The 144179-nt window shown below is 38.0% G+C and overlaps 1 pseudogene; it reads right to left on the reverse strand.

The window, feature by feature from the left end:
• Positions 1–73195: 73195 nt before the first annotated feature.
• On the reverse strand, positions 73196–73277 carry LOC114206244 (U4 spliceosomal RNA; annotated as a pseudogene).
• Between the last annotated feature and the right edge of the window lie 70902 nt (positions 73278–144179).

The raw sequence follows: 144179 nt of genomic DNA on the forward strand, positions 1-144179 counted from the left end.
GCTGGGTGAAATTAACCAAGATCATATGATGAATAAGCAACTAGGCAGGATTCAAATGCAACTTTCTTCTCACCTCAAACTGCATAAAAGCCTACTCAAATAAAGGGGAGAATATTCTAACATCATTGTGTGTTATCATTATGATTGTTGCTAATTTTATTTTATTTCTAGCTCAGTTAACAAAAGTGATTTCACAGGTGTTATAGGTCCTAGCAATAATTTCCTCTTGTATGTGCCAGGAACTGTGCTAGTACTTTGCATATAATGTAATCACTCTTCAAAATAAATTACACAGTGGGTATGATCCTCATTTTATAGAAGTAGAAACTGAGGCTGAAATCGCTAAGTACTTTGGCCATGCCATCGGATCATAAATGATGGGCTCTCACTCCTATTCGGGTCTGATGCCCATTTCTTCTGGAGCTGCTTCTCACATCTCTGTTAGCTGTGTCAGCTTATTTTGAGCAACACAATAAACAAAGGGGCAGATGATAAAGTCTCCATACCACAGAGAAGGACATCGTAGCTCAAGGAAATATCCTAAAAGTGGGGGAAAAAAAAAAAACAACCTAGAACTAGAAGCCAGGGCACATTCTTAATGACACAGAGTGAGCATTAACACAGTCTTTGTAGAAATCTAGCATATATGACAAGCTCATGAACTTCCCTTCCCAAAGCTATATATGCCTACTCTCTCAGTGTAAAAGACTGAATCTGTTTTCTACCATGCCACAAACGTGTTTCCATCAGGAATGTGGATCTTTCCATATACCATAGATGGTTTCTCAGTCCAGTGACTGTTTTTCTATTTTGTCGTGTCTGAACCCAAATGGCTACCTCAATATGTATTATTATAGTATAAGAGGCTTGTCTTTGATTTAAAAACCTATGTATCTGTTCCATATCATATGACTGCCGGGACATACAAATTAAAACAACAATGATATACCACTATGCACCTCTTAAACTGGCCAAAATCTCAAACACTGATAACACCAAACACTCGTAAAAGTATGGAGCAACAGGAATTCTCACTCATTACTGGTAGAGATGTAAAATTACAGCCACTTTTGGGAGGGCAGCTTGGTAGTTGCTTACAAAATAAACATGCTCTCACCATACATGCAGCAATTATGCTCCTTAGTACTGACCCAAAGGAGTTGAAAATTTATATCTACACAAAAGCTTGCACGCAAATATTTATAGAGGCTTTATTTATATTTACCAACACTTGGAAGCAGTGAAGATGTTCTTCTGTAGGTGAATGGATAAATCAACTGTGGTACGTCCAGACAATGGATATGGTTCAATGCTAAAAGTAAATGAGCTATCAAACCATGAAAAGAGATGGAGGAACGTTAAATACACATTACTAAGACTCCAACCCTAGGACATTCTGGAAAAGACAAAACTACGGAGACAGTTAAGAAGGTCAGTGGTTGCCAGGGGTAGTGGAGAGGAAAGGAAGAGTATTGAGGATTTTTAGGACAGTGAAACTACCCTGTGTGAGGCTAACATGGTGGATAGTTGGCATTATACATTTGTCCAAACCCACAGAATGTACAATATGAAGAGTGAAACCTAATGTCCAGGCTGGGCTTTGGGTGATAACAATGTGTCAGTGTAGATTTAACAATGGTAACAAATGCACCATTTTGGTGGGGGATTTTGGTAATGGAGAAGGCTATGCATGTGTGAGGCAGGGGGAATATGGAAATTCTCTGCACTTTCTGCTCAGTTTTGCTGTGAATTTAAATTTCTCTAGAAAATAGTCTATTTTTTAAAAAATCTGTATATCTAAGGGTAGAGTAAAATGTCACATAAAAGCAAGCAGTTCAATAAATACTAATGGTTGTTGACAAGAATTATGGAAATTTTATACAATTTCATCAATGTAGCAATAACGTATCGAACATCTGCAGTGTACATAACATAGTACTTAGAGGTGGGGGAAGAGAGTGGTTACAAAGAAATCAGTGCCTGCAGAGAACTATCAATGACCTCATTTTACATTAAAGACTTCCAGAACATACGATTTCAAAGAAGCAGTTTACTACTAACAATTCCTTTGAAATGGAAGAACTAAGAAGAATAAAATGAATCTATCGTTGCTTTCTATTATTATTTCTTAACATGTATAGTCATTGTCAATCAAGTTCAATCTGGATTCCAAGTCTCCTGGATTACAGTACTTTCTGTAAGGAAATTTTGACCAAAGAGGTGGTGGACACCTTAGAAAAGACATGTGGTGTGTGTGTGTGTGTGTGTGTGTGTGTGTGTGTGTGTGTGTGTTAGAATTATAGCAAAGGGGCCACATATTACCTACGATTGTGCTTGTAGCCTTGTAAATCAAAAGCTGCACCTGGGGTACTGCAGTGTCTACCCAGCACAAAATAGAGATTCCACAACAACAGTAATCATTGTAGCAATGTATCTAGCTCACACTTAAAAACTGGAGTTCATTGGGATGTTAGCAAATGGTCAATGAAAAAAAAAAAAAACCGTTCCGTGTTTAATTAAGTTTGGGAAATGCTGAGTTAGACACGATCAAACGGGTTCCTTTTGTGAGGACTTCTCAGAAACCTTATTAAGTCACATTGTGAAATTCCAAGAAGATAGTTCAAAAGGCAGCGTTTCATAAAATTACGTGAACATGTAACTTTTTGTTCCGCAAGCCTTCTATTAAGTGTTCCCCAGAACATAATCTTAAAAATGCTGATTTGGAAAAATGGGCAGTTGAAGCCACTGATGATTTTCTTGGACCAGAGTTATTCTGAGTAAACAGTACGATATTCAGCACGCCAATATGCATGCTCTATTAGTGTTTTTGGACCACGTTTAGGAGAGCACTCTGTGTTTCCAAAGTTTCTTGCTTTTGTTGAAATCTGATTAACAGAAATCATATTGAAATATCCAATAGGGACCCTTTATATGTATTTTGTATAGCCATCACGTTTTCCCAAATTGCTATCACATATTTTTTTTATTCCAAAATTGAATTAGGAACAGATTCTGTCTTTCATACTACCCCATAAATCACCTCCAGCACCTGGTTCAGTATTTTAGACACAGAAGGTGCTCAAATCAAAGCAATTTGATGATAATGACTTATGGTCCTTAAAAACTTGTCATGTGAACTACCCACTGAAAAGGATGCCTGGGTCTGCCTGTTCTGATACACTCACCTGAATCTAGGTTTGTTTGAATAGGACTTATTTCCCAGAAATATTATCAAATCAAAGAGCAGATAGAATGCCCTTTTGGAAACATAAGATATAAGACTTATACTTTATGTGGAAGACAGAGCTTTTTTTAAAGTCATCATTCATATTTTATAATGTGAACCATTTCCTTGCAGTTTGGAAAATGAGTTATATTGGAAGTGTGGCTTCTAGGTGGTAATAAATATGAATGTTTTATATGGCCCCTTCTATTGTTTCAGAACCTAGCAATATACTTAAATTTTTTTTTCGCTAATATGATTTACAAACTTTTCTTATGATTAGCCCTATCTGTCACAGTTTGGAAAATACACATTCATTAGATATAAGGCAAGATGGAATTAAAGTAAGTACAGGATTTTAAGTGTGGCGATATATTTTATTATCTTTTTAACAGATTGTGCATTAAGTGTTCACGATGCCAGGAACTTTGATGGGCATGGCAAAATAGAAGCGTGGCTGGGGCATGTTCCATGTCTTGCAAAGGCCATCAGGATAATATTTCTCTCATGTGTGGCCATAAAGTAGCAAGCCTGATTTTCATGTGCCACATGAAAATCGTTATCATCACTTTCCAGTTGTAGCATAACGGGTAAACATTTTTCTCTGAAAATAGTTGTTTTTTGCATGCAAAATGAAGATAGAATTGGTGAAAAAATACGGTTGGACTTCTCCAGCTCAGTGACTTCAGATTCCCTATTAACTGCTCCAGTTTAAATTGGGTTAAATTGGCAGGTTTGATAATAAAAGTCCCTTAGGGAAATAGGGAAATGCCTTATGCAGAAAAATATCTTAGAGGAGAGGACATAAACAACAGCAATGTTACACCATAAATCAAGTCTCTTCCTCATCCACTGACCCATTTTCAACCTGTTTTCCAAGAAAACCATCACTAATGAACTCTTTTAAAGTGTTATGTGAGGCTTGGCGGGGGGCATTTTCTTTTTCTACAGTTTAAGTGCTCGGCTCCATTTTTTCAGGGTAGTTTTGGCTTCCATTTGTGCTGTAAATTGGACTTGCGATTCTGAAGGAATGCGTATTGCAATGAAATGCATGCTGGCCCAAATTACAGTGGATATTGGATCTATATAAAGACAAATTCACAAACAATATATAACATGAGAGATAAACAGTAGTGAATGAAGGGGAAAATAACTAATGGTTGCAAAATCCAGCCTCTATTTTAGACCCTGTGGATGAATGTAACCTTGGAAGTGTGTCTGGACTCTTTCTTCATCTTGTTTTTCTCATCTTTAAAATAGGGCTTGGATTAGAACAGATCATCTCTTCCATTACGGAAATTTAATGAATCTCTTTCTCAGTATAAGCCAGAAACCGCTGTCAACTTCATAGATCACAAATATGTTCAAATTCAGATGTTTATTTCCATTTGGTTACATGTATTAACTATGTCGTATTAGTCTCAAATCACAAAGCCAAATGCTCCTGAACACTCCCTATCTGATGTAAGCCCAAAATAGTCCCCGTAATAGCTCTCCCTAACGTGACCGATGCCTTTCAGACCATTAAATCCGAGAGGCATGTTTTAATATTCATTGCACATGGCTAATCTTATTGACCATTCCTTTCTTCCTGAAATGCTTTTTTGCCTTGGTTCCAGTAACACAACCTACCCTCCTGGTTTTATTCCATATATATATATATATATATATGGTATTAGCATTCTTCCCTTACCCTACATTCCCTTTATAAGTAAACCAATCTATGTCCATTGCTTTCTTTACCACCTAATATCCGTGATTCACAAATTTCATCTCCAGTTTCTGAGTTCTCACTTTCTGATTCATGTATGCAACTATTCCCTGTCCTTCTCTATTTGGATATCTCCTATGTACCTAAAACTTACCATGTCTCAAACAAACTCTTAGAGTTGGCCTTCTCCAACCCTGATCCTCTTCCAGAGTTAATGTGCAGAGAATGACATAGTCATCATCCAGCTGTGCAGAAGAGAGACCTTTCTTTGAAATGTCTCCTCCCTTCTTTCACATGATCCAAGCTGCTAACAAGTCTGCTTATCTGAAATGCATCTCCCGTTGCCATGTCCAGTACCCTAGTCTAAGACATCCCTTTCCATTAGCTGACAACCTCGCCTTCTAATTGTTCTAGTTTCTCCTATTCAAATTATCAATTTCCATGCTGTAGTTGGGGTGCTCTATAAAATGGGGTTATGTTTCTCCCTGTTTAAAACCATTGTCACTTTTCCTTGAGTAATGAAGACTCTTAAATGATCAATGAGGCCTTTTGTGATCTGGCCCCTGCCTAGCGCTGGGACCCCGTTTCACGCTCCTAACTCCCTTTTTCTGAGATGCAGACTCATTAGTCTTACTCTAGCACCTTAAACAAACTGTACTTTTTCCCATAGAGGAATTTGCACATATGATTTCTTCTGTACTTCTCCCTTCTCCCACTCATGTTCTCTGCGGAACATTCTCTGATCCTCTCAGTCAACTTCCCTTCCATATGGCCTCCTGGCACATTTCTCTGGGAGAATTTATCTCAGTCATATAGTCATGTTATTTTCAGCATTATTGTATGCATGCATCAACACATTTATTGAGCACCTACTATGTGCTAGGTACACTGTAAGATGGTCGTAAACACTGGTGAACAAAACAGACAAACCCTCTGCCCTTACAATTCTATGTCCTTATAATCTAAGGGGAAAGACAGAAATTAGACAAATATACCACAACAATATAAATTTTGAATTTTATTAACTGTTTTAAAGCAAACAGAGTTCAGTGAAAAGGAAGAAGGGATTTGTGGGGAGGCCTGCTTTAAAGAGTCAGGAAAGACCTTTCTGAGAAAGTAGCATTAATGCTGAGATTAAAAAAATATATATGAGGGACTGGGGTGAGGGGGTATGTGTTAAAAGGAAAACACATTATGGCAGAGGTAAGAGTATTGAAAAGGTCTCAAGGCAGGAAAGAATTTGGTATACATAAAGACCATAAAGGAGGCCGTTTTATGTCTGTCTCTCCCTCTAGTCCATGAGTTCTGAGGAGAGAGCATGTCTCTTTTGCTCTTACTGCAATTCTGGTGCCAAACTCATTGATTGGCATCTAGTTACTGAAAGAAAATAGATACCCAGATATAACTCATTTTACAAAATGACCTGGCCCTAACACAAAATGCATAATTCAGTTTTCAAATAAAAGTGCCATTTAATAATTACTTAATAGTTTATTAAGAAAAACATTACTTACCAAAATACTTTGTTAAATTGTGTTACCCACACTTGTACTAAAGAATATATCTGCTTAATTGTCTTTATGATACCTATGTCTGTTTCTATCCAAATCATTTCTCTTATGCTATTTGGATGACAAACTTCTGAGGAAGGTTTTAAATAAAACAAAAAAGAGAAGACACAATTTGGGTTAGCATTGCCTACCAACAAAAGCTGTAAATCATGGTAATACAATGATAATACAATAATCTCTTTGGTATCACAATACTTCCCAGTAGTAAATTATAAATCTTCCTTCTAACACAATCAGTTTAAAATAAATTTATGTTTACTATTACATAGAGATCCTTAAAACAGGCAAATTTCCAAAATCAAATGAGTACAAATGAGTAAAATATATGTTAGATAGCATCTAAAATATTTATATGATTTGATTTACTGTTCTAGATGGAAATTCAATTAAACTGATAGTTTTTCAAGGTATTTTTGTCCGGGCTAAATCATTCTGAAAACAACTCATCTTCCTCCTGTAGAAATATATATAAGTATGTAAAATACTGATTTAATTTGTTTAAAACTGATATAACTTCCTAAAGTATCACAAATTAAAACATTTGATCAAGTATATTATTGGGACTGAATTATACTAAACTGCATATATGTTATAGTAATATAAATAATACATAAGACTTAGTCTCTATGTTGAAAATAAAATGGGAATTTGTCTAGATAATTTAAACATTCACTTCTGCATTATTTATGTAGTTAGTTCAAAGTAAGGCTCAGGCAGGATGAGACTTGATATACAAATCATTGTCTGGATCTCCCAGCTGGTTTGACTCAGAAGACAGAGTTTTACCTAGCAAATTGCTCAGGTATATCATGATCATGTCTAATCAGTTTCCTTTCCAAAATTGTACATCATTGTTGTAAATACCTATGTCTATAAAAAGTGCCAGGTGTAGCTCTCAGCTGCACCTACTTACAGCTTACTGCCACACTGTATCATAGATTTAGACATTCTATTTTATACCTGTGAAATTAAACCCATTTCCTCCTAAAACCTTATTTCTGGGGTAATATCCTCCAGAAATAGATCTCAACTCTATGATCTGTAAATTAACTTCTTTGCCACACACACTCTCACACGCACACAGACACCCACACACACACTTTCTCTCTCTCAAGAATATAAGCTATAAATAATAAATAATTCTAATATAGTAATTCCTATGCGGTTTTTATAAAAATTGTTCCAAAGAATATCTAATATTTACCTCATCTTTCTAAAAAATACGATACTGTTAATCACTTTTAATTGTTCAGAAACATTTTTTAACTGAAGTTTAATTGGTTCTGTAAATATGCTAGAACAAACCAATCAAACTACAGGTCAGTAGAGGAAAAGCTTCACTAGGGATGTCCTTGCCAAAGCATCGTGATAGACCTATATTGGTCATAGCCCTTAACTACCAGAAGTGGGAGAGACACTTGGTTTCCTCAAGACAGTTTTTTCTAAAATAAAATACATTGTTGGCCCCATGTATCCAAAGGCGAGTAGTGACTTTTTTTTTTTGAAAGCATTAAAGGTAATTCAGATGGCACATAAATTATTAATAGCTACAATTCATGCTGATGAATTCGACCAAAACTCATTCATTGACAACTCATCAGGATGTTTTGATGAGAGTATTTTCTTATAGAGAGCAATTACAAAGATTTTCAAATGACAAGAATAAAAAATGTAGAGACAAGTATTACCGCCACCAACAACCCCATAAAATCGGTGTCTATCATTTGTGTGTTTGTAATCTGTCAGATTGTTTCTCTGTCTCGCCTCTATCTTTGAGATCTTTACTATGACGTGTTCTGCTTTGTAGTTCAAATAACCAGCCAGGGAGTCATAAAAATAGAATAACTCTAGATTGTAAAGGTATCAGAAGTTATTCTAGCTTTTTTCTCACTACAAAGTATTCTCGTGAGGAACCAAGGTGTTCTGTAAACGGTAAAGTGCTAGATGGATATGCGATAGTGCTATTACTCAGGTCAATCCAAATTGTTCATTTGTACAGCTGCATCCTTAATCCCATCACTCTAAAATTTTCATTGACTTTGTTTTCCGAAAAGGTGCCTTCACCTTAATTATTCAAATGATTATGCCAATTGTCCACAAAGAGAAATACTAAGTCATGTGCAGAGGGTGTATGGAAATTGGGGCATCCTAAAAGCTAAAATGTGAGCTGGAAGACATACTGGATATTATCTTTCTGTCCCTTTTATTTATTTTTCATGGCAAATTGTATATGTGTATAAGTATACATTCCTTTAGTTTATGGGAGAAGGAGAGTAGACTGTCCAAGATAAGCACATTCTGGTTAAATGGAAAGAGTTCACATGCAAATTTTCCAACCCAGATGAAACAGAGATAAGAGAGAAAAGGGACAAGGCATTTGAAAAATATTTTGCAAGTCAAATCCCATAGTTGGCCGGGATTGAGAAGTGGTCTAATTGAAAAGGAGTGAAGAGAGTATTGCATTTTGGCTTTCAAAAAATATTAGAAACAACATTTCTAACATTTAACTGGACCTTGATATTTCCTTCTCTCTGAAAGAAACCACTTGAGTGGTCATACGCAGGCGTAAAGAACACCAGAGACTTTTTCTCCTTTGTTCTTAAGGCACTTATCACTAAAATTGCTCAATTCCAGAAAGCCTTAGGGTTCCAGTTGGCCATTACTGTATGAGTACTGTTTTTACTATCCACAACTAGCAGGTATTTTTCCTTTATCACCCAGATGCAATATCCTTTCGTTATAAGTAACCTTACAGTACAGTCAGCCAATGCTTACTCTGCCCAGAATTTGTCTTCACCCTACCAAAAATACTACTTCCACTTTAGGATGATAATGATTAAAGGAATTACTAACTCATGACTATATATCAAGTAAATACTTGCCATTTCTGTGAGGAAGAAACACACGTGCAGAAGTTGGTTTTAGGCAGATATACCCACCCCCACCCCCAGTACAGATGAAATACAACATAAAGCAGGTTATTTTTCTAAATATTTTAAATAAGTTATTTAAAATATGGCCATATTGAGGTGAAACACTGCACTTATATTAATCAGCGTTTCCAAAATTATCTGCACATGTGGGATGGGGCTTGAAGGAATACTCCAACGTGTTGTATTCTAACTCGGTTAATCTCATCCCAAGTGAAAGGTTGATGACATCTATGCAGCACGTCATTCATAAAGGATCAACCATCCATTTTAGCTGAATTTAAGGAAAATATGTTGTTAACAATATTGCACTGGTCTTGAAACCTACTAGACATGGATTATCAGACACTTAAGTATGACTGGTATGGAAGGCCCTAACACAGAACACAATATACTTCAAATCCGCTGCAACAATTAACAGAAAGAGAATTCAGTAAGTCGTCCAACAAGAAGTCCTTGTGAGTATCCCACCACGGCCACAGAGGCTGTTTATATCACTGAACGAGAGACCTCATTACACCAGCTAGAGCCTTTACTTTCAATTTCCCTTTTTGTGGGGGTCTTCTGTTCAGTGACAGCCAGTTTTTTTCAAGACATTTTCCCTTTGTTTTCCCCTTCAAGTTTGCATCTGTAGGCAGCTTCCCAGTCAACTCGGTGAAAAATATGAAAAAGCAGTTGTTTCATCAAATTGACTGGTTGATTGTTAAAATGGTTGATCCCATGACCTCTTTCCATGTAGACACTGACGTTTTGTGTGAACCTTGGACATGACCTCTGTTATTTAAAATAAAAGCAACTGGACTTGCTTTTGGGTCAGATTCAAAATAATATTGCCAAGATGGGGAGAGAAAAATATATATATACATACATATATGCCTCATATGTAAAGGTCGACTTGTACCACATCTAATATGACCAGGCTTTTAAATGACCTTGCTAGACTAGAAGAGTAGTCAGAAATAAAGAGTATGAAGTTAAATAAGAAAAAAAAAATATCTATATAGGGCAATTCACTTGGAGTATGTGGCAGAGGAAGAATGAGCCCAAATTCCAACTAAACATGATTAAATGTTGAAGCTAAGGTGGATAAAGAGCAAGACTCACTGAACTTCATCTTGGGGTAGCGTGTATCCAGCAGCATGCCTCTCCTGAGGATTCCCAGGTGCAAGGGCAGTGGAGAATCCTGACTGATCAAGGGTCATGTCCAGAGATTCTTAAAATAGAATGTGTGAGGAAAGGTTAGATAATCAAGTTTGCTTATTAGAGAATAGAATAGGCCCCTGAAAGTTTTAAGGCTTTCTATTTTATCATGTCTTCACCATCGTTATTTTACTTGAACCTCATGCCTACTCTTTAGGTAGAGAGGACATGCTAATTTATTCCCTTTTTATAAATGGATCAAGTGTGGTACTGAGAGGTCAGGTGACTTTCCCAAAGCAACATGGGCGTGCAGAGGGGCACAGAGTTAAGATGAGATCCTTACCTTCTTTTACGTCCAGGCTTTGTCTCCGCCATATGTGTGGCCCCTAACAAACACTTACCCTGAGCTTCAGCTTCTCAGTTCAAATTTTTAAAACTTTATCAAGCAAGTTATCTACAGGTGGGATTCCCTAGGACAGATACAGTGATGAGAAGATATACAACCCAGAGAAAGCCCAAGGTCTGGAGCAGATGTAGGTATGAAACAAAGTACAACACGGCATCAGGAACATAACAATAAAAATAAAAGTGTTGGAAGTAGCAAAAAGAAGGTTAGATATTAATAGGTCAGACATATTTTAGAAGTGATATCTCAACAAGGCGCTTGGTTAGATCTCTTGAGAGAGGAAAGTTCTGGAAGTTTTCCTAGAAGAGGTGATTTCTCCGCTTTGGTTTGGAATGACAAATAGAAACATTTCTGGTACAGAGACCAGACTGATGAAAGAAGGATAAACATTTGAGATAAAGAGGCAGCAGCCCAGAGCCAGGAGCTGCAAAATGTGGTACGTTTGGAGCAATACAGGGAATTGGACAATGCTGACATTTAAAGTCGGACGTAGGGAGCGACAGGAAATGAAGTTAGGGGATTAATAATCACAATAATCATAATAATCCCTAATATGTATTGAGCACCCATTATGTGCCAGGTATAGAACTGTGATTAATTAATCTTCACATAAAATCTATGAAATAATTTATCCCCATTTTACATGAGAAAACTGGACATCAGTTGTGACTCAACCAGAGTCTCAGTCATTGGTGGAGCAAAGATGCAAATCAAGCAGAATTCTGACTCCAAAACTTATACTTCTATCCACTGTCCTCCTCAGACTCCTAGATTGTAATAGTCCTTAAATCTCTTGCCAAACACCAGGGCGTCTCAGACTTTAGTGTGCATCAGAATCGCCTGGACGACTTATTAAAATGCAGAACGCTGGGTCCACTCCCAAACTGTTTTATTCCTTAGTATGCCAGGGGGTGGGGCCAAGACCTTGAGTTTCTACAAGTTCCCAGGTGATGCTGCTGCTGCTTGATGGTCAGACCACCCTTTGAGACGGCCCACTTTAGAAAATAGGGAGCAGGCGAAGTGACTGAATCAGATATGAGCTGTGGTCAGAGGGTGTATCCAGTCAGGCGTCCGAGGCAATGGTCTGGCAGAGCTGAAGCAAGTATGATCCCAAGCTGTGGTAGTGGGCATGGAAGAAGATTCTATCTAATGACAGACCCTGCTCTGGCTGTGATACAGGATATAATATGGCAGTTAAGTGCCTGCCTTACGAATGAGGGAGGTGCTCCACCACCTTAGTAGTGAGCACACAACTTGAGCACGCAACTTGACCGATTCTTCCCTTTCGTAAACTGAATTTAAGATCAATGTCGTCTTCATAAGTTTTGCGTGTATGTGTGTGTGTAAAATCAAATAGGTTAAACCTATAAAGAAATTAGCATCATGCCTAGCATGCAGAAACATTTAGCAAATATTAATTATTATTATTATTATTATTATTATAGGAGGGAAAAGGAGTCTGGGATAAGTCTAGGCAGTTTCCAGCTTAAAAATCAAAGTGGTTGCTTAGCGTTCCTGGTATACTCCATGCAGGTTTATAATTCTGGGTCTTTCTTTATGCTACTCCCACCTTCCATGCATCCCAGGATGCCCCTTCCCGCCCCCACCCTTCAACCCCTGCCCCCCCCCACCACCCCGTGGCCATTCCTTTCACTATTCTTCAAGGGTGCATGTGGGCAGAGAAGTGGTGATGACGGAGCTGAAACCAGATCAGGAGCCAGAGTTCAATCCTTTCACCAAACATTGTGCAGATAGAGAAGTTAGGTTTCAAAGCCCATTAATTTTATTTATTTATTTATTTTTAAGATTTTATTTATTTGACAGAGAGAGACACAGCGAGAGAGGGAACACAAGCAGGGGCAGTGGGAGAGGGAGAAGCAGGCTTCCCGCTGAGCAGGGAGCCCCGATGCGGGGCTCGATCCCAGGACCCTGGGATCGTGACCCGAGCCGAAGGCAGACGCTCAACGACTGAGCCACCCAGGCGCCCCAAAGCCCATTATTTTTAGAGAGATCCAGAAGCCTCTTCCTACCCTCCCATCCCTCATCCCCTTCTCGATGTATAAAAATAAATCCTGTGACATTTAATCTAATGTTTTCACATTCTTACTCATTTGCATGGTCTCTTGAGAATCTGTGTGAAAATGTAAGGAATGTGTTTTTGAAGGAAATGAATGTGACGATGTCAGTGACATCTTAGGCAATCCCTAAATGCATTAAACCACACACTACGCGTCCAGCGCTGTGCATCAGGGGTAATTTAACTCTGCTGGGGGAGTCAGTGTTCCGCAGGAACGAAGGGGTGTCAGTGATGTTTTAAGAGGAAGAAAATGGAAAAGTCGTGTACATAATACTCATTCCTCTTTGGGAAATTAAGGACATAAACTAATGCCAACTTTTAAAAAATAGTCATCTAAAAGGATGCCAGGAGACAGTTAAATGTTTGAAATGGGATTCAAATCATTTCTAGTTTTCAACGTTTGGTAGAATTCATTACTTGTCTTCCGTTGAAGACTTTTTTATTTGTTGAAATAGAATTATTTTGGTCTTCTGGGTCTAACATTACATAATTATATCCCATGAACAGTATATTTCTGGAGGCAAAAATTTAAGTGGAACTTCAGATTTCAGATATTCACTACTAAAAAATCATGCCCACAAGAGCACAATGCATTATCTCAATCTATTTGATGACATACCTTTGCGTGATAATTGGCGCTGTTATAAAGTACAAAATGTTGATTATTATTTCATTAACCTCACTGCATTTGTAATGTTTGGTTAAATCCGCATCCAATTACTCTAGGCAAGTAAATGATTTTTTGAAAATCTTCTCAGACATATTTTAGAAGTGCTATCTCAACAAGGCGCTTAGAAGTTTCCACATTCATTCCCAGAACGCCGTGTGAGAAGATCTCCAAAAGTAGAGGACTAATCCAAACTGAACAATATGTAAAGAGCAAACCAGAATAATGTCAAAGGATGAATTCCCACCCCGCCTCCCCACCCCGACCCCACAAAGGGTTTCGGACTTTGCAAACGTGATCAAGTGCCCTCTGGTGCTGGGAAGGCAGCCCATAATTAACACTAAGTCGAATTGTTTCCTAAAATACAGAGAGGTTTTCTCCGAGATTGCCAATGTCAGAATCACCCTGTGAAATCGCGGCACATGTTCTCATTCACGAGTGGGTGTTACTAGGAAGCAGCTTTAATTGGAACTTTTAAAATACTGTCCTCAGGGTATTCGTATTATTTGTTCTGTACGGTTCTGACATTTTCGCGGTGGAAGGTGTTTCTGTATGGGAAACAAAATGCAGGCTGACAAATGAAAATCAACCAAGTTGAATCAGTCTGCATATGACTCTGAGTCACCATGCCCTTTGCTGAGCTGCGGCAAACTAGTTTTACTCATCTTTGTAGGCGAAGCATAATAAACAATGACTAACACCCGTGGCTTGGAAGTCAGCAGCTGCACATCGTAGAATGATTCAAATACCAGCGCGCGAGACCCACCCCCCTGACAGCCTAAATAACAGGGAGCAAGATTTCCCCGTTACGTGTTTTACGCTCGTTCTAAAGTTCTCAGTAGGACATTTTCCTTGAGATAATTCCTGGTTGCTGAAGGATACTATGGAAGTCGGTTTTAGTTTGTTTTTGTTTTTGTTTTAAGCAGCGCCGCTTAACTTTTGTTGAGTCAGAAATACCTTCCTTTGGGGCGCCTGGGTGGCTCAGTCGTTAAGCGTCTGCGTTCGGCTCAGGTCATGATCCCAGGGTCCTGGCATCGAGCGCCACATCAGGCTCCCTGCCCCACGGGAAGCCTGCTTCTTCCTCCCCGACTCCCCCTGCTTGTGTTCCCTCTCTCGCTGTGTCTATCTCTGTCAAATAAATAAAATCTTAAAAAAAAAAAAATACTTTTCTTCTCCCCCAGTGAGAAAAACTAAAATTGCTTTTCCTAGGATAGAACTTGGTATTTCAGGCTGTCTGGTTTTAACATAATTTAAAGGACCAAAGTTTCCCCATAGCCTTCTTTACTTCTTCAATAAACATTTATTGAGCACAATTATGTGGGAAGCTGTGTACTAGACGTTATGGAAGTTCACAGATAAGTAAGGCATGGCTTCTGGTCTTAAAAGATTTACAACTTAGCAGGGATGCAATGTGCGTATGGACATGTAGAGAAAGAAAGACATGATTTTATAAAATCAATGCATCTACATTTTTGAAGTAGTTGTGTTCATTTAATTCATTTGTTATCTTTTATGGAAACCATTTAGTAAGTCCTTTTTTAAATAACTGCTGTAATTTTTTTTAATTAAAAAAAATCAGATGGTTTTCCTATACTCAAGATACTGTTCTGAAAATGCTTCCCCATATAGAACAAACTAGATTTCTTTTTTCTTCCTCTTTTGAACTTCATTTTTTTTTCTTTTTACATTGTTCCATTCACTAAATGAATAATTGTTTTCTATAAAAACATGATCTCTGCTTCACTAATTGCTTATAAGCTGCTACTCTGGGTCTTCTTATTAAAAAAGAGAAAGAAGCATGGCGTTTACATATAGAATGAGTTTTAGGAATATGCCCTGCCGTGCCAAATTAGTGATTTTACAGACCTTCAAAATAAAATTTTATTAAACCATTTAATGGTCATATAATGGAAGAAGAATACCAATTTAAATAAGACTGACCATTACATGTGTTAGTAGAAAGATATTAGGCTAGCTGTTACTGAAAATGACTATTATTTAGTGGTTATTTTGTTCCTTTTTTTGCATTGTCATGAAACCATTTAATCCCACACTCCAATGACTAATCTGTGGGGTATAGAGTGATTTCCATTTCATCAAAATTAGCTTTGCCATGAAGATCACACAAACTTTTTTAGACCCCTAAAGTAGTTGTTCTCCTTTGTTCTCCCCTTCACAGCTGTATATTCCTACGAAAAGCTGGCTTTTCTATTATTTTCCAAAATATGTTCAATAGGAAAGTGCAGAGTCCCCCTGAAGGCTTGCTTTTAGGTATTTGTGTATGCTGCAAGAAAGTCACCTGTCTCCGGACATTGGTCATGACTTATGATGGCTTGTTTATGGAAGCCGTTGCAGACTCTGCCATTCTAGGTGAGGGTCGGGATGCACATCTTGCTCAGAGCAGTGTTCAGAGACCCAACTCTGAATTATTTTGTGTCAGAAATTCCCAGGAAGCCATCACCTCCATGGGGTGGAGTTGGGACTTTCTTCTGCTCTAATTCCTGAGTTAGTGCTAATGTCTGATCAGCGAAGGCTGTTCCGGGCTATCCTCCATCATCCGGCTGCTCTGGGACCCACCAAGTGCGGGCCCTCTGTATTTCATTTGAATTAACACGTTGTAGTATTTTGAATAATAAAGTCTTTCAATCTGCAACAGAAACATTGAACATCTTCTATAAAGAATCAGTCATACTTGCAAACATAGACTGAATGTTTATTAGGTCCTGTTGTAAATTGAGCTGTTGTGTGTGACTAGCATAGACTAACTCAGACACAGAAAATCCGGCAGCGTCATTGTCTTCTGGTCATTCTCTGTTCTTCAGTAGCTGTGAATGAACTCCAGAAATGTTTGACATATACGTTTGCTAGTATATAGGGCCCTTTGCAATCATCAGCATAATCCCCTTCATACAATGCTTGCAAAATTGTCACAGTCCTACACCAGGGTTAAAGGTACTCATTAACCCACGGTGGAACATGATTGAAAATTTGTTCACTGGGGAAGTTTCTTTGCCTAAGTCTAATCCTTTCTTAAAATTTCCATCTCATTCTACTTATTTCATAAAAGAAATTTGATTTTTGGGCACCTGGGTGGCTCAGTTGGTTAAGCGACTGCCTTCGGCTCAGGTCATGATCCTGGAGTCCCAGGATCGAGTCCCGCATCGGGCTCCCTGCTCGGCGGGGAGTCTGCTTCTCCCTCTGACCCTCCTCCCTCTCGTGCTCTCTATCTCTCAAATAAATAAAATCTTTAAAAAAAAGAAATTTGATTTTTTTTCCCATAGATAATAGCTAGGGGAAAAATGAAAAATCAGTACTTTGGGTGCAAGTCATGTCTTCACACTCAACAAAGTTAAGTTTTTCTCGAGACAGAAACCAATTCATGTGCTACAGTTTGTTGTTAAAAAAATTGTTTTTGATCTTGTTCAGAGTCGGGCCCTCAGGGTTTTGCAACTAGGTGTCATTGCGTCTCACATCCCCTACTGTGAAAATCAACTTGCATTTGAATGTGCATCTTGACCCATAAATGTCACTGTGGTCCACTGAGCATCTGACTTCAACATTTCCTGTTGTAAAATAGACAATGGGAAACAATTTTTTTTTCTTGGTAAGGAGGTCCTGTGGCAGAGTATGTGTATATGTCCGTGAGAAAGTGTAGTACAGAAGGGGAAAACCTGCACCACTCAGGGTTTAAGTGCATGTCTTCGACTATTGAGCAAGATGATACAAGACAACAAAGTTTCTGGAAAATACCACATTATCGTTTCTGTTTCCAATTCACTTCTCCCTTTCACAGGATTGCATTCACCCTGGTTACCTTTAGTCTCTAGCTTGACACTTGGCCTCAAAGTGAGGATATATCAAATTCTCTCTTCCCCATTCACTTCGATGCCTTCTCTTTCCTCTCCTGGGCACATGTAAGCTTTATTTATCTTTCAGTCTGCGTGGATAGCCCAATGCCAAGAACTGGAAGGCTGTGTTGAGGAAAGAAGGAATGAATAAGTGCGCACATGAACAGTACAGGACATTATTCTGTGTATGGGTGACGAGGACCTATTTTTAAAATTCCACTTCCCAATATTTTTTTTGTGTGTGAAGAATCTCAGGATTATATGCCACTACTTTAGATAGAGCAAAAGCCATCCGAAAATTAGAGCACACAGCTGGTTTTTTTTTTTTTTAATCTGTTTGCTGGAAGTGCTTGCTTTTATCTAACTAAATTTGATATTTGATTGATTGATTGGCTGATTGATTGAAATCTGGCAGACTTATGTGACCCAACTAGAATTTTTATTCAACTTTGAGAAGCCATATATGGAAAGATTATTTCCCTTTTGGGTCTTCAGATCTAAAGGTTCAGGAAAGGAAAGAGAATTAGCATTTATTGAGCCAAGACACCATGTCTAGGTACTTTTCCTATGTCCGGGATTCTCTTGACAGTATTTATGATTCTAGCAAGGTAAGGCGAGGGGAAGCAGGGGTAATACTGATCAAAGTCTAATTACTCAGTGGTGGATAATCTAGCTCCTGGTAAAACTGAGGCATGGTTGTCCTCTCTTGTATCTAAAAATGGACTACCTGAGGACATTCCTCTTTCAACCTTTTACTAGAGAAAAGGCAAGTTCAGAGAAGGCGCATAAAATTCACCTGATAATCTATAAGCAGCTTTCATGGTTGAAGGTTTGATGGACTAAAAGAAAAAAAAAAAAAAGAAGCTGGCTAAAATGGGCTTTTCTCGGTGGTATACATTCCATGACAACACTAAGGCAAGTTGACTGCTTGCATAACCAACATAAGCATTAGGGACATACATGTGAAAAGCTGAGGTAAAATTTTTAGTAAAAGAAGGGAGAAAAACTGTATGTGGAAGGTGGGTGGTGGGGTGTCAATTGCCTTCAGGGAGATCGCCATGTACATATTGGACATGTCGGTCTAAAACAAAATGTGATTCCCAGGCATCCAATATGGCAACCGAGTCTAGTTGATGGGGTTCATTAAAGCAGTTTAAAACATCTGCTTTCCCCGTTCAAAAGACGAAAATTCAGAGACTGATGTGTTACTCACTCACAGAGAGGGCAGGCCTGTTAGCATTTAAGAACCAGCAGGAAAGCGTGTGCATGCACACACACACACACACACACACACAAGATTATTTAGTACTCTCTCACACAAGGAAAGTAGACATCAAGATGTTCTGTGGTCTTAAATCACTCAAACCAGCCCCATCTACTTTGTGAAAAAGCTCTGTGATTGTGCAGTATCAGTGCCAATAACCATTGTCACCACGTCTTGTCAAAGCAAAGCCCATTTATTTCTGGAAGGAAAGCCTGGAATATATAACTGAGGTAGACAAGGATTTTTTTTAATGGAAATATAAGCCTTTAAATAAATAATTGTCTTTTCTGAGCACATTAAAAAAAAACATATGTATAAAAAATCACACTGAAAAAATTTATACTCCACGAAATTGTGACACTCACTCATCTAAAAAGCTTTGCTCATTCAAACCAGAGAGATTAATCACAGAAAGGAGATAAAAAATTCCCTGAAAGAGAAGGGAAATAATTTAGCAGTAAATCATAGAGCACGGCTAACATGAATCACAGAAAAAGGTACCAGCTCTTATGATTTAGGTGACATATAAAAAATAGCCCTTCGTGGATTGACAGTTATAGGTATAAATGATAAAATTATTCGGCAGTGGTATGTTCTCTTCTTGCCATTTGTCATTTTGCATCTGATTACTCCTAAGAATTTAATTAAAGGGGCAAGAGGACCATATAGACCTTTTGCGATTCTAACAATCAGATACCTCTTTAAGCCTTTTTAAAGAAAAATATATGACTACTCTGTCCTTCTGCTTTGTCTTTACTAACTGCTCCATGAATCTTCATGCATGTTATTTTTTCTTTTGTAGATTATTTTAGGCTTGCAAGAAAAATTTATTAGGAAAACACTGAAAATGAGCAGCAAAAGCATCCACCGTTATTAGCAGAGAAATTATTTTAATTTAAATATATACCGAGAGACAATGGATAAGAACAGCTGCTTATCTGATGGCTCCAGGTTTTATTTTTGAAGTAAAAATCAATCATAATTATACTTTTCCTGTCTCCTCAACTCAAAGTAATGAATGTGAGCTCTGTGTGTGTGTGTACCTGTCCATATTCATGGGTACATGTGCATGCCACACACACGCGCGCAAGACCATGCATTTCACATCAGCATTATAGACATTTTTCTCCAACAGAACTATAAATCAAAAGCTAGTGTTTAATGTAGAAGGTGAATGACATCTTTTAAAGGTGTGTGTCAAATGCAGTTTTAGCAAAGAGGGCGCCTTTCCATGAATTGTGCTTTCGCATGCCGCAAATGGAAAATGTGTGTGTGTGTTTTCTCTTATGCTATTGTAATGGCATGTCAAGTGGATTTATACCAATAAATCCTGCAATAAAATACTAACTGCCAAAATTCTTAGAAGGAAAATAAGTTTCCAGAACTATTGTTACCGTTATACAATGTGACCAACCAGTGCATCCTTAAACATACACCTGTGTGTGCATTGTCTTTGTAGTTAAGGATTGTTAATACCGCAAGCCCAATTGACAGTCACTTTAAAGTTTTGCTTCAAACAACTTCAGCGTTTTAACTGACTAAATTAAGGCTTTTCTGTGTTTCCCCCATCTCCCAGAGCAGAAATTAAATCAGTTTTAATTTATTTTATTTGCTAACACTGTGGATATAATTATTGCTGCTGAGTCTTTTTAATCGTTTTCAACTAGGTGCTTGTCTTTAAGTTGCAATAGACTTCTAATTCCACATTGTTGATATTCCCTTGTTAATTCTGACAAAGCATCATAAATCCAGGTATTTAGGTTTATTGAATTTTGAAATGAGGTGATTAGTTGGTGCATGGACGAATGAATTGATGCAAAACAAAATGAATTTTATGATTTACTATGGTTTACAAGTTCCCTTGGAACCATTATGGGCAAGTTGTAAAATGCATTAAGAGGTAAGATATCACATTTATAATCAACTTGGCAAATTTTGCTCAAGTAAAGATATTCAAACATTCTGCAAAAGAGTCACTGTTGAATAAGTGTTTGGCATACACAATTAATTTCTGCTGTGTTGTTTTATGCTCTGTCATTTATAAGTCTATAAGATGTCAGACGCTTTGCAATCATTGTGGAACACCACACTGTGTCATGTTTTAAGGTTTTAGATTGTAGTCTAATGTTCAAGGTAATTTACCAGATCAAAATTCTACTAAGGTGCATGTAACTGAGCATTTCAGCTTAAAACAAAAGATTCATCACAGACCCTTCACTGACGAAGGCCATCAGTATATGGATTTTACATTATTGTTCTGATGGCCTATATTCCATGTGTTTAGTTTGGTATTACAATCATTGTGAAAGCATGCATCCTTGTGTCTGTTACCGCAGTTAACTGACATGGAAAATATTAATAGCGTACTGTTACAGTAATACCAAAGGTATTAGGCAGGTTAGGATCCACAGCTGGAATGAGTTGGCAAGCATGTACAGCAGGATGTGAGGGACATGAATGGGTCTTTGCTGCTGCTGAAATGGTAATATTGGTAATTCACCGCTCCTCTTTTTTTTTTTTTTTTACTTACTAATATTATTAGGCCCCCAAGGTAATATCTAGCCTCCTGTCAGCTGGCTGAGATCAGCTGTCCCCAGAGAGCTGCTTTTGCAATAGAAATTGGGGAGGGTTGGACATGGCAACTACTCGAGGAATTCAGTTCTAGAAGAGGCACTGCAAAGGAGAGCTCTGGGTAATTAGGAAGTCCTTCTCAGGGCCAAGTGAGAGGTAGGCAGAGCGAGTAGTCGAAGAGTACGCTTATGCCGGGCCCCACCCCAGACCTGCTGTGTTGCCAACAGGTCAGATGCACCAGACCCTCTGATCCAAACAAACTACACGTTCTTACAATTGGTGTCAAGTAGCATCCGTTCTTTATAACTCTGTTAACCGAATGTGTTGTGTAAAATACACGGTAGTTAAGAGTGAACTTGTTGTTTGGAATATCCTTTGGCAAATGCATATGGTTGTGTCTGTTGGATTAAAAACCAAAATATTCATTTTTCTGTGACTTGTCTTAGAGATTTCACAAGACTTCAGAGGTGACCTGTCAGGTTTATTTGTTTCTAATCAGATCCATCATCCATAATTTTTATTTCTTTTGCATGTTAATTACCACTGACAGTTCATTCCTCAGACACCCAGCAGAGATGGCCCAGGGTGCCTGATATCCTGATATAGTCTCATCATACGTGACTGAAACGTGTAGCCAACCAGGAAGAGTACAGTTAAGTGGTCTCCTGACTTTGACTTTGGAAAAAAAAAAAAAAAGCAGAGAGCTGAATTACTTTTGTTCTCAGGGAAAGAAAAGGAATCTTCATGGTTTTTTTCATTTTTTCAGCTCCAGGAGCTGGGAGTTTGGGAGCGTTAAGTACAGTTCTGTAGTGGGAGTCTGGGCAGAATTACTTGGCACTCTCTCTGAGAGCTCGCTATGGTGCCTAGTTCAGCATCAACATGGCTCGCCTGGAAATCCTATCTTTAGGCAGAAGGACTTCGATTTGCTTCCCCCCACATGGAATAAAATGAGAATTTTTCACATGTAATAGGCACCAGTGGAAATCTGATTGGCTGCTTAGGTCTTCTTGAGCAAACCTACACTGGACAGTGCTATTTTATTAATTTTTATTCTATTTTCAGAACGTGATGACATGCTAGAGTGATCCAAGTATAGTAATTAAGAGCAGTGTCTATATTCAGAGTGCCTGGGCATCTTGGATAAATTACTTAATCCTTCTAAGCTTTCACGTCTTTATCTAAAAAGGGGAAAATAATAATACCTATCTGAAAAGATTATTTAGAGTATTACATGTGATTATTCTATTGTGCCAAACCGCTAGAACAGCACCTAAAACATGAGAAGATTTCAGTAGAGATCAGCTGCTGTTATTAGGGGAAGACCAAGAAAAAATAAGTTTGACCTCTGCTCGCGCACGTGCACACACACACACACACAGCCTGGATCAGAATAAACAGAGATTTGGTTTCGGGTCAGCTACAGACTCAAGCTCTCACTATAAAATAGCAAATACATTTATCAATTAAAGTTTTAAAAGCTTTATTCAAGTTTAGTGCATAACTATGTATAGCAACACAGACATTTACTGGGTATCAATTTGTGTGCTAGATCTAAGGAGACAGAGGTGAAATAAGATGCAATCTTACTTTCAAGGAGCTAATAGGCTAGTTGGGGACATCCACAGGTAAATCAATAATCAAGATACAGTGTTAAAGTAAAGGTATGCTTAGGGGGTAGTAGAGATGCTCATGTGACCCAGCCAAAGGGGGAAGACGACCTTGGGAATGGAATAGACACAGCTTTGCTTTGCCAACAACCAATTTGCTCAATCCAGCCTTCTCTCTTACTCAGTTCTTGTATCTATTTAGAGAAAAGAAAATGTTTATCACTGGCTGTTTTGTGATTTAAGTTTGCCAGCCTAGAAGAAAGAAAATTATCCTCACCTTTAGTATTATTCCAACTGCCTGTCACCTTGACCTCAAAACCAAACTACTGCAAAGTCAGTATTATGGTCTCTATATTCTTGAACCCAAACCATCATTAAGATGTTAGTGGATATTTGACGTTGATTTCTATTGTAAGCACTTTGCTCACTTCAGAAAACATGGAAAATATAAAATATGATAAACTGATCATGTCTTATCATTCTATTCATTGTAATTAACTAGTTATTTTCAACATCCTAAGAAATAACATTTGCCTAATAAACAATTTTTCTAGTAAATTATTTGTTCAGTTGATGATGTAATAATTGAATAATCTGATTCCAAAAATGTCTGGGAAAAAATATATAGCTAAAGAAGGCCTCTCCGCTCCTCAGATTCTAACATCATCTTATAACCCAGAATTTATCTGAAGACAGTTTAGCAAATAGATTCAACTCTCGGGCAATAGACCCAAGGGAGGGGAGCAGTGATGTGAACAATTCAAAACCAGGGTAATCCCCAAATCAATTAAATGTAGCATTCAAATGTGTTTTTATTTTTTTACTGTATATTAAACAAAGTATTTGTAATATTTTGGGATTTCACAGAAGAGCAAGCAAAATAATGAAATCCTGAGATTTTAGTTGATTACTCAACTTTGCTTTCTTTCCTCCCACAGACACATTCCCTCCCACTCCCTACTTTATTTTCAGAGTGGATGATTTCCCTTCCCATGCTGATGCTGAAGATGGAGCTTCCTTATGCATTTGCTCTTTCATATCTACTCTAGGACAGGGAGATAATTGTTTTCATATGAAAGAGTTCTAGCTTCTGAGCCAGAATGGCAAAAATCCTTTTATGTTAACAAAGTACTTCAGTAAGCAGAGTAGGTAATTTTGTAGATTAAAAAAAAAAAAAGTTTTGTTTTGTTTTGTTTTGTTCTTGAGAGCTACTTATCTACTCTGTAATGGAGACTTGGCCACAGCCAGTTGGAGCTTAATCAAGAGAATGGACAGTTTATGCCAGGGAGAGGTCAGTAATACCGATTGTACTCTTTTTACAAGCCAAGCACTGTCTAGAAGGAAGGGGTTCTTTGTTTTTGGTTTTGTTTTTTGTTTTTTGTTTTTTGTTTTTAATGTAGGGGGTTAAAACAGAACTGAGATGCAAGTCTGAATATATTTTTACTATTCTGGAAATTTTATTTAGAATAACAACTGAATGGAAAGCCATGTGTAAATGAACTCCCTGAAGGTGGACATGTGTTTGCATTTTCTGAGACTATTATTTTGGCATCTCATGACAATGCAACGTGGTGAATTATGACTGGCAGAATTACATTACAGGTATCAATGTACATTAAGGACTAATAGAAGGAGACATTTTAGCTGACAGCATCATGGTTTTATAGCATGTACGGTAGCAATCTGGTACTGATAAAGCATGTCCCTACTAGAGTCGGAGCACACAGCAGAAGGCCAGGCTGTTTTCTGTCGCTGCCTCTCTGACCCCTCCCTTTCTCCTTCATCAATACTTCCTTTACTACCTGACATTTATTCACCAAGGTATTGAACAAAAGGGAAGGTGTCTCCCAAAGGCCGTAGTAATAAACTGCACACATGAAGAATGCCCTCTAATCTCGCCAATAAACATATTAACCTGAAACACTGCATCCTAATAACACCACGGATTTATGTGCATGTCTTTATATACCACAGCAGCTCATACAGAGCACTTTCATCTCTTTTCATGTGTTCCTAAGGAAAATATGGCTAAGTAGACTCTTGAAGTAGAAGGCCAAAGTTGATGCATTTTTTTAAATTTGTTATTGTTATGTTAATCACCATATATTACATCATTAGTTTTTTTAAAAGATTCTTTTTTTTTAAGATTTTATTTATTTATTCAAGAGAGAGAGAATGAGAGAGAGCACGAGAGGGGGGAGGGTCAGAGGGAGAAGCAGACTCCCTGCTGAGCAGGGAGCCCGATGCGGGACTCGATCCCGGGACTCCAGGATCATGACCTGAGCCGAAGGCAGTCGCTTAACCAGCTGAGCCACCCAGGCGCCCTACTTCCTTAGTTTTTGATGTAGTGTTCCATGATTCATTGTTTGTGCATAACACCCAGTGCTGCCTAGCACAGAGCCTGGCTCGTAGCGCTGGACCACACTCAGTAAATGGTAAACCAAACTGAGTTATTATGACTTTCATTTTACGGTGGAAGGGACTAAGGCTCGAGAACTTAGATGCCCAGGGTGACAGCTAGCGAGGTGCGGGGACGGAGGCTGAACTTGGAACATTTGACTCCAGTGCTCGGGGCTCTTTGTAAATCAGCACTCTGACTCTATCAAGGCTAGGGGTGGGGGCACGAGTCAGAGGGGCATCCTCAGGATGCCAGGGAACAAGGGAACAGTGACTGTTTCAGAAGCCAGACTTCCTCTTTTTTTTTTTTTTCTCTCACAAATCTTTGGGGGTCAACCACCTTCTCTCTTTGTGGCTTACATCCCTACCTCTCCTCTTCCACTGATGAGGATCCCTCCATTATTAATAATTATCTGTCCCCTGTTACTGAACTTTTTCAAAATCAGAATCGTGACTTCAGGCATCTTCAAACAGAATGAGATGCGGCTAGGCCTGGTCCCTTGCTCTGCACGGACCAACCGTTACAAGGGAAGTCTATGGGTGAGGACACAGCTGGCTGACTGAAGCCAGGTTTGGGACCCTCTCCTTCACAGCTATGAGATGCATGAAGTCTACCACTATACAGTCATCTTATCCTTGTCCTGGTTTTATAACGTTATACCACAGTGCAAATCTCACTGCATTTGTGTTATCAAATATAGTTAATGAGATGTACAGAGTAATCAGATTTCCCAGCAGATTATATTCCCTTTAATGCTAATTTCTAAGAGTAAAGAAAAAGAAACTAACAACTACTGAATGCTTACTCTGCAAAGCATTGTGTGTCCGAATCTTAGAAAAAAAGGTAATAAAGGCCTTAAGTTAGAAATTAATACATCTTCCTTTATGAATAAGGACATTAGGGTCAAAGATGTAAATAAGGTGCCCAAGGCCAAAAAATAGCAAAGGGCTGTTGAAATCTAATTCCAGAGATCCTTGATGCTCTCTATGGTCTAATCTTAGGTCTTAAAGATATTTCTAGTTACATATTTTGATGCCAAGGAACTTACCCATACATAAATTTCCCATAAGTCGTGTACTGAGAGGCTGTATTTTAGAAAAACCTACTCTGACCCACGCTGAATATGGAGCTGTATTCCAGAATAGTAGCCATCTTATTCAGCAACCCCGTGGCCTTCATAAAATGATATTTTGGTTTCAGGATTCTGTACTGAAAGGCAGTGTGGAATAAAGAGAAAATATGACCCAGTAGTGGAAACTAGAAGATCAACATTCTGATCTCAAATCCGCCAAAAACTGGCGGTAAGATCTTGGCAAATCATCTAACTTCTTTGGACCTCAGTTTCCATTCCAATATAATCAAGATGATCCTGAAGGTGCTCTCCAGTCCTAGAAGTTGTCTATATATTTTAAAGATCTGGAAAGGAAAGTGATTTCCAATTATTTGTGCAATACACAATTAATTGTACCTTCCTTTAAAACCCTCAGGGCCTTGAATCTGTCGTTTTATGTTCCCTCTAATATAATTTACTGATACTAACATGGTTAAAGAATTGAAATGAAAATTACTTTTATTTAACTCGTTGAGATACAGGGCTTTGGTAAAACTCTTTTACTGCAGATTAAGTGATGGGAAAATAAATTTGCCTTTAGGTAGAAGAACAAAGTGAACACTGTTGAGACAGAACTTCAAGTATCAACTTATGGTCACGTGAGGGGCTGAGTGTGCTAGTGTGTCCACCCCAGTCTCCATCAAGATTCAGGCCTGTGGGGCGCCTGGGTGGCTCAGTCGGCTAAGCGCCTGCCTTCGGCTCAGGTCATGATCCCAGAGTCCTGGGATAGAGTCCCGCATCGGGCTCCCTGCTCAGTGCGGAGCCTGCTTCTCCCTCTCCCTCTCCTCCTGCTTGTGTGCCCTCTCTCTCTGACAAACGAAATCTTAAAAAAAAAAAAAAAAAAAAAAAAAAGATTCAGTTCTGTGGGCACGAATGATAAGAAAATACTGAAGTTATATTATTAACACATCGTTTTACAACATATGGAAAATAATCAGCTGAGGACTTTTCGCAGTTGAGGTAGATGCAAGATAGGATTTCCCTCTACGGGCGCCCGGGTGGCTCAGTCGGTTGGGCGACTGCCTTCGGCTCAGGTCATGGTCCTGGAGTCCCGGGATCGAGTCCCGCATCGGGCTCCCTGCTCGGTGGGGAGTCTGCTTCTCCCTCGGACCCTCTTCCCTCTCGTGCTCTCTCTCATTCTCTCTCTCTCAAATAAATAAATAAACTCTTAAAAAAAAACAAGAAAGGATTTCCTTTAAATTGAGAAGGGAATGTAGACCAAGTCCTGGAAGTATCTTTACTTACGCAGTTTCATTTTTAAGACGGAATGAGAGCTACACCTACTATTGTCACACATAGACAAACTTTTGTTTCCTTCTTATAATAAAGCAACTCTTCATAGAAGTTATTTGAAGTCGAATCATTGCAGAAAGAAAATTGGATATGCCCTGTGAGACAATTAGCACCTAGGAGTTTAAATGAATGGTTGCTTAACTAATATGTACTTAAATTCAGGGGAGGATTAACAATCAAGTCTTCTGAAGAGGATTTTGTTTCCTTTGAACACAAATGATCATTGACAAAGAGCGTAGGATCTTAATGAGGTATGTCTATTTTGTTTTGTTTTAATCTTCCTATAGACTTCTACACGCACACAAATACTCCTGAAAAATTTAAAAGTGACCCTCCAGGGCAACTGTTGAGTCATTCACATTGAGAATCAGTGAGGATTTCCAATAAGGTAGGCATTGACAGCGTAGAACAATGTTGCTACATTGTGCGGATTGCATGTGGGAAAAGAAAATGCTCATGAAAATTGCCTCCTTAAAGTGAATGTCAGCATTTCTAGGCTTGGTTTTTATTTTATTTCAGAGCCATTTTTTTTTCTGCAAGAAAGCATTCCCAGTAGAAGTTAGTGACAAAAAGATGTGTAATCTTTTGCTTTTCAGAAATACATGTATTTCTTAATTCTAATCAAGTTAAAAAGAATCAGTTGCTTCTAAATCAAGCTATAAATATTACTGATGCAAAGAAAGAATCAGTCTGCCAAAATTGGTGGGATATGAAAGGAAGAGAAAAAAAATATTTTGTATGTGATCTCATTACGCCTTGACTTTGACATTTTTTTCTTAGTTAATACAGTACAATCCGTTTGTGTCTCATTTCATTGCTACTTGCTTGCTTTTGTGTGTTTGCCAACTGAAACTGAGTACTTGGGAGAAGCCTAGAAATCTTGATGAAGTATTTAATCTCATCCAAGATTATCACCTCCCCCCGCACCTCTATTCTTTGTGACCTATTTATACAACGGCACTACCAAAAAGATAAACTGTTTTGGTCGCGAGAAATATATTTTTGCAAGGAAAGTTCACTTGCTGGTGGAAGTCAGTATCGTTTTGTCAGTTTGTCGCTCTGCAGAGCCACACAAAAGTGAAAAGGGATGCTATCAGTGTTTCCCCTGGTGGAATGGGGTGGAGTAACATTTTTAATGTGAATCAGAACAAGGAGCGAATCACCCGATCAGTGTGGACAAACTTTAATTTTGAACCGTTTCTTCCTTTATTTTGTCGAACAGGGAACAATGCCATTTCAAATTTCCAAGTTTTATGCTTCACACATTTCAATAGAAAACGTATCATCTTTTGTCTTTAATCCCACCTTTGCTGCTGAGGTGAAGGCAGTGTCATTCTATTTAATTGGCTACCTGCAGTTCATTAAGGGAGGCAGCATCGTTAAGTCCTACAGGAGCATTTGTAGGAGCTAATCTGCCAGGCGCTTAGCATTCCCCTTGACCTTGTTAAAGGTAAAGGGGGCCAGACTTGGGTTCAGCAGAGGCAGTGTCTCGCCAAGGAGACTGGCATGACAAAGTAATCGGTGGGTGTCACTTTTCATTAATCACACCACTTTCCTTTTCATGAACTACCAGCAGATAATTGTTACTAAATGCGATTTGCAACACTCCATGCAGTGGTTGAAGAACCAGAAATAGGCAAACAGATAAAAACATTGTTTAGCTTGCAGGCAGCAAGTGTTTGCTATTCAGAGGTACATCATGCATAAACATTGATTTAGCCATGAGCTGACACTTATAAAGCTTTTGCTGTTTCCAGAAAGCCCTGTGGTCAGGCTAAGTAATAGCCAAGGGCAAGCGCTTTTACCTGTATGGCAAGGTTACATTCTATTTAAATGGACTGATCTGAAATAAATCAGTTTCCCTAATGTTAGACCCGCTGCAAGATCGCCATAGGTGAGAATCAAGTGCACTAAATAAAATGTTTGCCTTTATAGTGAAAGAGTCCTAGAGGGCGGTTTGTTGATTTTGACTAAATATTTCATTAAGTCCGAGCTGTTGCACCTATTTGGAAGCTAAGGATTTATTTAAATCAATGCAGATTTTCAGCTTTCTTTCATAAATGGGTTACATTTATACACAATGAACAGAACTTTTCTTATCAGGGCTTCCGGATGTTTAACTCCTCCAAAGTGACTGAAAGTACTATCAGTCACTTGTAAATGGGCTGGTGGGTTTGGCACCGGCCAGCTCCCGGTTCTCCCGCCGCTCTGCCCCTTGCAGGAAGCAGCATAGCTCTGGGCGGGTCGCCCAGGTTGCTGGTCCCGAGTCCAGAACATCTGTGTGCAGCGTACCCTGAATTTATGCTGTAAATGTTGCCAGACACATGATGAAGCAAGTACATAGTGCAGCACATCTCTCCCTACTGTCTGGTGTTATTCTCAAGCCCGCCTGGAAGCTATGCCTGCAAATGGAAGAGAGAGGCGTGGCAGGAGGGGGGAACCCACACTCTGGCCAACGTTTTCACAGGCTCCTCCTCCCTGTCATTTGTCTTTTGTTTTCCTCTCCGTTAGTCACTGAGATTCCACATCAGGTCTAATATGCACGACCGCTTTATTTGATGTTAAAATACAGAAATAAATTTGAAGAACTCAACCCTAACCCTCGGCACTCATTACAAAGAGGACTGCGAAGAGAAGGCGAATTAACATCGGATGGTGTTGTTGCTGTCAGAAGGAAAAGTAAAGGAAGAGCTGCTACCGAGCCCAACCTCCCAACATTTTCTCAATGGATAATAGGCTTGTCAAACAAAACCGTGATACTCAGTAGGAAGGAAAAAATAATCATATTTTGGTAGACTAGAAAAAGTGATTTGATCAGATATGTACAGATTATTTATTTTAAAAAGTTAGTTTCTTATATAAAATCTATTTTGCGAATAGTTTGATTCTAAGAAAGTGTTTTCACGAATCTATTTAAAAAATCGAACCAATAATGCAGAGCAAAACTTATAAAAACACATTATACTCCCTGCTAAAATGAATAAGAGTCCCCATTGCATAAGCAGGTGTGGTATTCTATTTTTATGAATCTCCATTTCATCGTGGGCTCACATTTTTTTCTTATGATAACTTCTATGATCATTCATCTTTATCTTGGTTTTTAGCCATCGGTTACTTTAGAGCATTTAGCATCTGATGAAACTAATGCTCTATGATTGTAAATGTGAACCATTCCTAACCAATATGAAAAAAAAAAAAAGAGCTAGCACTTACTAAGAGCTGAGTATAGTCCAGTTATTGCCCCCTAGTAACTTCATCCTTGCAACACTATATGAAGTAAGACGTATTATTATCACAAGGAAAGGAAGGTGCGGAGGGCTTCAGTATCTTGACTCGGATCCCACCGTGAGCACTGGAACTGCATTCAAATCAGAGTCTGCACACTTAGTCACTGAATGACACCGCCCCCAAGCACTTTCACACATTCGAAGTTGACACACCATATACCAGCCAGGTCTCCCTTGATTTGAGATGTGGGAGTTGTGCACATCATAGACTAGACATGTCTACTGTTAGAGAACCTTCTGTTCTCTGCTAAGTGCTCGGGGATTTGAATAATTTACCCTCAGGCTTGCTTTCTTACAGTATAAAACACTATTTCTAATATCCATAAAGTCAGGTTGCTTAGTTTTAATATAAATGGATGCATGCAGATCTGAGAGGGGAAATAGATAAGACCTAGGAACGGGATGATAGATTTTGTCCTTAACAAGGTGTGATGTTGATGCATGAGAACATTTTTCTCCCCCTCTCCCCACCGTGACTTTCTTACCCTCGGTTTCAGGAACCCTCTTCAGGGCCACCCCGTTTCCTGCTCTCTTACAGCAGAGCAGAGTGCAGAGGTCTTGCAGGGTTGTTTCATTCTTCTAACAGCTGAGTTGGCGAACTTCATGTTTCCTGTGCGGAGCAGGTAGAAGTAATGTCTGTCTGCTTAGTGAGCTAATTTTCCTTTTCCTCCCGGCATCCAGGACTTCTCTTCCTTCCTCTTTAATGGGTAGACATTCTTTGGGGAGGTTTTTTTTTTTTTTTTTTTCCTTCCTTGCATAAGTATAAAGAAAAGCAATATAATATTTCCTTCAATTTTATTAAATTGCATTTCACCGTTGAAAAATGACCCAGCGGTTCAGTGATTGCTTGGGTGTGAAATATGACAGAGTACTCACATGTGGACGGATTCTGGTCTCAGGCATACTTGTCCGGAGCTGAAATCACACAGAAAGACGAAAAGACAGCACTCTCCTTGGTCTCCTTCCCTGGCAATACCAGCTTCTGCAAGCAGGTGGATGGATGTAGTCGTGCAGCACTATAGAGAACTTAATGCAACAATGAAAAGAACAGCAAAATAATTCAGATCCTCGCTGCTTACTGCTTGAGGATGTAAAGTTGTTACATCAGCCACCCCTTTAGCAACTCCTTTTGTGTGCTTCCCGTTCACTGCCCCATTTATCACCCTCCCAGCCTTTCCCCGCAGTCGCCTCAGGTCCAAGAGGCAAGCCTTCCTTAGCCACAGGCTCCAGTCTGCCTTTCCTCTTCCTCCAGGTCCTGCCATGCAGAGTCAAAGAACTACATCTGGCCTAGGAGAGTGGGTTAAGCATCTGCCTTCAGCTCAGGTCATGATCCAAGGGTCCTGGGATCGAGTCCCGCATCGGGCTCCCTGCTCAGCAGGGAGTCTGCTTCTCCCTCTGACCCTCCCCCCTCTCATGTGCTCTCTCTCTCTCTCTCTCTCACTCTCTCTCACAAATAAATAAATAAAGTCTTTAAAAAAATAAATAAATAAATTTCAACTCACTGCTGTTTGAACCATCATTTTCATTGACAAGAAATGGCTGATTGCTTTTTCATTCCTTTCACTTTGGTTGATAAGCAAAAACAATGCCGTTCAACATTAAGATAAAGCTTTAAGACTGGGGTCTGTCTGTTTTTTCAAGCTTGTTTATGCATGCCTACCAATAGTCCTGTTAAACCATCTCACCCATGAGAGAACAAGTTAGAAAAATTAAATAGCATAGCCCTGTTTGCCGAGGAGAGTCACCATGGCCTCCAAACCTCACACTATCCAACAGACCAACTGGTCTTGTTGAATATAAATTTAGGACATTATATTAGTTTCTTAGGGCTGCTGTAATAAACTTTCACAGACCGAGTGGCTAAAACAACAGGAATTTATTTTCTCACCATCCTGGAGGCTGGAAGTTGAAGATCAAGCTCTTGGAAGGGTAGGTTCTTTCTGAGGCTGTGAGGGAAAGGGCTTTCCCAGGACTCTCTCCTTGGCTCGTAGGTGGCCATCTTTTCTTTGCAACTTCACATCGCCTTCCCTCTGTCCCTGTCTGTGTCCAGATTTCCTCTTCTTATCATGGCACTGCTGATACTGTGTTACAGCTCACCCTCATGAGCTCATTGTAACTTACTTACCTCTCTAATGAGCCTCTCTCCAAATAGGGTCTCATTCTGGGTGTAGGGATTTCAGTTATGAATGGAGAGGGGGCACAATCTGTCCATAGCAGCCATCTTTCCAGGGTGCCATGTAGTCTGGTTGTGACTAAAGTGGTATAGCATAGTCCCTCTTCACAGGAAATTCAAGTCAGGCACGGCAATGTTATCAAGATAAATATGTGACATAGGCAATCGTGAGATTCGACTTTTATCCCATTGATGGGTGGTATCCCTCAGATAAAAATATTCTTCCATATTGAAATAGGATGAATATTAAAGTGTTTTTAAGAATATCATCCATAGTAAATGTGATAAACTAGAAATGATTCTGTGTCCGTGAACCTCCCTGCACTCCGAGGAAAAGGTAACAATCTACTTTTGAGTTTCTAAGGTCTGGCAACATCATAAATAAGACCTGCATTATACGAAGTAATAGAGGGAGAAATGGAGAAGCCCAGGGTTCAGACTTGATTTTCCCCATCGCGAGGCCATTGTAGGCGTTCTAATATTTATGAGGCTATTCTTCCACTTACGGCCGTTTCATCTGGCTACTGATCTCTGGAGTGCAGATACCAGCCAACTCCCCTATCAGTGAGGTTGCCAGATGCCTTGTCCTGGGAGTTTCCAGATAAGGGTGTTCAATGGCTTTTCCTTCTTCATCTCCCACAAGTGAGAATCTGATTGAAGTGGTAGTTTGCAGACCATATCAATATATTCTCCAGGAGATACATTAGAAAGTGCTTCACAGCCAAATGGGTAGTTGCGTAGGGTGCCAGGAAAGGGAACCTGCCTTTTTCTACCTTTCTGGCTGTCAGCTTTGCTTGACCCCAAATTGAGTCACTTGGAGAAGTAACAGCATGTGGGGAAATTTAAAAACAAAACAAAATAGATGTGCTGTGATAAATCTGGACGCAGAGGGCTACTCTCTCGTTTCTGTTTTTCTGTGTAAATAATTATTTTTATAATAATTATAATAATTCATATAATTATAATTATAATTATAATTATTCTCTGCCAGGCCCATCTTTTCATTTTAGACTGAAAAGAATCTGGCCTTGCAAAGACAAACTGGAGCTCAACATGTTGATAAACAGAAAAACACCATCTTTGGAGACTCGTGCAAGACTCCTATGTCGATATAATAATAAGTGAAATGCTGGAATAATGATTCTTGAGTTCTTGGTAACGTTACTGTCCCTTTGTAGATTTCAGTTTTCTTATCTGTAAGATGGCCTTTTGAGAAGTCCATGGGCTAAACCTACAAGAGTGGTATGAAAATGTGTCTGTGGTCATCCATGCATTATTTGTTTTTCTATTGGCAGAGTCCATAAATTCCCCGTGATGATCAGAGGTGTCAGTAATCAAAAAAGTCTAAGAAATATCTGGACTAGATGCCTTTCAACTAATATTCAACAATTATACGTTCTGTACAACTCACCTGTTTTGAATCCTTCCCTTAGCCGTTGTTACTGAGAACCTATCAGTCTAAATATTGTTCCGTACAAATTCAAAGTTAGCATGCATAATTTGGTTTAGTGTCTCATGGATTTTAATGGATCTAATAGTTGGTTCCTAAAAAGATAATGAAAAGATAAATTATAAAAAAAAATATGGGATACAGAAGAAGTGGGCCAATACATAATAGTTCTGAGTCTTTTTTGTCTGTGACAAATGATTCAGTAGCAGGACATGTGCTCATTGGTGTCTTCAGACCTATTTCAAATTCCCAACATGTTAGCTGTGATTTTACTTTTCTTCTCATTCTTAAAGTATATTATAGTGAGTGAGAAACAGTGACATTAGGGTCTTTATACTGTTAAACTATTTCTAAGACATTAGGTTAAGAATCAAATAAGGCATTGTATATCATGTAGTAATCCTCATGTATATTTTGCCTAAATATCCTTGTCTAATTATAGCACATACTGTTTGTTCTTAAGCCCTCAATGGAATGGTAAAAATGAATAGTGTATTGTGGATATATTTTCAATACACCCAGATAAGATACAATTGTGTTTAAGAAAATGGAAGGCTTTCAATATTTTAAATAATATTGTAACTTAGAGACAGAATTTGGTATTACAATATATATAGCATGGTATCGCATATGTCAGATAAGAAAAGCTGGGACTTTTGGAAGTGCCCATAAATTTTAAGTTTTCTATCAGAACAAGATAAGAAAGAACTTAGTTGAATAAGTTATATTGAAAACATGAACATGAGTTCAACCTTCAGTAAAAAAAAAAAAAATTGTTTAAAAAACTTTTTTTTTTCTGTCTCTAAAGTAACAGAAGGAGCTCCTTGCATCATCTATTTTCAATTAATACTCATGAAAATCTATTTGGTCTCCTGATTTGTTTTCAATTTTGGCTACACCTCAAAAAAAAGTACTGATACCTGGATACCATCACCAAGATTCTAATTTGATAGGTCTGGGGTGCAGCCTGAGCACTGAGAGTTTTAAAAGCTCCCCACATTATTTTAATGCCCAGACATGCTTAAGAACCACTGCCTGAAAGAAATTAGCATCCTTGGAGCATAGCTGATTCTAGGGTTGCAGCTAGCAACATCAGGATAAATCTAGAACATCTTGTGTTGTTAAAAGAACAAGAATAGTTTCCAAACTATCTGGGATTGGGCTAAAAAATGTGGAAAGAATAAACTTACAGGAATCTTCAAAATCGATGCAATCTGAATATCAGATGGAAAACAAATAGTCAACTGAAATAAGTGGAATCTATGAAAAGCACTAAGACCATAATAATACAAACGTATGTACAGGAGGATCATAAATACAAAGCCACTACAAGAAAGATATTTATGATAATATTTATAGAAAGTACTAGATATTCATGAACTCAATTTATTTATTCAAAATTTCCTAGTTTCTTTATTCCTCAAGGATTTGAATATCTATTATGTCCCAGATACTGTTCTAGGCACTGGAGTTATGTTGTTAATGTCAGCCTCGACTTCAAGGAATATATAGTCTAGCTGGAAGAAATCGGGTCGACCCATAATAACACATCAGTAAATGCTATGAAGAAAACTAATTCAGGGTAAGAGGGCAGAGGTAGGACAGAGTGAGACCACTGTAGAGATCACTACTGAGAAAGTTTCTAAAATGTTAATGTTTGAATAGAGATCTGAATAAAATGAGGGAATGAGATTAAGACTCTCTGGGGCAGAGGAACAGCAAGTGCAAAGGCCCTGAGGTATGAATGGTCAGCAGGAATGCCAGTGTGACTGAAGCAAGGAATTGAGGTCACAGGGGCAGCCAGGGACAGGGTCACTTGGGGCTTGGGCATAAGCAGGAGATGGTCTGCTCCTATCTGCATGTGGATTAAAACCGGAAGCCCTGGATATGGGACACCAGTTGGGAGATCAGGCGAGAGTCTAAGGGGTTTTGCAGTGAGTAGGTGGAAAGTGATTAGATTTAAGACTTTTTTTCTTAGAGCTAAAAAGAGTTTTTGACTGGGAATAGGTTTGGGAGAAAGGAGAAAATCAAGGATGCATCTTTTTTTTTTTTTTTTCCCTTGAGCAACAGGGTCAAGAGTGTGGTCATTTACTGACATGTGGAGCCCAAAGCAGAAATATATTTAGGGTGGGGAAGGAAGCATTGGTCATTTATTCTGGACATATTAAGTTTGAAATGCATATTAAATATCCCAGTTTAAGGGGCCAGTTAAATATTTGATGGTCAAGCTCAGGAAGCACATTGATGCTGTTAACAGAAATTAGGGAACCATCGGTACATAGATGGTACTTGATGCCGTGGTGCCCAAGAAGAAGCTAGAGAGAAACCAGAGAAGTGGTTTGAGGATGGAGTCCTGGGGTACTAATACGTAGAGGTCAAGAAGAGTCAGAGAAAACAAAACAAAACAAGAGAACATGAGATTGAGGAGCCAGTAATGCACAAAGAAAACCAGAAGTGTGCTTTCTAGAAGTCAAATCACAATTCTAGGAAGAGAGTAGTAACCTTCATAAATGCAGCCGAGGGTCTAGTAAGATGTGGACTGAGAAGTGAACACTGGATTTGGTCACATAAAAATTTTCTCATAAAGAGGATCAAAGAAACGGGGCCATAGCTGAAGGGCAACATGAGATGTCAAGGGAGGGCCGTGGACAACATCTAGTTGGCAGTCAGACAAGGGTGCTTGTAAGTATAACATATACCGTCTGCTAAATTTAAGTAAATACAATCAGTTGTCACTGTTCACAGCAGTTATGCTCTATATAGTTACCACAAACACTAAATCAGTGATTACTGAACCATTGTCCCCAGGGGAAACAGGGTTAGAGTTTCGGGAACCTCTGATCACATTTCTTACAGATAAATCTTAGCAAGTAGGTGAATTCATAAATATGAAATCCACAAATAATAAGGATGACTTTGCGTATATCCAAATAAATGATAATGTCAGGATGGAGATACCTCACTCCAGCCAAAGAGAAATAGACAATCAACTTTATCAAAGGTTGAAGAATGATGGGACTCAGGCTTACACTTGTTAAAGTCATTGACACAGAGAATGCTTTTTCATCTTATAAACTGTTAAATGTTTGCACATCAAAACGGCTCCAAAGTTCTTCAGTGTCTGGAGACTCCATACGTTAGAAAATATACAGAACTGGGGTAGGAAGGAACAATACAGACTACCTTACCTCTATGAGAAAAATTCCCTACCAACTACCAACTCACATGCCACGGCTCATATAGTCTGTCTGACCACAGTGGTGCTGCATTGGGCTAGTCTCTCCAACAAGTTACACGTGCACAAGAACTGATATAAATGTTATGGGGAGGATTACAAATAATTAGCACCTCTTAGAAAAGGGGGAAATACTAAAATACCATCATTCAGTCAATAAATCATATATTAGTTTAGATGCACTAAGTGCCTCCAGGAGAACCACGGTGTCTGAGGACATAGAAAGACTGTCTCCCAAATTACAGTGTGTTTGAGTCAGAACTCGCATGAACCAAGAATATTATTCCTAGACTCAACTATTTGAGAAGGAATGAGAGCTGCCTCAGTTCTTAGATCCTCCAAATCTGAATTAAATAGAAGCCATACAATCCTATTTGAAATTTTTTTTCTAAAAATTAATATAAAATGAGAGGTTGAAGTCCTAAAATAAAAATTCAACAGTATCACCCATAAAGTAAATGAATGAATTGAAGACCTTTACCTTGTGATGGACAAACTGTCAAAGTTAAAGGAAACCTAAAATCTTAGTTTATCTTTCTTACAATTATAGCTCTCTAATGCAAAAAAAAAAAAAAAAAAGAAAAGAAAAGAAAAAGAGAAACAATAAATAATTAGAAATTACAAAAATCTCTCTTAAAACATTATGCCATTGTCAGTAAGAATGATTTTGGCAAGTAACAGAGGCCTCAACTAAAAGTGCCATAAAAATAAAAAAGAGAGGATTTATTTTTCTCATATCACAAGAAGCCTGAGTGTAGGGGAACTTCAGAGATGATTAATTTACTAACAGCATCATACAGGAAGCAAGTTCTTTCCGCCTGGGACCCTGTGTCTCATTATCACTATGAACATTCAGGGTAGAAAAATGAATTATTATTATTTCATAGGGTGTATTCCGATTTTTAATTTTTTTGAGGAACCTCCATACTGTTTTCCACAGTGGCTGCACCAACTTACATTCCCACCAACAGTGCAGAAGGATTCCTTTTTCTCCACCTCCTCACCAAATTATTTATCTTTTTTGATAGTAGCCTTCTGAAAGGTGGGAGGTGATATCTCATTGTAGTTTTGATTTGCATTTCCTGATGGCTAATGAGGTCGAGCACCTTTTCAAGTACCTGTTGACCATTTGTAGGTCTTCTTTGGAAAATGTTTACTCAGGTCTTTGTCCAATTTTTAATCAAAATATTGGCTTTTGTTTTTGTTTTGATGAGTTGTATGAGTTTGTTATGTATTTTAGATATTAACCTCTTATCAGATATGTGGTTCACAAATGTTTTCTCTCATTCCGTAGGTTGCTTTTTTGTTTTGTTGATGGTTTCTTTTGCTGTAGTTTTAGTTTGATGTAGTCCCACTTACTTATTTTAGCTTCTGTAGCTTGTGCTTTTGTTGTCATATCCATAACATCATTGCCAAGACCAGTGTTAAGGCTCATTTTCCCTGTTTTCTTCTAGGGGTTTAATGGTTTTTGGTCTTACACTTAAGTCTTTAATTCATTTAGAGTTAATTTTTGTATGTGGTGTACGATAGGGATCCAATTTCATTCTTTTGTATGTGAATATCAGTATTCCCAACTCCATTTGTTGAAAAGACTGTGTTTTCCCCATTAAGGATTTTTGGCTTCCTTTTCAAATATTAGTTGACTAATGTGGATTCATTTCTGGGCTCTTGATTCCGTTCCATTGTTCTATGTGCCTGTATTTATGTCAATAACACAGTGTTTTGGTTACTATAATTTTGCAATATAGTTTGAAATCAGGACATGTGATGCCTCCAGCTTTGTTCTTTCTCAGGATTGCTTTGGCAATTTGGGGTCTTTTGAAGTTCCATAGACTTTTAGGGATCTTGCAAAAAAAGTTTTGGTAAAATGTCATTGGAATCTTGATAGTTATTACACTGAATCTATAGATGACTTCAGGTACTATGTCTCATCAATATTAATTCTAATCCATGAACATTGGATAGGTTTCTGTTTGTGTGTTCCTCAATTTCTTTCATCAGTGTTTTAGTATTCAGTGTACAGATTTTTCACATCCTTTGTTAAATTTATTCCTAAGTATTTTTTTAGCTTTTGATGCAGTTGTAAATGGAATTGTTTTCTTTGTTTTTCAGATAGTTTGTTATTAGTGTATAGCAATGCAACTGATTTTGGTATGATGAGTTTGTATTCTATAACTTTACTGAATTTATTAAATGGTTCTAACAATTTGTGTGTGTGTGCAATTTTTAAGATTTTCTATATATAAGATCATGTCATCCACAAACAGAGTGGATTTCTTTCTTTTTTTAAGGTTTGGATGTTTGTGTTTTGTTTTGTTTTGTTTTTTGCCTGATGGCTCTGGCTAGGACTTCTAATAATATGTCAAATAGAAGAGGTGAGAGTGGTCATACTGTTTTGTTTTTTTTTTTCCTTTGTTTGTTTGTTTGTTTTATCTTAGGGGAAAAGCTTTCACCTTTCACCATTCTGTATGCTAGCTCTGGGCTTGTTACATATGGCCTGCATTATGCCTAGGAACATTTTTCTATACCCAGTTTGTTTAGAGTTTTTTATCATGAATGGATTTTGAACTTTTTCTAATGCTTTTTCTTCATCTACTGAGATGATTATATGATTTGTAGATTTCTTTCTGTTAGGATGGTATATCACACTTGTTGATTTACGTATGTTTGAAACATCCTGGCACCCCAGGGATAAATCTCACTTGATCATGTCTGGTCCTTTCAATGTGCTGTTGAACTCAGCTTGCTGGCATTTTATTAAGAGTGTTTGCATCTATATCCGCCAAGGTTATTGGCCTGTAATTTTCTTGTAATCTCTTTTTGGATTTAATATCAGGATAATGCTAGTCTCATGAGTTTGGGAGTGTTCCCTCCTCTTCAGGGTTTTGGAAGTGCTTGAGAAGATTTAGCCTTAATTCTTGCTTAAATGTTTGGTAGAATTCACCAGTAAAGTCATCTAGTTCTGGACTTTTCTTTGTTGGTAGGTTTTTGGTTCAATCTCCTTACTTGTTACTGGTTTCTTCAGATTTTCTATTTCTCAGGAGTCAGTGTCAGGAGGTTGTATGTTTCTAGCAATGTATCCAATTTTTTTTAATTAGAATTCTTTTCTTTTCAATTTTTTTTAATTAGAGAGGGAGAGAGAGAGAGAGAGAGAGAGGTCAGGGGAGGGGCAAAGGGAAAGGAGGAGAGAAAGAATCTTAAGCAGACTCTGTACTCAGCACAGAGCTCTGTTCGGGGCTTGATCTCAAGACCCCTTAGATCATGACCTGAGCTGAAATCAAGAGTCGAGCACTTAACCAAGTGAGCCACCCAGGTGCCCCAATTATAGGTTGTCCAATTTGTTAATGTGTAACTTTTCATATTAGTCTCTTATGATTCTATATATTTCTATGGCATTAGTTCTTTCTTTCCTCTTTTATTTATAATTTTATTTATTTGAGTTTTCTTTTTTTTTTTCTTTGCTAATCTAACTAAAAGTTGGTCAGTTTTGTTTTTCTTTTAAAAGAAACAGTTCTGGGGGAGGAGTTAAGATGGTGGAGTAGAGAAACCCTAAGTTTGTGTCATACCTTGAATACAGCTAGGTAGTTATCAAATCATTCTCATTGGGGCACCTGCGTGGCTCAGTTGGTTAAGCATCTGCCTTTGGCTCAGGTCATGATCCCAGGGTCCTACAATCAACCCCACGTCAGGCTCCCTCCTCGGCAGGAGCCAGCTTCTTCCTCTCCTCCCTGCTTGTGCTCTCTCCCACTATCTCTGTCACTCTCTGTCTCTCTTTCTCAAAATAAATTTTAAAACTCTTAAAAAAGAAAAAAAGACAAATCATTCTGATCACCCAAGAGATCAATCAGTCCTGAGAGAACAAATACTGCAAGTCTACAATTAGGAAAGTGACCACTTTTTTGGAAGGTAGGAGATATGGAGAGGGTAGGCGGTATGGAGACTTGAATCGGGTGTGATATAGCTGTGGATACCACAAAGTGTTATAAGTGGTGGAGCTCAAAATCAGAACTTTTAGAGGCCTGCTGCAGTGGGGGATGTGCCTGGTTTGAGGGTGCTCAAGTGGTGAAGTGGGACAGAATCCCAGGTGCGACACTGTGGCCTCAAGAATGAGCACAGATTCTGAAGTTAAAGATATGGGTTCTACAAAATTCCATAAAAAGATATAAGTGTTTATTTCTATTGCAGTCCTTAGAGGTGATGAACTCAGTAGCAACCAAAAATTTGACTACACTTTAAAAAATACATTCATGGGGTGCCTGGGTGGCTCAGTTGGTTAAGCGACTGCCTTCGGCTCAGGTCATGATCCTGGAGTCCGGGGATCGAGTCCCGCATCGGGCTCCCTGCTCGGCAGGGGGTCTGCTTCTCCCTCTGACCTTCCTCCTTCTCACGCTCCCTCTCTACCATTCTCTCTCTCTCTCAAAAAATAAATAAAAATCTTAAAAAAAAAGAAATAGATTTAAAAAAATACATTCATGGACAATTTTTAAAGTATTATTAGCACGTTCTAGTTGGAAGAAGAACGAGGGCTTGAAGACTTGCCTCATTTCTTTGATCATACAAGGTAAAGGAGGGTCTAGAACCCCTATCTTTAACTTCAGAGTCTGTGCTCATTCTCTTGGCACAAGCTACCAGTCTTTCTACACATCCTTTGATAGCAATTTTGTAGCGTTGAATTACTTTCTGAAAAACATAACACGGACAAGGCAGATAAATTGACTGCGGTTAAGGAGGAAGAAGAAATTTTTTTTTTTTTTTAAGATTTTTATTTATTTATTTGAGAGAGAGAGAATGAGAGACAGAGAGTACGAGAGGGACGAAGGTCCGAGGCAGAAGCAGGGCTCCCCGCCGAGCAGGGAGCCCGACGCGGGACTCGATCCCGGGACTGGAGGATCACGACCTGAGCCGAAGGCAGGCGCCCCACCGACGGCGCCACCCGGGCGCCCGGAGGAAGAGGCCGTTGTTCTCCCTAGCTTATTGGCTTTTTCTTTATCCGTTACCCTTTATCCTCCCTTGGCTCTAGAGGGGCTTCAGAGTTTTTGAAAAGAAGACTTACTTATTACCCCTAAAGTTACTGTAGTTTGAAATTAAAGTTTTTTTTAAGTCTTTATATAATATCATCTTTTTTGGCTTCATTCCGTTCTCTTCTAGTCTCTGTACGTACTTCCAGGCCGTCCGCTCTCGTTAGATGGACACGTTTCCAGGATCAGATTGCTCTCTCTATTTTAACCTCAGTGATGACTAGGCGGGGAGTTACAGTTGACCTTGCAAATTGAGGTTCAAAAGCCAACCACAGGAGGCTATCTCTACCTTCTTGGGATCTGACTGAGTGCCTCGGCCCATTAATAGCCAGTTAAAACGGAGAACCCCAACTTATCAAATCATAAGACCTAGAATTTCCTGGTGTGTCTGATTTTTAAAGTGTTGGATGGTTTTGGTTCCATTTGATGTTTTCGCAGAAAATTATTTTATCATTGATTTTTTAATGAGTTAAACAGTGGAACATGAAAAAAAAATTTGAGGCTATGACTGAATTTGTATTCTACTTTTTGAGAAAACAAATATACTATAGTAGCAGTAATTATTCCAGGTTATATGGTACACAATCCCTATGATATCGAAAATTAACTATGTTAACTTCTATGGTCACTTAGTTAATGACATTTTGAAATAGTAAAAATATATTTTAGTTTTTAAACTGGAAAAGTATGCATACCAGTCTTTGAATTAAGGGGGAGTATTTCTAAAGCCAATGATAACTTGCTTCTGATTTTTAATAGCTCATTGATTTCTTGTGTCTTTTAAACTTTTTCACGTATATAAAATGACACTAAGGAAAGTTCTCTCAATGGTCTGTGTGCTACAATCTGTGCTTAGAAAATGACAATTAACTTAGTCCAGCACTCCCAGCATTTGTTCTATAGAACATTGAAACATGTTACACAAGAGAGTTCCATCATCGAGTAAGTTTTGGAAATGTGCTGTTATAAAGTTCGTGGGAAATATTTCTGCTAGTAGGCTTCTCAGAGCCTTTTACTATATAACTTTGTACTCTGAATTTGCAGAGAACGTAGTATGTGGTATCTCCCAAATGCGTTTGACCATGAAATGCTTTTTTAAAGAGCATTCCATTCTATATGTTACAGAATGAAATTTGGTTACACTGATTTCTGTAAAATAAGATATAAAAATGGGTTTTAGAATGGGCTTTACCAACATTATTCTTGTTAAAAATTAACATGGTTATTATTTAGAATAAGAAGGAAAATAATTTGTATGACCAAGGAAAGCTAAAAATCTTCTTTAATAAAATGCTTCAAAAGATTATTTCTTTCCCAGAGAGTTTTTGCTGTTTAGTTTTGAAATGACATAATAAGATGCCATAAGTATAATACAGATTTTTTTCTAATTTTTTTTCTAAAGATATACTTATTTAGAGTATTCAGACAGCATCTGCTCTTAAGAAAAACATATTATAATTAAATGTCTTGGGTGTCAAAACTGTTTTTATAGGCTTTATTACATTTTTTGGAAATATAATTCTTAGTCTAAATGAGAATTTAGATGACCAATTTTTGTCTTTTCAGAACAATATGGTTACATTATATTCATTTTTAAAAAAAACTAAGTGTGCCAATGAAAGTTACCTCAGTTAAGCTAATAGTCAACAATTTTTTTCATGTTGATTCTGTATTCTACTTAATTACTTGGAGCATCAGTAGACCTGAGAAGAATCAGAGTAATTATCATATAATACTATGTGCTTAAGCACAGTGTTAGGACACAGAGAGCATACCAAGGTGAATAGGATAGCAAGCCTTATGATCTTGGTCATATGAATTTTTACCTGTTCAACTCCACTATAATTTATATACAAATCATTTTTCAAAGTTCTTACCGATATCCATTTTTGCTTCCTATTTTTTTTTTGCCGTTTTATTTTAAAGAATTCTGTTAGTACACAAAAGTAGAGAAAATACTAAAAGGGATTCTGTAGAGTTGTTTATGCTCGTCTAAATTATGTAAGCTTGTAGTTTAATTTGCTTTGAATTCTCTTGTTTTATTTCTTTTTATTTAAGGTTAATATATAGGGAATGTATAATTCTCTCCGGTTCTATCTCTTTTCATTAAGGTAGCAGCTATGGTGATCATCACCTAACTTAATTATTTCATAAAGGTTTATGCTCATTTAAAAAAAAAAAAGGTTTTGCCCAATAGTGATATTCTACTTCGGTAATTCCTTCTTCTTTATTAACTGAAATACTCCATAAAAAGAAACTTTCTCTCATTAACTATTTGGTTACCCTGAAATAACAATTAGCGCAGGAAAGACAAATTAAGTGTTTAGCTCTTTCTCTTTATAGTTTGCAAAAGTTTTAGATGAATTCTGAGCAACTTCAAAGACGAACAATGAGGTCTTTTATGTGTTAGTTTGGTATTGCTGTGAAATGACCCTGGGCTTTTAACATATTTAACAGACTTTAATTCATTGTCATTATTATACTTATTGATGTTTAGATGGTCTCATCTTTGGTCAGTAGAAACCTGTTGAGGGTTTGGCTGAGTCTTTTGGACATTATCATAGTAGTCTTTGATAGCTTCGTGGCCTTCTGGTACGACAAGAAGGTTGGGCTTATCTAGTGCATTTCTAGCCTCACATGTGAATTCAGTTACTTCTCAGGGAACTCAAGTTTCTTTGAGTCAGAAATGGTATTTGGAGATCACAGCTGTATTCCATGGATCCATTTTGTTTGCCATTTGTTTCTCGGTCTTTTTCTGGACGGGACTAAGAAATTTTCTTTTTAAGAGGACATATGTCATAGTTCATGGTAATATGGCGAGTTTAAATTTAGAATTATGCTGTTTTAACCTGAGTTGTTTGGTTTTGTATTTGTATTTCTTTTCTCTTTCAGTGAAATTCTAGATTCCTAATGACATTAGCGTAGTTCCTTATTTCTTTGATCCTATAGTGATATCAAATTATTCCATAATTTGAGAGTACTAATATCAGTACTACTGGTAACAAAATTATTATTGCAAAGAATGTATCATATCTTTGTAGTTCTTTTGGTTCTACTTAGTTATACCCTAATAGAGCACAAATTACTGCTTTAAAATCACTAGGAACAATTCTATCTTATTAAGCCACCAACTAAAGACAAGTTTATTTGTTTTACCTTGTATTAAAAAAATTACATGTATGTATATGATGCCAAATTCAAATCTACAACTCAAAGTATATTCAGAGAGGTCTGGCTTCTGTGCCTGTCTCCTTCCCCTTGATTCTTCCACAGTTAACTATTTTATATAGCTTTATTACCTCTTATTTATTTCGTGGTTTAATCTTCTATCTTTAAAAAAACACATAAACAAATATATATGTATAGTATAATTATATATGTATGTATTTGTATTATATTCTCTACCCTTCTGTGAAAAACAGTAGGATAATGTATAGCAAAATGTTTCACACTCAGCTACAAATAAATCAGTGGGTTGGGGGGGGGTTGTTAAAACACAGATTTCTGAATCCTACGCCCAGACTTTCTATTTCAGTAGGTTTAGGATAGCCATACAATTGTTTGAATTTTTAACAAGTTCCCAGGTGATGGTGATGCTGGCGATGGTCTGGAGGCCACACTCTGAGTGCTCTACGTAGTACTCTGTACTTCATTTTTCCACTGCAGATTATATTCTGTAGATCACTCCAGCAATAGAAAGAGAATTTTACTTATTTTTTTGGTAGCTGCATAGTACTCTATTGGGAGGAGCTACCACAGTTTCTTCTACTCGTTCCCCAGCATGAACATTTGAGTTGTTTCCAATATGTGGTACCAATTCTAATGAATAGCCTTGGGTACCCTTCTTTTAATAGTTTTTCCATTTTTTTCCAACCTGTCGTGAGGATAGATTCCTAGAAGTGGAAATTCTGAGATATAGGGTAAATGCATATGTAAATGTTGTAATTTCCTATTGGCTGGGGATCTTAAATATCCCATCTGTTATACATTTTTGAAAACAAAATCCCATTATTCTTCAATTTATTTTTCCTTAAGGATGAGCATTCAAAATTTTAAGAAAAGATAATGAGATCCTACTGGAAATGACAAAGTAAATGCTTTCCGATGCTTTCAGTGGGGAATACTGAAGATAGTCATTTGGAACACAAATCCTTTAAAAACAACAACAAATTATCAATAGGTAGCATTTGAAAATATTTTTAAATTGAATATTTTAAAATACATTTATACATTAACTTGTGTAAATTATAATATGTAGTGTATATTATAATATAAAATATAGTTATATATAAGAAAAATAAGAAGACAATATACTTGTTAGAACATAGATTATAAGATTTTTAAGTTTTTGAATCTCAAATGTTGACCTCGAACAATTAAAATACTTAAGTTATTTAACGGATCTGTGAAATAGAGATGAAAAGAAGGTACCTACTTCCTAAAGCTTGTCATTTTTAAAGAAAAAATTAGTTAATGCATATAAAGAATTCAGCCTTGCAGTTCTCATTCTTACCAGACCAATATGCCCTTTCTTAAATTAAGATTTTATAATGCCCCATTTACTCTCCAAAAAATAATTTATGCATAATATAACCTAATGCATACATAATTTTAAAAATGAATTAATTCCCTCACTCTGATTTAAAGGAGAAAATAAAAGGAAAGCTATTTATAATAAAGGGACATATATTCAATATGTCAATGATTATACGTGACAAATCTAAATGACATAGGAAGTAATCAGATGCTTGCAGTTTAGCATCTTTAACATGGCAGAGATAGGAGGATAAATACAGGTGTGCTGAATCAGGAACTCTAATACCAAGAGCAGTATTGACACCAAGGGTGTAATTTTCTAAAATGGTAAATGACTTTTGTGAAGTTCTGATCAAAGTACTGTCTTTTCTTGAATTTCATGGCAGCGGAATTCCTGGAAAACTCTGTGCGTATTAAAACTGCGCAACAAATATTTGGTGTTTTTATGTAAGGCTTTAGGCTTAGCCAGTTGGGCTGAGATAATTATGAAATGATGTTGCTTCTCTGAGAATATCCAGTGGCATTCTTCACTGGGCAGGATTGACCCAAGAGTTCTTGTACCACCAGTGTCCTCTGGGACAACCGAAATGGGCGGACCAATTTCCAAAATGCCCCCTAGTGGGCAGTACCAACCCTGTGGATGACACTGGCTTTGCCCAAGGCCTGGCATATTGAGTTCTTCATAGATGTTAGCCCTCTTATGATTATTTTTATTAATGGCCCTACAGATAATAATTGGATCATATTTATTCTTTGTGCTGATGACGTTGTTCCGCTTCACAGTTCATCAGTCTCAGGTTCATCAGCAACCTATGAAAATAACTAATGTCCCTGTAGTTGGTTCACTGGGTGATTTTTATATAAAGGTTCAGTTTATGTTTTTAAGCTTGAAGGGATTATATTATAATATACATGTAGTAAATTAATAAAATACAAAATAAGATGAAGGAAATATCCATGTTTGGGCTAATATTCACTCTGATTTTAAAACCAATATTGCAGGGGCGCCTGGGTGGCTCGGTTGGTCAAGTCTCTGACCTTGGATACAGCTCAGATCTTGATCTCAGGGTTGTAACTTCAAGCTCTGCATTGGGCTCCATGCTGGGAATAGAGCCTACTTAAAAAATTAATTACTTAAAAATACAACCAATATTGCAGAGTAGTTAAGAGTCCAGGCTAGAGAGGCACCTGAGTGGCTAAGTCGGTTAAGCATCCGACTCTTGATTTCGGCTCAGTTCGTGATCTCAGGGTCGAGAGATCACACCTTGAGTAGGGCTCCACGGTGGAGCCTACGTAAGATTCTCTCTCCCTCTCCCTCTGGTCCGACTCACTCTGTCTAAAAAAAAACAACAACAACAAAAAAAAAAACAAAAAAAACAGAGTAGAGCCAACATTAGAAATATAGTTAGTCATATATGTAATTTTAAATATTCTAGTGTCCACATTAAAAAAGTAGAATGAGCCATGTGAAATTATTAATTTTAATAGTATGTTTTATTTAACCCAATATATCCAAAATATTATCATTTCAGCCTGTAATCAATACAAAAGTTTTCGATGAGATGTTAAACAGGCAAGACAAGATACTATTATATTCCTTTCCTTACTAAGTGAAGTCCTAGGTATATTTCATGCCTGCAGGGCATCTCGGCTCAGATCAGCCCTACTGTAATTGCTCAGTAGCCCTCTGTGGCTGAGGCTATCATATTGGCCAGTCCAACTCTAGTCACACCTCAGCCAGTCCCCCTGGGTTAGAATCCCAGATCTACCCTTTACTAGCTATGCGACCTTGGGCTATGTACCTAACCTCCGTGTGCTCTAGTTTCATCACCTATAATATCCAGGTCGTAAAAATAAAGTCTATGTCAAAAGGCTTTGTGGGAATGAAATGAGTTAATGGATGTAAAGTACTTAGAACTGACACAAAGTGAGTTCTCAGTAAAGGCTAATAATATTCTATAGATTTAGTGTTTTTTTTAATACAATAGAAAAATGTCAAAAGCTAGGTTAGAAACAACAACAAGAAAAAATGTCATCAGTGGATATTATGACACAAATGGACTTTCTTCTCCTCGCCAGCCCCCCACCCCTGCCCAGCACACACACACCTCACAAACAGAAACTGTTTCTCATACCATTTCTTTCAGTTTGGGATTATTAGCACGTATTCTTGCCAAATTTGGTGGATAAACAGAAGCACAGAATGTACTAGGCTTTTAGCCACTCCTAATACTGAGTCTTAGAGCTTTGATTTGATTTTGATCCCTTACCATATATCATGTTTTAAGGGATGTGTAGATTGGAATCTGGAGATTGTCTGCTGACTTCTAAGTAAATAGGAATTTATGCAGGCAAGAGGATTCACATAATTATTTCATTGTTGGGCCCCTTGCCCAGTCATACATTGGAAACATGTGAATGACCTCGTATTTGAATGTGGATGCACAATTATTGACAGGTCACAATGTAATAGGAGTTCTTTTCTTATTTTTTTTGGCCATAACAAACTTTTTCATGTCAAAGCGAAAATTGCAGGAGTTAGCCATGGGGTGTAAAATGTTCCAGTGGAGATTTTTAAAAATTTCCTTTTATTCTCTACACAGCAGACATTCTTCTGTTTTCAACCTGATGGTGCCATTTTCTCTTTTTTTTAGCAGTGGTGATAGACACTGTAAGTAAACCAGATAATAGACACTTAGAGTTTCTGTGTGCAAATTGAAAGAGCACATTAGAGGGCATGCCTGTACTGTACTGTACTTGCAGCCCAACCAATACGGTATAGAAATACAACACCAGCAGAAGTTATAACAATAGTTTCTGTCAGCCTGTCTGAGATGTTTAGAGCATAGCGGTGGGGGAATAGCACAGTAACCCAGAAATGTCCAGAGTCTCCTGGCCCCTTTTATTGTGATAAATCTCTTGTGAACTCTGCAGAGAGTTATTGTTTGCATTTGGTATATCTCTGTCTAGAATGTGGCTGTGTGCGTCTATTCCTTCCCACTGAACTATGTAGCACAAAAGCCTATTCAATTGTATGCAAAAAAATAATAATAATAAAATACTGCGCCGGAAGGGAGTGGAGATAATATACTTGAATAAGATGAATTCACTACTTGCTCCACCTTCACCATATGTGATGTAAATAGTGCGAGGTTGGATGTTTAAAAATCTAAGTAGTGTTCTCTTGTTAAACCAGAAGAATAACTCTTATGGATGCTGGTTTATTGCAAGATATGTCAGATAACTTACTACAAACTGAGAAAATTGGGGCCATGCATCCTACATAAAATTGGGTTGTTCCTTAATAAAAGAACTAACAGGAAGTAATTACCATAAATACTGGCAAAATATTACATTCAATTAAGTATTTCTAAATGTGTATTTGAAAGAAATCAGGGAGAGTGTGAGAGCGTGGAGGAATAGAAGCTTGGAAAGACACTGTCTCGATCTTTTAATAAATAGGATTCAAAGCTTTTCTGTGATCGTGGAATTTGATATATTTTCCTTGCTGGCAGGCCAACCTCTGTGCCCATCTGCCTTTAGATCACACGCGATGTATACTCTTTTCTCTGAAACTTCCTTCATTCCTCAGAGCCAAAACGGCCTCCTCCCATCCAAATATCCTACAGGGCACCCCAGGTTCAGTTTGAGTCCCGCCTCACCCACCAAGTCCTTCCAAACTCCCATAGCTCTCAATTATGCCTCCTTTTACTTCTGACAGTGTTTGGTACACTAATTTGATAAACACCTACCTTATACCCATATCACACAGCTACTAAGAGATAAAACCAGGATTTGAATTCAGAATGAATCCAAAGCTTATTAGGGTTTGTCTTCAATGGAAATTGCCACAAATGTGTGATGGCAGTCAGTTATTTCAGAATTTCCAGTCTTCCTTGGGCCAGCTACTCATCTGATCCCACATTGTTTAGCCTTGTTTTGTTTGGTTAAGATTTTATTTATTTGTCAGAGAGAGAAAGTGCATGAGCACAAGCAGAGGGAGAAGCAGGCTTCCTGCTGAGCAAGGAGCCCAACGTGGGACTCTCCATATCAGGACCCTGGGATCATGAGCTGAAGGCAGACGCTCAACCAACTGAGCCACCCAGGTGTCCCTCTTTAGCCTTGTTTTGCTGCATTACTTTATAATAGAAGGTTCCTTGCCGCCCCACTGGACATGTCTGAAGGCAAGCATTGAGTCTTGCTTTTCATCTTTGTACACTCAACAGTAAGAGACTGTAAGTGTTCAATAAAGATTTGGTGAAATATATACTTCTTATGACATGACCATAGTTTCTCCTTTATTTTGTATAATTGATATATAGCTGTATAGCTGAGGTATCAGAGTTCTCCTTGGAAAAAGAACACACATATGCCAAAAACAAATAAAAGGCCCAAAGTCACACAGAAAAGACTTGGACACTGAGTATTTCCAAGTGTTAAAAGATAACCCCCTATGTTAAGCAATAGTCTGTGTAATAAGTTCAACTTAGAATCACAATTTCTTAATGCTCATTAAAATGAAGTAGGAAATCATGGAAATCTGACTATAAAAGTAACTTTGGGTCACTTTACTGATACACTGCTACCTCCCTTGATTCATCTTTGATGCTCAATTTCACAAATACTCATTAAGTGCCTACTGCGTGCATTGTATCATTTGCCTTAGATTCATGCAATGGTTTCACTGTGTGACATTTGCAAAAGACCTTGATGCTTTAATGTGCTGGATGAATACTTTCTTAGGACTGCTCTTCATCAAGCTAGGTAGCAGTATATCTGTTTCAATTTATGTCACATAGTTTTACTTTAAAATACTCAAGTACTGAGCAACAATACCTCTAAATCAGTATTTCTAAACTATTTCTTTTTTCCTCTTTTCAAACATAATATTATTCATTGAGAGAAAATACTAATGACAAATAATAGTTCCATGGGAAGATTATTTCTGATATTAATATAAGAATCAACACGTAAAACATGAATTAGACTTCCACGTTAGTATTGCTATGTTCTCCCCGTTAACAATCTAGTCCTATATTATAATGTTCTCCCAAGATATTCCTATCTGATATCATTTTTTTTATTCCTTGCATTTCCTAATGTGGTTATTTTGATGTGTTATAGTACTATATTCTGTGTATGAGTTTGCATGCTGCATTTTTAACCATTTTTTTCTTATCCACTGATTTGCAGCATTTATATATGATATCAGTGTTCTAAAAATAAGAATTAGCTTAATTTTTTTCCATTTAAAAACTATATTTTTATTTACTTGGTGGTTTTTACTGAAATATGGATTGGAAAGCATGTGTACACTTAAAACTGTAGTTCTGCAGTACTTTGACTATTTCTTTTTAGCAAACATTCAATAATTCTCACATCTAAGAGCAGTCTTTTGAATATTCTCAGTGGGAAGAAGTATTTGTCCTTTGAAAGCATATTTGAATTTTCTGAAATAGCGAAAAGTTATTCAATGTCAAATCTGTTCAATAATTTTGGTGATCACACGGGGCAGTACTATTTCTGAGCAAAAACAAAATTGAACCATAAAAATAAGTTTTCTTGTGTGCCTCATAAATGCATTCTGAAGGAAATCTCTCCAGAGGAGTTCTAATGAGGGAGTCATCATTGGAACAGGGTGGGATTTCTGGTGGAATTAGCTTGCAGTGAGTTTGAGAAAGCTCTAAGACAGGGGTATTAAGACAAAGCTTGATACAAGCACATAGGGATGGCACCGAATCTAGCCTTGGGTAAAGGGGAGTCAGGAAAGACTTCTTTGATGAAGTAACTCTTGAATTCATGAAGATGAATAGCAGTTAGATACATAGAGAAGGGTGAGAGAGAAAGCTCATTCTAGAAGGACGGAACATTATCTACAAGGGAGAAAGGCAAAAGAATATGTTAAAATCTAGTTCTTTAAGGCTGGAGTATGAAGCTAGTAGGAGATGATATTGAGGAAAGAGGGAGAGTCAAGGTGGAAAAGAATTGTAAATGCCGTGGCGGGAAGTTTAGACCTTATTTTGAAGGTAAGAAATGTCATAATTCATTTAAGTAGGAAGCTGACCTAGGTAGGGAGAGAGAAAAAGGAGCAATTGCCAAGGTATCAAGAAGGCAAAATCAATAGACCTCGTCACTAAATGTGAGTGATAAGGAAAAGTAAAAGTAAAAAGTGCAAGGTAGCCTTTAGCCTCTTAGTTTGGAATCCAGGTTAGATGGTGTGTCTGTCACTGAGTTAGAAAACATAGGGTAGGAAAAAATAAGATTTGTTTTGGTTTAATAGTGAGCTAAGTTTGGGATGTATTGCATCAGTGGTACCTATGGGCCATACACGCGGAACTGTCACTAAGGCTGATCAGTATTTGGTCTGGAGATCGGGGGAGCAATTTGACAGGGTATTCAAATTCGGAGTCGACAATGGACAGTGAATGAAGCTGTGTGGTGACTGCATTCCATGACTTCACAAATTTGTAAAATGAGTTGGATAAAGAGATGATGAAAAGCTTCTGGGGAGCCACAGATTCTCAGGCTGTGTGGAGAGGTTCAGAGGATATAAAGAAAGAATGAAAGGAAACAAGGGGGGGCGGTAATGAAAGGAGAACTGGAGACCAAGGTGTCATGGAATCCAAGGGAAATGAGTGTTTCACAAAAGAGGAAGTGTCCAGTGGTATCAAAAGCCTTATGGTAAGCACTCAATACATATTGGCTGGATGAAACTCCTAGATGAAATAAGAAGACTGAAGAATATCTACTAGTGACATTTCCAGAGTATATTCTGTGGGGTGTATGGACAGCAGCTATAGTGCTATGACATTTAAGAGTGATAGGAGGGTTGGAATTGGAGACATTGATTGTAGACCACTCTTTCAATATATATAATTATAAAGGGAAAGAAAAGGAAGGCTGTCACTAGAAGTATCATTAGGATCAAAGGAGATTTGTTTCTTGAGTAGATGTGTTTAATACAATTTTCTGATTTTAAAATTAATACTTGTTTATAGTAGTACATAGGAAAATACAGAAAGACACAATGAATAAAATTTAAATTATTCATAATAGGGCGCCTGGGTGGCTCAGTTGGTTAAGCGACTGTCTTCGGCTCAGGTCATGATCCTGGAGTCCCAGGATCGAGTCCCGCATCGGGCTCCCTGCTCAGCAGGGAGTCTGCTTCTCCCTCTGACCCTCCCCCCTCTCATGCTCTCTCTCTCTCTATCTCATTCTCTCTCTCAAATAAATAAATAAATAAATAAATAAATAAATAAATAAAAATAAAATAAAATTATTCATAATAGACTAATATATATCCTTGCATATGTATTTCCTTGCATACGTATTGTACAGTGATATTGGGCATGTTGGTGAAGTCAGCCCTCAACATTGTCTTTTAAATCTCTACAGTCCAGACCGATTGCCTACTATGTCTAGCTTGGAGCTGTTTTCCTAGAAGCTCCAATTGTTATCCTCCTTTGAACTCTTGATGCATTTCTTCTGTGTTGGATTTCCTTTATCTTGGAACCATTTATTCATTTTCTAGATTTTTCTCTCTTATTTTGGTAGAATACAGTCTCCAGTAGCTAAAGCAGAAAGGAACATGAGAAGTAAAATTCTCAGTTACTTTAGATATCTGAAAATATCTTGATTACACTCTCAGTTGATTGTTTACTGAGCTGCGGATAGAAATCTAACTTGGAAATAGTTTTCCTTCAGAATTCTGAAGGCATTGTTCCATTGTCTTTGAGTTTCCAATGTTGCAGTTAAGAAGTCAAAAGTCATTATGACTTTGTATATGACCTGTTTTTAATCTCTCTGAAAACTTTTAAAAATTTTGCCATATCCACAGGTTCTGAAGTTCCACAATGATGTGCTCTGGTGAGGGTCTATATTCATCAAGTAGACTGAAGACTAAGTGGGCTCTGGAAATTTTATTGAATTATTTCATTGATGATTGTTGAAAGACAATTCTCCATGATTTTGCAAACCTCAGCCCTGTATAGTCAGAGAATACTAAGCAAAGGACATTTTTTATTAATAAGAGGTCTTAGAAACTAGAGATAGTGTATCTCCCTAGAAAGATTTAGAAACATGCTTCTCCAGAAATATTCTAGAGTAGAGAAGATTAAAGCCTTCTGCTTCTTCCTGGAAGTATTTGCTTAAATTCCAGGATAATGCATAATCTCTTTCTTTCTGGAAGGAGAATGACTAGATATGTCAGCAGCCTATAAAAGCTTAGTTTTCTAAAATTTGGGAAGCCTCTCCAGTGGGGCACCACATGTACACACAAGTAAAATCCAGCCCTCATTGTGTCACACTGTGGGGGTTGGGGTGTAAGGAAACAACACCAAATGCTCTTCCTGCTGCTGTTTTTGCTTTGAGTAATAAATGATTTGTGTCTCTGATGCAGAGCTATTGTGTCTTCTGTCAACATATGTTTATAAATCTGTGGCAGACTAAGTTGTGAACTTTCAAGGGGAGTAAAATCTCTAATCCATTCACTGTTTCTGACTTAATAATGGTTACTTATTGTCCATTTTCTTTATTTTTTCTTTCTAGGGATTACACCTGCTGGACTGGTTCAATATTTTATTGCTTATTTTCCATCTCAGATCATCTCAACTTTATTTTCTAGTGTCCTGTCATTTTTCTCATTTCTGCTGTCATGTTTTTAATTTCCAAAAGCTTGTCATTTTCTAAATGTACTTTATTTTTAATAATATCCTATTTTTGTTTTATGGAGGCAGTCACTTTTCTTATCTCTTTGAGAAAATCAGGGTATTTCAAAGCTTTCTTCCTTCTGCATAGTAACTGTTGGTTTTCTTTAATTATTTGTTTTGATCTGCATCTTTTATATTAAAAGCTTCTTAGATTTCTAGACACCTTTGGTTGATTGTTCAGATTTAAAAGTTGGGGACTAAATATTAAATAAATATTCTACTCACTTAAGTAGCATGTGTTGACTTTGAACTTGACTTTAGGGAGATGTTGCCTGCCTTTTATTGCTACATGGTGTCAGGTGTTTTTGGTGTCTCTTCTTGGGTCAGTGAGAATCCCCAGAAAAGCCTCTGTTATTGTTCTGTCTTGAGGCTAAAGTCCAGATTGCCAGTTTTCAGGGAATAGAGAAAGGGATGGGGAGGGGGGGAAGGAGTCTCAGCATTCAGTAAATACATAATTTTTTTTTAAATTCTCATTGGGTGAAGAGTAATTCTGCCAACTCTGTCACTGTCCCCCAGTCTAGAAATCCTGTGTTTTGCTCTCAAGAGAGTAAATCTCCAGACTCACCGTAGGGCAGAGTGTAGGACAAAATAGGACTGCTTTCCAGTTTTCTCAACTGTTCACTTAGGTTTTAGCATCCTGAATCCACTAAATTCGTTACCACTCACCCTTTGCTTTTTAGCCTCTAAAATTCTGTTGCTATTCTTTTGTCTCTCACTCTTTCTGCTCTTGTGGGTTTATGAGTAAATATATATATATTTTTACTGATGTTGTCAGGGGTGTCCAGAAGGAAAAGCATTAAATGGATGCATGCAAATTGTTATCTTTCCCTGAAACCAGGTTTACTTCTTTATTTGGATTTTTTGCATTTACCCTTTAAATACATTTGAAATTACAAAATGAAGATCCAGCATTAGTTTGTGGTTTTTTTTTCCTCAAATATACCCAGATTTTCAAAACCATTTTAAGTGATTCTTTGTCCTTTGGCTGGTGATGGCTTGTGATTATTAAAAGCTAAGATCTAGTTCAAGACTACCTATTGTGTTTCATTCATCAATTCATTCAATTCTGGCACCAGTACCATAGGATTTTAATGATACTTCTAGCAAAAAGCTTAATATCTTGAATGCCAAGACTCAAGGGAAGGGTTGCTGTTGTTTTTATTTGCCTTTCAAGAAAACATAGATACTTAACAGTGCTTAAACACTAACAGGAAAAGACCAAGAAAGAAAGAAATGATAATGATAAGAGAGAATGAGAGTATAAAATTTTAAAAATATATTTATTCATTCAAATATAAAATTATTTATTAAAATTGTGTAGTGTAGAACTACAAATATATTTTATAAAATTACCAAATTTTATAAAAAATTACAAATATATTTATTCATTGAAAAATAAAAAAATACATCATTTTTAACCATCCACTATATGCTAATTAAGGTCTCTGGGAAGGTGAAATGAGTGGAATAATGCCAATTTTCTTTCCCACTGTGTAGAAGTATCAGAGGGCTTTATATATAATGAATGTCTTATAGGTACTATAATCAGGGTTTTCATGCAGTCTTATAATCCACTTTTTATATTAATACTATACATAGGTATCATCATCCCAGTCTTTAAATATATAGAAACTGTGGCTCAGAGAAGTTAAGTAACTTGCAGAAATTCACACAGCCATGAAGTATTACTACTGAATGTCAAACTCATGTTATTCTAGTCTCCCAAGTGTTGGAAAAAAAAATTTTAGGAAAAGAATTTGATGATATTCTAACATAATACTATCTAATTCACATAATCTATTTAAGAATATGGTTTTCTTTAGCCTTAGTGTAAGGTAGCATTTAGAATATTAGAGAGAGAAGATATTTACCATATTTTATTAAGTCATATTTAATAGATTGTGTTCAAACAAGAGCATCTGAGAATTGAATACATAAAATCTATAAGTGCATTACTAAGCCTATTTGAGACTTTTCTGTCTGGTTCCCAGACTTTTGAGTATTAGGAACAAGTCAAAAATGTTTTCTGTATTTCCATGTTCTAATTAGACTGGGAGCCAGCTAATAAGAACCAACTGAAAACCCAGTTTTGATGGCTATCCCTAATGTTAACTTCAGAATCAAACAAGAATCTACTGTGCCTTAATTTGGTAGGTGACACATGATTTGATCTTATAAAGCCTAGTAAATAAGATAGCCAGTGAGTAAATATCAGACATGATTTTTAAAATGGCTTATAGATTTTCCCACCAAAATCAAATCAGTCTGATCTTTATGTGATTAACTATTTAGCGTAACAAGAGTTTGTAGTAGAGTCATGTTCTTGCCTTTTAAAAATTTTACCTAGGTACAGTTGAAAAGAAATGATGTTGCTCAGTTTAAAAGACAATCACAATTCCCATCTGAATTTAAGTCATTTGGTGTCATTATTAATTATTATTTTTGTCATCAGTTTATATGGCTTCTGGGTTAGAGTAGAATGGTTTTTTTACATCCAAGATGCATTATTATATTATTTCCTTAAGCCTAATAAGGGTTGTTTTATAATTTAATAAATGAGAATGTATTTATTCACTGTTATCATCAACATATATTTATATGCTTTAAGTACATCAAAATACTGTGAATTCTCCAGTGACATAAATCGGATATAAGTTCTTCATTGAGGAACCTTGCCTTTTCATAGAGGCCAAATGAATGAATGGTTAATTACAGGAAGTGCTGCAAAGTCCCCAAGTACAGATACAATTGTGTGGGCATTCATAAAAAGGAAAAATGATTAAACCAGTTGGAAAATTAAAAAAATATTATCTCTGAGGAGGTGGCATTTGATCAGGCCTCAAAAGGTGGTCAGTAGCCATTGACGTTAACTGAACAATCAAAGGAGAGGGACACAGTCACCTGTGCTTCCCTCCTTCTTCCTGTGAAGAACAAAGAGAAGAATGTGGCAGAAGTGAAGCTCCTATTAACGTGAAGGCACCCTAAAAAATGAAAGTTAATAATGTACTCTTCAGAGGACTATGAAAATGCCATCAAGTTGTTTTCATTTGCTTTGTATTGTAAGAGAAACTCTTCTGTCCATATCATTCACAGATAGAGTAGGGTGAAGGTTCAGTTAAATTATGAAGGAACATCCAAGACACCACATCTTAAATAATACAGAATGCATTCCTCTTTCACGTGGCAGTCAGCTGGTCTAGGCTTGCAGGGTGCCTCTTCTCCACTGGGTCATTTGGGGATGCAGGCACCTCCATCTTGTTGCTCTGCAAGCCCACAAGGCTGTGATTTTCATCCTTGTCATGAGAGCAGGTTAGGTTCATCCTCCACCCAGTGACAAAAGTGGAAAAGCCAATGTCCAGGGAAAGATGACTGCTCACATTCCATTAACCTGAATTTAAATACATGGCCACACTACCTCCAAGAGAAGCTGGAAAGTTATTTTCTGAATAGACGAGGAGGAGAAGGGGGAAATGGAAGAAGGGGGAAATGGATTTGGAGGAAGCGGGAAAAGTAGCAGTCCGCCACAGATTTTTGTTGCTTCGTTTTGTTTTTATAATTTCTCAGGATTGATAGAAAATTTACTATTCAGATAGTTTTGATACCTTTATAGAACAATACCTTTAAGAACAATACAGAAGGGCACATTCTATAATTACATGGTTAGTTTTTAAGAGATTACTAGAATAACTTGTACATGTGGCTAATGCAACTCCCAAAGTTAAGTTGTCAGATTGAAGCTATTCAGACAGCAAAGTAAAAATGTGACTCATGCTCTATTTATGTGTTTAACAAGAGAAGATCTGTGATTCTCATATTTATTTGACTGTTCCTTAACAACAGTGTTCACTGTGCAAAATGGGCATTTCTGAAGACAGTAAAAAACCTGTTCCAGATTATGAGTTGCAGACCACCCAGATAAAAGCATGAATTTAATATAAATTATGATTATTTAAATCACTTTTTTAAAAATTTTATTATGTTAATCCCCATACATTACATCTTTAGTTTTTGATGTAGTATTCCGTGATTCATTGTTTGTGTATAACACCCAGTGCTCCATTCAATACGTGCCCTCTTTAAAACCCATCACCAGGCTAACCCATCCCCCCACCCATCTCCCCTCTAGAATCCTCAGTTTCTCAGAATCCATAGTCTCTCATGGTTCATCCCCCACTCCAATTTCCCCTCCTTCATTTTACCCTTCCTACTATCTTCTTTTTCTTTAACATATAATATATTATTTGTTTCAGAGGTACAGGTCTGTGATTCAACAGTCTTACACAATTCACAGCGCTCACCATAGCACATACCCTCCCCAATGTCTATCACCCAGCCACCCCATCCCTCCCACCCCCCACCACTCCAGCAACCCTCAGTTTGTTTCCTGAGATTAAGAATTCCTCATATCAGTGAGGTCATATGATACATGTCTTTCTCTGATTGACTTATTTCGCTCAGCATAATACCCTCCAGTTCCATCCACGTCGTTGCAAATGGCAAGATCTCATTCCTTTTGATGGCTGCATAATATTCCATGATATATATATATATATATACATATATATATATATGTATATATACACACACACACACACACACACACACACACACACATATACACCACATCTTCTTTATCCATTCATCTGTCGATGGACATCTTGGCTCTTTCCATAGTTCGGCTATTGTGGACATTGCTGCTATAAACATCGGGGTGCATGTACTCCTTCAGATAACTACATTTGTGTCTTTGGGGTAAATACCCAGTAGTGCAATTGCTGGGTCGTATGGTAGCTCTATTTTCAACTGTTTGAGGAGCCTCCATACTGTTTTCCAGAGTGGCTGCACCAGCTTGTATTCCCACCAACAGTGTAGGAGGGTTCCCCTTTCTCCGCATCCCCGCCAGCATCTGTCGTTTCCTGACTTGTTAATTTTAGCCATTCTGACTGGTGTGAGGTGGTATCTCACTGAGGTTTTGATTTGGACTTCCCTGATGCCGAGCGATGTGGAGCACTTTTTCATGTGTCTGTTGACCATTTGGATGTCTTCTTTGGAAAAATGTCTGTTCATGTCTTCTGCCCATTTCTTGATTGGATCATTTGTTCTTTGGGTGTTGAGTTTAATAAGTTCTTTAGATTTTGGATACTAGCCCTTTATCGGATATGTCATTTGCAAATATTTTCTCCCATTCTGTCGGTTGTCTTTTGGTTTTGTGGACTGTTTCCTTTGCTGTGCAAAAGGTTTTTTATCTTGATGAAGTCCCAGTCGTTCATTTTTGCCCTTGCTTCCCTTGCCTTTGGTGATGTTTCTAGGAAGTAGTTGCTGCGGCTGAGGTCGAAGAGGTTGCTGCCTGTGTTCTCCTTTAGGATTTTGATGGACTCCTCTCCACATTTAGGTCTTTCAACCATTCTGAGTCTATTTTTGTGTGTGGTATAAGGAAATGGTCCATTTTCATTCTTCTGCATGTGGCTGTCCAATTTTCCCAACACCATTTGAAGTTGAAGTTGAAGAGAGACTGTCTTTTTTTCCATTGGACATTCTTTCCTGCTTTGTCGAAGATTAGTTGACCATAGAGTTGAGGGTTCATTTCTGGGCTCTCTATTCTGTTCCATTGATTTAAATCACTTTTGTACAAATGTTCAAAGACAGAATCACAACTTAGAGTCTTGTCAATTCTTTAACTCGGATTGTATCCATTTTGCGATAGGGACAAAAGAAAAACATTTAAGACGTGTTCAAAAAATCAGGCCTGATTAATACTTTTAAAGTTCTCTATTATTTTATGAAATAGACAAATAGGCTACTTATAGGAATCTCTGCTAAATTTTAGTATTAATGAAGATTCTCTTTAATGTGCAAGTAAACATTTCAATAAGTGATTAAATACTATTGAAATATTATTTAACAAGGGCATATTTTATAAAGTTCAGTTCAGTTTAACAAGTATTTATTGAATGCCTACCCTGTGCAAGATAGTGTGTGGTTCTAACTCAACATGCTGAATTAGGATGACTTTTGTCACATGGGCTTGATTTTCCCAAGGGTGGCTGATTAAAAGGAAGTGAATGCCCAGGTCTTTTTACTGGGAAGACATATATAAAATAAAGTAAAACGATTACCATCTCCTGTACTATATATCAGCAAAGTAGTTAACAGACAAATGAGCATTATTATAAATAAACTTTACACTGAAAATGAATATTCCAGGGGTCTGACCTCCCCGGGCACCAGAGTCAGTTCTATAAGTTAAGGGAGTATATAAGATGAATGAGATATGGCCAGACTGTATTTTATTTATATATCAATCTCTAACTTACATAAAAGCCTCAAAGGCAGAAGGAATCTAAAATTAAATGGGAAAGGAAAAAGAATATGAGTCCAAGAAAAAAAAATTCTCTGCATATATTTTACTTATCAGACACAAAATTAGTTGTCAGATTTCCCCTACTTCCTCTTCCAATTTGCTTTAATTATAGCCCGAGGCAGGAAACCCAACAGCAATAGAAATGGGCTGAGAACTGATTGGGTGGGTGGGTGGTGGGAGATAACCCATAGATATCCATCTATTGATGGGATATATGGTGGGAAAGAAGCATACGAGGCGACCTTGGCAAGAAATCACGTTGAACTTTGAAATTACCCCCAGAGAAGGAGTACACCAAAATGGGATTCTGAAGCCCACAGTGGAAGGACAGTCTCACCTACTGCAATGCATCTAGAGGCATCCCTCTATTGACTTAATTCAGGTTATTTTGGTTTTATGGTTTTACTTCCTATGACAGTTTCTTAAGGGCAGGAGCGTGTGATGTCTTCATTTTTTTCTAAGATTCCAACCTAAAAAAGATAAAATAAAAGCATAATGATTCGTAAAGGGCTAAGCAGCCCTTGTTTTGAAAATCCACTTACCCCACGTACCCTTTTTATAAATCAGGTAGACTCTAACCGGTACAGTTATTATATTTACACAGTTATCAATTGTGTTAGTCGTAAAAAAAAAAAAAAGCTTTCCATTTGATATTTGCATAGCATTTGCACTTGCACTTTGATATGTCAGTTAGTACCAATTAACAGAAAATTGAATAGCAAACCAGGAACAGGGGCAAAAAAAAAAAATAACAGAATGAGTCTCTGCCTCAGTGTGACAGGAACTTGGATTTTGAGGTGGGAGTAGGGTGGGGAGAGCATGGGGATGAAGTGAAGAGGGATGAGTGATAAATTGACTCAAAAATAAAATAGAACACATGGAGCATCTTAAGAACCACCAAATTACTTTCAAACCATTTGCAGACTATTGTATAGATGTTAATTTATTTCCAGGAGATAATTTTTGTATATTAGAATTAAAAAGTCAGCCAAGACCCGTTGTTGCTTTATCCATTATTTACGGAGACGGAAATGAAAGAGGAGAATGGACACAAATTAGAATCGCCTAACTGTTCTGAGAGTACCTTAAAGTGTTGTGATTTTATATGCCCTGAAAATGCAGAGGATGATTGGGAGTTGCATTTCGGTCCTTGGACTTCTGGAACTAAAATCGCTATGCAAGCAATCTCTTCCCATTACAGTTATTACCATGGAGGGAAGGTAGAACTTTATTTTTCCTTGACTTCTGAAGATAGATAAATAGATAAATATTGAAAGATGTAAACTGATATAAATGTATAATTAAGTCCAATCTTCTGAAATCTATTTATGTTAAGATATGACCTTATGATGGAGTTATTTTACAGAATCTTCTCTATAGTGAACTTAGGTGTATCTTTGAAACCCTTGGAAAGCTTACATATCTTTATAACCCCAGCTGTTGCTTATCTCTGTAGACTGGTGTCATTTTTCTGTCATCATTTTCTCAGGAAAGGGTGACTGGATTCACTGAGTCTCAAGAGAAGTTGGTAATTCATGCCTCCTCTTATGGTTTCGTTTTTAGCTTTTCATAATACTTAAGCACTTTGAGGTCCACGGGTCAACATCAATGCTGTCCCTAGATGGCCATTTCCTTTTGTGGGCATCATGTGTAGTTATTGGGATGTTGTAACCAGATCTGAACTAGTTTGTAAAACGCAGAAAAAGACAGAATTTCTGCATATCTTATGGGGCAGAAGGGTAAGGAAAGGGGAAACTCCAAAACTGAGATCAAAGCAGAGATATCTTACTATTTCAGGCACTTGGGAGTCTCTGAAACAGTTATGTTGTTGAGTGTTTTTTTTCCCATTCTTTGTGTTTTTTCTGAATCTTTTGGATTGTACTTGAATAATAATTCAAGACTCCTTACCATGAAATTTTGGCATATGCATTTACAAAAATGCAAAATCTATTAAATCCTAATATACTGTGACTCAAATCTTGGAAAGAGAAAGTTCTTTGTTTGAGGCGTGGAACCTGCCATTCTATTTTATTATTGCAGAAGTTCCCAGCAGGCATATCCACGCAGATTTAATTATTAAGCCATGAACATATCTTTGAAAATTTCCTTTTATACTGAACGCCTCGGAGTAATTTAGAATTGCTTTTTCAGTCATCTTAGGTGGCAAATCAAACTTCAACACAGAGTATGTTTTCAAATGTTTTTTGGAAGATGAAAATCACCAAATTGATAATGGCATCAGGAGGCCATGACACATAAAACGTAAAAAGAGGAGACCAGATCAATGTATTGAGGTCTTAGGGAATGACTCCATCTATACATCTCCTGGAAGGGAAGCTCAGTGAGAGCAGGGTGTTCATCCGGTTTGCTCATTACCTCATTCTCAGAACACAGAAGAGTGCTGGGCACTTACATGGGCGCTAAATAAAAACTCATTGTATAAATACTTGTGTGAATGAGCCAGTTAAGTATCATTTACAACGCCCACCTCATCACCACTCACACACATTTCTTAGACAAAGGGAGATGTGGAAGGTTTCTACTTGACATTAAACATATACATGCAAGTATACAGACATATATGCATATCCGTATATATATGTGTGTGTGTGCAAAGTGATTCATACTTTATATGAAACTATAACTGGCTCTCAGTAGGACCCTAATATCTCAAGATGTTCTTGATCACTGAAAAAAAAGTCTCTATTGTTTTTCTCCTTGAGTTCAGTTATTGAGAATATGAAAACAGGAGAAATAAGGCTTTACTGTAGATAGTAGAAAAGAACTACAGAATAACCCAAAGCTCTTTTAAAAAAGTAGCCCGTGTATAGTTTCTACAGCGATTTTAAGGAAATGGCCTAATAAAAGTGAAGCTTTCTGTATACAAATACCGAATCATTATGTTTTCTACACCTGATTCTAATATCATGTTCTATGTCAATTATACCACAATGAAAGAGTGAAGCTTTTCAAATGTCATGACATTTACAAGCTTATTTGGAAATACTGAATATTTGTTGAATATTAAAAAGTTCTCACTCTCAATCTTTCATTTAAATTAATAAAAATGCAATTAACAGGTGTGGGTGGTATATGCTAATAGGCCCATATATAGAATCCACATGAACACAGAAAGATGAGAGTATATGAGAAAATATTCTGTTTAAGAATGTAAGTGACTATGGACTTCCCTTGCTGTTTTTCACCACTTGGGTTTTACCTGTAAAGTGTCTGAATAGTTTCACTAACTGCCAGACTTTTCATTATGAGGGACTGATCTTTGATCCCAAGATCACATTCAAATATGTTCTCAATAGAGTACATTAACTATTGCCCCTTTTATTATTAAACTTGTAGAAGAGTTATAGGAACACAGTTTGGTACTGGAAACATTCAATACAAGTACATATTAGTTGGTGTCACTTAACATAACCTAATGCCCATGAAACTGTTGGAGGGGACTCTTCTCCCCCCGATAATTTAGATGTCAAGAAAGTAACTAGAAACTAATTTTCCTAAGTCAGAATTGGGAAAAGGTTTAAAAAATATGAAGCTTACTACAATCCTGACATCAATACTGGACTAAATCATCATTTATTTATTATTCTGTCTTATAAACATATCAAAGCAGAAAACCTCTAGGCTCATGTACAATAAAATATTTTAGCATTAAAACTAAATAATAAAATGTCAGAGATAAAAGACTGATGACCCACTCAGACATCTCTCCTCTATGGCTTAGGGAAAAACCTATCTAAACAAGTAGACTTTGCAGAGCACTACCCAGTCTCAGTCTCCAAACCCACCCATTCTAAGGACACTTAGACTTGCTTGGTCTGTCCTTTGCTTTTCTAGGTTGAATTCGTATCTGCCAACTTTTTAATATGGAGTCTCATTAATGGAAATATGAAAATCTCCGGTAATGCCTTTCGTAATTGCCAATGTGAATTATAAAATAAACTCAGAGATGGTGTTTTTGTCCTTTGCAGGCTGCTGGAAGTCCCACTTTATACTTTATTGATATATGTGTTTTTGAATCCAGTGTGCTATTTTGGTGTCCATATTTTTTCTCACAATATATTCAAAAAATGAATTTCTATCCCTTCTAATATAATTTCTCAGAAAGAATAGAGGAGGTCAGACAATAAACCTGTTCTTTCACACTTAATCACCAGTAATAAGACAACAGAGAACTGGGTCATTTTATCGACAGCTTCATTATAGTTTGCCTTTGGATACAAGTCCCATGAGTATAGAAAATGTAGCGAATTAATGTATACTAGTTTGACCGATTTCACTGAAGGAATTAACTAAATGTTCAAAAGAATTTATTGGCCCACCTGGTAAAAACTATCCGATGAGTAAAATGTACTCTAAGGCTTTGTTTTCTGGACCACATAGCTTCATGTGACTGTATTCACTCAGATATAATTAATAAAACAATAATGCCTACTCCAACTCTGCTATTCTTACATACCAAATGAATTAAAATTGAAATTGAAACAGATGGAGCCTTCATGATGTCACTACCAGGGCTCACTTTCTTTTTTTTTTTTTTTTTGGATCAACCCCCAGTTCATCAAATTATACTTTTCAATGACCCCTGCCAGAATGCCAGGAAATAGGGGAGGCTCACCAAAACCTTTGGAGAAGAGACAAAGCCATGTATTTTCTTGTCCTGCCACTATCCTGGTAGCCGCTAAGGGGAAAAGATTAGAAGTGTGTAGTTGGTAACACAGAATCATTCTCGGAGGATAGGTGAGTCTTGGGCAATGACGTGGTGGAGTCGCAAACTCAGATTCTGAAAAAGGATGTGATTTCTTATAATAAGGTAAAACAGAAGATGAACCCGGATTTTCCATCAGCTGCCATTCCCCACACACAGACCAAGGTTTCTTCCTTGGATTGCCATTGCACCACTGCCAGCAAGTTCAGAGCAAAGCACAAAGCCTAGTACAGATCCATTGGTCTAGTTACTATGTGAGCTGGTTTCTGCTTTAGCTGATTCAACAGGTGCCATTAAGTGGAGAAAACGGCTTATAGAAAAACAAGGAAATTTCATTTAGGGAAAGACTTCCTTCTACCTCCAGCAACATCAAGTTGGGTTCTGTTGAAGCTAAAAATTAAGTAGTAAGAAAATTCATATCTTTGGCTAAAAGCACACAGATTTACTACCTGCTCTGAAGCCTATTCCTTCTACCATGCGCTTAAGAAACACAGCCCGTGGAAACTGACAGGGAATGTATAACAAAGTTGCCATGGTCAGTGTTGCTGAAAAAGGTGCTTTCACATCACAAAACTAATTGTAACTGATTTGGGGGAGGGAAGCATAAAAAGCTGACAGCTCATGGAAAAACACATCATGGTGTATTTCTTCTTTGAGAGCAATTGTACTAAATACTCACTAACTTTAAGAGAGTCCTAAGGTACACAAATTGCACACAGTCATAAAACACAAACTATGTATATGAATATTACCATTTAGACATCCTTTAGTATAATAAAAAAAGTAATTTGGCTCAGTAATATAGTCTGGCTTAAATGCAAATAAAAAGATGCACTGAAGGACGCAAAAATGGTACTCAAATGGGGGGATGTTGTATGACATAAATTTTTCAGGCACACAAGATTGGTGTAACCAGCACAATTGCCAATTTGTATCTGGGGAGTACTACTCTATGTATTGTGCAACAAACATTATACAGCACAATAAATGAGGCAAAATAGCTGGGAAAATATGTGAGGGGAAAGAGTAGAGAAAGGATTATAAAATATCTTTATGAACATTAGCATAAATGATGTTACAATTTTCCAGCTTTATTCTTTTGACAAATTTTCTATATAGTAATGGTTTCCTCATATACTATCATTTAGAAACATACTTCACAACCATATACCTATAAAATCTATAGTTTCTTTTGTCAGGTTTTTTGCTGTATGCTAGCTAGTTAGGTGGTAAATTTGTAGCATATACACTAACTGGATTCTCTAAACACCCTCCCGTAGAAAAACAACATGAAATATAATAGCAGTGCAAAACACTGGAGCGCAGTTTCTGTTATGTTGAACCAGGGAGCAGAGCATCCCTTGTGTTCTGTGGCGTCTGCCCCTTGAGCCAGTCGTCCCTGTTAGGAACCTCCTTACAATTATTACATCACTTATTTTGTGCTCCTTGTGCTTGGGTTTATATTTCCCCATTGTCTACAACCTTTCTGAAAGCACGAAATTTGCATCCCTACTTTTTCTGGGACTGATTTTTCCGAATGTTTTAGTTTGGGTGATGTATTCATTATGTCTGTGACTTACGGTGGTGTTTTATTGTTTATTTGGGTTTTTTTTCCTTTTGTTGCCACCATTTGATTTTTTTCTTGACATTGGCAAACTCATTCGGTTTTGTTCTCCCAAGCATGCATTCTAACCTCCCCACCTTAATTATGATGAGGGAGGGGTTAATAGCTATTAGTAGATATATTTCCCTTCTAGATTCCAAACTAGCTTTTAAAATTTGTTTCCCTCCCTTAATTTATAAATATTTTAATCAATAATGTATCTATTATTTCCCAAGTGAGCCCTAAGAAGTATGTTTGATGGCCTCACACAAGCCATTCCAAGAGAACAGCCTCTCTCAAGCAGCTGACACCAGTGAGCCCCGCTAGTTTTTACCTCTCTCGAGTCCCTGTATTTTTAGGTTAGTGAACAACGGCACGCTCACTCCATCACTGAACCAATGAAATTGGATGTGTTGTGCAAGTTCCCTCACTCTTGTTTTGCTGAACTTGCATTGTATTGCCCACTGCATACTCAGTCTGAAGCTAGCCTGGAACAAAAAGCCAGCCATCAGAGAAAAACACTGTCTGTCCTCAAGGCTGTAATTCCACTTGATCAACATCAGCTCTGCATCAGTAATCAGACAGCGGTCCAATAATTATGTTGGCAATGTAACAACACAGTCAAAACTTTAGTCATTTCCATGGAGTGATTTCCAAGGGCGGAGACCGAGGTTTGAGATGGATGCTTCCCCCACCCCCCTTTACTGATAACATCGCAGATGATTGAAAACGTGTGCCCTTTGTATTGTTTGGAATACCCCCTTCCAGTTGTTGCTTCGCATACCAACTAAAGAACTATACTTGCTTTCATATATGACATACTTGCTTTTAAAAATCTAATTAAAACTTTCTTTTTGGTCCTTAGGTAGAAAGATGGCTCTGTTGAGATGAGCTCTTAATTAATGCACTGAGAGCTTACGAGTCCCACCTCTCAACAGGAATGATTGACGTCCAAGGATACATAAATTACACTAATTGAGCTCTGCCTCTATACAGGCTTTCCACAGCCAACTCATCAGAGAAGCTAGGTGAGTAGACCAGCATAAAAAGTTATTTCAATATGTTCTATGCTTTCCCAAAGGGGGGAAGAGAAACTTTCCAGACTGTTGCACATTTATTATCACAGAAGGCAGTTCTTTTCTTCAGTTTTAAGATGTAGGTTTTGTGTTGTAGTTTTTTTTTTAATTATAAAAATTAGCATTTTTAACATAGCCATTTAAATTTAAATAACCGCGTTCTCTTTGCAATTTTCAAGCAGCAAAACTTGCAAGCCAATTACAGTATGCAAAAATCACTTGGCATCATTTGTTGATATTAAATTGTGTTGCATAGCAACCAACGCGTATGCTATGGAGGGATTGTTTGAAATCAAACCCAACCTTAGTCCCTGAGTTTGGTTTTTAGAAATGTACCTAGTTGTAAGCACACCTAATCCCCAGCCTCACCAAAGACCATACTGAAATGTTTCTTTTATGTTCGTTTCATTCTGAGGCTTTCAGTTCATCCATTTCTTTTATGCTGTTATAGGTATTCTGAGGCTCTGACTTTCCTAAGATCTAATAAACCACTTGGTATAGCCTAGATGGCTTATTAGTCTAAAATAAAATTAAGAGACAGGGCTATTTGATAGAAATGAAGACAATTGTACCATATTAAACGTCTCCATTTATATCTTAAATTTTCATTCACAAAATTTTAAAACTGTCTCAACAATTGTGAAAAGCCCACCATTTTAATTATTTTCAAGGACAGTATGAATAATATGGGAAATTCAGGATATTGAATTATTTACTGACAATTTATCACTAAAAATATATGTGTCATTCAGACAAAATGTAAATAGGGCCTGAGTTCTACTGTGTAAAATTTTAAATGGCAAGAGTAAAAGGATGAAGACCACAAGAAACCTAGATTGAGAAATTATTAAGCATAAAGTGGATACATCAAAGTGAGTAGAAGTGGAAAAGCAAACAGTGAGAACAAAAGGGAAAGAAAATCCAAATGACAGAAATCCTGAAGTAGGTTTTTAGAACTAATAAATAAACTGCCAAACCTAAACAGACCCCCAAAATCGGTACTGGCAAAAGTAGAGAAAATAAGTGATAAAAGGAAACAGGACTGGATTCAGAAAATATTTGGGGGGGGGACCATCGTGTCCCAGTATCAAAAATCAAAAAGAATTTTTTTAAGACTTTGGGTTCCTAAAACATTCAGGAGAACATGTTGCCCCCACACTTTCTCTCTTTCTATTTCAGGGCACTTTGCTGTGCCTACTGTTTCAAATTGTGAAAAATGTGGAGCCCCACTTAAAAAGAAAATCGTAAGATGGCTGCATTTCTATCAAATAGCTATATCATTACCTGGGAGAAAACCTGAAGTGGAGAAAAATTGAGAGAGATCAGAAAATCCTGAGCTTATAATCTCGTAAAAAAATATAAAATGCTTTTAACATCAAGACTATCTTGCTAAGACTCAAATGGAATAAAAGTAGAACATTTCCTTGACTGTTAGTTAGAGGCTTTTATTATCTGGTGGCGAACAGGACCCAAATATAATGTATCGAGACCGATGAAGTATAAGTCATATAACATTATCTGCTCAAAAAAATGATTTAGGTGTAATGAGCAGGAAGCATGTACCTCAAAAAGTCCAAGCCTTTATTTTAATTGTCTGTAATTATGTGTTTATGTCCCATTGTTTCATCAAATGATATGTGCTAAGCAAGGTCAGGTGCTTAAGGTAGTTTTCTATGAAGTTGTGCTTGGAATGACCTAAATCTATTCATCTCTCTTGAGAATCTATGTATTTAATAATCATGAAAAGGCAGTATCACTGTGTGCTTCATTAGTCTCTTATCTTTAGAAATATTTATTAGGAGAAAAAGTAACCATATGCTCATCAGTTGGCAGATAGTCTTACTTGAATTCACATATTTTTAATGCAGTTCACACAACAACTCAACATACTTTAATAATACTACGTTAACAGTACCTTTGGATTTAAATTGGTAAAATGTGCCGGAATTAGTATCAACGTTTTTCTTCATAGATGTTGGGTCATCAAAGTGCTGATGCCTGACAGAAAACCATAAGTCATTACGAAATGGAGAGCAGTCAGCACAATGGTGAGCCAGGGCCACCGTGCCTCGAGTGGATAGGCTATTAATATAATAGCCTATCACTCAAGCTAATAAAATCAGCTCTTACTCTAGTCAGTTTCCGAACGCGGACTATCAGATCCAAGTTTCCAGTTGCTATAGTGCATCATACTCATACTATTATTATTATTTGATAGATGAAAGGACAAACCAAGAGACGTGTTGGTTACCCTCTACTATTGTGCTGTATACAGTAAAATAAAACCTCAGTGAATTCTTCTCTTGTCTTCAAAACAGAACACTTTTCATATACTTATTGCTTCAGTAGGTTGATAGCTTTCTTAGACTTTCCTCATTTAGAATTCATGTCATTCTTTCGATGTGGGACTATTCAGTTAGCTGGACAACTCATTATTCTACCACTGTTTGGTCACTGGGTGAATTGCTTGTTTGTAACTGCAACAGCAGTTTTAAAGGTTTTGTGGATTTATGTAAAATAAAATTTGTTACATTTTTTAAAAGACAGAGCATACAGAAAAAAATCAACAAATATGCTATAATATCCTGTAATATCAATGCCGACACATTTATAAAAGCCTCTCCCCTCTAAAATAATTGCTAGTTATAATGTCTTAATATTTCTTCCACAAAAATGCATAGCCCTTTAATTATCTACCTACCATTTATGCATCCACTCTACAAGTTCTACTCATGGATTTTTATGTACCAAGCACTATTTTTAGTGCTAGGACTGTAACCATAAGCAAAACAAATTAGAAAAAAAAAAAAAAAAAACCTAACCCTGGCCCTCATAGGTCATGCATTCTTGTGTGGAAAAACAGACTGTAAACAGAATAAATGTGTGTGTGTGTGTGTGTGTGTGTGTATGGGTGTGTGTGAGAGAGAGAGAAAGGGACAGAAACAGAGAAATAGTGGTAAATACTCTGAAGAAAAATAAAACAGGGAAGGATGCTTGGAAGTGCTTTTGTCAATAAAGAAGGTTTTATTGAGAAAGTGATACTTGAGCAAAGACTTGAAGGAGGTGAGGGAAAGGCCTCTACAGGCAGCTGGGGAGTGTTCCAGGCAGAAAGAAGAGCATGTGCAAAGCTCTGAGAAAGGACACTCTTCCCAGAGGCAAGTGGCACGAAGGGGCTAACGGCTGGAAAGCAGGGGTGTAAGCAGGAGAGGAAGTTTTCAGTTAGCAGTTAGCAGTAATCGCGCCTCAGATAAACCTCATTGGCTACGATACTGCCACTGCGCAAAGCTTTGGGCAGGAGAGGAAGAACATAGCAGACTCCTGGAGACAGACGGTTAGAGACTACTAATCAATTTTAGCTTTTAATCTAGGTAAGATGTGAAGCTTTTAAAGTATTGTATTTTGTTCTGTGTGTTGTATGTGTATGTGTGTTTTGTTTGTTTGTGTTCTGGGTGTGGAATAATACTGGAGGACTTGGAGGAGGAAGATGGCATGACCAGATGTATGTTTTATAAGGACAGTCCTGGATCCTGTGCTGGGAAGAGACGGAAGAGGAGAAAGGGCGGCAGCAGGTGCACTAGGTAGAAGACTATTAGGATAATCCGGGCAAAGATGATGGTGGCTCGGACCAGGATGGGAAAAGAGACAGTGGCAATACGTGGTTTCACATTCCACATATATTCTGGAGGTAATACCGACAGAATTTTCTGAGGGGTTGCCTCTGAGATGAGAGATCTAGAAGAACCAGAGATGACGCCAAAGTTTTTGGTCTGAGCAGCTAGAAGGATGGAGTTGTAGTTTGCTAAGGTGGGGAAGAGAAGTAGGAAAATGTTGGTAGGGTTCTGTTTTGGACCCATTTACTTTGAGATGCCTATTAAGTGTCCAGTTGGAAATGCCAGGAAAACAGCATTAATACAAGAATCTGTTCTTTAGGTCTTGGTTAGAAATAGGACTTTAGAAATTTCCAGCATAAAGAAGGTACTGAAGTCACCAGACTGGGGGAAGTCACTGAGGGAGCAGTCATGGGTAGAAGCAGAAAGGAGCATCAAAGACTTAGACATGGGCACCCCAATGTTTAGAAGTCAAGATTCTGAGGTGTAGTCAGTGAAGGGGGAGGGAACCAGAAAAGGGTGGTTTCCTGGAAGTCCAGGGGAAGCCATTTGTAAAGGCTGTCCTCACATCAATGAACATGAAGCTTAGATGGGATTCGCAATGTTGGGTCATTGGTGGTGTGGTGAGAGAGAAAATCTAACTGAAGTTGGCTCAAAAGAATGAGAGAAGAGAAATTGGAAGTTATCTCCACAGACCACTTGGAAGGAATTTTGCTATAAATAGGAACCAAAAAAAATTACATGGTAGCTATAGGCAGAAGGTTTTTAACCCAAAAACTTTAATATCACTTTGTCATATTTAAAAATGTTGATTTTTAGGGCACCTGGGTGGCTCAGTTGGTTAAGCGACTGCCTTCGGCTCAGGTCATGATCCTGGAGTCCTGGGATCGAGTCCCGCATGGGGTTCCCTGCTCGGCGGGGAGTCTGCCTCTCCCTCTGACCTCCTTCCCTCTCATGCTCTCTCTCTACCATTCTCTCTCTCTCTCAATAAATAAATAAAAATCTTAAAAAAAATAAAAAATGTTGATTTTTAAATTTTTACTGAATCATTGTTAAATTCATAGATACATTTGTGAAAAATCAATACCTTTGTGCTATGCACTTTTCTTACTCGTGTATGCTAGGTTTTATCATTTGCTTGCTCTGTCTGAGTTCTTCAGAAGAGTTTTAAGGTTTTCTTATATAGAGCCTACACATTTATTTATTTAAATTTATTTTACAAGTACGGGCACATAAGCAGCATCCTTAGTGTTTACTTGATCAATAATAGAACAGAGAAAAGAAACTGTTATGCTCAGAGGCCCCCAAATTCATATATCAATTTGCTTTATAGATATTGGACTGTTACTTCAACACCTAAATTACTAATTTCTAACATACAATATTTTGCCCATGTTTTTGCAAGTGGCAATTTGTACGGTAGCCAGAAAGTAAGTAAAGAAACAGATTTTTCATATTTTCAGAAGTAGATGTACCTGAAATGAGCATCATGTGTACATAAAAAGAGTAAGTTGTAAAAATAAAATATGCTAGGTTGGATAATCATCTATAATGTTAACAGTCCAATTGCTTGTCATGTAGAGGAAAGTTGTGCTTTAATTAAGCAATAAGACATGACAGGGTGTGAATTATGGAGTAATAATTCTTGTCTAGTGTATTGTTAGACAAGAGGCCAAGGGCCAGGTGTCACTGCAAACACCATGCATAAATTATTACACTGTAATTTAAATCTAGAACTTTGTAGAATAATTCTAAATTATTTTTCAAATAATTTTGCAAAATAAGAAATATATTGACTATATTAAATTCTATGTTAGAGACTATATTGTAATGTGGTAAAATTAAGAAGCTAAAAGGAAGCATTTATTTAAGGGAGGGATGGAATATAGCAAGACGATATAGTAAAGTTGGCTTCATAATTTGTTACTCTCCACACAATATTTTTACAGAGATGATTCCTAGGAAGATGATACATTATTTTGACATTTCCCCCAATGATTCCCACCATGACAAATGGTGGGAGCTAAGTTTTGAGAAATTTTAAGAGGGGTCATTTTTGGCTTTTTTTTTTTTTTCCTTTACAAAGCAGTGCTTACTAACAAATAACTCTAACATAAATCTTCCAGAAAAAAAAGTGCATCTCTCTGAAAGAACTTGGCAAGGGGTGGAGCAATTCTACAGAATCTGGGGTCCTTTTAAAATCAGTGTGATTTGTAATCCTACGCTTTCCCCCTTAACATACCATTTTGAAGGTCCTCTTTTATAAAGACATTAAAACAGATCTCTTATCACAAGAAAACACACTGTTTGAAATACTGCTTTTTTTTTTTAAAAGAAAACTCATTTCTGCCCATTCAAAAGAAAAATGTTTGAGGGTGCGTATGTGATTGAAATAAAGAGAAAGTCTGCTTGCTTTTCATCTGCAGAGTAGTGTTTCAAAAGACCACTTCCTTTTAAAGTCATTATATTTTGTGCTCCTATTGCTAATATTGTATACATTTATAATGGTTGAGGGGTTAGCAAGTTCGACTTCTTTTGTGAATATCGCAAGATGAATGTTATATATTACAACCTGAGACAGTTACTTTTGTCTCAAGATTTCCTTTAAATTAGTACATTTTATCATCAAATTGGATCTCTTTCTGTAACTGTGATAACCAGAGATAGCTTAATATATAGATCAAATATAAAGTATTTTTGAAGGGTTCCAGAAACACTCGGATCATTAATATTTACTCCTCTGGATTAGTGTTTGTGTCTCAGTCTTTTATTAAAATAAAATCCCTTCCAAAGCAATGATAGAGAATCCAGTTATCAGTTATGAATCCCTTAATCTATCCATTTGATAAACTAGTAGATTGTTTATCTATATTTGCTTTAGTCCATGACAGAAAGCAGAGAGGAAATGAGACACAAGAAAGGAATGTTGTAATAGATAGGAGACAAGAAAATGTCCAGCATGAAATGTGGGCAAGGTATTGGTTGGCAGGCCCTTAGGTACTAGAAGGTGGCTTGAAAGCACTCTTTCGACATGGTTGCGGGTAGAAGAACCCTAAGAAAGGGAACAGAATTATGAGTTCTTCAGGCAAGGATGGACCATGTCTTATTTGGTGCCTAGTATGTGTCTTAAATGAGGAAAGAGGTGGGAAAAGCCAAAGAAAATTTTATCTCCAGTACTGTATAGTCTCACCCACTTTATAACTTATATTAGGTTCATAGGTCTATCACAATGGTTAAATAAAACCCATTTTTTTTGTATGTTTGTTTGTTTCTGTTCTAACTGAATTGGGCAAGACTGACTTTTCTACTCAGTGGCTTCAGCTGATCCTTTTCTGGAGATCCATCTCAGTAGGATTTTACTTTATAATTCTTGATATGGGAGACCACAACTTTCTTTCAGTCCTTCTCCAAGGTTGGGTCAGTTTTGGGCAACTCATATAATGGGTGGCTTTTAAAAAGCATAACAGCCATCCAGAGAGTTATCTTTAGAGGACAGTGTTCTAAAATTATGCCATTAGCTCACAACAAGTATAAATGAAGAATACCCATGTATTTTAAGAAAAAGGTAATCAATTACTGTGTTTTAGTTTTTGTACTGTCATGTCCTTGACTTAGGCTAAATCTACTTCTACACAGACTTAATTATTTTAAGATATTTTAGGAAATAATAATTTGTGAATATAATCATCTCACTAGTTGGTTGTCATCGGGTCTACAAACTTATTCAAACAGGCACCAAATGTATGTTTCAGCCAGCCATACCACTCAGTAGGATGGTCAAAACTGCTTCCTATAGATTTATGTTTATTAGGATAAATTCTTTGTGCTTATTTTGTAAGAGGCTCAACGTTGGGGACTCTGCATCACTGCCTCATTAATGTTTACAATAACATTGCAGGATTAGCGTTAATTTAGAAACTGAGACACAAGTTCATAGGCTTCCTCATTAAGTAAGCAATGGATACAGTCTTTTAACCCAAGACTAAGATTTGAAAGCCAGAATTATTTCCAGTGAACCATATTGTCTCCTGCTGAAGTTAAAGTCAGAATGTTGGGTTTTGGTGGTTTTTTGTTTAGTTTTGTTTTGTTTTTTAGTTAAATTTAGCCCTTACTAAAGCCTTCTAAAGAAAACAAAAACAAAACCAAAACCAAGCTCAATTGCCCAGTCAGCAATCCAAGACTCTTAAATTCCTCCCGGTGACCATTCTAGGAACTTTCTCCTCTCATGTTGCTATATACCCTTTTTCCAGCTCTAGAACCTTTACACATTTTCAGAAGTGCAACAGCAGAAGTAAGTCGTGAATTAACAGGCATGAGCCCTGAATTCATCACGTGCAGAACCAACAGTCAGTTTAACGAAAAGGACCCCATGATTCTAGCCACAGAGCAGGAGCATTGCTTACCTTCACTCATGTTTACTTGTAGTCCATTTCGATGAACTGGTGTCACACCTTGTTTGTGCATTGGAGTAGGGTTGGGAGTTTTGATTATCTCAAAGGGGGAAAGGGAGAATCTTTCTTAGAGGGGGAAAAACAAATACTCCCCTCTAAATCAAGGGCAGATAAAAGAAAGAAGACGCAGAAGCAATATCAAAGTGTTTTTGCCCGTGCCTGAGCCCATCCGTTTCTACCAGGTATGCTTAACATGTTTTTCATAATAATTCATCCACTTGACCCCTATCTTATTTCCTAACACGACTTCCCTGCTTTTTGTTTCAATTTTCTTCCCCAGAGTTGCTGCTTCTAAGGTTTTTGACTTAAAAAGCAGCAGCCCAGACTCCTATTCCTAATCTCTCTCCCGTATGGACAGTTACTTCTGATATTGACAACCTCAGGGCTGTCCCCATCTTTGGTTCACTCCACCACAGCCGCTCAGTGGAAAGGACACCTCTTTCTGGAAAGGAGTCCTCATTTCTGACAAGGTCACTCATCGTGTAAGTTGGCCAGGTTCCTTGTCACTGCATTTGGATTTAAAGTGCAATGTACATATCAATCAAGACCAAAGTAAGGAAAGGAATCTTTCCTATCTTGCACTACCATGGTATCATTTTAGCTTTTGGGGTGAGAATTATTAACAACATACCCCAGCTTTATTTACGCAAACCCCTGCTGCATAGTCAGCACAGAACAGAAAGCAAAATTATGAAAACCTAAGGTCAACAGTTGCTAGAAATTTCTATTTCTGCTTCTAAAACAGAAAAAAAAAATCCTGTCTTTCAAATCATGGCATACGATATAACCAAGAAAAAAAAAGTACCGAAAAAAATAAGACACTAAAAATAGCTCAGTGGCAGTTTAATAATTGACAAGACTTATTCCATCAGCTGGAAAGAGTTTAAAGCCTTTACCTTCTCCACTCACATGATGGAGATTTACAGTTCATGGCTGAAAGCTAACATGTGATGGGGAAGTATGTGATCATGATTCTTCTGCAGATGCATTTTTCCTGCTTAATAAGTGTGATACTGTTTGTTTAAAGGAAATTTAAAAATCCCCAAGTTTTCAGGTGTTAAAAAAAAAATAAGACACAAAGGACAGGAAAGAATGAAAATACTTGTGTACAAATAGCATTAGGACACCTGAAGGTAATCAGAGCTGCACCTGGTACTCCCGCGAACTCGAGGTCAGGTGTTGTTCACACAGAAATACGTTGAAAGAGAAGAGGTGGGTTGGAATCCTCTAGCATAAAAGAGAAAAATATCTCCCCTATGAAAGCGAGCGCAGAGACAACCTATGCCACTGAATTCTTATCTCTTGGACCCCCTTCCCAGCACTCCATAATTCAAAACAGACAGGCAGCGGGCTGCACAGATGGTGAGGCAACACCCCGAGTCCGCGTGGAGCATCATAGATCTGGCTAGTTGTCTAGTTAACAGTCAGCTATTTTTGGATAATACCCACAGTTGTTTTACAAAAATGAAAAAAAAAAAAGATGGATTTATCTGAGTTCAGATATAAAAATATTTGTACAGGTTGGTGCTTGGGCTTGTGCCATTGTCCTCACATTTCGACAGCTGGCGGATTACTCAAACCAACTTCTTTGCAATCGGCACCAAAGAGATTCTGTGGAAATGATACCGCGCACCATATTAGTGGCATATGACAAAATTTTTGGTCCCGAAAGAATGTTGGAGGAGCTGATTTTTTTTTTATTTGCACGTAGTTTTGTTTGTTTTTGACTTTGAACAAGCAGATGGCAGAGAGGCTTTGAGACTTCTTTGCAAGTCATCCCAACACACAGTACTAGGTTAGGTACGGAGGAGACACTCTGTTAAGTATGTGCTCATCAAAATGATGACCGGGATTCCTCAGTCAGCAGATGATGTTGGGGAAAGTTCTTCAGTTAATGGAATGTGGGGGTTTATGAGGCTTGATTCATTTATGTAGTGAAACAGTGTGGGGAAAGGAAGCAACCATATGAAACCGACCAAATATGTTCCTTGTAAGGTTTTTTTTTTTTTTTTTTTTTTTTTTTTAGAGAGAGAGAGAGCCAGAGAGAGAGAGTACAAGCAGGGAGAACAGCAGAGGGAGAGGGAAAGGCAGGCTCCGGAGCCCGATGTGGGGCTCGATCCCAGGACCCTGGGATCATGACCTGAACCGAAGGCAGATGCTTAACTTACTGAGCCACCCAGGCGCCCCCAAGTTGTTCCTTGTAAAACACTTTTTACAGATGTAGTTATATTGGCAGATATTAAGCTACCTTTCAAGCTATAAATCAGTTTACTAATCACAAATCTTCAGTCTAGTAACAAGACCAACAATCACAATAGCATATTTGACAAAAGCAACATTGAAGTTATCTGTGCTAATTTTAACAAAAAAGGAAGAGATGATAACAATTCATCATTTATTGAATGCTATTACTTCCCGGATTGTGTTCTATATTCCTAGTGATTTGCATATGTATATGTGTATATATATATTTATCATATATATTATATATATTACGCATATATTATTACACACATGTTCATATATATAAAATCACACAATCTTGCTTTCTCAAGTTGCTTATAATACAATAGATAAAGACCGATGCAAAGTAACCTGTTTTTGTAAAAGTGTGGATAGCATGCGTTGAAAGTTCAATAGGGAGAGAGAGATTTGGGTGGAGAAATGAGAAAATCTTTCATGGATAAATTGTGAAATCTGCCTTCAGAAGATGGATACCATTTCAAATGGTGAAGAAGGGAAGGGCATTCCAAGAGGAAATGGCATTAACAAAGGAATTACCATGTGAATTCACCAAACTTATTTAATAAATAATGACTAAGCCAATCTGGTGGAACATGAGGATTGTGGTTGGGAGGTGGTTAGAGCAAAGTAGAAATGGTAGGCAGCATTGAATCCTGGAGGGCCATGGATGGCAGGCAAACAGGACTGTGGTCATGATTTTTATTTAAGAACCGGACAATTTTAAGGAGTTGTGTTCTGTTTTTGTTCTGTTTTTTAATTTATTTATTTGTCAGAGAGAGAGAGAGAGAGCGAGCACAAGCAGGAGGAGTGGCAGGCAGAGGGAGAGGAAGAAGCAGGCTTCCCGCCGAGCAGGGAGCCCGATGCGGGGCTCGATCCCAGGACCCTGGGCTCATGACCTGAGCCAAAGGCAGACGCTTAACCAACTGAGCCATCCAGGCATCCCTGTTTTGTTTTGTTTTGTTTTGAGTAGGCTCCACACTGGGCTTAAACTCACGACCCTGAGATCAAGACCTGAGCTGAGGTCAAGAATTGGACACCCAACCGACTGGAGCCATCCACGTATCCCAAAGACTTTCTAATGGTCCCATAACAATCCATGTCTGACATTTGTATTCCGTTATTAGTCAAGACCCTTAATTAATCTAACCTGCAAGCCCCAGAAAACTAAAATAATTGTATGGGCCAACAGGCTACTCTCTACCCTTGGTTGTTGTTACCTTTCCAGAGGCATTATCAAGGTCACCGGTTTTGTTAGATTTTAGACAGTCAGCTCTCAAGTGCAAACCAGGGTATTTCTTGGTTGCCAGTGAGCGCTTCCCAGTTTCTCCTGCTTCAGATTTCAGGTTCAGCTCAGTGACAGTTGTTTGGACAATTCTCTCACTAAGATGCCAGTAAATTAGGGCAATGATGTCCTTGGTCGTCCACACATCTCAGACACCAGTTGTTTTTTTAATGCTTTTTATACTGATGCTAATTAAAAGGGGGAAAAAAATCCTCCTAATCTTATACCTAGTTTTCACAGTTCAGTTATTTGTAGAGCGTTCAGTTCATTATTTTTTAATTGTGTTCTTTTTACACTTTTAAAGGTATTAGTTTCATGAAAATGGTTTCCTTTTTTATAGTCTTACTCTGTTTTTACTCAATAAAATATAAATGAAAAAAAATATTTTCCAGCATAACATGATTGTAGAGAAAGAACTCAGATTGTTCTAGTCATAAATCCATCATACCCTTGAATGCTAAGAAGTTTGAGTCAGCCCGTTTAAAAAAAATAAGTTGAGTATACTCTGTGCTAGCTGGTTTGAATCTGAACATAACAAGTTGAAGTGGCCTTTCAGAAATCAGACCAATTAGTTATATTTATTATCTTAAGTCAGCTTATTTGGCCAAAATTGGGCAAATTTTAACCCAAACAAGTGGTCCAAAAGAGATCCATGAACACATGGCCAAGTGACCTCAATGCATACAATTCTGTCACTGCACCCCTTAGTGATGTCTCTCTCTGCCCTACTCATCCTTTGTGGATCATTGTGAGGATAAATAGCAAGCAAGGTTTGTTGGATCTTCTTGATGAGTTCAATACTAGTAGTGCAGACAAGACTGTTTGGATTTCTCTTCCTTGTGGAGAAAGCACATCGCCCCTGATCACAGTCCCTTAATGAGTGAAAAGCAGACCGGTTGTAATCCCTGGTGTCTGTCACCTCACCAGCTCCAGTGGAGAGACCTTTCCTGGGAAATAGGTGATGACATGCCCAATATCTAACTACTCCTCCGTGAGCATCTCCGTGCCAGAGGAGTTGGTCCCTGACCAGGGGCGTGGGACTCTCCTTATTTCACAGATCCGAAGAGCAAGTACGCGGATGTAAGACTATCCCAAACAAAGGGTGAGTTGGGGCAACACTGCTAATGTCTTTTCCCAAATGCGCCCTGTAATCAAGAAATAACCAATTCTCTTCTGATGTGATGTCCTCGTGGAATAGAGGTGTTACCGCTCCCCTTCTCCACAGCACAAGTAAGGAGACAAGTAGCCACAGTTTGAAGAGGGAGGAAAAAGCTGCCTCCTTCCCATCTTGGTTCAAGTCATAACTGATCCATCTCAGCATTATTGCTTTAACAAAAAAATAAATAAATAAATCTCTCTGATTTTTTATTTCATCAGAATAATGTAGCTTATCACTCTGTGGCTAAAAATCCAGTGGACACCTCTGAAACAAGCGCAGTGGGGAGGGTAGAATTGCACGCTGTGCATCAGGGTGGCCCGTGCAGGCAACAGGAGTAATAGGAATGATTAAACCCTGTCGGGCAGGGTGAGGTTGAGAGCTTTCGTGCCTCATGACAGGCTGCGACAGTCAAGTGGCATCGAAGCAGAACGAACAATAGTGGCAGTTTGCTGAGAGCAAGGCAACTGTCAAAACTGCTGTCCAAAAGCAAATGTTGGTGCTCACCACCAGCAAAGTTTGCAACCTGATGACTCAAATGCTGATGGCCAAGATGTCTTCCCAGTAAAATCCAGGTTCTCGTCCTTGTCAAGGGCATCCCACGGTTATCGTCCTGACTGCCAACTCTCTCTCTCTCTCTCTCTCTCTCTCTCTCTCTCTCTCTCTGTGCTCTGGGTATTGTCCACTTTCTCTATTAAAGAAAGTTCACCTTCTTTTAGAAAAGTGCTAACCGACCACCACACAACCCACGTGGCCTGCTCAAAGTCCTCTCCTGAAGTGTGATCCACGTGTAGCTTACCATGTTCTGTGTTTGGAGAGGTTGCACACAATCCACAAAGAGAAAGCCTGTCCATGTGTGAAGTCTAGTTCCAATTATGTTGTTGTAAGAATAGGTTGCAGCACAGATGTAAACCTGCCATCACAAATAGGGTGAAATATTTCACACCCAAAGCTAAAACAGCGAACTTAGCATTGTCACCCGGTTTTTGAAAAGTTGGGAAAAAAAATTGCTTTACACCCATGTGGTTTCACAGGTTTATATTAGAAGCCACAATAGACACTTTTCACCAGCAGTAAATGAGAAACCTTTCAACATTGTAATAACATGGGGAGAGTTTCTCGGCCTCTATCATCCTACGGGAATTCTCCCATTGAGTTGCCATAGGTTGAAGGGATAGGGAAGGTTGCCCATGGTCTCTCTATCATACACGGGCTCAATTTTAGTCTTGCACTCTGTCATATTTTTCATGTTTGGGGGAGTCCAATAGAGAAGGTGTAATTCAAGGCTGCAATCTTCAGGGTGCTAGATGTCTTACCTCTGATGAGGTCAGATTGGCCAGGTGTCATACCAGCTAGGAATTCCCAGATCCGAAGATCCCTCTTTGTCTCTGAGAAATATAATCTGAAAGACCTCATGAGTGCCTCGCTATAGGCTTTAACAAACCAGTGCGCTCAGCACAGTAATGCTCAGAGTAAGCAAAAAGTTTACCACTTACATCTCGTTAGTAAAAGTAGTGACTGTGGATTTATCAAACACCCCTCAAATGAAAAATCATCTACACACACTTAGGCACCTAAAATAGTTCATCAGACCTATGATGTGGAAGTTTCATCCTCCTTACCTGCAGCTGCAAAGGCAAACAAAATCATTCCACTTCTACTGTTAGGAAGGAGAACATATTTTTTATTTTTATTTTATTTTTTTTTTAAGATTTTATTTATTTGACAGAGAGAGACACAGCGAGAGAGGGAACACAAGCTCAGAGAGGGAGAGAGGGAGAAGCAGGCCTCCCGCCGAGCAAGGAGCCCGATATGGGGCTCGAACCCAGGACCCCGGGATCATGACCCAAGCCGAAGGCAGACGCTCAACGACTGAGCCACCCAGGCGCCCCGAGAACATATTTTTTAAAAGGGTAGTAAATTAGCTTGTGCTGGAAGCATCTGTTTTCCTGCCTTCATCGCTGCCAACTCCGTCTGTTTCCTTTGATCTATGATTTGCAAGCTACTGTTACTATTTATGTGTTCTACAATTACAACCAGTGACACCTCCCCTTCTCCAGCCCTAAGCCACAAATATGAAAGGAATAAATGCCATTTATTGTGACAGTCTGCCTTTTGTCTGTGGAGCAATGACAAACTACACCCCCAACAACTGGCTACTGTTTTTATCCTGCTCCCCAGCTTACTTCTCAAGTGGCCTCCGGAATGTGGCACTAGATGGACTTGAATAAAAATGCCTAATGAGAATCTTTTGCATTCACTTACCTCCCAATGAGCTCCTGTGGGGGACAGATAGTGGCGAAAGAACAGAAGGGCCAGCAGTATGAGGACATTTTAAAGATTTGTACATATTTTGAGGGAGGGAGGGAAGAGACTCCCTAGCTTAACAGGGATCTCTAACCACGAATGTACTTAACTTTGTAAATGTATTTAATTTTAAAATCACACAGTCTACAGACAGTGTGAGGAGGGAATGCAGATCAGAGTCGTTCATGAACTTTGGAACGGTTTCCATTTCCTCAGCCTGGGAACTTTGAGCCGAACGGCACACATGCAGACTGATTGGAAGAACCAAAATGAGGTTTTCCGAGGGCCTGTACTAATTAGCTTTTGAAGCTGTGTTAAGATGATATGTTTGCTGGATAATTGCGCTTTACAAAACAGAATAGATTAATAAGTAAAAGAGTCGCTGCAGTTTTTGCAAAGGCCCAACTTTGAGCTAAGTGCAGGCTTGTAAATATTCAACAGCCAGCCTGCTTTCGTCTGGTGGCATTAGTCAGAAAAGGTCACTAAAAGCCAGCACCTAGCTATGGTCTCAGACAGATTGCATTTAGGGACACGCGGTTCTGTTTCCTCTTGTTTTTAGGGGTTGCTAAAAAAATGTTCACCACTCTCTGGAATTCCACTCCTAAAGAAGTAATTTTTCTTTTTTTCTTTTTTTTTTGTTTTCTAAACCAACTGTGTTTTCTACCAAATTTCTATTTTAGGAAAAAAAAACATTAAAAAAATCAATAACAGTTTTCTCCCTTGTTAAAAAGACGCTCATAACTTGCAAAAATTGTTTTCTCTTGTTTTCATTCTTTGATCCAAAGTCTTCTAGCAGCAGCTCTTAAGTATCTGAAGTACAGTTTAACCACATAAAGTCCACCGCATAGAGAGTCGCCTGGCAGAATTCTCATTTCTTGGGGGAGGTGAATGGAGAATACAAGCTGACTTAGAAGAAAGGTGATTAAGCAGGCAGATGTAAGAATAAGGAAAATTAAAAAAAAAAAAAACAACAACTAAGCAATATATAATATTAGTTAATAGTTTGTTCAAGGGAGGAATGGAATTAAATCGACCATGTAACCGTAAATGGAGTCTTAACATTCCAGTAGAGAGCCAAAGACTTTCAGACTGGGATGAAAGACAAAATCCAACTGCTTATAAAGAGCATAGCTAAAATGTATTCCTTTAATGTTTGGAAATACAATCATAAATAAGATGTGCCTGGTAAATGTAGAATAAAAACAAAAGTTGGGGTTGCCTTACTCATACCATCTAAAGTGGAATTTCAGGCTCTACCCATTAAACAGAATAAAAGAGGTATTGTAGAAGGAAGTAGGAAACTTTGTGTTCATAGGAAAATGAAGAATTATGAACTTTTTCGTACCCTGCAATGTAGCTGTGAATACATAATACAAAAACTCACAGAAATACATTTGGGTAACACCTAATGATAATAGAGAATTGATTAGCAAAATTCTGAAAGAATTATAATTAAGTAGAGTGAAAAAAACAAGAATCTGAATAATACAATCAGCAGATACCTGTGTGTATATGCATATGAATAGACAGTAGATGGCTAAAATGCTAGATATTTAATAAACAATGACATCATGCTTACTATGTGCCAGGTACTGTTCCAGAGTTGGACATAATTAATTCATGTAATTCTCATAACAACATTTTACAGATAAGAAAACTGAGGCACCAACAGGTAGCTTGCTCAGGGCTCCCTGGCAGAGAGAAGTTTTTTGTTTTTGTTTTTTAATTTTTTTAAAGATGGTATTTATTTACTTATGTGAGAGAGAAAGACCATGAGAGAGGGGAGGTCAGAGGGAGAAGCAGACTCCCTGCTCAGCAGGGAGCCCGATGCAGGACTCTATCCTGGGACTCCAGGATCATGACCTGAGCTGATGAGACTCCAGGATCATGACCTGAGCCGAAGGCAGTCGCTTAACCAACTGACCCACCCTGCCGCCCCCAAAAGAGGAGTTTTAAAGGAGGATTTAATCCGGCTGGTCTGGCTCTAGGCCCTCACTGGTCTCAAAGATTCTTAAAACACAGCTTGCTGCCTACAGAGAATCTATGTGTTATTTTTAGTTTTATGTTTTCTTAGTCCATGAAAAAATGTGAAACTACTCACGAACTGATCAAAACAAACTTTTACAAATTTCAAAACATAGAGATTTACAGATAATATTTTCTGACCATAACCCAGTAAAACCAAAAGTCACCAACAGAAGATCTCCGCTTCCTCCAACAACAACAGAATCTCCACCTATAGATTTAAAAACCTATTGTAATTAATTCCAGGATCAAAAAAGTATCCCACAACTAAGATTAAAGATAATTTAGCAATTAAATATGCCACAATTATTCCTCTTAATACATGACAGTTTTCACTCACCATTCTATTATTTCTATTATTTTTAAATTGCTAATAAAATTTCTAAATATTGTCCCTAATTCCCTTTATTTGTACTAATCTAGTCACTTAGGTATATCTATGTTGAATTTGATAGACTTCAATTGGATAATTTCCCACTATTAACACAGAATTAATTTTATACCTTTGTAAGTATATATTATTTGTAATTTAATTTCTCCTAAGTTGGATCCATTAAGGTTATGATAGTGAGATGTGTGACCTAAAAATTTTAATCAGTCCAATTCCAGAAGTCATTTTATAGCTTCAAAGGAGGAGGTGGGGCTTCCTAGTCACTACCAAGGAGTTCAACATCTAAAAATGTATATGGCGGGTGCCTGGGTGGGTCAGTTGGTTAAGTGACTGCCTTCGGCTCAGGTCATGATCCTGGAGTCCCGGGATCGAGTCCCACATCAGGCTTCCTGCTCAGCAGGGAGTCTGCTTCTCCCTCTGACCCTCTTCCCTCTCGTGCTCTCTATCTCTCATTCTCTCCCTCTCAAATAAATAAAATCTTTAAAAAAATAAATAAATAAATAAAAATGTATATGGCATTCTAAGATCACATCTAAAAGTTGTTTTTTTAAATACCAGAACCATATTATAATGATTTTATTATACCCCTCACTCACAATTATACTTGAAAAAATCCTCACAGTCTATGTATGATTTACTAAAATGTTTTCAATTACATGCCACTTACTGTCAAGTATTCCTAAGCATGGGGTATATATATTATATTTCTATATTTGGGAAAGATTAGAGGTAATCTACTTTAAAATGCCTAGTAGACTCTCTGGCACATAGGGTTTAAATTTAAAGCATGAATGCAATTGTCCAATATATTTTGACATTTGGAATATGTCACTCATCATCTTAAATATCAGTTCAAGAGAATATTTCTAGGATATCGTGATTCTTCACTCTAGTATCTTCCTTTTCATTGGTAGTAGACAAGTTTCAGTGGCCACTTCGTTAATCTACTTGGGGTCATTGGATGATAAGCTCTCATGAGAAATTCTTGTTTACCAGCACACCTGAGGGACACAGGCCCCTCCAGTTAGTATCAGGGCTCACTATGCATTTTATCTCACAATCCTGTGAGAGCAGTTGAAAATGCCTCCCAGGTTATTTTGTAGTGATGTGAAAAGTGAACATCTTCTGGTCTAATGGGGGGTATTTCCTACAGAGGGAGTTGAGATTGGTAGTCGTAGACGTTGACGTCATGGTCCTAGACCGTCTCTTCCTCACTGCCAAGCAGGTAAGAGTACATGATAAACACATGAATGATTACGTGAATGGTGCAAAGGGTCTAGAGTGTACATATATTCATTTAATTAGCAATAATCGTGCCTCCGATAAACCCCATTGGCTACGATACTGCCACCTGGACTTCCTCCCACTTTTCCCCTCCACACCCCAAACTGTTTTTTCTTTTTTTTAAGATTTTATTTATTTATTTGACAGAGAGAGAGATAGTGAGAGCAGGAACACAAGCAGGGGGAGTGGGAGAGGGAGAAGCAGGCTTCCCGTGGAGCAGGGAGCCTGATGCGGGGCTCGATCCCAGGACCCTGGGATCATGACCCGAGCCGAAGGCAGACGCCTAACGACTGAGCCACCCAGGTGCCCCCACCCCAAACTGTTTTTAGGGGTGGTTGGTGTTTAATGCATTTCCACTAATGCCTCTCTCCATTAGAAAAGTTCCACGTGATGCCAAATTGGATGGTTTGAGACTCCAACATAGTAGCAGTTGATTTGGGATGACTATTTTGCCTTAGGTAACCAGATCAGCTCTGTTTTATGCCAACTAAAGATAGAGCTTCGAGTTTCACATCAGCTGAAGTCCAGCTTCCCCAGTTCCTGGGTGAGGAGTGGGGAGGGACAAAAATTTCTGTCTTTCTTCATAGCATCAAAACTGGTCTGGTCACTACTGCAAAATGATCTAAATGTTCACCCCATCATTAAGACCACTTCCTTACTAGTGACTTTTGCAGCTCAAATCAACTACCAACAGAGTACAGCCGCTGGGGAATGGTGTAGCTAGACGTACAATACCAAGTTCTCACTTAGTTTATAGTTTGATTGCATTTGAATTAGGGTGGGGAAGGTATTATTACTTGGGGGAATTTCAGGCGCAATCACAGGTAGATACCAATAGTTCTGCCTTACAGTATGTATATTAGAGACAATGGTAGCTTAGAAAATTAATTATGTTCAATATCAAATTGTATTCAACTTTCAGTGGAAAAGAATTCACCAAATGGAAACAATATAACTGAAAACCTGTGGAACAAATATGACAAATGTAGAATACTTTCTGTCGCAAAATCTTGGCAAATGGATGATGATAATTATGAATGATGACATCCATTTATATGTGATATGAAAATAGGAGTGTGGACTACTGTGGAGAATTAAAAGACCGTAATAAAAAATAAGAGATTTCTATCAAAGGAATCATAGTATGACCTCAAGAAATCTGACCTTCGTATTATAAATGGCGAATGCACTGGATTGTTTCTACTGTTCACACCAGTCGCTTTCTTAGTTGTCACCATCAGTTAATCATTTTCTTTGTCATCATAATTATCCACATAATATTTACCATATGCTCATAAAATAGTTGGTATAATTTCCTAGATAAGGGTCAACAAACTCCAGTCCTTGGGCCAAATCTGGCCCATCGCCTCTTTTTTTTTTTCGTTTTGTTTTGGTTTTTTTTTTTGGTAGCTGATGATTTAAGAATTGTTTTACATTTTTATATGATTGAAAAAAAGTTAAAGGAAGAATAATACCTTGTGAATTGTGAAAATTATATGAAATTCAAGTGTCATTGTCTCTAAACAAACGGACACTATCACTTAGATAGCCTATGGCTGCTATGTTTGCTACACCTTCACAGTTGAGTACTTAAAACAGATACAGTGTGCCCTGTGAAGCCTATAATATTTACAGTCTGGCCCTTTACAGAAAAAGATTGACAACCTCTGTCTCAGATGATTCATGTTCCTTTTAGCATTAACTCTCGAATTAATTCAAAACCAGAGTCAAAATTATTTAGTGAACTCAGGTTACTGTTTATTCTGGGAATGTTTTATTTGGGAACTTTAATTTGGGTTCTTATTAAATTGTGGAAGAGTTCATGAACACAGAGAGTGTGTTGACATGCACATTGGCAGAACTGTTATAGATCATTTTGATTATGACTTTCTATAGAGCCAGCATTTATTGGTTGCCTGGAGCTGATTTGTCCAACTGAAAAATATAAATGAGTAATTGTTATTATTCTTTTTCCTTGCTTATAGAACAGTGTACATGTAGTGGAACAATTTTAATTTGACTCAGGGCTATATTATAACATTCTGCTCCTCTAAAAGAAAGATTTTTCATGTGGAAAATTCAAATTAAGGTTTCATTTGTCATAGCTTTTTTTTTACAAAAGAAAAAAATTCATATTACATTAAAAAATTAAAAATGTTTTAATAATTATAAAACATAGACTAAGAAAGAGAAACATGAGAAGACAGAATTCTGCCCCTTGATGGATGGCAAAAATGGTAAAATGAGTAATCTCCGAAGGCTTTTTCGTTCATTCCCTTGATTTACCTGCTTATACTTAATTGCATGTTACCACCTTTATAAAAGTATGACTTAGGGACACAGAATATCCTATCATGAGATTGTAGGCAATAGCATTTTCAGTGGTTTCATTTAACAACAACCAAAGAAGACCATTAATTTCTGAATGGCTAAGCTTTGTGTAGTTATTTTAGAGTTGATACTTTATCTGGTCATTCTGTGGGCATGTGGCTGGTAAATCACTGTAATTTATTTTCTCTACTTAATTTTAAGAATTATTATACAGCAACTAAACTATGGGCAGATGGTTATTTCATATTTATCTACAATTCTTATGAATTATTAGAGAATGAGTGTAAGTATGTGACTTTTGGACATGACCCAGAATCATCACTTTTTTTAAATTAATTTATTTTTTAAATTTTATTATGTTATCTTAATCACCATACATTACATCATGAGTTGTTCATGCAGTGTTCCATGATCCATTGTTTATGTACAATATGTGCCCTCTTTAATACCCATCACCAGGCTAACCCATCCTTCCCCTCCCCCCGCCAGAACCCTCGGTTTGTTTCTCAGAGTCCATAGTCGGTCATGGTTCATCTCCCCCTCCGATTTCCCCCCCTTCATTTTTCCCTTCCTGCTATCTTCTTCTTCTTCTTCTTCTTCTTCTTCTTCTTCTTCTTCTTCTTCTTCTTTTTTTAACATATGTTGCATTATTTGTTTCAGAGGTACAGGTCTGTGATTCATCAGTCTTACACACTTCACAGCGCTCACCATAGCACATACCCTCCCCAATGTCTATCACCAGCCACCCCATCCCTCCCACCCCCCACCACTCCAGCAAGCAATCATCACGCTTCTTAAGAGTGATTTGCCAAGTTAAATTTGCTTAGGTCTTTCTTTTTGAGGAAAAACAGAATGAGCAATTTTTAAAATTTATCCTGTCCCGTTTGATTCAGAAAGACTGTCTGAGCTTTGTATCCCCCTGATCCACAAACTTTTATTTTATCATATAATACTGTCCTTCACTTTTTCTTTACTTTTGCTCTTTTATTTGATTATGAGGTTTGATCTCTTGGGAAGTGGTTAGTATTTATTTATGTGTAGAGTTGACACATATAAACATAAAAAGCAGGATCTATGATGTAAAGTTCTTTAAGTATGATAATGAAAAATATGGGATTATTTCTTACTTTATAAAACCATTTCTTTGTTGCTCATTCAAAAGAAAATAAGCATTCATAAAATTACTTCATTGATATTAATGATTACAAGAACAGTCTTTCATGAATCTCTGGCTCCTTGAATGACAGAAAAAGAAAAACTCAGTAGGTAGCTACACATAGAATAACATTATTTAAGACGAATTCACAAATGTTGATTCAAGAAGAAGCAAACTGTTTTCAATGACTTTGGGGAAAAACTATCTCCTCTCCAGTCAAGTCATCATAATATACTGTTAAGCTTTCCTTCCCTCATCAGTAAGAATTGAGAAACATAAATGAGACACAATAGATAGACACTTATACTGCAGAGGATGTGAAATTATGTTCAGATTAAACCCCTAAACATCACTGCCAAAATGAAGTACAGCTGCAGTCTTAGAGGGAAAGGGTTTAGAAAGGAAAATATATGCTGTTGTTGTTTATATTTTGTCTCTGTTATTATTTGCCATCACTTAAAGACATGGTACAGTGTAGATGAACTAATGTAGTTTTGTGTATATATGTGGGTTTGGGATTTATAAAGTGTTAAATTAAGAGGACAACTGGAGAAAAAAATACAGATCTGCAGGAAGAAGAGGAGGGCAGGAAGACTTTGTAAAAGGGCTAGTTTTCCTTCTGAAATAAGATTGACCCACCTAGTTGATATTAGAAAGAAGCGTGGGAAATAGAATCCTGGTAGGAGGGGCCAATGTGCATAAATAAATTGGTGCTTTTAAGTTTCTTCCCCTGCCGGAGACCCCTCATTTTTACCACCAGATGTGCCACCATGCCTGGACTTCAGGGATTATCCTAGTTCCTCATGAAACACTGCTCCCCTGGAGGATATGAGCAGCTGCCTGGATCTCCATAAATCCTCTTTTAAAACAGAGTGAGAGAGAGAGGGAAAGAAGAAAGAAAAAAGAGAAGAGAAGAGAAGGGAAGAGAAGAGAAGAGAAAAAAGAAAAGAAAAGAAGAGAAGAGAAAAAAGAAAAGAAGAGAAATTAGGGGAAGCTAGACAGAAGTAAGTACCAAATTCCAACAGAGCTTCTGCCATTGCTACAAGCCAGTGGATATGGAGAACGGGGGAGCACTTAAATGATTCAACTGGAAAGAGAAGCAGGACAAATGAGATCACTCTCCAGAAAGTCCAATACTAGTTGCCAAAATAGTAAACACAGGTCTGGAATGGGGTAGTTCACAACAGCAGTAGTTATAAGAAGAGGCTCAAGAGTCAGCAGAGCAGAACTACAAACCTTGAATATGTATTTCTTCTTAGACAACAGGAAATGAATAGGAACAGGAGTAGTGTCCTTCAGAAGAATGGGAATGACAGAATTCAAAGGGGGACGAACGATTCCTCAGAAACATAAATGAAAAGATAAAAAAACAAACAATCACTAAACTGACAGAAGAGGATGCCCTTGAACTAGGAATCCTGCCACGAGATACACAGGTATTCAAAGAAAGAAAAAAAATAAGTAGACTACCGTGCAAGACACATACAGAGAAAATAGATGATGTGAATCAAAATAATACAGCTAATAAAAAGCAACCACAAAGCAGAAGAGACAACACTTCAACTTGAATTTAAGATCCTCACACAAGAATTTGGAGGTACTTTTAAAAGTGGAATCAGAAATTCAGAAATTAAAACTAGAAATAGAAAAAAATGCAATGAAAGTTGATTAAATTCAGGAAATATATTTTAAAAAATCTTAAAAATAAGGAATAATTTATTAGGTGGCCTTAGGGAGGAGATATCCAAATGAGAATCTAATAAAGGACATCAAAGGTAGTCAGGAAAATAACCAATAAAATTAAGCTGAAAAAAGAAAAAACAAAAGAAAAAAAAGAGAGAGAGAGAGAGCACAAGAGACAAAGTAACTGAAGTGGAAGGTAGGAAAAGAAGTCCAATATACATATAATTGAAGGAGCGGAATAAGAAAAATATAATAGTGGAACAGAGATGATATTTATAACTACAGTCTAAGAAAACATCCCTGGAAATTAAAGAAACCTGAACCCTACTAGATTGAAAGGCCTCACCATGTATTCTTGGGAAAACTGCCATGAATCAATCAACTCCAAAACATATTCTAGCATTCTAGACTTTAAAGATGAAAAAAAAAAAAATCTCCAGAACATCCAGGAAAAAAAAAAATCAAATTCATAAGGATACAAATATTCAGATAGCACCACACCTCTCAAGAGCAAAATTTTCAAGTAATTCAAAGAAAAGTATGAAAAAGGATTTTATATCAAGGCAAACTTTCAAGAATATTAATTTCTGTATTTTTTCTAGACTACAGAAAAGCAGTTTTAAATTATAGGAACTTAGAGAATACTATACTCATTAACCCTTCCTTACAAACTACTTGAAGATAGGTTTCCTACAACCAAGAAATAACTGGGGAAACATGAACAAAAAATTGATAACGGACATTTATTTATTTTTATTTTTTTAACATTTTTTATTATGTTCAGTTAATACATTTAATTGTAGAACAAAGACTAAAATGAGTATGGTGACTCAGGTGGGAAATAGTATTGGAACACTGTATAGGTTATATTATATTATATAGTCTGTCATATTATATAGTCTGTCCATATTCTTGACTTTAGTTTTGTGCCTGCCCTTACTGGATTAAAATTTATTCTCTCCCTTTTATTATTTTCACCAGTCTTAGCAAAAAGACTATGTAAGCTATCTGGGTTTTTACAAATTACTGTGGTACACAAGGATACATTTTTCTTAACTTGGATTAAAGATGAAAAAGTGGAAAAAGCTCCCTCTCTTACTCTTCCTCAGAGCCACCTAGAAGCTGTCGGGTTTTGGTGTGAGACAGTAATTGTCATCTTGCTCTTTTACTTAAGAGAGATAAATGGAACCACCCACACATTAAAATATGTCTTTTAAAAATTTTACATAAACATTAAAATTATAGTTAGCAAAATCGAGTTTGGTGCATGATTATCTGAAATAACTTAAAATTGGAAATGTGACATGGAAAGAGAAACTACGAATATTGGAACTTGGCATTCTTAGTTTCTTCGAATTTTCAAATGAGTATTTTTAAATAAAAGGTAATTATTGGTCTAATGTAAGTCAGTTGCATAAATTTTCATAGACAAGCAATTACGTTACTGTCCATTGGGGAGCTTAAGCAGATCAATAGACTTTTAGTTCAAATGTTACCTGACAAAAGCGTAGCCTTATGTAAGTGAACCAAATGAGAGTTCATCTACCCATGCCCAGCAACCCAATAAAAACTGATGCCAAGCTTTTGCAGTGAACAAAGATAGGCTGTTTACTGGTGTGGTACCAGAGAACAGAGAGCTAATGCTGGAAAATCCCGAACTCTGGATCTTGGTCCAGAGAGTGTCACTCAGTAGACCGGAGGAGGAGACCAATAATCCATACTATTAACAGGCATCGCAGGAAATCCTGAGACAGGATACTTTTGAGAAACCCCAAGATAGGTGTTTATTTTTCAGAGAAATTGTGATTTTTTTTTTTTGGCTAATTCAAATCTTATCTTCAGGTCATATTTTATATAGTCTATCAATTTAGATGAGAAAGAGAAAGTCATATTGACCTAATTAAAAAGATTAAGAGAGGGGCGCCTGGGTGGCTCAGTTGGTTAAGCGGCTGCCTTCAGCTCAGGTCATGATCCCAGGGTCCTGGGATCGAGCCCCACCCATGTCGGGATCCCTGCTCAGCGGGGAGCCTGCTTCTCCCTCTCCCTCTGCTGCTCCCCCTGCTTGTGCTCTCTCTCTCTCTGTCAAATAAAGAAATAAAATCTTAAAAAAAAAGATTAAGAGAAATAAGTGCATATGAAGGTATTTATGAGGATGGTTAGGCATCTTCAGATTTAAGAAAAATCTATATCTGTAATGGATTATAAATTTACATTAATGCATATTGACAAATAATGTCATCCTAAATGTAGACGACAAATGCTCATTCAGTTGGAAACTCTGGAAAAGTTAATTTAATCTTTGGTCCCTTGACCTGCAGGCTTGAATATCAAAAAAACTAGTCACTTTGAAGATTATTTAACAGAGTTTTGGACAGAGAACATAAAGTGCAATTATTTGATCTTGTAGGCTATCACTTTAAAGCAGATCTCAACAAGGGGAAAATTTGTGCCCCAGGAGACATTCCCAGTGTCTGGAGACACTTTTGATTGTCACAACTGGGGTAGGTGTTTTTTGTGTGCTACTGAATCTGTCGAGTAGAGACCAGAAATGATGCTAAATATCCTACAATTCACAAACAGCTCCTCACATTAAATTATCCATCCAAAACGTCCATAGTGCTGAAGTTGAGAAACTCTGCTTTACAGTTTTAATTATTATGTGTTAAAACAATCCTATCTAAAATATTCAGACTCTTTACTCATTAGTTTTTGTAGAAAAATATTTCTGATTCTTTAAAGGTAAAAATGTAATACTTTAGCAGTAAGAAGGATGTACCAAACACTAGGTAAATTAACCAACTGTTTTTTTTTTAAGATTTTATTTATTTATTTGAGAGAGAGAGAATGAGAGATAGCACGAGAGGGAAGAGGGTCAGAGGGAGAAGCAGACTCCCTGCTGAGCAGGGAGCCCGATGTGGGACTCCATCCCAGGACTCCAGGATCATGACCTGAGCTGAAGGCAGTCGCTTAACCAACTGAGCCACCCAGGCACCCAACACTAGGTAAATTAAATGCCATATTTACCATAGAATTTTTAGTGTTTTTTTTTTAACCTCACTTGTATATTTCAATATGTTGCAATATCACTAGCAATTTAAAGTAGAAAACACTATATCTTTTTTCCATCAAACCAAAAGTTACTCATAAGTGTAGTTTTATTACATTGGTTACATTCCTATCAAGGACACATATCATATGATTTATTATGATGTGATAGCAGGAGACATAAAATATGTATGGGCATAGATGTTTTCACAATCTCATGGGCAATTAAAACATAAGAACAACATGAAAACATAAAATGTCTAGAGAAGATGAGACCCATCTTGCCATCCCTCTCATTTGCTTTATCTCCATGTCTTTCCTTTTTTTGAATCATGACTTAGAAATTTTGTTTTGTTGTGAATGTTTGAAAGCTTTCAAGAAAATGACCTTCATTATAACTTAGTTCATGTTTTCAAGTGCTTTCTCCTCTTTTAGCAAGGGGTGCTTATCTAAGCTTTTTGATATGTGAATTTCATTATGAAATTGATAATAGTTTGGATTTCATAGAGTAGCCACCATTTTAAGGAGCTCATTTAAGTCAGCTTTACTCATTATCTTTAAAAGATATTAATGCAAACAATCTAGCTCAACCCTTGTGAAGAATCCCCTGGAAAAAGCATAGGGCTTATAGTCATGTAACATAAATTAAGCCTTAGTCCATCACTAACAAATATATATAACCTTTGATATTAAACCCTTCAGGTTTCAGTTTACACATACAATGAAGAGATTGTGGTGTTTAAAATTTAGACATTAGAATCACACAGTTTGTTTTATCTTGGCTAAGCCACTTGCTTTAGTGTGTGACCCTGGGCAAATCACATCTCTAAACCTTCATGCCATCGTCTGCACAATGAAAATAATAATAGTTTCTCCCTCATGGAGTTAAATCATGAAGACTGTTAAGCATTTAGACTATAGTTAGCATTTAATAAAAATTATTTGTAATGATTATTAAAACATTTTGAGTCTAAAATCTGATAATTCACCAATGGATTAAAATGTTAAATACCTACATAAACCTACTAGGTATATTCATATCCAGATATAAATAGTTGAATTGGTTCAGATCATTCCTGTAAAGCTTCTAATATCTAATTCATTGGATTTTTCCCCATCATCAATAGTTTTGGCAATGAGATATAATCAAAGTGCACTGTTATTCACAGACATAATTATGTGAGGAGTTGGATGTTACTATTACTTATCTGATCATCTACTATACCCCATTCTGGAAGAGAATAATCATAATTATTGAGTTGATAAACATCTGTTAAATTTACAGAGCATAAACTGAAGGGAAAACATGACGTCTATGTTTGATATTTAAGAATCTGTGTCTGGAACATCAAAGCTCTTAAACATTGCAAATGTAGAGAACGACGTGTTATAGGAATGCCTGGTGGGATGTGACTAATTCTGCTTAGGAAAGGTTTTGTGGTGGGCAATATACTTTAATGTGTGGCTTTAAAGTTGTGAAGAATTTCCACAGAAATAGAAAGGAAGAAAGGAATCCCAAAATGAGAAGACAAGAGTAAGGCACATAGATGAGAAACGCAGAGTATTTTGAGTGATCTTTTGGGAATGGAGGGTAGACGGAGAGCAGGAAGATCCGTTAGTCAAAAAAATGTAACATGTGATGCAACTGTAAATGTAACTATTATATTTTATATGTTATAATGTATGATATATATAATTTGGCCACTGATTCCCAAGCCGTGAACACTAGCAATCTTGGTTAAAGTGGATCCTAAGTACATGAGAAGCTTCCAAGTGGGATTCACGATAATAGGGAGCCAGCATCGATGATAGGAAAGTATGGAACCCTCCCTCCTGTGGAAGACTACAGCCCTGCCTTCTCAGACATGCCTGGCAGGCACATTCTGCATCTCAGCCCTGCTTTGACTGAAAAACAACTCTTCTCTACTAAGAGTTCCTTATCACGATGCTTCTAAAATTTAAATGTGCATCCCAATCCACTGGGTGTCCTTTTTAAGGCAGGAGAGAATAGCCAAGCATTAAATGTAATGGACATTTTTACATAGGCACTGAGATTTTCTCTTAAGATCACATTAATTACGTAAATGGCATAACACGTACTGTGTAACAGGTATTATGCTAAGAAAGTAATTTATGATATTGCTGTACCAAATAATAATTATAAAAATAGAAAACATTTCAAACTGTGTGAAATAATAAGAAAAAAAATCAGTGATATCACTCTAGCGTCTTCCTCAAATATGTGAGGAGAGTGACTGATTCAATACATTGATCTTTAAAAAATTCTTAATGTGTTATATGAATTAAAATGTAGAAGCAACTCCATGTATTGTTCACTGAGACATATTTTATCATTATAATCCCTGTTTTTTTCAAGTTATGTAAAAAAGAAATACTCAGTTTTGACCTTTAGGGGAGCAAACCATTTCTCAGATGCTAGAATTAGACAATCAATGTCCTGAAAATTTTTGAGAAACCAAATGAGATCACAGCATCATCAGCCAGTCTCCCACAAATCTCGGTTATTTTTCAAGATGGACCTACTTTTGATTCCATATGTTACCTGAATTTTCACCTTATTATATGTTTATACAGTAGAAAATATCATGAGGTCATCTAGGACTGCATTTATATCTGGCAGAGAATGCCCTGCAAATTTTCTTGAAACCTTCAGATAAGTAGATTAGTCAACATTCCCTGGTAACATATTTCATTATCTCAAAGATACTTAGGGACATAGGGAAGCCAAAAAAAAAAATCGCTCCCACATTACTCTAAATCCTTTTCTCCTGTTCTGCTCTCATTTAACACAAAAAAAAATCTGCTCACCAGCACCCATGTGATTTCCTGTGAGTACATGAGTACATGATTATCGTTGCGAAGTGGGATACAGACTTTGCTTCTTCAGGTTAAACCTCAGCTCCTTAGCCTTCCCTCAAAAACTCCTTAGCCTAAGGAGTATTTCCTTTAATGCTTCAACATCAGATAGACTCAAAATTATCCATTTCACTTTACTTAGTGGAGTCATGGAACTCTCAAGGATATAATCAATAACAGTACAGTGAGAGCTGTTGCTTTATAAAATAGGCTCCTATTTCTACATCCCAGAATCCTATTAGTATTTGCTACAGTTGATAGCAAGGATTTCAGCTATTCTTTAGGACAGAACTACTTATAAATTTATAGAACTGAGACTTTAGATATACCTTAAAGGCCATCTGGTCCAAGTTTCTCACGTAGACGTGCTATACAAGAGACCTCACAAATTTAAATTACCTTCTGTTCTAGATCACAAGGTTTTAGGATATTGAGACTAAAACTCTTAACTTTGAATTTTTCTCCACCAAAACTCTATTAAAATTATTTTTAGGAACGGTTTCCCCTGCCTTACTCTATACAGTTGCTTCTGTGGTTGATTTTTTGTTGCTTTATAGATGATGGGTCTAGTTTTGTGTTGGAGTGGGTTTCTTGTCTTCAAGTAGAGGATTTTATAGGTATTCCAATTAGATTTTATTTCATTGGTTACAGCCCCCAAATCTCAGAAAGTTGATATATTTTTCTATAATTTGTGAATTGGCCATGTATTAATTTGACTTAACAATATGGGGAAATTGAATAAGCATATTAACTATGGTTTCTAACCAAGTATTGATAAGCCGAAGACAAAGGCCATGAATCTGCTGTGGATTCCTCTTTACAAGGGGATACAGAACCATCATTCAATCCTGTTTTGGAGTTTGGTAATTTGCACAATTACAAGTTCACCTTCACCATTTTGTTACCCAGCCTACATTTCCTCCATGTTGTCACCAAGATTGCTTTGTAAGGCTTCCCCAGGTATCTTGATTTTTAAAAATTGACTAGTTTGGGGGCACTTAGTGGCTCAGTCAGTTAAGTGATTCTTCTTTCTGGCTCGGGTTGTGATCTCAGGATCCTGGGATGGAGCCCCATGTCGGGTTCAGCAGGGAATCTGCTTGGGATTCTCTCTCTCTCTCTCTCTCTCTCTCTCTCCCTCTGGCCCACCCCGTGCTCATGCACTCTCTCCCTCTCTCTCTTTCCCCCAACCCCCCTCTCTAAAATAAAATAAATAAATCTTTAAAAATTGACTACTTTCTACATTTAGTAACTCCATAGTTATTTTGGATAAACATGTGCTGATTCCTATTACTAATTGCTCTGATTTCTTAGAAATCACTGAATATACTCTAATAATACCATATGGAAGTTTTTGGATGATTTATATCAAATTGACATCTATAATTTGTGAAATCCTTCTTCTTCCCACTTTGGAAAACATGACAGTGGTTCCATTCTGTCCTATCTAGCATCTCTCTTGTTCCCCTTGGTCCCTAAGAGACTACAAGTAGCTCATGCATAATCTCCCTAGCAAATTGTCTCCATACCCTAAAACACAGCTCATTTGGGACAGGAGAATTGGCTTAGAAGGTCATACAGTTAAACTCCCTTTTACTTTCTCTTCACTTATGCTGGAACTAAGCTCTCTCTAAAGTAATCCTTCTCTGCACAGGAGCCAAACCAAAAGAGAGAGAGAAAGCAGGGAGAAAAAAAAATGCATTTCTTCAACAACATACATTACTTTTATTTGATTTCAGGTACTATTTTGAGAAGTACATTTCATTTTTTCTTTCCATTGAAACAGATAATAAACCCATGGAAAAAATCTATCTTCTTACAACTTGCATGCCCTATTTAGCATAATGTTTTCTTTAATAATGCTTGTTTTCACATAAACTATCTAACTCAATGCTGATGAAATTTCTACTACATAGACATTACCCTCCTTGCTTACAGATGCAGAATGTGAGTCTCCAAGAAATTTAGTGATTTGCTAAAAACCACAGGGCCTCAATGCAGGAAAAGACAGTGTCCAATCTAATGCATCCTTATTTCTTATTCTTAGTTTAAATCAACATTTCCTAATGTATTGGCACTTACATTATTATTAGTGATTTTGCTGTAAGAAATATATAGTGTTGGTCTTATTATAACAATTCTATTCTTGAAAGGTTTCCTTCCTTTGGTCTGCCCACCCTTTCAGGGACTCAGACTAGGAAAGCTTATCAACCTTTTTATCTAAGCAAAAATAAAAAGTTCCCCTATCATTTCGGCCATGCCTCTGATCTTGCCCCATTTCCTTGTCTTGTCTCGGTGTTTTCGTAACCGGACAGCCACTTTCTCCTAGAATCCCATTGTTTCCACTCCACTAGGCAGTTTTGACTTGGAAGTCACAATCCCATCCAGAAATAAGTCTTTTCTTCCTCTGCTCAGACATCCTTAGCGAGGCAAGAAAAAACATCGTCAGAATCTTTGCTTTGAGCTGGATCATAAAGTTTAGCTCACTATTCTCACTATAAAAAGAAATCTGGTGCATGTAAGCAACATCCATTTCTCTGAATAAAATTACCTCTGTTCCTTAACCTTTTCTTTTGTATCCAAGAACTTCTCACAGAAAGTCTGCCCTTAGAGTGTCTTTCCTGAGTGCCGGAGTCCAGGGTTCAATCAGGGAAGCAGAACTACCGGAAGTTCCATTGAAGAGGGGGTTATTCTAGGAATGAGGCTGGGGCAGTTGGAGGACCAGCCAGCCCCGAGGCAGGCATATCCACTTGCTGGAGTGAGTCTACTCTACAAAGGAGAGTAACAGATAGATCTGAGGGGATTGGGGTAGAATAAGGACAAGCTGGAACCTACCAACACATTTGCATCTGTTCTCACTGCCTCTCCGGATTGCACTTTAGAGAGGAAAATCGGCCTTCTCGCTTTCACCTTCCAACTTTTCCCTTTTAGCCAATGGTCGGTTTTCCCTTTTAGCCAATTGGAAACCAGAACAGGGAAGTGGATTCTGGGAAGTATAATTCCAGTTTAGCCAAGAAGACCCGGTGCAAAGCCACCATACTGGGATGCATCTTCAGAATATGGAGTTCTACACTCTCTCTTCTATCAATTCCGGTTCTTTGGCATGTATTTTCAATTAATTTTATATTATAATTCTGACTTTATTATGCTACACCTTTAAATCTTCAACACTTGCATAATTTTTTTTTAAATCATGAAGGGAAGTGTTCTGCCTGCCTAATTTAAAATAGACATTGAACCACATACCAAATGTCCACTTGAATCTGTCTCTTTTGACTACTCTGTTTTCTTTTGTACTTTATCAATTCCTGGGACAATACCATACTGTTCTACTTACTGCATCTCTGTAACACATTTTAAAATCTACTGAGGGAATTTCTTCCTTCAACATTTGAATTATACTTTTTCTATGTGGCTGTCGTCATCCAGCATTTATTTATTTATTCATCATAGGCATTTCAGAATCATTTTATCTTTATTCACCCCTCACAAGTGTTCTATTATTTTTTTAATTTTATCAGCATTGCAGTCTTTTAGATTAATTGTGAAAAATTTATCTCTTGAAAATATAGAATGTTTGGAATCAAAAAACCTGCATAGATCGATCTGGCATAGTTTTTAAGATTATTACTAGATTATTAGATTTCTGGAGGTGATGGTTTTTGCTACTATGATGAATCTCCTGTTTCTAATTTATTTTCTAACCAGTTGTTATTTTTAGAATATTAAAATTAAAATTTAGCATTAATAAAATTGAATTTTAGAATAATGAAATTTAATATAAAATTAAAATCTATATATTAAAATATATTAGAATATTAAAATAGAATATTAAAACCGACTGGGTGGCTCAGTTGTTTAAGTGTCCCTGCTCTGTGGGAAGCCTGCTTCTCCCTCTTCCGCTCCCGCTCCCCCTGCTTGTGCTCTCTCTCTCTCTCTCTAGTAAATAAATAAATTCTTTTTAAAAATAAATAAATAAATAAAATTGAATTTGGCTCACTCCTTGAACTCTTATTTTTCGAATGGTTTTTCAGATGATTGCTTAAATGTAAAATCACAGCATTTTCAAAAATGCAATTTTATGTATTATGTTTTAATACTTCAAATTTACTTTTCTTATTCTATTGCTCTGGCAAGGACAGCCAGAACAACAAAAACTAATGGCTGCAAGAATGGCCATTCTTTTACTCAAATAGGAATGATTCTATTATTTTACCACTAAGTGAACTGTTATTTCCTGAAACATGCCCTTTATCACTTAAGGAATGCTTCTTTATGTTTACAGAGTTTTTGTTTTTATTTTAATCAGAAATGAGTGATGAGTTTTATCAAAGGTTTTTTTTTTCAGTATCTATGAAAATAATCATGTGATTTCTGTCTCTGTACTCCTCAATATGTTATATTAATAAAATGCCTTAATATGCATATTTACTGCATTCCCTCAATAAGACCTATTTAATCACATTTTCTTCAGTATATTGTTAAATTAGATTTGTTAATATTTTATTCATAGTTTCTCCACCTTTTATTCACAAGTGACATTGGCAAATAGTTTTCAGGTTTGTTTTTCTCTCTGTTGTGTTTTTGTTTTGTAGTTATTCTAGACTCGTCGAATGAATTGGAAAGCTGTCCAATTTATGTTTTTTCTCTTCCCGTGATTTCCTGCTGTGGATTCCTGGGCATCAAATTCATTGTTTTTTGAATTTTCAATATCTCAAAAAAAAGTTTCTTTCTCCTCCTCCTCCTCCTCCTCCTCCTCCTCCTCCTCCTTCTTCTTCTTCTTCTTCTTCTTCTTCTTCTTCTTCTACTTCTTCTACTTCTACTTCTTCCTTTTTCTAATGGGGAGGATTTTTCCCTGTCCTTATTTTAGATAATCATTTCCTGCTAGTTTCTCATGAGGGCTTTATTATTTGGCCAAGATCACAATCACCCCATTGTGATAATCCATGATTAGAAAGTACATATACTCTGTTGCCCCATAGCCATCTTTAACTTTATTCAACTAACACTGCTGCGTGTGTAAGGAGTATCATAATGGGATTTAAGGTATGGGAGATAAATTATTTTAAGATAGACTTGAAAGACATCATCCGGCCTTTAGAGACTGGTGTTTGGAAAAATGACATGCACACCTGAAGTAATTTAATGAAAGTACAAATAAATGTATTCATAGTATTTCATGATAAAGCATAAAATAAGTATGGAAATGCAGAGGAGATGTGCCCAAGTGGTGAATGACAAAAGTTAAGAGGAATTAGTCAGAAAACACTTAAAAGGAGAGGTAAGTTCTGAGCTGAACATTGAATTAGGTGGTACACATGAAGTGGGAGCCCTGAGAGAATATTCTGAATAGTATGCAAAAAGGCAGGAAAACAATAATAAGCAAATCTGTGGGCAGATGATAATATATGTTAGTTTATCTGAAGCTAAAGGAAGGATTTTAGAAAGCTTAATAAATGAACCCAGAAAGCATGTTACAGCAACCCTGTGGTGGGTCCAGCAGTCAAGGTCAGACCCAGACTACACCAGCAGGTGAGTGGTACTTTCAAATTGTCTCCTAATGTTCCACTGGGCTTTGTTCAGGTCCAGCAAGAAGTAAGCTGACTGTGGCATACCTAAAAAATTTGGTTTATTTTTTTTTTAAGATTTTATTTATTTATTTCAGACAGAGAGAATGAGAGAGAGAGAGAGAGAGAGAGCAGGAGTGGGGCGGGACAGGGGGAGAAGCAGACTCACCACTGAGCAGGGAGCCCGATGCCAAGCTCCATCCCAGGACCCTGGGATCATAACCTGAGAATGCAGACATTTAACCGACTGAGCCACCCAGGTGCCCCAAAACTTGGTTTAAATGTGATCTTGAGTTGACATATATTATCATAATGAATATGTACAAATAGATGCACATGTCACACACATGTTCTGTCTCTGGAATGGTCTTCCAGCATCTTATTGTCGGAGTGGGGGAACAATTGACCTTAACGAGTATGACTTAAGTGTTATCATACATAAATGAAACAATGTCTGGATATAAACCAGTGTCATGAAAGGTATGAGGCTCTCCTCGGTATAAGGAATAAAACTATACCTGATATCATTTCGCCACTTTGTGACCCCATACTTATGTCAAACCATATGGAATGGTAGTTATTAAGAAAGGAAAGAAAAAAGAAAAACTCTAACTGATATTCTTATGTCATTTTTGTGATTCCATACTTATGCCAAACCATGAGAAGCATGAGGGGGACAATGGTACGCCAGTTGAATTCTCAGAGAAATCCCCTGTCTCAAAGAAAAAAAAAATCTGATAGTAATTATTACTCTGGTATTTCAAAAACTTTAGTTACCTGCACAAATGTGGCCTGCCTCGCAAAGTTACATGGTACCAGTAGCCCGCGTACTTTTGACAACCATAAATTATCACAAAACTGCACACAGATGAATCTGCCCTCACCTTTCCATCGACCAAAAAGGGCTTTCTACATATTGAGGAGTGTTCTAAAAAATAAGTTACCTCTGCCACACAGGAAGCTGTCATGTCCCCTTTCAATTAAAGAAAGACCAGATGAGGGAGTAATGTAGATCCAAATCTGAATCTTGATCATCCCCACATCCTCTTCTGACCCTGGGTGATTATTATAAACAATGTATGCTAAGTATACACAGCACTGTGTTGGAGCTTAAGAGCTTCATGAATGGTAAATCTTTTATTTTCCTCCTCACTATGAAGGGAACCACTTAAAGAGCATTTGCTGGATGCCAAGCACTGATCCAAGCACTTTACACGCATGTCCTTATTTAACCATCACAACAGCCTGATGAAATCAGTGACTATTAATACCCCAACTTGATGAATGGGAATTTGCCTGAGGAAACCCAGTTAATAAGGGGAGGAGCTAGGATCAAAACTGATGCCATCTGGTTCTATCATCACCCCTGCCTCACTGTGCTTTCTTGGTACCATGCAGAAACTGCCTCTGATCTTTTAATTTTGATCATATCATATCTGCTTAGCCCATAGCAGAGTGAAGGTACCAGGTCCACCTCTGGCAAAGTCCAACTGTCATTAATTCTGGTGTTTAGGTGCACAGGCAAGGTCTGCAGACTGTTAGAATGCTGGCCAGGTGCTTTATGAAACATCTCACTTTATTCCACGTATGGAAGACAATTTGATTTGCTAAGCATTAAAGGGAAAGTTGCTATCTTCAAGGTAATGTCTTCAGTGTGGTGCTTTATAGATGTAAACTCTAACAGTAAGTCATTGCATTGTACATACTATCAGCATTACTTCTTAAGTTTCCCTCATGGTTAAAGCCAAGACTATGAAAGTTACAAAGTATGACTCCCGTCTTAAATGATAGGAGAGAAAGGAGAAATAGAAGATGGACTGCTTATGAGTAGAAAGAAACAAGCAATTTCTTAATAGAGAAGTGAATCTATTCGAAGGAAGCTCATCCATCCCATCACAGACATTTCAGTCTAGGCTCAGGAGAATGAGGTTTTCTGAGTTAGTTCATTCCTAGCATTTTTTAGGCAAGAACAATAAAACATGCAGAGGCTTCCAATACCAAGAAGTGGTCCTAGACTGGACTGTATTTTTCTTACTCTGTGCTCATAGAGTGGGGAAACGGAAGCCATCTTCAGTGGTCATGGAGAATATTCCTCAGTGGGCATTTCTAGTGATACTTAGTGACCCTTTCTTACTTACTCTGTGTCAGATCCTTTACTCACACCTGGGGGTCAAAGATGAATAAAACCTGGCTGTTGTCCTCTAGCAGCTAACAGTCTCATTGTGGACACAATGATTACAAGATAAGTGTGTGGCCACATGATCAAAGTGTTAGTGGAAGCATGTCCAGAATATACTGAAAAGCCTAAGGAGGAAGGGTTCCAGTTTCCTTGGGCAGAGTTGTTAAAGCTTAGGAGCTTGATAAGTGAGATAAGCTGCAAAGTGGGCAAATTAGCTTGAATAAAAGAACCGTGCTGGGACACCTGGATGGCTCAGTTGGTTAAGCGTCTGCCTTGGGCTCAGGTCATGATCCCAGGGTCCTAGGATCGAGCCCCATGTTGGGCTCCCTGCCCAACGGGGAGCCTGCTTCTCCCTCTGCCCCTTCCCCCACCCCTGCTCACATTCTCCCTCTTTCAAACAAACAAAATCTTAAAAAAAAAAACCAAAAAACTAGAAAATAAATAAAGGAACGATGTTTCCAGCATAGTTGTTCATAAGAAACATGGGCCTCTCTCAGCCCCTCAAGCTTCTGCTCTCTTTATGCCTGGGTCTTTGTCGTTTATATTGCCACATTTACAAGATACCTTTTACAAATTCTTTCAAATGTGTCAGAATTTTCCCACTTAATGAAATAATGGAAATTTAAAATATTTTTTTGAAGTTTCTACCCTCCTTTGATTTGCTTATAATAGCAGAAATTGAATTACAAACCATAAATAATACAAATCATGATTTTTAAAAGTGAAACATGGATATCAAGTCGGGCATCCGGGGAGTTATCTGTAAACATCATGTGAACTATTTTAATGTGAGTTCTGGCCATGTTGATGCTCAAACATAAATCTCAGAAAAGGAAAATAAAAATAAAAGCAGTTAGTGGTCTTGGCCTACCTTTTACCTCTAATTCTTCACCTGCCTGATACATTGTAGGAAAGGAGAGTAGAAATAGCATTGAGCACTAAGGACTTGGTTATCATTGGGAGCTATGGTGAGTGTGAATGCAATTTTACTCAATTAAGCCTTAAACAACTGATGTAGGCAAATGTGGTCCATGCACTAGAGACCCTTATTATATCTAATATAAAATAGTTAATGGCTTCCAAATGAATCTCAAATCAGAGAAATGTCTAGTCCGACTAATACTAAAATAAAAGTAGGCAGTGGGCACTGTTGTGTTTTTGCTTGACTCTGTGGATTCTCGAGAATATTCATTTACTTAATAGGCAAAATTAAGGCACGTGTCCTCCAGGGATGGCCACTCTTGGGACATGTGGACGGAAATGCAATTTTCTCTGTAATTTCTTCGATGGATTTAGTAAAGATCTCTATTAATCTATATGATAACAGTGTTTCTGGGCAGTGTTGCCTACTGAATTTTGGCTCAAATATATTAAACACATTCAAATATAAAACTTTACTATCAAAATAATCTGAAAATCTTTCTCTTTATTATATTGTGAAGTTATCATTTGAGCTGTATAGTCTCATGTGATTTTTCTCTTAAAATTGTTAAGATCAAGGGAATACCCTAAAGATTAACTTTATTAGAAGAAAACCATTACAACTGCTTATAAATAGGGAAACAAAAAAATCCTGCTGTATTTTGGAGCTTTTATTTTGGCCAAAAAAAAAAAAAAAAAGGAACTTAAATTGCCATAGAAGTCACAGAATGCCAAAAGGAAATCCTACCAACAAATTCACAATTTACTGGTAAGCTCGTCATTGTGAGTTATGTTTACTAAATCTCAAGAGCATTACAGTGGAAAAGAAGATAAAGACATAAAGAGGTTAGATTGTGGTATTAAACTAGATCCCGTCAACATAAATTGATAGAGGAAAAAAAATATTTTTTAGTCTACAATTATGTTTGAAAATTTGATTGCTAATGGATTTCTTTATTCCTATTAAGGTCAGATGGGCAATTGTTTGTGAGAAATCTGAAACCCTTATAGCCTTTTCCAACAAGTTTTATAGCATCTATTCATATCAGACATTTTGCCATTTCAAATGTTTCTCCCTTCTTCTTTTTTTTTTTTTCTTTTCCATAAGAGCAACGCGGTACATTTTGTCAATTTTGCACTTGTTTTCAAAACCCTTCTTTATTTTACTGGAGAGCATGCAATTAACCCACTTCTCCCTATTGAGAAGCATCTTTATAATAACAGCTTTCCTGGCAGAGCTTTTGTTAGGCAGATTTTAAAATCAAGAGCCCATAAAGGTTGGAAAAAATCCAGTCATATTAAAGTTCAGCAAATCTCTTTCAAGGTCATATCCCTTAAAGTTATAGAGGTTTTGTTTCTGTAAAAAGATTGCCAAGTCATTGTCCACATTAAAAAAAGAGAAGACAGTGTTACCTGTTTTACCAAATGTTGAGAGAAAAGCTGAGGTTTTACTTCTGTCAATGAAGTGACAAGGAAGAGATTTTCTGCTCCCTTTGCCACTTTGAAGCTTGGATGTAGGAAGGGCGAGACTCTGTAAACTGCCCTGCAGACTCATTCATGCAGCCGGGGCTGGCCAGAGATCCAGCTGCATCAAAGAGCTTAATAGTCAAAGGGCATGGTAATTCCCTCCATCTGCCTTTTCTTTCTTCTAAGGCAAAATCTTCACCTGGTGTTTTTGATTCATGTGTTCTAATTATGATGGCTGCCATCAGCAGCCCTGTGGGGGACACCACAGACTCGCTGAGCCCACAGAGCAGACTGAAGCTTGTTAAGAGACCATGTCAGCCTGATTTTAGGGCCCATTTTGCAGCTCTCCACAGGCCTATCTAAAAGCATCAGGAGTCTCAGTCTTGCAGGACAAGTGCATTGTCTTTCTAAATGTCTCTTCCTGATAAGCAAATCCAAATATGGTTCATTCACTGTGGCTTTGAAGGCACAGTGGGGAACTTGGCTTGCATGGTGGATACAACAAAATGCTTAATATTATCACTTGGTATAGAGCTAAAGAACTCAATTTCCAATTCCAAGATAAAAACCTTTGCTCCCCAGCTATGATCAAGAGTTTGAAATTTAAATCAGGAGTCTTGAAAGCTATTCTAACTCTCGAAAGGGCTGGCTTTCCCATACATACAAAGAAGAAAATGCTGTGCTTGCATTAGTATCTGAATCAGGAAAAAGCTCACATCATTTTAGAAAATGTAATACTTGCCTCTTTCAATTGAAATGCTGTTGAGTATTTTCAGTGTTTTCAGTTCATTTGTTTTATTGTATTTCCCATTATTTAGATTATGGTTAGGGCTGGTCCCATAGTCCTTTTTTATTACTTTATATACCTCCTATTGTTTTAGTATTTCCACAGTAATAATACCTGTTTTGGATCCAAAAACATTCTGATTTATTTCAATATAAGTACAAAAGTAGCATCAAAAAATAAACTTAGCAACATCCTCAGCCCCACACAGACCCCTTGTCCACATATATTACATGTCTTGAGTCAATACTTTTAGTTACTCTCAAAATAAATGCCAAAGTGAGAGTTTCTTCATGTATGTGGTACTTTGAAGAATGTTCTAGTTCTGTTTAGGTCAGGTTGGATAAAGGAAATTTAGTTCATATTAGAAAATCACATTGAGGAAATGAAACCTAAAATCGTCCCCAGTGATTTGTTAAGTGGTGATTCAAGGTACTTCAGTACTTCTCATAGGCTGTCGTTCTTATCCACACCCCAACTCCTGACTTCATTAGTCCAAGGATTCAAAGAAGAAACTCACCAGCTTGCAAGGTAATTTGGGTTGGCAACCCATCCCATACAGTTAACATCTAAATTAACAATAGCGATGATGACTTGTAATTCCTTACATTATTGCTTATTCTGGTAGTTTATTTTGGGTAAGAGTCATTACTACCCTTGCGTGCTTGCTATTGGTTCTTTGTCTCTGCCTTTTTTCTTTTTTTTTTTAAAGATTTTATTTATTTCTTTGAGAGAGAGAATGAGAGATAGAGAGCACGAGAGGGAAGAGGGTCAGAGGGAGAGGCAGACTCCCCGCTGAGCAGGGAGCCCGATGCGGGACTTGATCCCGGGACTCCAGGATCATGACCTGAGCCCAAGGCAGTCGCTTAACCAACTGAGCCACCCAGGCGCCCCTTTCTTTTTTTTTTTTTTTTTAAGATTTATTTATTTGAGAGAGAGAGAACACGTGCACGTGTCTGTGTGAGTGGGGGGAGGGGCAGAGGGAGAGAATCCCAAGCAGACTCCCCGATGAGCATGGAGCCTACATAGGGCTCCATCTCACAACCCGTGAGATCGTGACCTGAGCTAGTTGGACACTTAACCAACTGAGCCACCCTGGTGCCCCTATTTCTTTGTCTTCGAATGCTCACTCTGGCCTAAATGAACAGTTGTGTGATGTGTTGCATCAGGAGGATGACTGTTGCCATTTGCTGAGCTACTGAGCCATCACCAAGTGCTTGATGCAACAGGGTCATATCAATGGTAAAAGCAAATGTTTCCTCAACCAGTAGATAACTCAAAAGAAAAATAATACATAAATACATGCGTACACACACACTTCACTTCCGAAATGAACAATTCTCATCAATTTTACCCCTAAATATTTCTCAAAACCACTTCCTTTCTCTTCTCCACCATCACTACTGTAATTCAGGCATTCCTCATTTCTGGCCTTAATGCTGGTGGCGTCATCATCCAATGGATCTGTCTGCTTTTAGTTTTCCCCTTTAGACTCACCTTCCAAACAGATAACAGATCAAAGGGAATAAAATGCAAACCTGCCATGTTCCTTCCTGTTTGGCATCCTTTGGTGACCACTACCTGGCCTGTGTCTACCTTTCCAGTCTCAGCTCTCCCTGTCCACCTGCCACTACCACACATACCTTACACTCCAGTAACCCCAGTGAAGCTGGTTTGAGGCATATTAATTTTCCCTGCTTTCTAGTTATTTTAGATTAGTTTTATCAATGTTCACTTGTTCCCAGTAATAAAAGTTATGTTTGATTGCCACTGTTTAGATAGCTTGTACTCATACAATATTGTATTAACATTTCATTCATTCACCAAAACATCACTGAGCACCTATTATGTAAGGTATTATGTACAGGCACTGCACTGAGCCTTAGGTATCCAAAGACGGAAGCGTATCATCAAAGAGCCCAGTGACAGATTTCTAGGCAGGCAATTATAACAAGTTGGATATATGTAGTGACGGGAATGTGTGCAGGGAAGTCGTTAAGAGAGGACCTCATGGGAGTCTGAAGTCTTGAAGAATGGAGGAGAGAAGGTATGTAGGAATAGCTTTGTAAAAGGTAAGATTCTCAATGAATAGAAGTTAGCCAGATATGGACTGTTTGTTGTCAGGCACTCAGAACGGAGGAAAATGTGAGAGGACTGTCAAGGTAATAAACAGGATGGCACGGGACACCTGGGTAGCTCAGTCGGTTACGCGTCTGCCTTCAGCTCGGGTTGCAATCCCTGGGGGAGTCCAAGACCCCTTCTCCATTCTCCTGGGGTGCCCCTTTGGCCATTATAAATAAATAAAATCTTAAAAAAAAAAAAAGGATAAATACCTCAGGAAAGGCACAGAGGAAAATTACTGGTGTCCAGTGGGAGAATGGTTACTTTCAGCTGGGGGTTCAGCTGGAATAATGGAGGAGATAGTATTAAGGAGACCCTTGAAGCTTATATACGACTTAGGTACGTGGAGATTGGCCTGAAGAGCTTCTGGGTAGCGGGAACCACACTGACGGGTGTTGTAATAGGTTAGAACAAAGGAAATGAACCCCTGCACTAGAAAAGTGCGATGACATGAGTAAATCAACAGGATTACTAATTACCTGAGCATGAGGGGCAGGGGAGGGGTTCAGATACGATGCAACCTGGACACACAGTAGGAGCGAGTCCTTAAGTCACAGGCATGACCAGTTTGGAAGCCACCTAGACCAATGACACTGGGTGTAAATTGACAACCACAACTGTGATATTTATCCTTCATTCTAAAAGGCCACTATTGTGGAACCACTCCAGCTGGTCTTACTCAAAAGATATTAATCCACTTTTCAATCTTTTACTTTTGAGTGTCGCCGAAGCACAGTGTTACATTAGCTTCAGGTGTACCGCATAGTGATTCGAGAAGTTTATACATGACGCTGCGCTCACCGCAAGTGTAGCTAGCTAATATCTGTCACCATGCAACACTATTACAATCCCATTGACTGTATTCCCTCTGCTGTGCCTTCTATTCTGCATGCGACTTACTCATTCCGTAACTGGAAGCCTGTATCTCCCCCTCCCCTTCACCCAGTTTGCCCATCCCTCTCCCCACTCTTAAGGAACTTTGCCATCCTATAAGGGCAAGTCTGGAGACTGCCTTTCGTATTTCTGTTAAATGATTTTCAGAAGTTACGCTGCTTTCGTTTGGGGGTTTCATGTATTTGAGATGATGGTGGATGGGGGGCGTTCCACAGCCCAGTTCTCCATCCTGGGCAGAGTTGGATGCACTGCCCCGCCTGCAGCTGTCTTGCTGTGTGAGCCAGAGTGTGGGCCCTCCCCCTCCAGGCCCCATAGTGCCCAGCCCCGCAGGCTTTTACTGTCTCCAAATATGTTCCCGCCCCTTTTCTTTGTAAGTCTGTTTTTATCTTTTATCCCTCTTTTTTTCCTGCTCCCTTCCTCCCAATCCTAAAAGAATTCTATGAAGCTTACCTTGCTACTGATGATGTGACCCCATTCCTCACCATGGTCAACATCCCTTTCAAAGTGTTGAACTGCGGGAAGGAAAAGAGTACCTAGCGCATAATGGCAAAAGGGGCACCCCAGGAGAACAGAGAAGGGGTCTTGGACTCCTTGCCCTTTGATCCAAACTGACCCACCTTCTACTTCCTCTCCTTTTCCCTCTGGTTGCTTTTGATTTCTGATTTAGTACGTTAGACTCTATGGGCCTGGCTAATTCAGTCCTTCAGTAAAACATATACGTATATGTATATATGTGTGTATGTGTATATAAACGGATGTATTTATTGTATTTATCTCTGATGCTCTCTGCCTGTGTTCCCCCCATCACAGTATATCCAACAAATTGTAACCTTGTATTTAGTTCATGGGCACACACAAGTAAAATTTGCAGAGGTAACTGGGAACAAGAGAGAAGACACACTGTATCTGAAGTGTCTGAATATGTGTTTTCAACTCATCGCCATAGGCTTTGCAGTGATCATTTATTTTTAATGAAATAGCACTAGGAAGATCTGGGATGCCAGTGAGTATTCTGTTATTGCCATACATCATATTGTGATATGGGGGCTTCTCTCTGGCACAATCATAGGGTCGCCTTGATGCTATTTTGGTAACAGGCAGAACTACGAGGCATTAGACCCACCTACGTTCTGTGATTATGAGGGTAAATTGGGAACCAGCTGTCTCTCTGTAATGTTCTCTGGGACACTTTTAGGGTTCACCTAGGAAATAGAAGTAGATGATAGGATCTACATTTTTCGGCAATTCTCACTGTTCCACCCTTGACCACGATCTATTCTTTCTTTCCCAGTTTCTTTCCTCTCTTGAAAGGAGTATGTTAATGCATATATTAAAATAGGAGTGTGTATACAGTATTTTTTTTTCATTTATTTTGACTCTTAGGTATCAGAATTATAGAATTTAGGCGCTGATAGTACAAGAGCTAATTCTTTAACCAATCCTTCATTCCATCAATGAGGAGACTGAGGCCCAGCCAAGTGAGCCAGCTTGAGTCATACCACAGCTGAGGTTGAGTTGGAATCCAACTCTCCTGACTTCATATTGGCTTCTCCCAGCACAGCTGGGGTAGAGTCACACAGTGATTGGGAAAAGACTCTTCTGGGCCTGCAGGAAAAAAACCTTAAATAAACATTTACCTTCCCTTCTGAATTCTGAACGTTTTAAGGTGCATTCCTTTTCACAAGTAGAAATCCATTCAGGCTGATGTAATTCTGTTGTTTCACATTCTGGTTCCCAAGTAATTGTTTTTATTATTATTATGTGGACTTTCATTTCCCTTCTTTATAGATTTGGGTTAGTGTATATTACGTTGCCTTATTGGGCTGTCATTATACATCAAGACTGGCATGAATCCAGAGGCAACAAATTAGAAATATTGACTTTTCTGCTGGGCTAATAAAAACAATGGTGTGTGAGTTAACAAATGTAGTTTTAATTTTATGAGAAATGTAACAGTGGCTGCCAGGGAGATCCCTGCAAATACAAGAAAAGAAAACCTTTCTAAATAGGAAGAACCGGAGGAAGAAGCTATGATGCGTAAAGAAAGGTCAGCCTGAGTCTTTTCACAGGGGTAACCCGCTAAAACAAAATTTAGTAAGTCACTTATGCACTATTTGCCATAGAGTATATGTAAGTTATATGGAGTAGAGTAGAATAGATTATGTATAAAAATTGGAAGCCTCTCTCTTCCCAATAGCAAATCCACCACGCTCAGGAGCAATAATTCCTCAAGAGAACTAGTGGAAGTGCATTCCTGGTTTCTTAGCTTTTGAGCAGCAGCAAATAGATAATCTTGAAACTGGTGGCTAATCCTCAAGGTTGGATCTGATTAACCAAGTGAGTGATAGCCTGCTGATTCTAAAATAAAAAGCTAAATAAATACACGTTGCCGTTTTCAGCAATAAAGTAATAAGCAGTTTACAGTAAATGTGACTGGCATAAAACAATGTAGAAAATAATGCCAAATACATTCAGGAAACAGCTATTGCTGTCAAATTTACAAAATAGGATGTTGTTTCCGCAAATGTATCTACAATTTAAAGCTATTGAAAGAGGTGGACAGATATGCTAACAAATTATTCATGCCATATTTAAATTGTGTACCTAACTCCTCAATAGCATATTTATTTAATCAAAGCATGATCATTTCTGACAATTACTTTTATAAACTTTCGTAAAATATACCAGAAAATATCCACAGACATGTATTACCTAAGTCATGTAAGCGATAAGAAAGCTGACGCACCTATTCAAAACAGCAAAGGAATGGGAAGAGTCTAGCATATTAAGACACTGCCAAATGCTTCCTTAGCTGGTAAATGCCTGGGATAATAATAGATGAGTACAAAGGAAAGCATGGGGAGGTTATTAAATTATACTACTAGGATGTAAGTCTCTAACATGGCATGCTTTGACTGCGTCTATAGATTTTCCAGAAGAATCACAGCACAATGTGCTTTATATGGGTGAACAAGTCAGCAGCAGTCTGTCTGTTAGGAGTTGCAAATTCAAAAGCCTCAGAGCGAGGCAGATAATGCCAAGGAGTAGGCAAACTGGAAAGCACTTGCCCAGCATAGAGGCAGCTGATGGAGCCAGTTATCGTTCTGCTAGAACATAAGCCCGGATTGCAGGATCTTCTGATACTTCAAGAAGAGCCAAAAATGAAGATTTTTTCCTGTGAAAGTATACGTAGTTATTAAAAACAACAACAATAATAGCAGTGTGGACTAGATTCAGATGGGAGCCACCTGTTTGGCAACTCAGGCTCCTATAACGGTATAACCAGGATATCTTTATATTCCACGTAGACGGTACCATGATCATTAGTTGAACAACTTATGGCCAAAACCACTTTGGAAACAATCATACTAACAACACCAGCCCAACCAGAGTATGGGTTGGGCTTTGGGGAAATAAGAAATTTCTGTGAATGAGAATAACTTAGCTACAGTACGGTGTAAAAGGAGAAATTCAAGTGACTGTCGTTGATCCTTGCCCCTCACTTCCTTTTCTGTAAAATGGAAATAATAGCAATATCTACCTCTTCAGATTGTTGTGAAGACTGTATGAGTTACTTATACAAAGCACTTAGAACACTACCTAGCATATAGTAGATTTTCAGTAAGTGTTACCTTTTGTTGCTTTTATCCTTATGAATAAAAGGTGAGCGCGCCCCTTGAATGTTAACGGCAAGGCGCCATATCCAGAATGTGGCAACTCAGTGTCACAATACTTAAAAAAAAAAAAAAGCCTCTTGAATATAACCTCTGCCAAAAAGAAAATAACAGCAAGATATCCAAGTAATTGTGTTATGGTGAGTTGGGAAGCAGCTGAGAGAGGAGAAGAAATAGTTCAAGGTTACAATGAAGCATGCCTTCCAATAGTGCTCTTTTGGACGACGAAGTAATTATAGTAGACAGGCTGGCTGGGCATGCCGTCATTAGCAGTCATCAAGTAATGTGTCTGTGTATGTCTGGGAGGGAGTGTTCTCAACTTTTTGGTGGGCTTTTGTGAAAAAATCTTTTTTTACAATTTTTGTTTGTTTGTTTTGTTTTCTTTAAGACCCTTTACAAGACTGAGAGAGAGAAACAGTGACATATTTTGCAAAGCCAAGAAAGTCTGCAGATACGCTCAAGAAGAAAAGTACTATCGCCTACATTTATTTTCTAGCCTTGCTTCGTGGAGTTAGCCTTGGATAGTGTTCTCAGGCATTGGTCTAAAAACCTCCAGATCATTGTTCCAGGTGGATGGGGACGGGTGGTGTATAGGAGATCAAAAGAGACTTTTATTAAAATTCACAACTTGTAAGCATTCATATACATCAGGGGTCTGCAGACGGCACACGGCCAAGTGGCTGGCCCATGGTCTATTTTTGAACGCCTGGTTTTACATTTTTTAAAGGGTTGGGGGGGGGGAGAAAAAGAATATACAGCAGTGACAATCCATGACCCAGGAAGCCTAAAACATTTACTATATTTCCCTTTGTCATTTTCATTTACTATTACAAAGGAAGAGTGGCATCGGTTTTCTCTATAACATGACACAATAGAGACTAGTCACCATTCATATTTGGACTTTGTCCTTGTTCGTCCATTATTTCTTTTTAACCAGGAGGCAGAAAAATGCCCAGATTTTTTTTTTAATATAATGTCTATTGTACCCTGTTGTCTTAAAGAAAATTTAGTTTAGTTAGCCAAGTGACTTTAGTTTTGATAGTATGTACATGCTGACTTAACCACCAGGATGGCCTATTCTTGCGTGGTTGCAAAATTATGGCACAAATACTTTTCATTGATCGCAGTTTAACAGCCAATCAAGGCACAGCTTCATCCCCACGATTTCACTGTGCCCTTACAATTGAGAAGAATAACGGCTATAATGGGTACGATTATGGCCATTGGGTTCCTTCCAGATGAACTCTGAGACAGTGCTGAAGCTGGACAAGTTATATAAATGTCTGCAGCCAGGATGTTACGGAAAGAATTATGTAACCTCACAGGATATAAAGATTTTGCCATAACTTTGCACTCCCTGGAATCTCCTCTAGCCCATAAAATCTGTTGTGTCCACAGAAGACTCTTTGTAACACAATACTTCTTATCATGATCAGTTTTCGGAGCCAAGAAATAGTCTGAGAGGAGAAAAAAAAAAATCTCCTTTCGGGTCAGAATTTGGAAAGGTTTATTTTGAATAACTAGGTTTGAGTTTGAAAGTAAACTTCAAATTTCCCATGGTCAAAAATTCAAAAACATTTTACCTTTTGATATTTTTCTTGAGTCTCTGTCTTGATGCATTTTTCCCCTGGTCTCCGCATTATCAGTGAGGTATTCAAACTTAGTTGATTTTTTTTTTAAATATTACACATTTAATTATCTGTTTATACCTTTGTGAGCCGTCAGATGCTCTAGCTACCTAGTTTTATCATTTGAACTCTTTTCTATTTTTAGAAAACACCAAGAGTCCCACAGATTCAAAAACATGATTTATAAGCTTTAAATTCCATTTTATGCATGAAGATATTAAATTAATTAAGTAAGGAGGCCATTAGACTGAGGTAATTCTAATACCTCCACCACCCAAGCAGGCAAACCAAAACTTAAGCCTGCAATGCTTCAAGGTTAAGAAATAAAAACCTAAAGACAATCAATCACAAGCAGCCAACTAGGGTTTTCCAAATAAGGCAAACACTTAAGCTACAGCCAATCAAATAATTTCCTTGCTTTCCTTCCGTATCTTCCCTGTGATGAAAGTCTTTCCCCCGGGTCCTATCTGTGGAGCACTAACCACTTATGGTTTGGTGCTGCCCTATTCAAGCCAATTTTTGCTCAAATTCTTAAAAGCTTAAAAGTGTTTAACATGCCTCAGTTTATCTTTTAACAGGAAAGGATGCTTAATACACAGGAATGTCAAAGAATTTTTAATTCCTTCTGTTATTACTCCATTTTAGAGGGTTTTATTTTTACTTTCCTCATTCACCAATGGATGGTGTTAAATCTGAATCATTTGGATGAGCATATCATTAGAAGAGAGGTTCTTTTTATAACATTGGAGCACAAGGAATTAAGAATGATATATCCTTATTTCATCATTATAGATATGTGTTAGGAAGAATTCCAAACTGTCAAGTTTCCATCACTAAAACCAGTTATTGTATGTACTTGTAAGATACTCCAACACTCAAACAAATACCAGGTATGTAAGCCATGCTACTCTATTGTAGCAAACTTTCTACAACACAATCTCCATCAGGTAGAATCCAGCCTCCTACCTCATGTTTACCACATACAACCAAAAAGTTATAAAGCTAGCAAGCACTATGCTAATTCAATCAAGAGTTTATCCAGCCTTCTGTTCCTTCCTCACATACATTTATATTTCTTTACGCTGGAAACTGAGGTTTAGACTAAAGACAAAGAGGTCCTATCAGATTTTGTCTACATGTCCCCCTCCCTCTAGTTAAAGGCACCACCATTAAAAGAAGATAATAACCCTAAAGTGATATTTGACAAATTTTCCCTCAGATGACCTAAACAGTCAGTCCTGGATTAAGTAACTCAACACTCAGTTGTTGGTTAAATCCAGTAGGAATTTTATAGCCAGGATCCCAAATTCAAACACCTGCAGCCCAGGCTAGTAATGTAAATTAATAGACGATAAGGTATAGTGAGGTGGGGGATCACAGGGCAGATGGCTACTCCAGCTGATGGCTGAGCCTTTTCTTCTCCAGAGAAGACGAAAATCCAAGTTTTTATGTGAAATTAATTGGGAAACAATACAAAAGTTTCAGCAGCGTCAAAATCAAATACTGTGGGGCACCTGGGTGGCTCAGTCGGTTGAGCGTCTGCCTTTGGCTCAGATCATGATCTTAGGGTCCTGGGATCGAGCCCCACATCGGGCTCCCTGCTCAGTGGGGAGTCTGCTTTTCTCTCCCTCTGCCTCTCCCCCTGCTTGTGCGCTCTCTCCCTCTCTCTCAAATAAATAAATAAAATTTTTTAAAAATCAAATACTGCTGCAGTCCATCTGCAACTGGTTGCTGGCTTTGGCATCGATAGCTAAAATATAAGATCTGCTCTAGCTGCCACTACAGAGGAGGGAGACAGACACACAAATGATAATACAAGGGGAAAATGTGAAGAATATACAAATAGAGGTATGTGGATCATTAAAGCTGACATAGACATGATGGGCAGAGGAAGGGAGGAATCACTTCAAATTCAGTAAGATTTCATGGAGGAAGTGACAGTAGATCTGGGACTTGGAGAATGGACACCATTTTGAGATGCAGATACCGAGAAAAGCAATTCCAGGGAGGTTGAAACAAACAGAGGAAAGGCAGATCCATGGAGAGTGTTCAACAGATTAAGACCATTTGAACTGCACTTTGGGGTAAGACAAGGATTTGTGTTCCTTCCTTATGGTCCCATATACCGCCATCCAGCCTCCTGTGTATCCTCAAAAATATATGTTTCTGTCTAATTATGCTGCCATCATGTAGCCTAAATCTGGACCTAGAGTGGCCCTCAGAAAGACTCCCCCTATATTTATACTTTTTCCACAGAGTTATCTGTAAATAAAAATCTGATCATATCAACCCCACCCTCCATTAAAACCTTCACTGACTCAGTGGCTGTCCATGGCTATTAAGGTAAAGACCCAAATCCTTTCATCCTTCACAAAAGCCCCTGCTCCCCACCAACCCCCTGTACTCTTCTTTCAAGAGTATAGTATAGATCATACTGGCCATCTTTACCTCCCTGCCATGGAAGCCTCTTGCCACAGATTCTTACTCTACTTATGGTCCCCTAGCCTGGAAGGCTCCTCTGTAGCCCTCCCTCATACCATCGCCACCCCCGCCACATCACCTTGCTTCCTCTGCCTTCATCTAAATGCCAACTGGAAGGTCATCTCTTCAAGGAAGAGAGTCCTAATCCCCAGAGCAGCTTGAGTTCTGATGTTCTATTCAGAGGTTCTGTGTTCTCAATGTTCCATTGTGCCTTACAGACAAACACTTTATCCACCAAGCGCTCTCCACTCTGAGAGCTGAGACCATGAATACCTCATTGGGCGTTTATAATTCATTGGAAGTAGACGCTTGGGGGAGCTCCGCTATGGAGTGTGGTGGAGTTGGGGCTGCATTCTGAAGCAATATGGAGTCAGCAGTTTGCATCTTTGCAAATTTTGCATTTTGCACCATCTCACATCTCGTTTCCCTTCTCCAAATTTCACTGATACGTTTACACTGATGTAAAATTATCCACTTAGTTTCTAGCCAGCCCTGGCCCTGTGCTTATCCAGCTCTTCATCTTTGGAAGTAGAGTCTAATCTTTTTACATCTCTTTTTCAGTAAGTGATTCCCCCAGATTATAACCCAGCCTAAATATCAGATACCCTCTCATTTTCCCAGTGTAACCGTTACATACCTGCAGTATTATTTTAGGGAACTCATTCAACTTTTAAAATCTTACTTCTCAATCTGTAAAATAAGAACATTGCAGGGTAAATGAGGTAGTGCATGTTCAAAACCTGATATAATGCTGGGCCGATCGTCGGGGACCAATAATGAGGAGTTCACTTTCCCCCTTTTCAGTCCGGCTTTCCAGAACCATAAATTCTTATGCTGAGTCATGCCTTGCATGATTCACCGAAGCTCCGGAGAGCTGTGTTTACGGTGATCATGGCAGCCATTTTGAGGATGTGTTTTGGGACAAAGTGGATCTTCGCCCTACCCATCCTTCATTCCACTTTGCTATCAATCTCTCCTACTTCTGGCTATCTCCACACCCAACTTCACCACCACATAATCAGAGGATCCTTAAATTAGGGCCCCTGGGTCTACATGCTCATCAAACCCTGTGATTCCTCATTGACTGATTTGTAATTCATTAATTTTTGTGCCAAGTCTTATCTAAGGTTTTTCTCCCCTGCTGCACTCCCTCTTGCCCAGCCCTGCCAGACACACGGTGTAGGTACTCATCAGGTGACTGTTCAGTGCTCAGTCATGTCATCACAAGTGCCCCTCCTTTATGAAGCTTTCTCTGATTGCCATTCTTTTTCTGAAGATACCCCATCCCAGAAAACTGATGGTTCTTTATTTACAACTCTATTAAGCCATTTGCTATTTTCTGCCCTGCAATACAGTTATTTGTAAGCATGTCTCTTTCCTCTTACTAGATAAATTGTAAACTCCTGGATAAGAGAGGATGTAAATCCATTACCCTCCCATCACTGTGACTATGTTTCAACATTAGCATATCCTTAATAATAAGTGTGGATAAATGAGTAAACAAAAATCAAATACAAATAAATTCTTAAAGGTGACAGTTACTTACCTAAGACACGCTGCCAATCCTGGGAACGCTTTTATGATAAGTTTCAGCATAGCATTGTTTTCCTTTCATAATCATCAAAATACCATTATTGAGAATATTGCTTGATGTCAAATTAGTATGTCCCCACTGGAATGGGAGGTAAGGTTACATGATGTAAAATTGTATGCTGAATTAAAATAATAATCAAGGGTGAAGTAGTAAGTCCCCCTGGCTTCAGTCATGCAGTAGAAGGGTGTTCAGTAACCAGAGGAGAGCTATACCCCAGAATCACCCAGGGAAAGTGACTCTATGAAACAAGAATGTGTTTGTGGCTAACAGGATACAAAGAGCAGATTTTTCACTTCCTAATGTAAACAGGTTCAATCTAGGTATAGTATTTCCCATGGGGACTCCCTAAATATTTTAACAAGAGGACGAGAGCATTGAGGACGGAAAATCCACCACTGACTTCCACTGCCTAACCACAGATAAAAAATTGATTACATTTCTGTAGATTTGAGAGGCTTCCAGGTAACGATTTTTTATTTCTAAACTGCAGCAGACCATTGAAATTGTAAGCTGATGTAATGCCCCCTACATTGCAGTGAAGGACCATAGCAAAATCAATATGCTGTATCTCTTCATTCACAGTTGTTCATGGATTTGAGCATATAGATAATGAAGTTTATTTATTCAAGTATACACTGCTGTCCCTAAATAATGGGCCTCAAATAGGTTTGTGCTGCCAAATAGTTTGATGACATATGGCATTTTAGATAGGTCATTATATTCCTGATTATGGAGCAGAGCAATATTTAAATAGTAAAGAAAAAAACTGATGGAAGCATTTAGGTTGGAAGGCATGGAGAAGAATATTACTTTCCATAATCAACCTTTAAAAATAAAGCCTCACTGGTGGCCTGAGATGTCTAGCTATATATTTTGTCCTGCATCCACAACAAAGCACTTGCTCAAAATATATAAATGTATTTTCCTAAACAGCTAGATGTCTGCCCACATATTCCCTTCAATTCATAAAGAAATTGCATGTAAAAATGGGTAACATGCCAACAGGCAAGTGAACAGCTCAGAAGCTGACTGTATATTGGTATGAAATTTGAAAACACACATAGATTGGCTCTAAAACACTTCTTTTCCACAAGCCACGGAATGGAATTCTATTACAATCACATAGTGGATGCGCACAAGGGGGTATATTTGCTTCTCAAGGCTAATGGGCGTTCATCAGCAACAGGATAATATGTCCCATTATCCTTTTTCACTAACAGGAAAGGTATCCTAGATGAGATGGGTGAAGAATTGGACAAGGTAGTTTATATTAGCATCTGAGCAATTTCTATTTTAGGAGGTAAGAAAAAAAAAATCCACACCAACGATTTGACATAAACCGGAGAACTATTCAATCTGAAAGTTACTGTTGATGTGACTGATAAAAACATCTTGACATTTGAGTCTTTTAACTGCCAGTCTATCACATGAGTGGCTCCGATGATTAGTTCACTTGAAGAAGCTAACAAAGAAAGGACTTAAAGAGAGCCATTTTACCATTCAGATGAGTAGGAGACGTTAGAAACACAATACACGTACTTAGAGAAAAAGTGAGCATTTATGTGGGGGATTTTGAACATAGAGCATTTATTTAAATTCAAAAAACACCACTACATAGCAGAATGGATTAAATAACACAAATTTATTTTCTAAAGCATAATGGCTATGGAGGTTTTTGACCGCTTATATGCCACTACACAAGTAACATCAAATTGATTTTGAATTTTATGGAGTCAGTAGTCCTTAGGTATATATATAGTGCACAATTATCCAGAATTTGGGTGTCTGTTTAAACAAGTGTCTCCATTTGTGGCCACTTTTGCTTTAACTGTGTGTCAGTTATACCATGCTACTTACAGAGCTGGAAATTCCTGGTTCAACCCCATTGCTGACCAGTTAGCTTCCTGCACTACTACACTGAAGAACGATCTTATTTTACTAATACATATTTCAATAATAAAGGTGTGGTAGGTTGAATAACCCCTAATGGTGCCCATATGCTAATCCCAGGAATTTGCAAACGCTACCTTATATGGCAAGGGATTTTGCAGCTGTGATTAAAGAATATTAAAATGGGGAGATTATCCCAGATTATGCAGGTGGTCCCAATGTAATCAGAAGGGTTCTTATTAAGAGGGAGGCAGGAAGGTCAAAGGCAGCAGAAGGCCCTGGATTGGCAAAGCAGTGACTAGAGTGATATGGCCATTATCCTGTAGAACCCAGAATGTCCCCTGGAGCTTCCAGAGGGAATCAGCCTTGCTGACACCTTGATTGTAGCTCCTTAAAATTCATTGTGGATTTTGAACCCCCAGAACTATAAGATAATACATTTGTGTTGTTTAAGCTATTAAGTTGGTAGTAATTTGTTACGGCAACAATAGGAAACTGATACAAAGAAGGATGAAGAAGAAATAAGTAGATTACAGGGACTGCATTACCCCTGACCATGCTCAGTGGAAGAAAGGGGTTGTGGACAGGGTAATTCACATAAAAAGAAACAAGCACAGGATCCACGGTTGCAGAGTGTGGTAGAAAAGCAGTGCCCTTTAAAGTCAAACAGAAGTGGGGCGCCTGGGTGGCTTAGTCAGTTGGGCGTCTGCCTTTGGCTCAGGTCATGATCTCGGGGTCCTGGGATTGAGTCCTGCATCGGGCTCCCTGCTCAGCGGGAAGCCTGCTTCTCCCTCTGCCTGCTGATCCCCCTGCCTGTGTTCTCTCTCTCTCCTCTCTCTCTCACATAAATAAAAAAAGAATTTTTTTTAATAAATTGAAAAAAATAAAGTCAAACAGAAGCAAGTTCAAAATCTCTTGGTTTATGTACTGGTACCTTGCCCTTTGGCAAGTGACTTGAGCTGTGATCCTCAGTGTCTGCAGGATGAGGTGGGACCAGCAAGAACAGCTATGCAAGATTGTGGCAAAAGAAACACGAAATCAGGGGACGGGCACATAGTGAATAATGAACATATCTAAGTCTCCTTCTCCCTCTGTCTTAAAAATCCAAAATTATTAGACGTCTCACAGGTTCTGGATTTCAGGGGGGGCAAAAAGTGTATGTTTGCACTATAATAGGTTTAGAATCAACACATCTTCTGTTGATTGTTATGTTATTTATATAGGCCCTGTACTTAGACTTTGGGAATCAAAAGCTCATTGAGACCCAACCCCTAGACACTGCAACTTATGATCCCATAAGAGAGAGATGTGTGCATGTAAAATGAACAAGACGTAGACAAAAAGAGTTATAGTACCTTCACAAGAGCCCATGAAAGTATGGGGACAGAACTGTGGAATTTAGATCGGGAAACTCAAAGATACCAACGCAGGGTCAGTGGCTCTGGAAGTAAGATTTGAAGGACGAGCAGCCTTTCTTCTAGTAAAATGTTTTTGGAAAATTCTCGGGTTAAAGAACAGCATACACAAAGCCAGGAACCTAGGATGTTCAGGGGCAAGCAAGTGGTCCCATGGGGTTGGAATTACAGAAGGCGGGAAGATGAGGTAGGCTTTCCGCTTTTCCGGTTTGGGTGACTAGATGGAATTATCAATACATAGAGAGACTGGGAGAGAAAAGATGAGTTATGAGGAAAGAGAGGAAGAAAATGTATCCAAATTTGGATGACTTGATTTTGGAAGACTGGCAGAAGCACCATATGGGGATATGCAGCAAGCAGTTAGGAATTTGGAGTAGGTTGGATTATTTTGACTCAAGTGATTTGTCTGCCAAACCAAATGTCCTTCCCTATAACTATATGAATATGCACCACAGAATATTTTAAAGATAACAGCCTTCAAAATTGAAAGAATCGCTTGACAGGCTATTTTTCTACCCCAAGAGTGGAATACCTTTATTTGTAATTGTTCTTATTTATGTATCTTGTGACTATTTCACACACATTCACTGTTATATTTGTTTTATATACCTGTTTCAGATAGCATGGAAAAAAATGCATTATATAGTGCTTCTCAATTATGCCCCACAGAAGTGATAATTAAGGCTCTATCTTTCTAGATACACTAGTTCCAACATTTTGGCCAAAAAGTTCTTTGGGAATAAATTTATGCAAAAGTTCTGAAAGTACTTTCAAAGTCAAGAAAATGAGTTATCAGTTAAGTTGGCCTACAGAATACTGTGGATTTCATTGTCTTAAATATGTGGACTGAGAATTACTTGTAGAAAACTAGATAGAGGGTGGTTAAGCATGAATGTTTAATGCTCAGGACAAATATTGTTTGTTGATGATGGTTGATTTCTCTTCCCTTAAAAATAATGTGTCTCACTGGAGTGAACCCCGTTTTTGTTTCTTTCTTTCTGTTAATTCTAGCCAATAGGAACTAAGAGGTCTGGGTCAAAATGACATAAATCACACCAACCAGTTTGGCTAAATTAAAGTGTCCTGAAAATTTCTCCATAGAGCTGGTGGCGTTTACTAAGCTTTGAGATATGATGAAAACTATAGAAACACTAACTTCTTTTTTCAATATCCTAGAGAATAACTAGGGAATTTCCAGTTACTGTTCTAAGGATGTAAACTAACATGAATAAAATATTATTTTATTCATTTTTTCCAATGCTGCTTTTAACTCTAGGAAAACTTTAACTCCTTATTTATATCTACCTGATGCTACTCCAGAGCTTACATGGTCAAAATTAGTTCTGCTGGTAATTTATACTTGCAGAGAGTCAAGTCAAAAAAACAAAACATCTCTTTGAAAGACCACTTTTGTATATGTTTTCAAAAGCATCACGTAGAGAAGATTCTGAGAGACAGTGTCCAGGCTTTAACAGGCCACTCTCTCTTTACTCTGAATGCCAGTTTCTCTGGCGTTCAGATGCTGGGCTTGTGGACGCATGGGTATCATAATATTAGCAATTAAGAATCAAGCACAGTAACACACACAACAAAACAAACTGACAGCAAAACAAAACATTTAAAACACATATGAAGGTTATGACTTAAAAATCCAATAGGTTGTTTAAAGAAGAGAAACATAGGGGCACCCAGGTGGCTCAGTTGGTTAAGTGTCTGATTCTTTGTTTCAGCTTAGCTCATGTTCTTAGGGCCATGACCTCAGGGTCATGAGATCAGCCTCCAGTCCATGCCCCTCTTAGAGCCCCTAGCTCAGTGAGGAATCTACTTCTCTCTCCCTTTCTCTCTCTCTGTGCCCCTTCCCCTGTCTTGCATGCTCTCTCTCTCTCTCTCTCTAAAATACACAAATAAGTCTTTGAAGAAGAGAAAGATAGCATTGACATCCAAAGTGGTGCACTGAAGGAAAGGTATTTTTTTTTTTTTATCTTAAACCCAGAGCCAATGTACACAAGTGAAAATATGAAGGGAAAGATAAGAGAACAGGAAACGAGATCCAGGAAGATCAAAATGTCCACAAGGGGTATTCCAGAAAAGGAAAAGGGAATCAACGGAAGAACTATGAAAAACAAATTCCAACAAAACCTACAATTTGGGGGTGTCTCTACTCGGGGGGAGGACTGTAAAGATGGGAAGAAGAGAGAGAGGATTCTACAAGCTTCATCTCACAGAGGTGATGGGAGGTGAGGGGAGTATTTAGTGCCTTGTTTTCAAAGAACAGTAGTTAAATATGGGTCTGCATAAGTGTTGGGGAAGGGAAAGCAACCTTTAAGGGAACAGAAAATGAGAACTTTCAGTTAATAAGTGAAAATCTGGAGAAAAAAATCTAGTAACTTGATGAAAGAATAAAAACTGAGAAAGAAGAAATACAAAGTAAAATATATATAATAACAGAGAGAGAAATGGAACGAACAAAATCAAGTGTCTCAATTACTACACTAGACGCACATAAAGGAACACCTCCCATTAAAAGGCAGAGGCTTTAGAGAAGGTTAAGAAAGACAATTCAGCTTCATGCTGCTTGTAGGAAACACATTTAGGGTCCCTGGGTGGCTCATTCGGTTAAGCGTCCGATTCTTGGTTTTCATCTCAAGTCATGATCTCAGGGCCATGAGATCGAGCCCCTCATCTGGCTCTGCACTAGGCATGGAGGCCGCTTAAGAGTCTCTCTTTCCCTCTCCCTTTGCCCCACCACCCTAAAAAAAGGAAACATTTAAAACAGTGATAAAAGAATCTGGAATTAAAGAAAAGGCAATGCACATTAGACATTAAAAAAAGGCAAGAGTAGAAGTACTAATGATACATGGGGAACAGGGGACTTCAAAACAGAAGGTATCATGAAAAAATACAACATAATGTGTAATTTATAAAGACAAAACTTAAAATACCGGCCATAAACTAGTATGGACCAAAATCCTTAAGCAGAGAGAGAAAAACATTAGAAAAGCAAGGATAACTTGATAAAAACATACACTTGGTGAGTTTTTTTTAAATAAGTCCTTTTTTTTTTTAAGATTTTACTTATTTATTTGAGAGAGAGAGACAGACAGTGACAGAGATCGAGAGAGCACAAGCTGGGAGGAGAGGGAGAAGCGGGCTTCCCCACTGAGCAGGGAGCCCGATGCGGGGCTCGATCCCAGGACCCTGCGATCATGACCTGAGCCAAAGGCAGACGCTTAACCGACTGAGCCACCCAGGTGCCCCTGTGAACATTTTTAAATATACCTCTTTCTTTACTGAAAGATCAAGTAAACAAAAACTAAGCAAAGACACGAGAGTTGAGCAATACTACCAATAAGCTTTATTTAATAGTTATCTGCAGAACTCCTCAAATAAAAAGGTAGATTTTTAAATATATATGTTTTAAATATATGTATGTATATATTTATATGCAACAATTACAAAAATCCATTGTTTATTTGGCAAAAAAAAAGAAGCCTTAGCACATTTTTTAAAGTAGAGATTTTATATGGGCAACTTTCTCTGGTCATAATCAGATAAAATTATAAAGCAATTTACAAAAAGATGACCTCCCCCAAAATATCTTCCCCCGCAAAAAATATATTGGCCTTATTGTCATAGAAAACATTTGGGACTTAGCAACATTTGTAATCAGAGGACAAGCATAAGAGAAAAGAAAAGAAAAAAAAAAAAGAGGAAGGTGGGGAAGGAAGGAGGGAAAGAAAAAAGGGAAGATGGGAGGGAGGGGGAATTTGAAAAACAGGCAAAGTGCAAAAGTCTAGGAAAGACAAAAGTACAAAGGAAAAGAACCAAAGAGAAACGTGATGATGATTAAAAACTGGTGCTAATGAAATTTACCAGAAGAGTAGAAAGCATAATTAAATCTTGAAAAGACCTATACAAGATGAGAGGCACCTGATGAGGGAACTTAGGAAGAGAGAAGGAAGAAAACATGTCTAATGATGGTTAGGAATTAAAGAGGCATAACCAGAGATGCAGAAGGGATGGGGTAAAATGATAAAGGAATACGAACATTCAACTCTGGCAGGAACGCGAAAGCATAGCGGACATGCATGATATATCAACAAAATAAAAATTACCTACTTTAGTCCCCAAATGCAGTGAACTTGAACCGTGGAGATATTAGAAGAATATGGAAGATTATTAGAAACATAGTCCACCTCTTATTTGAATTGGGTCTTGGAGTCCTGAAGGTGTTGTGCGCTCCAGGTGACCACACCCCCGCCTGGGCGAGCCGAGTTTGTCATCCTCCCAGGAACTAGACAGAGGGTGGGTTGGGGGGCGCTCAAATGAAAATTTCAGAAATGCAGATCCAGAAAATCTAAATTAAAAATCAAACTTGTCTCTTTAGTGCACTTTTGAAGATGTGTCTCGCGTCCAAAAATAAGTCTTCAGAAACATTTCAACTGTGAAAAACAAACCTGTGAACAACCAGCCTTTTCAGAGCTCTTCCTCAGAACAGCATGCTTTACATCGCTATCAGAATGAAATAACATCAATGTTCCGAGATTAAAATGTGTCTCCGTAAATGCGTTCCTAAAAAGTTATGGGTAAATCAAAATTTGTTCATTCATATCTTTCCATTGATTTACATTATCATTTCACAGATGACTTATCTTCACTGCAAATTTTTTTTGAACTGGCAATGTGTGCTAATATTTTTGATTCCAGCTTCTCTCATCCCCTTTGTTCCTGTAGTTAACGATCTGTAAAGCATTTCCACTTACAGTGTCCTCACCAATCCATACTGACCTCTCCAGGTATCTTGTCTAGACTCATCCCCAGAGCCCTCCTGAATGTTCCAGTCTTCCCAAACCTCCACAACCTTTGAGGAGCAGGTGCAACCCCTCACAGACAACACCCACTAAAATAAGCGCATGTCCCTACTTGTTTGCCAATCTCACAGCTGGCACTTTCCTTTCTAAAATCTATTATTGACAGTTGGAATCAAGAAGAATGGCTACCCTCTAAGGTCTTCATGGTCTTGAATAATTCACTTGGCCTCTCTGAGCCTCAGCTTTGTCATCGAAGGAATATAGGTAATAAAGCCAGTTTGTTTCATCAGACTGTGGTGAAAATCAAAGTTTCAGTGGAACAATACATGTGCAACATCAATATCCCACCATGTCTCCATCCAGCTGTCCTGACATTATGGCACCCAAGACATTATGTGTCTGAAACTGATTTCATCATCATCCCCCCCCACCCCCCCCCGCAACAAACTGGGTCCTCTTGGTGGATTTTGTATCTCAGTTCATGGTAATAGCACCCATCCACCATCCCGCATAATCATCCTTGGCTCCTCTTCTCCTCTCTTCTCATCCACCTCTTCATTCAACAAGTCTTATAGATTCCAAGAGATATCTCTAAAGTCAAATCCCTTCTGCACAGTATCATTCCTTAATTTATGGTCGTATCCTCTCTTGGCTGTGTTATTGCCAGAGCTGCCCCAATGTTTTCTTGGGGTAAGAGTAATATTACCCTGGTAATATTTATCTGGTAATGTTATTGAATTCTTTCAATAACAGGCTGAGAACAGTATTTTCCTCATTGTACAGATAAGTTTATTGAGGCTCCAAAAGGTTAAGCATCCTGCCTGAGGTTCACAGGGGAGGTAGATGTCAGAGTTGGCTTTGAATTTAGGACACTTTCACTCTGAATTCATGCTTCTTCCATGCTCTTCCATAATGCCTCCAGAGAAATCAGAGGGCCTATGCTGCTTCTTTCCTTCTCATCTTCTTTTCTTCTGCATGGCTCTGTAGATAGTCAATAGTCATATAAAAGTTAGGAATTCATTTAGACTGAATAGCAAGTACGTTCTACCTATATTCGTTGTATTCTAGGGTTTGCAACCTTGGCCTATTGAGGCTGAATGATCCTTTATTGTGGGGGCTAATACCGTGCATTGTGGGAATTTTCATCCGCATCCCTGGTCCCTAACCACTTAATGTCAGTAGCACACACCTTCCTCAATTTGTCAAACCTAAAACATCTCCAGACATTGCCAAATGTCCCCTGTGGGGAAGTGGGTGACACAAAATCACCCCTCGTCCAGATCTGCTGCCCCGTTCCTAAAGATCTCCTTGTACCGTAGATTGTACTTTTTAAGCCACACCTCCAGATGAAGACTCGGGGACCAAACATTCCCATAGGCTGGGGTTTTATGAAGTTTCACAATTTTGTAGTGGTTTGTTGCTGGTCTCTTTGGTCTTGATATCGGGTTTTTGACCCTCTGTCCTCATTTGCTAGCTCCAGTAACTTTGTCCTTAACTCAACAGACTTTGTAAAAGTTGTACATTGTTTTAGCTTCGTTGTGCTATTTCTCCAGGACTGGGATATCCTACCTTGCCTTTCTCAGTTCTGCAGACGTAAATTGTGACTATCAGTTTTGTCTGGATTATACTCCCCAGTTATTCATTCACACACTAATCTAGGCATCACCGTGAGGGTATTTTGCAGATGTGATTAAAGTCTATAATCATCTAGTTTAAAAAGTGTGGGAGATTATCTGAGATAATCTGAGTGGTCCTTATCCAATCAGGTGAAAGACTTAAAAATAGAATTGAGGCTCCCCAGAAGTTTTGCTGGTGGACTGCAGTGTCAGTTTGTGCCTGGTTGTTCCCTTGCTGTGATAGGACTACAGAATTTGGACTCACTTAGCCAACCCCCACAATCATGTAAGACAGTTCCTGGTGATAAATCTCTTAATTTACGTCTCCTGCTGGTTCTGTTTCTCTGGTTGAACCCTCACTGATAGGTGAGTCTTCTCCTTAGACTTCCATGACCATGCTTAGGTCTCCCCTACCTGTTACTAGAATTTACCTTACTGCCAATCATCTGGCTCTGGAGTTCCACTTGCCCTTGGCAGTAGCCATTGAAGGACTCACCTGCCTACCTGGCTGTATCTGTTGTTACCTTCCATGAGATTCCTTCTGATGTCAGTTGCACAACCAGTGGTATTGCCTTCTGGAACTACCTTCCAGAGCTATCCAAACCACCTCCTCTAAGTGGTGGGTCTGTCCATTCTCAAGTTATTTCCATTCCAAATCTGTCTGTTCCCATCCAAAATGACATTCAACTACTAACTTCACATATGTAAATTAAACAAGCTGATTATAAGTTCATAGAAAAATGAAAGTCCCATTTCTTATGCAATATATTTCAGCCCTCAAAAAGGAGAAAGAACATGGGCAAAGAGGAGGCAGTTTTTTTTACCAGTGCACTTCCCTAGCCACTGAGAAAAGTTGCTATAATTTCATTGACACTACATTGAGATCATTTGTAATTTTCCCTGGAGAATCACTTATGCCATCCAGAAATAACTATGGTTCCTGGAATTTGTATCAACAAAACAGAATTTGGAGTAATATTATGTTTTAAAAAAAATTTCCCAGCCTCTACTAATGGCAACCCTGAAAAATATCCATTGATGAATGGCAATTCTTGAGAAGTTAATTTTTTTATAAAGCATATTTATTAAAATGGGTTTTACCTATGTTTGTGTCCTGTAGATGTGTGGCTATCCAGGTTTGTGGAGCTTGCAAGTTGTCCAGCAAGAGTGTGGGGCATCTAGAGAAGAAGGCTGGAGCAGCTTATAACTCATAACTCTGAGATCACTACCCTTGGCTGTGCTTTCAGTATAGAATGGGTAGGGAAGAGTATCCACCACTGGTCAAGTGATTTATTTCCCAGAACAATTTGATTTAGTTTTTGACTAATGGGGTAGGCAAATGTTAATCTTACTAAATTAAGAAGTAAAAAAACACCATTAATTTGGACTATTTTTATTTTAGCAGACACTTTCACAATAGATTAATTATAAAAACATTTCATATTTCCTTGGTTGCCATGATTAGCAGTAATCAGCACAATTAACAACAAGTGTTCTAAAAACAGTCATTTGGGACAAAATACATTTACTCCTCAACATCAGCTTTGATTATACCATTTCCTTTACACCATGTGCCATTGCTCACCAAGCATAATAACTTAAATATTTGCAAGGAAAACTTGCAATCCCATGGCGAAAACACGGCTGCTGTAAATATTTTCACGTTCTAATGGGAACCTCAGGGTGTTGTTCTCTGAAACAGTATCCCTTCCTTATGTACCAGAGCTGGAGAACAGGGTGTTTGGGTCTTTTTTTGTTTTTATTGGTTTAGTATTTTCTTTTCTTTTTTTTTTTTTTTTTAAAGATTTTATTTATTTATTTGACAGAGAGAGAGACAGCGAGAGCAGGAACACAAGCAGGGGGAGTGGGAGAGGGAGAAGCAGGCTTCCTGCAGAGCAAGGAGCCCGATGTGGGACTCGATCCCAGGACCCTGAGATCATGACCTGAGCCGAAGGCAGACGCTTAACGACTGAGCCACCCAGGCGCCCTGGTTTAGTATTTTCTTGAATGCCAGTGTCAGCCCATGCGGTTAAGTGGATCATGTTTTTCCTTCCGTATTTCATATCATTGTCTTTTTTCTGATTCTTCCTCCTGTAGGATTTTATACCCTATTCAACACAACCCAAATTCCAAAAACAATCAGATATAAGTGCATATTTTAAAACGTTAAAAGAAAAAAAATGCAATATAAATAGCCATAGAATTGTCACCTTTGTTTTAAGTTTCCAGGTTGGGCAGTCCTACTAGCTGTATAGAACGTTCCCTGAGGAAATTCGGGTTGGTCCACTCCAGCCATGGCTAGATGGCAATATTTAGGGTGCTTGTTCTGGCCTTGCTTCCCATAACTTCCCTTCTCTCTCCCCCACGCTTGCCAAACTGGACACCCTTTTGTTCTTCGAACAAATTCTGTGCTTGCTTCCTTCAGTGGCTTTATAACTGAACCAGGTAGTATCCAGGAATTCCCTTTCCCTTCCCATCCCTCCGGGCCTGGCTGAAATTCCACCAGTTCCTCAGAGCCCTCCAAGAATCTGCGAGGAGATCATCTCTTCTGCCTTGAATTCCCTTCGGCGTCTTGTCACTGTTTTCATCTTATATCCCACATTATAATCGTTGCTCTATAATTAGATTCCTTGAAGACACAACTCTGTCTTAATTATTCTTTAAAATGCCACAGCACCTAGCAGAGTGCTTTGTACTACTGAACACTGAGTAAATATTTATAAGTTGAATGAATAAATGAATCTGAGGCACAGTTTACCTGTTTGTAGCAGCCTTGTTCTATTTGCCAAGAAGTGGTTTCCACGTGAGATATTTAGACAGCTGTTTTACAAAGAGTTCAAATGGAGTAGTGTCTGTGTGTGTTGAAACAAAAATAACTTACAGAGACTGCAGTGATAAACCACTTTAATGAAATTCATCTCTTGAAGGCCTACTATGTCTAAATTACTCAGAAGATTTGGCCAAACACCAATGAGTAATGATAGTATCTCACACGTGTGCGGTACTGCAGAGTTTCCACATGAGCGCCTATGACATACGAGCCTTTGTTGGTTGAATTCATACTCAGTTACACAGTAATATCATCAGGAGAATGTTTGAAAGCGCAGGGCAAGAATAGATAATGTTTCTAATATTTCTGTGGATTTTTTTGCTCAGAATTATTTTTATCCGTCTCATACAAAAAATGATTTTGGTCAGAATTATTCTACCTATCCCATTATATAATGAGAGCTGAAAACCACAAGAGCTTTTCTTTGGTAAATGAATAGGAAACTAGAGAAGGTGTATTATTTTGAAACCATAAACGTTACTCTGTCAGGTGTGTGTGTGTGTGTGTGTGTCTGTGTGTGTGTGTGTGTGTCTGTGTGTGTGTGTGTGTGTTTCCTTCAGGTCTTTGCCATCTTAGGAAATCTTCCGCCCTTCTCCCACCCCCCACTTCTGGCTGCTCACCAAAAATTACTTGTCAGTGGAAATTTGCTCACACAGTGAAATAAAAGCCCTAAGCAGATAAAGGAAAAGAGATAAATCACTTGCCAAGCTAAATGCCTTAATAGTGAGTTTATTACCTCTTGTTTCTTTTTGATACTTTAAAATCCTCAAACTTTGCAACTGAGACAGCATAACTGATTGGGGTGTTTTTGGTGAAGTACTTGAAGTTAGAGCCCACAAAACTGGGGGATTTTCCACTCTATTATAAGCTTCGAAAGGAAGGGATTTATTTAAAGGAAGACACTGCATGTCATTAGTATTTGTAACCTGTACATTTCTGTAATTTTAAGACCCAGCGTATTTGTTGAATTGAGCTGTTACAAAAACTAAGGTGTAAGTAAAGGCTTTATCAAACTTTATTCATTCTCCATATTGTTCAGAATGATGGTTTAACATAGTTTTTCACTTTTCCCCTGATGCACCTGAGTTAGGTGATGCAGCTTCCTATCCTGATTATACTGCCTAATGTATGAGAACGAAGTATGACACTTGCAGGCTGTCCTTTGAGGGGAAGGTAATGATTTTCTTTAATGCACTTTTACACAGAAGACATCTACGGCTGTGGCAATTTTGGAAGACAACTTGAGCTCTTGGGAATTTCCAAGTTTTCTGTGCTTAAATTTGGGAAATAAAAGAGGGAGTGCTAGCTTTCCTACGTGATTCAAGAAAATATATTTCCCCTAATTCTATATAAAATGAATTATTCTATAATTCGCTTTAGTTAGAATGTTGACATATAATTGTATGTAAAACTGAAGCAAAAGATATACCGTTTAAGAAAAGGTGAAAAAGAAAAAGAAAAATCTCAAGAGACAGTAGAGGGATTAAATTGAGGGTAGGTGGGAAGCAAGCAATGAGCATTTTGCCTCTTACAGGTCATATTCAAAGGATGAAGTCAAGCAAGATGGTGACTTTGTACTAAATATTTGGAAGGCATGAGCAAAGCATGTCTATGGAATGAGAGTGTTTGGGTAACAGGTTAGTCAACAGTGTTTACTTTCTTTAGCCGGAGCCAGAATGAGTGAAGAAGCACCAAATGCTTGAGTCTTCTTTTTTCCCAGATGGACCTTAATTACCACCTTCCCTTCCATCCTTGTCTCCCCACCCACACCCCCCCACACCCCCTACTCCCCTGCTTGGTGTTATTTTGGTGTCTTTTTCTCTCTCTCCTCTGTAAAGTTGTCATGAAAGAGTTATTGTTGAAGGATGTGAACCATTCACATCGAGACCCTCCTCCCATCCAAAAGAATGGCCTTTTTGAAGTAACTTCAAAACTATTCTATCAATCAGAAATTTGCTTTTTGAGTAGGAGTCACAAAGGCATCAAGAGGAAAATAGTCACTTAGATCTCTGTTTTGATTGGCTGGAACCCTTTAAATAATTTATATACGACTTGTAATCACAATATTTCTTGCCTGATGAGCTTCCATACCTGAATCAGTCATGGGGAGAAAAAAAACAATACACTATACTAAGTTGTTGATAGTAACTCCTGGGGAAAATATTTCTCTACTAAAGCATTCTTACTAAGACTATTGGAAATCTGGAAATGTAACCAAAAAAAATTGAAATTATGAAACCACTGAAGGAAACTATTGCTTGTAATCATCCTCTTTTTCACAGCTTGACTCGATGACAGCTTGATGGGTTTATTGCAGTTGGCATTGGATTGCTTTGGCTCACTAAATGGCAGCTATCTCGTATGCCCTTGTTTATGCTCAAATTAATCAAAGGCTTTTGAAGCGATGGCTTTTGTGTACAAGGTGAAACATCATTTTAAAGATTGTTGCATTTTGAAAAGATACAGATATATGAAGACACTTAAAGACAGAGTTTCTGCTGAGCTTCCTGCTTAGCTTTACAAAGGGCTTCTGTCTGTAACTTTTTCACATAATCCATTAAAAGTGCCGAGAGTTTATTAGCCCAATATACACATGGCTAAGAGCAGTCCCTCAGCAAACATTTTTTTGAATATGATATAGCACGAGGTGAAACAATAATCCCGACTGTCTTGATTCTACAACCAGAAAAGTATATGCACTCAGATGCCATTTCTTTCCATTTTTATATGTCAGGAGGGGGAAAAGTGAAAAATGGCTAAATCGTAACAGCGTGAGCTGCTGATCAGGCCAAGACTTAATATTCAAAGCACCTGTAACAATGGGGAAAAATCAAAATTAATGAAAAACAATCCTCTACCTCACTGGACTCTATTGTTAGTGCCCTAGCCATGCTGTGACAGGAAATAGATTGCTTAGGGATGGACATTAATTATTTCAGGCCAGAAGGTTACAGTGCATGAAGACCACTGGGCACTCACTGACATTTGAGAACAACCTTAGTCACTGGGCATATAGAGTCTATTTAATTGACAGTTATGTAAAGTTATGGGCTGCCTGTCACATCTTTAATTTAATTCTCAGAAATGACTTCAGTGGCCTTAATAGTATGTTTTCCTGTGTATAATTAACCTACGAATCTGTAGTGTCTGACTAGCACTCTGAAACTACTATTTTAAAAAAATTCAGGGCTACCTGGCTGGTTCAGTCGGTAAAGCATGCCATTCTTAATCTCGGGGTTGTGAATTAGAGCTCCACTTTGGGTGTAGATGTTATTAAAATTTTTTTAATTTAAAACATTAAATAAAATTAAAAAATTCAGATTAGTTGATATTAATATCATTTTCTCCAAAAATATGAGCAAATGAAATCAGGTATTTATCCACCATTATATTGGTAGATAAATTGACATACAAAGAAAATATTTCTTTGGAAAGGGGTTCCAGGTTGTAGTATCAATTGAAGCAGATTGGAAAAGGTTTTACTAACTTGGTGTTTAGATATTTGGTAAGCTTCTGAAAGGAAATCTAATTCAGCAAATGTAATATCATATTTTATTGACAGTAACCACCCTCAATTATAAAACACAGTTAACATAGTGTTTTCAAAAAGAAAAAAAGATTCATAAACTTCCTTTTTTAGCAAAAAGTATGGAAAACATACACCTTACAACTCAAAGAATGCCTTGATTTGGAGATTCAAGACCAAAAGTATCTTCTTAATTAAGAAATGGCTTTCACAGAGGGGAGGAGGGTAGGGGATGGGTTAGCCTGGTGATGGGTATTAAAGAGGGCACATTCTGCATGGAGCACTGGGTGTTATGCACAAACAATGAATCATGGAACACTACATCAAAAACTAATGATGTAATGTATGGTGATTAACATAACAATAAAAAATAAAAAAAAGAAATGGCTTTCACAGACTCAATGAGAAATCAAGTCCTCCTTAATGCTGTTGTCTTCTTCACTCCTATTTATTTATTTATTTATTTGAGTGAGGGGGAGAGAGAGAGAGAGAGAGAGAGAGAGAAGTCGGGGGGGGTGGCACAGGGGAGAGAGAGAATCTCAAGCAGACTCCACGCTGAGCTTGAGGCTCCTTTCAGGGCTCAGTCTCAGGACCCTAAGATCATGAGCTGAACCGAAATCAAGAGGCACAGGCTTAACCAACTGAGCTACCCAGGGGCCCCTTCGTCATGCCTCTTTTCTGATATCTGCATAATAGCATTTCCCTCTCATAAGGAGACATCCATGGGGTATGCCTGTGTGTGGTCCCAGAACCTAGGACAGGGATTGACACAGAGGTAAGCTTGCCAATTAATGAATATTTTAAAGAATTCCATAACAAGAAACACAAAGTAACCGAAAGGGAATTTTTCATGAAAATACCCAACACAATTTGGTGGTAATAGATTAATTGTAAAAAATATATATAAAAGCATTCCAGTTCTATATACATATTCTTATGAAGTTTTAACTCTTAAAGAATGGGATGTGAGCAAAAGCTAATTACTAAGTTAATCTTGAGATGAATAAAGGTAGCTATTATTATTTGAAAAAATAAATAAGCAGGGGAAAATCAACCGCTAGTTGTTTAATAAAGAGAAACAGTGGTTACATGTTGATAGCATTATCAATGATACATGTTAATTTTCTGGTCATCAGTAGTAAAACTGTTAAGGTAGCATAATTAAAAGGTGTGAAGGAATCAGAATGTAATTATTTAGCCCGCAAAGTTTCTGGATTGACAGCTCTGCTGTTGCAGATCCAGGCTATAAAAGTATTTCCTTACCATCTCATCTGTCAGTCAATCTCTGGATAAATTTGAATCCCTACTAAGAACCAAGGTCAGGGCCTATCTTCTGAGGCTGCTAGTAAAGTTGCTATTAGGATTTCTCATTACTACACTCCCAGAGTGGTTTGAAATTGGAAAAATGCAATCAGTGTTTTGTTGGTTATGACTCCAAAGCAGTGAATCTCAGCCCCAGCTACACATGAGAGGCACCTCGGGAGCTTTTGAAAAATACAGAGGCCTAGGCCCGCCCTGAGAGATTTGGACTTAATTGGCTTGGGGTGGAGTCCCAGCAAAGGCATTGTTTAAAAGCTCCCAGATGATTTTATGTGCGAGCAAGGTTGTGAACAACTGCTCTACAGGAAGGTAACATTAACTGATTCCATTGCTCATCTCCACTGAAAATGGAAAATTTGAGCCGCGCTTAGACCCTCCTCTCTTAGACCCAGGATAGCATGATGTTGTAGAAATGGGATAAAATTTGGAATCTGGAGGCCTGGCTCTGATCCCATTCTTGTCATTTCCCAGCTGGGTAACACTGGACAGGCGGGTCTTATAAAACAAATCACAAGAATGCCTCTCTCCCTTACTTTCCAAGGTTTGGGGTAGAATGAAGACAAACAAGGTTATAGATAGGAAGGCCCTGTGGAAATGGCAAAGCCATGATTGGTCTTCCAGGCTGACTGCCTAATCAGTCACGAGCTAGTCCCTATCTGCAAACAGAATATCACCTCAATCATCCCCAGCGCTAATTGACAGGTGTAATAGGACCCCATGAGACCAGGATAACTTTTAAAAATCAGCACTGGTGAGTCTTCAAATAGAATATTTTTTCAGATCTTTTTTGCCCTCTCCCTATTAATTCAGGGTACACATATTTGCAAAGGAGAAATACACCACATAGGGTTCAAGTTTGGCTGCATTCCTCTTGCAAGCAGCTGGGAGCACGCTGCAGAGCCCGAAGCAAGCACTGCTCCCTGGGCCACCAGAGGGGTCTCAAGGGAGGTCTATGAAGCCTCGTCCAGTGGGAGCGATGCTCTCTGCAGCTTTTACGTCTCCAACAGTGACTATCTGCAAACAACATCAGCTCTTCGGTGAGGACCGGCCGAGGGACCCATGCGTCACCAGGCTTTGTGGCTGATGGAGGAAGCCCCGTGGCAGAGTGCCTCGTACCAGGGACGAGAAAATCTTCACCAGGCCATGAAACAACCCAAATGAAATAACTAGAGAATGGGATAAGGCCTAAACAGGCTATGAAGTCTTTTGTAGAGAGAGCAAGTGTGAGAGCTGTCGCAAAGCAGACTTTGCACGTTGACTGTTTTCATGCATGAAAACAAGACAGGAAGAAGGGAGTGTTTATTTTTGGAACAGTAATAATAAGCAATTAATTAAACAAACAAAGAGGTCACTTCCTTTTACTTTTCTGTAAGGAATATCAACTTTGGTATTGATACCCCAACTTAGGCTTCCAGAAGGAAAGAGAATGCTGCTTGCTTGGAAACTGGTTTTCGGGGAGCTTAGATCTGGGCCTTGAACCTTTTTTTTTTTTTTTGGAGGAAAAAGGGCAGAGCCATTTTCTCTGACTAAACCAAACTTATTGGCAGTCTCCTGGTTAATGGTCTGGTTTCAAGAGAACATGCTAGAGTAAAGCCGCTCCTGCCATGATATGGTCATTGATGAGCTTCCGTAACTGCCAAGGATGCAGTCCCGTCCACTCTTCCTGATGCATGGACACTCTGCATGGTCCAAGCCGAAGGCTCCTATACCAGGAAAGCTCTTTTGGTTTTCTTTGGTATTTGGAAGATACTTAATGGCATTTCTTCTCATTTCTTCTCATACTAACAATAGCTGTATTGTGCTTTAGAGTTTACAAAGCCCATAATTTGCACAAGTCCCTGACATATCCCAATGAAGTGGCCTATTCAATTGATGCAAAAATTAAGGCTCCAAGAGTTCATGTGTCTTGTCCAGGTTTATACGCTTAATAACTGACAAAACTCTAGCCACATGCACAAAATATTGCCTGATAAATCAGAATGACAGTCTCACTCAGCAGATGTACATTGCATATCTACCATGCCATTGGCTCCATGCTAACTGTGGAGGATTCTGTAGCAGATGCTGCTGGGCCTACCCTATCCCCTCACCCTTACCACTTCAGACACTGGTCTTACTCTCCTCCTACTTCCATATGCCAGCAGCTGTATTCCTTGCCACACAAGAGCAACCCTCCATCAATTCCCAGTGGAAAGTGGGGGGTGGGGCATGATGGGGTGCGTAATGGACTTGTGTGTTGGACTTTGGCTCCCAGAGGTTCCCTAGCATGAGTAAGCTCCAGTCACCCACAGTGATGGCTAGTTAGATGATGCACCTGTTACTGGTTACATTCCCTTTCTTACTTTCCAGTGACTTATTCACCTTCCAAGTAAAGGATTTACAGGGAATCATTGTCTTGAGGTGTGCTTCTAGGGCCCATGGGGACCAAGACTCAGCCCTTTCCTCCCATGTCCTAGTGGAAGAGAGAATATATTATGCTGGTAAGTCAGACCCTGGGGACACATTCTCACACAAGTGTGAGCAGAGCGTGCCATGGGAAAATGTTGATGAGCATCTTGGTCTTCAAAGAAAGCTGCCTGTGGAGTGGAAGGTTTTTTCCTATGAGAACCACGGCATCTAGCGTGGTTCTTGTTCTTTCACCCTCTCTAAGACAAGAACAAGAACCATCTTGTTCTTTCACCCTCTCTAATCTCAGTTTTCTCATCTATAAATTAGGAAAAATAATATTGCCTCAGAGTAAAAAGATAAGGATGGAATGAGATCATGTTATTATATAAATTGCCTTGCATGGTGCCTGCCACATAGGAAGCATGGGACAAATGTTTAATAACTTTGCCTTTCCCAAATGGACTGAAATACCTAAAGTCTTGATAGTCCTGGAAAGACTCCTTGGGTGATCTCATCATCCAGGTTTTCCCAGGGAAGGCCATTCCTGCAGATGTTAAGCTTATCCACACTGATTAGATTTTCTTCTTCTTCTTTTTTTTTTTTTTTTTTTTTACTATTTTCAGTTTCAGGATATTTCCCTAACTTTGTGCCTAAATTCTGGGGGGATTTTTTTCCTCTATAAATTCTCATTCACATGCAATCTCAATTAGACATTAGCCTAATGGGAATAAAAATTATTCTTAAAAATCTTTCCCCTCTCCCCCACCCAAAAGTACTTTTTCACAATCTATAAAAATGTTTTTTCTGATTCAATATAAATGATGTAAGTTAAGCAGGAAATAACCTTTTTTTTTACTCTGGCATATTATTTAAAAATAGATTTATTGTGACTTAGAGATGTTTCTCTCATTCTTAACCCTTGCCCACCATGTATTTTAAGAATCTATGATTAGATTCTCTACTTTTTCCTAACTTAAGTTGAAAGATTACAGATTTACAAGGTGATTTTTATCATGTACAGGTGTTAATTCTAATGGGTCCATCTTTGATAGTCACAGAATTTTTATTTCTCCAGTTTGGTTTTCTGCTATAGAAGTTAGAAAATCCAAATGGTTTATCATTTAATATAGTTGCCATCAGTTCTTCGACCCTTAAAGCATTAACCCACATTTTAATTAACATGTGCCTAATGTGCCAGTAAAACTGATTTTTGAGAGTTATAAAAGGCTAGACAGAAAGAAATATT

The sequence above is a fragment of the Eumetopias jubatus genome, unplaced genomic scaffold (genome assembly GCF_037043125.1).
Source record: "Eumetopias jubatus isolate StellerSeaLion01/CBP00866 unplaced genomic scaffold, mEumJub1_p1.0 scaffold_2, whole genome shotgun sequence".
Taxonomy (NCBI): Eukaryota; Metazoa; Chordata; class Mammalia; order Carnivora; family Otariidae; genus Eumetopias; species Eumetopias jubatus.